Below are 143,308 nucleotides of genomic sequence, written 5' to 3'. Positions count from 1 at the left end.
TTAAATTGACAAATGTAGGATAAAGGGGAGAGAGATACAGGAGTATATGTGGATGTCAGTGGGACAGGAGCTGGTTACATCTCTGTGTAGAGAGAGGGCTTCTCAGGTCAGAACACATCAATGATTGGCTTGGAGGAGACTGTGCTTCCTGACTGCTTGGCTGAGGGAGCATTGGCTGCACCCCCTCAGCCTTCCGGGAGAGTGGGCGGAAGGGCAGCCTGACCGGCGCTCATCCTGCACGTGTAGGAATGTGTTTCTCTCTGCATTTGTAGAGATGGTGCAGAAATAGCATAAAGTACAAATAATCCTTCTGCTTTCTGGCATATCCTCTCCTGCCCACAGAAACTTTGTGTCCACGGAGGGGCTTTGTGTACGGTAGGTGCTTAGGAAATCTGTGAAGTGATTGACTGAACAGCTGATGTATTCACTGACCACGGAAATGACCCACCTGGAGGGGTCAATGCGTGGACGTGCAAGGTGGATTCCATACTGAACCCCTTAGCTGACAGCCAGGAGAAGAAAAGGAAATATCTGATGGACAATTCAGCACTCAGGTGACCCTTCTCCCAATTATCGATACTTTTTATTTGCTATCAGCATTCACTGGAATGTCTTTTTAAGAATGAGATGTGATATGTATTTTGATTCCAAGTGTCTGAAGGGATCATAAGTTGGCTTCCATGAGAAGTGGTACTGAGGCGTCACGTGATAAGGGTCTCCCGGCAGGAAAAGAAGAAGGAACTAGCACTTACGGGGGTTCTGCTAGGTGAGAGGCGCTGGCTTGGTTCACAGTGATAGCTTTCGTCACTGGGTACAATTTTGGGAGGTGAGGGTGAGCTACCCTTTAAGGAAAACTGAGAACACAAGCTGATGCACCAAAACTGATCTTTGAGAGAGCGTGGAGCTGGGCTTTGCTCCCGAGGTCAGCTCAGAGTAGGTGTGGAAGGGCCGGCTGGGATGACCGTGGGAGTGTGGAGCTCAATGGACTCGAGTGTTCCTTGGCCTGGCTCTGCAGTGGCTGCAGACGGATTGCAGAGCATGTGCTCTCCCTCCTCCTGGCAGGCGGACGTGGAGCCTGCGGTTCGACTGCTATGGTCAAGAAAGCCCTGGTGATGGGCAGGCAGAGGCTGTGGTGCCACAGGGCCTGTGGGCAGCACCAGACCCCAAAGTTAGTTGATGAATGTCATGAATTTGCATATGAACAAAGCCAGGGCCATCACCATCTAGGTCAAAGGGATAGATGTGGACCAAGACATTTCTAAAGCTCCAGTCCTTCCTGTTGTCAAGTGGTGGGATAGTATCGGGAGAGATGGGAGGAGTGGCCTTTCCCCCAGTTTGTTCAGAAATTTTATCTCATTGTGAGGCTTGGGCATCTTATGACCCATAAGTCCCTCCCATGAGTAAGAAAATTATTCCATATAGATTCAGATTTTTCTTGACATCTAGGAATCAACCATATTGAATAGATTTGCCCCTCGTCCCATATCAATGGCTAAGAAATGGTAATAATTTCAGCCAATATTTACTATCTACCCACTTCTGTCCATCTCACCACTACCAGCCCAGCACCGGCTACACTGATCTCTGAACTGTACTATGGCAGCATCCTCTAACCTTCCACTATCCACTCTGGGAACCTCCAATTGGCTCCAAACTGATGCCTGAAGGATCTTCTAAAAATGAATATCTGATTGTGTGTCTCTCCTCTGAAAGCCCTTCATTGACTTTCCATTGCTCAGAAGATAAAGACAGGGTCCTTGACTTGGTTGATGAAGGCTTGCATGGTCTGGCCCCACCACCCGCTCCAGCCTCACTGCCCAGCTGGGTGCCCTCATTCTCTGAGGCCCAGCAAACTGGCCTTCTTTTAGTCTCTTGTATTTGCCAGGCTCTCATCTGCCACAGGGACTTCGCACATGCTATATTTCCTGTCTGGAACCATTTTCCTCTTTTTATCTAGTTAATTCCTACTCATCTTGCTTCAGCAATCACTTGCTCAAGGAAGCTTTTTCTGATGTCTATAACCAGTTCAAATCTCCCTGTTATAGACTTTCATAGAACCATGAGCCTTTGTACTTAGAAATAATTGCAATTTTATATTTATTTGTATTTTTAAAATTGATGTTTGTCTCCCTTCCGAAGTCAGCTCCACGAGGGCAGAAACAATATTGCTTTTGCTCATCACTGTATCTCAATGCCTGCCATTCACTCAGCAAATACTTATTGTTCACCTGTAATGTGCCAGGCACAGTTCTCGTGCTAGAGATGCTGGGATAAACAAAATAGACAAGGTCCTTCTCCCCATGGAGCGTGCTTTTTAGCACATATTGGTCTACTAATACTAGTGTAAAGAAATTATTCAATGCCTATAATGGGTGTGGATACCAAAAATCATGTAAATCTTATATATTAATTGAGAAATGTAAAGATAAAACATTCTAAAACATTCAACATATTTACTAAATAAGGAAGTAGAGTGTTTTAATTGTGCCTAAAACTAAAGAACAAAGGGAGGAAATATTAGCCAAGAGGGTTTGACTCTAGGCCTTTACTGCTCAAGTAAGGAACCAGAATGTACTGATGGCAGCCTCTTCAAAGCTCTAGTGATAATGCACACAGACAGCAGCGTCCAGGGCATCACATCTGGTCATGGCCAAAACCAGTCAGGTTCACTGAACACTGGACATGCAGTAAGGTAGTGGAGTTTCATGCAGGGAATTGAACATGAGGACATCTGACATTCCTCACAATTTTATGATGCCCTTGTTTGGCTTGTGAGTCTATACGCCAGCTCCTTAATTCAACATTTACTGTGAATAGAGATTGAAGGCACCGCCACTACCCTCAAAGAGCTCAAGGCTTAGTTAGGAGACAGACAAAAGAAAAACTATTAAATATGGCAGGATCTTTGCATTAACACAGACCCACACAGACCTTTATTGCAAAACAGACATGAGATTACTAACTCAGGCTGGGAAAAGACAGGGGCTTTCCAGAGAGGGTGATACTTGGAAGGAGGAGTAGCAGTCAGGTATGCAGACATGTAGAAAGGCTTCCATGTGTCTGGAACTGCATGTGCAAGAGTACACAGGTGAAGTAATAAATGATTTTATCTTATTGAATGGTAAAACAGTACTCTTTACAATAGCATTAAAAAATCAAATATCTAGGAGTAAATCTTCTAAAAATGTGCAAGAGTTTTACCCTGAAAACTACAAACATTGTTGAGAGGAATTAAAGAAGATATAAATAAGTGAAGAGTTATACCATATTCAGGGGTTAGAAGCCTCACTATTTTAAAATGTTTATTTGCTCTAAATCAATCTATCATTCCAATGAAATGCCTATCAAAATTCCAGCAGGGTTTTTTTTTTGAGTGGGGGGAAGAAATAGAAAAGCTAATTCTAAAATTTTAATGAAAATTTACAGAACCTAGAAGTGTCAAAACTATCCTGACCAAGAAGAACGTTGAAGAAATTACACTACTTGCTGTAAAGTATAATAATCAAGACACTGTGGTGTTGTGTACAGACACGAGGAATAGACACACAGGTAAATGGAAGAGAAGGGAGAATCCAGAAATAGAGCCACACTTTTACAATCAACTTATTTTTGACAACAGCACCAAAATAATTCAATGATGCAAGGAAAACCTTTTCAACAAATAGTGCTGGAAATACTGGATATCCTTACGGAGAAAAAAATAACCTCAATTTCTGTCTCACTACAAACACACATAAAAATAAAATTTGAGATGACTCAAAAGTCTTCATTAAAAAAAAAAAGAGAACCAAAAAGGTTTTAGAAGAAAATATAAGAGAAATTCTTTGCAACCTTCAATTAGAAATAGATTTTTGAGATAAGACACAAAAGAGGACTGACCTTAAACAAAAAATAAGTGATAAATTGGACTTCATCACAATTAAAAATATCTGCCCATCAAAAGACACAATTAAGAAAATGAATAGGGATTTCCCTGGTGGCGCAGTGGTTAAGAATCCACCTGCCAATGCAGGGGATACGGGTTCGAGCCCTGGTCTGGGAAGATCCCACATGCCGCGGAGCAACTAAGCCCACGAGCTACAACTACTGAGCCCGCGTGCCACAACTACTGAAGCCTGTGCGCCTACAGCCCATGCTCCACAACAAGAGAAGCCACCACAATGAGAAGCCCGTGCACCACAACGAAGAGTAGCCCCCACTCGCCACAACTGGAGAAAGCCTGCATGAGCAACAAAGACCCAACACAGCCAAAAATAAAAAAATAAAATAAATTTATAAAAAAAAAAAAAATGACAGACCTTCAAGATGGCGGAGGAGTAGGAAGTGGAGATGACCTTCCTCCCCATAAATACTTCAAAAACACATCTACATGTGGGACAGCTCCTATAGAACACCTACTGAATGCTGGCAGAAGACCTCAGACTTCCCAAAAGGCAAGAAAATCCCCACGTACCTGGGTAGGGCAAAAGAAAAAAGAAAAAACAGAGACAAAAGAATAGGGACGGGACTTGCACCAGTGGGAGGGAGCTGTGAAGGAGGAAAAGTGTCTACACACTAGGAAGCCCCTTCATTGGCAGAGATGGGGTGTGGGTGGAGGGGAAGCTTCGGAGCCATGGAGGAGAGCGCAGCAACAGGGGTCCAGAGGGCAAAGCGGAGAGATTCCCACACAGAGGACCAGTGCCACCCAGCACTCACCAGCCTGAGAGGCTTGTCTGCTCACCTGCCAGGGCGGGTGGGGGCTGGGAGCTGAGGCTCAGGCTTCAGAGGTCAGATCCCAGGGAGAGGACTGGGGTTGGCTGCGTGAACACAGCCTGAGGGGGCTAGTGCACCACAGCTAGGCAGGAGGGAGTCCGGGAAAAAGTCTGGACCTGCCGAAAGGCAAGAGACCTTTGTTGCAGGGTGCGTGAGGAGAGGGGATTCCTTCCCAGTGTGCCCACAGAAGGCAGAGCATCACGTAAAAGAGCTCCAGAGACAGGTGCGAGCCACGGCTATCAGCTCAGATCCCAGAGACCGGCATGAACCGCTAACACTGCTGCCGCTGCCACCAAGAAGCCTGTGTGCAAGCGCAGGTCACTATCCACACCCCCCCGGGAAGCCTGTGCAGCCCGCCACTGCCAGGGTCCCATGATCCAGGGACAACTTCCCCGGGAGAACACACGGTGCGCCTCAAGCTGTTGCAATGTCACGCCTGCTGCTGCTGCCTCCGGCTCGCCCTGCGTTCCAATTATGACTACCGTACCCCTGCCTCCCCCTGGCCTGAGTGAGCAAGAAAGCCCTAATCAGCTGCTGCTTTAACCCCCTCTGTCTGGGAGGGGAACAGAATCCTGAGGGTGGCCTACACGCAGAAGCAGAGCCAGAACCAAAGTTGAACCCCAGGAGCTGTGCAAACAAAGAAGAGAAAGGGAAATTTCTCTGTGCAGCCTCAGGAGCAGCAGATTAAATCCTCACAATCAACTTGATAAACCCTGCCTCTGAAGAATACCTGAATAGGCAACGAAAGGTCCCAAAATTGAAGCGGTGGACTTTGGGAGCAACTGTAGACTTGGGGTTTGCTTTCTGCATCTAATTTTTTTTCTGGTTTTATGTTTATCTTAGTTTAGTATTTAGTACTATTATCATTGGTGGATTTGTTTATTGGTTTGGTTGCTCTCTTCCTTTTATATACATATATTTTTTTTTCCTTTTTCTCTTTTTGTGAGTGTGTACATGTACACTTCTTTGTGTGATTTTGTCTATATAGGTTTGCTTTTACCATTTGTCCAAGGGTTCTGTCTGTTTGTTTTTTTGTTTGTTTTTTTTTTCTTCCTTTACTTCTGAGCCATGTGGCTGGAAGGGTCTTGGTGCTCCAGCAGGGTGTTGGACCTGAACCTCTGAGGTGGGAGGGCTGAGTCCAGGACATTGGACCACCAGAAACCTCCTGGCCCCATGTAATATCAATCAGCAAGAGCTCTCCCAGAGATGTTCATCTCAACACCAAGACCCAGCTCCACCCAACAGCCAGCAAGCTCCCGTGCTGGATGCCCCATGCCAAAGAACTAGCAAGACAGGAACACAACCCCACCCATTAGCAGAGAGGCTGCCTAAAGTCATACTAAGTTCACAGACACTCCAAAGCACACCACCGGATGTGGTCCTGCCCACCAGAAGGACAAGATACAGCTCCACCCACCAGAACACAGGCACCAGTGCCCTCCACCAGGAAGCCTACATAAGCCACTGAACTAACCTCACCCACTGGGGACAGACACCAAAAATAACGGGTACTACAAACCTGCAGCCTGCAAAAAGGAGACCCCAAACACAGTAAGTTAAACAAAATGAGAAAACAGAGAAATATGCAGCAGATGAAGGAGAAACGTAAAACCCCACGAGACCAAACAAATGAAGAGGAAATAGGCAGTCTACCTGAAAAAGAATTCAGAGTAATGATAGTAAAGATAATCCAAAATCTTGGAAATAGAATGGAGAAAATACAAGAAACTTTTAACAAAGACCTAGAAGAACTAAAGAGCAAACAAACAGTGATGAACAACACAATCAATGAAATTAAAAATTCTCTAGAAGGGATCAATAGCAGAATAACTGAGGCAGAAGAACGGATAAGTGATCTGGAAGATAAAATAGTGGAAATAACTACTGCAGAGCAGAATAAAGAAAAAAGAATGAAAAGAATTGAGGACAGTCTCAGAGACCTCTGAAACAACATTAAACGCACCAACATTTGAATTATATGGGTCCCAGAAGAAGAGGAGAAAAAGAAAGGGTCTGAGAAAATATTTGAAGAGATTATAGTTGAAAACTTCCCTAATATGGGAAAGGAAATAGTCAGTCAACTCCAGGAAGCGCAGAGACTCCCATACAGGATAAATCCAAGGAGAACACACCAAGACACATATTAATCAAACTATCAAAAATTAAATTCAAAGAAAAAATATTAAAAGCAGCAAGGAAAAAGCAACAAATAACATACAAGGGAAACCCCATAAGGTTAACAGCTGATCTTTCAGCAGAAACTCTGCAAGCCAGAAGGGAGTGACAGAACGTATTAAAGTGATGAAAGGGAAAAACCTACAACCAAGATTACTCTACCCAGCAAGGATCTCATTCAGATTTGACAGAGAAATTAACACCTTTACAGACAAGCAAAATTTAAGAGAATTCAGCACCACCAAACCAGCTTTACAACAAATGCTAAAGGAACTTCCCTAGGCAGGAAACACAAGAGAAGGAAAAGACCTACAAAAACAAACCCAAAACAATTAAGAAAATGGTAATAGGAACATACATATCAATAATTACCTTAAATGTAAATGGATTAAATGCTCCAACCAGAAGACACAGACTGGCTGAATGGATACAAAAACAAGACCCATATACATGCTGTCTACAAGAGACCCACTTCAGACCTAGGGACACATTCAGACTGAAAGTGAGGGGATGGAAAAAGATATTCCATGCAAATGGAAATCAAAAGAAAGCTGGAGTAGCAATTCTCATATCAGACAAAATAGACTTTAAAACAAAGACTATTACAAGAGACAAAGAAGGACACTACATAATGATCAAGAGGTCAATCCAAGAAGAAGATATAACAATTGTAAATATTTATGCACCCAACATAGGAGCACCTCAATACGTAAGGCAAATGCTAACAACCATAAAAGGGGAAATCAACAGTAACACAATCATAGTAGGGGACTTTAACACCCCACTTTCACCAACGGACAGATCATCCAAAATGAAAATAAATAAGGAAACACAAGCTTTAAAGGACACATTAGACCAGATAGACTTAATTGATATTTATAGGACATTCCATCCAAAAACAACAGAATACACTTTCTTCTCAAGTGCTCATGGAACATTCTGCAGGATAGATCATATCTTGGGTCACAAATCAAGCCTCAGTACCTTTAAGAAAATTGAAATCATATCAAGTATCTTTACTGACCACAGCGCTATGAGACTAGATATCAATTACAGGAAAAAAACTGTAAAAAATACAAACACATGGAAGCTAAACAGTATGTTACTAAACCACCAATGGATCACTGAAGAAATCAAAGAGGAAGTCAAAAAATACCTAGAGACAAATGACAATGAAAACATGATGACCCAAAACCTATGGGATGCAGCAAAAGAAGTTCTAAGAAGGAAGTTTACAGCAATAAAATCCTACCTCAAGAAACAAGAAAAATCTCAAATAAACAGCCTAACCTTACACCTAAAGCAATTAGAGGAAGGAGAATAACAACAACAACAAGAAACAGCAACAAAAAAACCCCAAAGTTAGCAGAAGGAAAGAAATCATAAAGATCAGATCAGAAATAAATGAAAAAGAAATGAAGGAAACAATAGCAAAGATAAATAAAACTAAAACCTGATTATTTGAGAAGATAAACAAAATTGATAAGCCATTAGCCAGACTCATCAAGAAAAACAAGGGAGAAGACTCAAATCAACAGAATTAGAAATTAAAAAGTAGAAGTAACAACTGATACTGCAGAAATACAAAGGATCATGAGAGATTACTACAAGCAACTATATGCCAATAAAATGGACAACCTGGAAGAAATGGACAGATTCTTAGAAAAGTACAACCTTCCAAGACTGAACCAGGAAGATATAGAAAATATGAACAGACCAATCACAAGCACTGAAATTGAAACTGTGATTAAAAATCTTCCAACAAACAAAAGTCCAGGACCAGATGGCTTCACAGGTGAATTCTATCAAACATTTAGAGAAGACCTAACACCTATCCTTCTCAAACTCTTCCAAAATATAGCAGAGGGAGGAACACACCCAAACTCATTCTACGAGGCCACCATCACTCTGATACCAAAACCAGACAAAGATGTCACAAAGAAAGAAAACTACAGGCTAATATCACTGATGAACATAGATGCAAAAATCCTCAACAAAATACTAGCAAACAGAATCCAACAGCACGTTAAAGGGATCATACACCATGATCAAGTGGGGTTTATCCCAGGGAGGCAAGGATTCTTCAACATACGCAAATCAATCAACGTGATACACCATATTAACAAACTGAAGGAGAAAAACCATATGATCATCTCAATAGATGCAGAGAAAGCTTTTGACAAAATTCAACACCCATTTATGATAAAAGCCCTCCAGAAAGTAGGCATAGAGGGAACTTTCCTCTACATAATAACGGCCATATATGACAAACCCACAGCCAACATCATCCTCAATGGTGAAAAACTGAAACCATTTCCACTAAGATCAGGAACAAGACAAGGTTGCCCACTCTCACCACTATTATTCAACATAGTTTTGGAAGTTTTAGCCACAGCAATTAGAGAAGAAAAAGAAATAAAAGGAATCCAAATTGCAAAAGAAGAAGTAAAACTGTCACTGTTTGCAGATGACATGATACAATACATAGAGAATCCTGAAGATGCTACCAGAAAACTACTAGACCTAATCAATGCATTTGATAAAGTAGCAGGATACAAACTTAATGCATAGAAATCTCTTGCATTCCTATACACTAATGATGAAAAATCTGAAAGAGAAATTAAGAAAACAATCCCATTTACCATTGCAACAAAAAGAATAAAATACCTATGAATAAACCTTCCTAAGGAGACAAAAGACCTGTATGCAGAAAACTATAAGACACTGATGAAAGAAATTAAAGATAATACAAACAGATGGAGAGATATACCATGTTTTTGGATTGGAAGAATCAACATTGTGAAAATGACTATACTACCCAAAGCAATCTACAGATTCAATGCAATCCCTATCAAGCTACCAATGGCATTTTTCACAGAACTAGAACAAAAAATCTTAAAATTTTTATGGAGTCCCAAAAGACCCTGAATAGCCAAAGCGATATTGAGAAAGAAAAACGGAGCTGGAGGAATCAGGCTCCCTGATTTCAGACTACACTACAACGCTACAGTAATCAAAACAATATGGTACTGGCACAAAAACAGAAATATAGATCAATGGAACAGGATAGAAAGCCCAGAGATAAACCCATGCACCTATGGTCAATTAATCTATGACAAAGGAGGCAAGGATATACAATGGAGAAAAGACAGTCTCTTCTATAAGTGGTGCTGGGAAAACTGGACAGCTACATGTAAAAGAATGAAATTAGAACACTCCCTAACACCATACACAAAAATAAACTGAAAATGGATTAAAGACCTAAATGTAAGGCCAGACTATAAAGCTCTTAGAGGAAAACATAGGCAGAACACTCTACGACATAAATCACAGCAAGATCCTTTTTGACCCACCTCCTAGGGAAATGGAAATAAAAACAAAAATAAACAAATGGGACCTAACGAAATTTAAAAGCTTTTGCACAGCAGAGGAAACCATATGCAAGACGAAAAGGCAACACTCAGGATGGGAGAAAATATTTGCAGATGAAGTAACTGACAAAGGATGAATCTCCAAAATATGCAAGCAGCTCATGCAGCTCAATATCAAAAAAACAAACAACCCAATCCAAAAATGGGCAGAAGACCTAAATAGACATTTCTCCAAAGAAGATATGCAGATTGCCAGCAAACACATGAAAGGATGCTCAACATCACTAATCATTAGAGAAATGCAAATCAAAACTACAATGAGATATCATCTCACACCGATCAGAATGGCCATCATCAAAAAATCTAGAAACAATAAATGCTGGAGAGGGTGTGGAGAAAAGGGAACCCTCTTGCACTGTTGGTGGGAATGTAAATTGATACAGCCACTATGGAGAACAGTATGGAGTTTCCTTAAAAAACTAAAAATAGAACTACCATATGACCCAGCAATCCCAATACTGGGCATATACCCTGAGAAAACCATAATTCAGAGAGAGACACGTGGAACTTCCCTGGTGGCGCAGATGTTAAGAATCCGCCTGCCAATGCAGGGGACATGGATTCGAACCCTGGTCTGGGAAGATCCAACATGCCCTGGAGCAACTAAGCCCGTGCACCACAACTACTGAGCCTGCGCTCTAGAGCCTGCGAGCCACAACTACTGAAGCCCGCACACCTAGAGCCCGTGCTCCGCAACGAAGAATAGCTCCCGCTTGCTGCAACTAGAGAAAGCCTGCATGTAGCAACAAAGACCCAACGCAGCCAAAAATAAATAAATTTTTAAAAAAAGAGACATGTACCACAACGTTCATTGCAGCACTATTTATAATAGCCAGGACATGGAAGCAACCTGAGTATCCATCGACAGATGAATGGATAAAGAAGATGTGGCACATATATACAATGGACTATTACACGGCCATAAAAAGAAATGAAATTAAGTTATTTAAAGTGAGGTGGATGGACCTAGAGTCTGTCATACAGACTGAAGTAAGTCAGAAAGAGAAAAACAAATACCGTGTGCTAACACATATATATGGAATCTAAAAGAAAAATAAAAATGGTTCTGATGAACCTAGGGGCAGGACAGGAATAAAGATGCAGACATAGAGAATAGACTTGTGGACATGGGGAGGGGGAAGGGCAAGCTGGGGCGAAGTGAGAGTAGCATTGACATATATACACGACCAAAAGTAAAATAGATAGCTAGTGGGAAGCAGCTACATTGCACAGGGAGCCCAGCTTGGTGCTTTGTGACCACCTAGAGGAGTGGGATAGGGAGGGTAGGAGGCAGGCACAAGAGGGAGGGGATATGGGGATATATGTATACATATAACTGATTCACTTTGTTATACAGCAGAAACTAACACACCATTGTAAAGCAATTATACTCCAATAAAGATGTTAAAAATAAATAAATAAAATGAATAGACAAACCACAGATAGGGAAAAACTATTTGTAGAACATATTTCTGACAAAATACTTGTATTCAGAATAAATTATTAATTAATACATTAATAGGAAGATAAACCATCCAATTTTTTAAATGAACAAAAAACTTGTACAGGTACTTCACAAAAGAAGATATGCAAGTGGCCAAAAGCAAATGAAAAGATGCTCACATCATTAGTTGTCAGAAAAATGCAAGTTAGAACCACAATGAGATGCTGATATCCACTAGAATGGTAAAATAAAAAATATTGACAATAGTGAATGTTAGTGAGGAACTCTCAGATATGATGATGGAAGAGTCCAATGGTGCAATCAGTTTGGAGAACTGTCCAGCAGTTCCTCGTAAAGTTAGACATATAACTACTCCGTCACCCAGCAATTCCACTCCTAGGTATTAGCCCAAAAGAAATTTTAAAAAAAACCTCTTCACAAAAAGACTAGCACAAAAATATTCTTAAGAGGCTTATTCATGATAATCTCAAACTGAAAACAGCTCAAATGTCCATCAACAGAAAAATAGACTTTTAAATTGTGGCATGTTCACACAATGGAATGCACAAAAGAATACATCCTGTATGATCTCACTTATGAAGTTCCAGAACAGACAAAACTCATTTGTGGCAACAGATGTCAGAAAATGGTTGCCTTGGGTTGGGGAACAGTAGATTGACTGAAAAGGTGCACGAGAGAGCTTTCCAGAGTAATGGAAATGTTCTATCTCTTGCCTTGCATATATAATTGCTAAAACTCATAGAACTGATCACTTAAGACTTTCAAATTTTATTGTACGCTAATATATCAAAAGGAAGAAAGGGAGGGTGGGAGGGAAACAGGCAGGCTGGCAGGCGGTCTGGTCAGAGAATCTTGAGTAGCTGCATATGCCTGGAGCAATGGTCCTGCGAAGGAAAGGGATAGGAGAGGAGTCCTGCTCGTGAGGACCAGGCTGACTGTGATTTTTTTTCACGTAGTCAAAGAGGAAGCCTGAGTGAATTCCCTTTGTGCCTTAGAAAGGTTCCTTTGATGATAGATGGGATTTAGGGAGTTTGGCATCTGCAACGACCAGGGGGATGTTACAGAAGGTAATTTGAAGATCCTAGTTGGTTACAGTGGCACATGCAATGTTATTTTTAACCCCTCAACAGGTGGGAGCAGCATTTCTCTGGTTGCTAGGAAAATTGTGTTCCTGGCAATTACATTTTGGTTCCTAATTTTAAAAGTCCTGTGGGAAAGAAAAGTCTTAGGGAAAGTAGAAAGCTTTATAAGCCAGTACTGGTATGTCATGCTAGGACTGTATCCCTGTTAAAATGGAGCTATTTTTCTCTTAATGTATTCATGGGTGACTGTCACCATAGCAACAACGATGCTGGACAGCGCTGGGTCATTAATGGAGGACTCTTGCTGGCTGTGTGATGGAGCAGTCCAGGAAGCCTGGTTCAGGCCTGCAGGCAGGTGTTGGAACAGATGGGGTGCGCTGGTAGCTGATGGAAGTGCCAGGGCACAGGGTGAAGTTGTGGGCTGAGGGTCATCGGACAGGAACATAGGATTTCTGCCAGCCTGTAATTACTACCAGGCAGAATCCTGCATCCCCCTCGGCATTAGACCAAAGCTTAGTGTGGTTTCTTGGGCAGAGTAAACTGAAAGTGCATGTTTGTCAGATGAAAAGCACATCGTGCTGGCAGTAAGAGAAGAATCCCAAATTGCCCCAGGCTCTGGAGCCTGCAGCTGGAGCTCTAACTTCCCCATAATCTCCACCTAGTAGCATGGGCAGTTGGCCCAAATCTTTTGTAAAGTGCTAATAAGACTCAGTTTAGCGTGCCCTCCTCCCACCCCTGGCCTCTGAAAATACACAGGACCATCTCTGGCAGAGCCCAGGGCTGTGTCTCAGCACCCCTGACCCATTTCAATCCCAAATGCAGTGTTCTTTCCACTTCGCCACTGGAAAGCCATTTTAGGCAGCTTGTCAGTGTTTTCCAGAGGCCATTCTGTGATGTGATGAAGGGGTTTCCCTTTCTTCTGGCCTTCCAGGTGTTTGTGCAAGTGCGAGTTGGTGGCACACCACCATCTCTGTCTCCACCCTGCTCCCAGGCCGGCCCTCCCCTCCCCACTGCAGGTCAGCAGAGAGCCTTCAGAAATTATCCAGACCAACAAGTTTCACCATTTTTCCCCCCCTGCCAACGTCACACGTGATGGATGAAGTCCACATGCTTGACAGGATTCAATGGATGCACTTCGATTTTGATGGAACAGCAAGAAAATGGACGAAAAAGGCCCTGCAACGATGCACAGTAAAGAGCGCTGTCCTGGGTGCCGCTGGAAAGGACGGTCGCCTTGACTCTGGGCTGGGACTGCAGGGTGCCCTCCACCCCTCCACCCCGTCCCTCCCACTCTCGATGTATTTTGAATGCGGGAAGTCAGTGGGCATTTCTGTTGCGGTAATCTGAAATCAACTCTAATTCCTTTTGCAACATTAAAGCATCCACAAATCTTACAGGTGACTGAGAATCACTGAACTGTCAGCTGCTGCCACCCCCTGAGACCCATTTGTCATTCCTGCCACCCTTCTGAGCCACTTCACTTTGCGGCTCTGTCCTCCTTTCCCTCCACGTAAGCGTCTCACTGTTCAAAGACGTGGAGGAGAGGCACCCCATCTGCCTAGATTTGCAGGGCATTGATTTGCAGGGAGAGAGAGGTTTATTCTTTTGCCCCACCCCTTCCTGTAGAAGGTGGACTTTTGGTGCCCGTCTCAACATCTGCGTCAGAAGAATCGAGAGGTGTGGACTTCGATTGCCTACACATTTTCCCCAACGCGTCCTAGAGTAAGAGGCTGAGGGCAAAGGCAAGTCCCCACCGCATGCATCCCTGACCACCTGCAGAGTCCTCCCGTGTCCCACCATGCCGAAGGACATGCGGGTCCTCCCTGGAACAGTGGCCAGAAGCAGTCATTTTCTAAGGCGATTGGGGGGAGGGAGGTGCCCCAGGGGAGGAGAACCAGGACCTTCTAGAAGGAAGGCGGGCCAGGGCTTCATATTTAATTAGAGGCAGCACTCTGCCCTCTCCACCTCATAATTTTGAGAGTCATAGCTCTCTCAAACCAGCAGAGGGGCAGTGCGAGAGTGACTTTATTTTAAAATTTTTTACTGTGTTTGTATCTGGAAAACTGGGAAACCCAGGATTATGTGGGAAACATCATGCAGGGTAGTGCCCAGTGCGGGGCTGTTCTCCAAAGAAGTTCAAGACCACCTGACATCCAGGGGGAGGTGGGAAGAACTCTTACTCGGCCCAGGATGACCCGTGTCAGCCGTGACCTTGCAGAGATGATTTCAACAGTGTGGATCCGGCTAGAGTATGCGATCAGCATCCGCATCTGTCCCTGGGAAGATTGTCCCAACAGCCCCATGAGTGTCCGTGAAGTTCCCTGGAAGAGGGCTGGGCCCAGAGAAGAATTAAACTTGAGTTTGATGCATCTTGGCCAATTTCCCTCAAGGTCCATGTAGAAAACAAGACTTTATTTGTTCTTTTGTTTTGTTTTCCTCCTCTCTCCAGGGTTAAAATATCCTGGGTGCCCTCCTCCCAGGAGAGAAATGGAGAAAGTTCAAAGGATGGAAAGAATGAGATTTGGAGGAGCCTCCAGGCTTGGTGCCCCTTCAAGCTGTACGGGTCCAACGAGACAGACACATTTTGTTTGGATGCTAAATTAAGTGGAGAGGAAACCTTATAATGGGAGCTGGGCAGAGGAATAAATCAAATAAAATAATAAGGCAAGCAGTTATCCAAGTGAAATGGGCTCCCAACCCTGGATATTAATGAGGCTTTTACTTTAAACGGCTGTGCTTCATCAAGCAGTGTTGTTTCATATTGGGAGCTGGGGGAATTGTGGTGATTGTGTTGGGATCATGCCAGAACGATGTTTGACTGTGTTATCTTGTGCAGACAGAAGCGGCCAGCGGAGCGAAGGAAGCCTTGAGCCAGGCTGAGGGATGCTGAGGGTGGCGGAGGAGGAAAGGTACACACGTCCTGGCTGCCTCACGCTGTTGGTGAGGCTGCAGGTCCTGGAACTGGATTGCCTGCCTTTGCATCCAGGGGCCCCGGAAAGCAGACAGAGGTGGGGCTGGAAAAGCCTCAAGGGAGAAGGAGAGGAGGGGCAGAGTGACGGGGACACAGGCCACCAAGAGCAGCGAGACGCTGCAACACCGTCCGGCACGTATTTGTCTGTCTCCTTCTGTGAGTGAGATCTAATGGTGGGGTGGGGAGGGCGAGGCGGATCCCCGAGAGGGAAGGAAGCCGGAGCGAGAAGCTATACAGGTCACAGTGCTTGACGCCGCCCCCCGCCTACCATGGGAGGAACCGCTCTGTATATGACCGCACTTACAACGCTCGGCAGATGTGTGTACTTGTCACGTTAGTGACGTGGATAGTAAGTGCTTGCGGGCTGCGCTATTTCAGAGGGAAAACATGCCTGAACAACTTTCTGGCATTTCTTTCTCAGAAAAAGTAAGCCAGGATGGCATTTCAGAGTCTTGTGTTTGACAGTATGACGCCAATGGATAAGACACAAGGTTCAAATCTAATAATGAGATGTGCTATTATCATACATTTTATGTCACCTACGGAATAGGTGTATTTTTCCAGGTGCTTTTTTTTTTTTTTAAACATATATTATTCATGTTTCTATGTAACAAGTTCAGTATTGTTATTTTATTTATTTATTTATTTTAAAAATAAGTTTGTTTATTTATTTATTTATTTATTTATTTATTTATGGCTGCCTTGGGTCTTCGTTCCTGTGAACGGTCTTTCTCCAGTTGCGGCGAGCGGGGGCTACTCTTTGTTGCAGTGCGCGGGCTTCTCATTGCAGTGGCTTCTCTCGTTGCGGAGCACGGGCTCTAGGAACGTGGGCTTCAGTAGTTGTGGCTCTCAGGCTCTAGATTACAGGCTTGGTAGTTGTGGCACACGGGCTTAGTTGCTGCGTGGCATGTGGGATCCTCCTGGACCAGGGCTCAAACCCGTGTCCCCTGCATTGGCAGGCGGATTCCCAAGCACTGTGCCACCAGGGAAGCCCCTTTCCAGGTGCTTTTAAACATCAAAGGCTTCCACTCTCCTGGGTATGCCCCCTCGGGGTCAGCAGTACCAGGGAAACTCAGCCAAAACAGACGGGGCGGGGCAGGGTCGAGTGGACCATAGTTTCTGACACCAGGTAGCGCACCTTCCCTGGGGGACGGGGAGGTGCTTCCAGGAGGGCTGGCCCCAGAAGACCAGAGAATGGAGAGCCTTTTAGCAGAGCTGGGTAGTTGCATGGAGAACCTCAGAAGGGGACCCTGGAGATCTAAGTCTGATTGACTTGGTGAGGGGGTGGTGAGGAGAGGGGTTGTAGAAGGAGATCTCTGTGGCACCGAAAAGAATTTCAGAGATGAGAGGAGCTGTGAGTGGCGGTCCGCATGCTGCTACACCAGTTCAGCTAGAGCGATCCGGAAGAGATTTTCACTGGGCAAATCACAGGGGTGGGTCTTGACAGAATCTTAGATTTTTAAAGTCAAAGAGGATTTTAAAGATCATGCATTTCAACCCCTTCATTTTACAGATGGTGAAACTGAGGCCCCAAATGGTGGAGGATCCTGCATATATTTGGAAGGAATAAAATAATGCATTTAGTTCCCAGTAAAGGGGTTCAGAACTCATTAACATCTGAGTGTCCTCCCTTCGGTCCCCAAGGCAAAGATGGCGGCAGCCCTTCTTTCTCCGTGTCCTGGTCCACGTCTCCCTCCATCTGCCCAAGGGCTCTGTGATGGTTTATGAAAAATGGCTGCAAATCCTTGGGCTCTCCCCCCATGTGAGTTGGGGTCTCTGTCCCCCCCCCCACCATGAATTTGAGCGAGCCTGTGACTTTCCATGTACAGAATGGCAGGGGTGGCCGGATCATGAAAGGCCATGCTGTTTCCACTTCGCTGTTTTGACTTGCTTTTGGAGCCCAGGGGCTGCTCTGCTCTGGGAAACCTGGGCCCCTTGGGGACTCCCTGTCCGGGTGCCCCTGTCAACAGCACTCACTGAGCTGAGAGCTTCCCTGGCTACCCAGCCGAGGTAGGTTCCCGGCAGGGAAACCTTCAGGCAGAGAAGACACTTAGGCACATTCCAGTTCCAGCTACTGAAGCCTGCCCCAACCCCGTCGCTGAGGCTGGTCCTCGGGGAGCAGAGACAAGCCATCCCGAGGGCCCTGTTGGTGTCAGCAGCGCTGGGCGCTGTGTGTTGGGATGATCTAGAGTGTCCTTAGGCGGGGCAGTTAGGGGAGTAGTCTGGCTCAGCAGTTCTGGAGGGAATTTTGGCAACAAGTTGAAGAATCACAGATAAATTCTACATACAAAGATGTTAGGAGGCAAGGGGAGAGGGAAGGTACTTTCAGCCCTTGCCCTGAGTGCTTTAATTGCTTTACAAATATCTCATTTGGTCTTCCTAATGGCCTCAGGAAAGGATGATTTTACAGAGGGGGAAACCAACTCTGAGATCAAGTCCCAGTTGCCCAGGGTTGCACGGGGACAACTGGCGGAGTCCAGACTCGCCCCGGGCCTGGCAGCGCCGTGCTCAACGTTCCCGCTGCCACACTGCCGGTCTGTGGTGGTGTCTGTGTTGGCTTTGTCTCATATTTATGTTTTAGAAATTGGAAACAACCCCAAAGCGCAAGAGTGTGTTATGGTGTACCACTTCCTTAAAAAAAAAATACAGCTAAGTTGCCAAAGACAATTTGAAGTCCTTGCAGATGCAATAATAATAATAATAATAATAATACAAAAGAGTGTTGATGAAAACAGTGAAACACAGAATTCTAGATAAGCCTGTGTATGGACAGAGAAACATATAAATAGTTCCTTTTACATGAAATGTCAGTTTTGGTTGGTGATATGGGCTGAATTGCGTCTCCCGAAATACATATGTTGAAGTTCTCGGCCCCAGTACCTCAGAATGTGACTGTATTTGGAGATAAGGTCTTTAAAGAGGTAGTTAAGTTAAACAGGTTCCTTAGGGTGGACCCTTATCCAATACGACCAGTGTCCTTATAAGAAGAGATTAGGACACACAGACATACAGAGGGAGGATCATGTGAAGACAGAGGGGGAAGACAACCATCTACATGCCAAGGAGAGAGGCCTCAGAAGGAGCTAACACCTTGATCTTGGACTTCCAGCCTTCAGAACTCTGAGACAATAACATTTTATTGTTGAAGCCACCTGGTCTTTGGTGCTTTGTTATGGCAGCCCTAGTAAAGCAATACAGCTAATATTGTAGAATGGCTTTAATTGTTTAAATTCAAATTGAACCAGGAATCGATAAGCCTCTTAGCTTCAGTGAAAAGCATTTTTTGTGACCTCACTGCAAAAGATGGTCAATGTCTGTTCAGGCATTAGAATAACGTTATTGTTTATGAGTTGATTTGAGCAGCCCAGAAGCTACAGGGGTTAAATCTAGCGGGCTTTGAAAAATAATACAAGGAGGGCTACCTGCTACCACAAGCCCTTTATTATTTCTTCTTTTGACAATCTGCAGAGCATATGTGTGAAATTCCCTCTCTATTTAGGGAGCTGCTGCCTTCCAAAGGCTCAGCTGCTCTCCTTTAGCTGGTGGGGAGCAGGGAGAGGGGGCAGGAAACACACCAGCCGAACTGCAGCATTTCCCGCCTCTTCTAATCACCCTCCCCACGGCCTCAGGCTGTGGGTGATGTGTGAAATCAGCCGGTTATAGGTCCCCTTCTCCCAGGGGGAATGTGAATTTTGCATTGATTTCTACCTTCTCTTCAATCTGGCCTTAATCCCTCTGAGCACCCAGGTTCCTGCAGAGCCACAGGTGCAGAGGGCACTGGACTTGGCCCTATGGTGGGGAGAGAACAAATATTAATGCCAAAACATGTTAAAGTCCACCTACCTGTGGAAATAGTCTCAACGTGAAATGGAATTGTCCATTAAAATAAGCCAAAACACAAAATCTTTCCAAAAATGACATTGGAGTGATTCCGGGGAGGAAAAGTGGGTCTCCAGGAAATGACTGCAGCCCGACGCTTTCCCTCTGCTTCCATCCTGGTGGGCTCGGGAGGCAAGGTCAGCTGGCAGCGCATTTCCCTACCGAGCATCACTGTGGGCCCTTAGCACCTGCACTCTGGGACCTGGGGGAGGAGGACTGTCGGGTATCCACGTGTATCCCCGGCACGACGCTGGCAGCAGTGAGCAGTGGATGAACGGGCCAACGGAGGAGTGCACACACCCTGGTGCCCCTCTGTACACAGCCCTGACCCCTGTGACACCCTGCCCACTCTAAGGATGCCACAGGGAGGGAGCCTAGACTTGCCTTCTCACCCAGCTTCACTGCTGAGCTTGAGCTTGTTTTGTGGTTTTCCCCAAAGCTCTGTGTTTCAAGGAATGAACACTCTGTAAACGATACCGCCTGCACCACGCCCCCCAGTCTCTGGCCCCCAAGATGTATTTCTCTGTGCAGCCCTTCTCTCCCCTCCCATCTGGGGTCGTGTCTCAGACTGTGTGTGGTCCACTGCGGTGGGGAAGGGAGCCTAGGGGCAGAACTTACCGGAGTCAGAGGAGTAATGAAAAAAAAGGAAGCCAGGTTGGAACTTCGCATCAAGCCATAAATGAGCTTGTTTCTCATTTCAGCGATTTATAATGGAATGGCTACTTTAATTAATCTGATAGTAAATGCTCCACTGAGAAAGCTAACTACCTTAATTCTCGGAGCCTCAGTTTCCTCATTCATAAAAAGGAACCAACCTTGCATTAGTTTTGTGGTGAGAATAAGAGAATGTGCTTGGAATGAATTTGTAAACTATAGATCATTACGCAGATAGAAATAATAATACTACTAATTATTATTATATAAAGAATTCACTACTTTTGATCTTGAGAAAAACCTAGGGTGCATATGAAGAAAACTGCCTTCATATTATGAATTCATTGGTTTTTCAAAAAATAATCGAAACCCCCTTTCCTTTCTCATTTTTTGGCCCAACTCAGCCAGAAAACTTACTTTGATAAGTAAGTAATCTTAAACTTTGATAGTAGAATCATCTACCATTGCTTTGTGTTGCTGCACAATTGTTTTCCAGTTGTTTCCTATGGATGAAATGAGACCGTATGTAGTAGAAGTCTGCAAACTGTATAGGGCTGTACACATTAAAGTGGAATTTTAGTGGCTCAGTGCATTGACGCCCAGAAACTGAGGAGAAAGCTGCTTCGACTGCAGTGTGGCATCACCCAGGTCTCGAGGTGGGTGTAAATCCTTTGGCTGTAGAAATGGAGAGCACGTCCTCTGATTGTTGGGTGTGTAGGGTCTGTGCCTGGTGCTTCAAGTTTCTGTGAGGAATATGGACTCATTGATGGCCTAACAAGGTAAGTCCGCAGTCCTGCTGACAACTTGAAGGCCTTGAGATGTGTGAGGGAGCTGACCCCACCTGGGGCGACTCCCTGCTTTACCATGCTGGGTGCTGTCTGAGCAGATCTCAGGACCTTTGAAGAAGAACAGTGTGGGCCCAGTAGAGGGGCTGTGTAAGGATTTGCAGCTCTGATGGAGGGTCCAGATCTGCAAACCTAAGGGGCCAAGTGCAGAGGTAGGAAGGGGGGTGACAGTGTCACCTCATTATTCCAAACAAAAAATGATATGGAGGCACAGTTCTACCCAAGACTTGAAAAGGGGCTTTGGCCTCATTGCAGAAGCAGAAGTGATGGAATTCAACTCCAGGAAGAGACTGACGTGCCATGGATGACGACCGCCACTACAGATGACGGCTGCAAAGCTGTAGCCAATCCGAGTTCACTGCTTTGGCCGAGCCTGCCCACGTGATGACAAGCGTAGAGGTCAGTGTCAAAAGCTCTTTAGGATTGTGGGAACAGAGCAAGCCTTTGGCATCCGTCTTGTGTAGGCCAGTCAGGGAAGTGGGGGGCAAAAGCAGTCGATAACGCTGTAACCGATGGTCTGAAGGGCTGAGGCCAAAGTTGGCGGGAGCATTCAGGGGATTAATGCACTGTGGGTGTTTTAATATAGGTTTTATTATGATTTAGGTATAGTAAGGCCAACAGATCAGGAGACGATTGCCATTGAAAAGATAATTTGTTGCTGATGGTTCCTGAGAAGAGAGGACGTACCATGCCATGAGAGAAGGGTACATGGGGAAGCTCCAGGGTGGCCAGGAGGCAGAGGGAGAGGGTAAACGTGGGCAAGAGCCTTTACTGTGGTTTCCGGGGGAAGGAACAGGTGAGGAGGGTCAGCAGGCTAGGATTGGCTAGTTTGAATCATTTCAGGGCTCTGGGGGCATAGGAGCTGCCCCTGGTTGTCTGGTACCTGGCCTGGGTGATTAGGACAGAGGGACAGCGGTGCCGAGTGAGAGCCCCATAGAGGAGGTGGTGGGATGTGGCCTCTAGATTGGTTCGTTTGCGTATGTAGGGCGTGTTCACAGGCTAGCCATTTTCCATCACTTGGAGTTGGGTGACCCTGGAAAGGTCGGTTCCCCACAGAGTCAGCAAGGCCCTGGTGTACAAGACGTCAGAAAACAGAAAATAAAAGGAAATGTTAACAGAGTGGGAGTGTACATTTCTTTTAGGGAAGATAAGGAGAAACCCTGGAGGCAGTGGGCAGAGAGGAAATGACAGAGGGAGTGTTTCCAGAATGAAGTCACTGCCCAGCCACTGTATCTGCTCCTTGCGGCAAGGCCCGGGCACCCTCCATGCAGCACCCAGCCCGGCTGGCTGTCGTTTGTCCGGGACTGCTGTTTGGAAGCAGAATGGGCAGTAGCAGGACATTTCATGTAGCCATTTTGATTAAATGGCCCTAACAGAAGATAAGCACATTTTTGTGGTTGTCGTTAGTGAGATTTCAAACTCAGGCTAAGGCATATTTTGTGTGCAAGTGAATTAAGGTTCGTGTGGCCGCAAAGACCTCTACATTTTTAAAAACTAGAATCTGAATACAATTTATGAAATTTTAAAGCTAGAAATACCTTACACGTTGCATCATCCAAGCCCATCTTTTTTACATGAGGAAACTAAGGCTCAGAGATACCATGTGGAATGCACTACATTTTTCTTACTAACAATTGCAGCAGATAACCTTGACGCTTACCCGCCTTCCAGCTCCATCTCATCTGACAAACTTTGCAGAGTTGTGGGGAGGGGATCGTCAGGGAATGAGTAAAGATAACTGCTCTTCCCATTATTTAATAAAAATAAACCTGGAAGGGGAGTGCTTTTGAAAATTGTAAAATAGCTAGTGGGAAGCTGCAGTAGAGCACAGGGAGCTCAGCTCGGTGCTCTGTGATGACCTAGATGGGTGGGATGGGGGTGGGAGGGAGGCGCAAGAGGAAAGGGATATATGTATACATGTAGCTGATTCACTTCGTGGTACAGCAGAAACTAACACGACATTGTAAAGCAACAATACTCCAATAGAAAGAAAGAAACTAAAAAAAAAAATAAAATGAGCATTCTCGCTGAAAAAAAATTGTATAACAATTCATTTAGATGAATTATAGGAAAAATTAAGGTGAGGAAGAGCTTTCTAAGTATGCCACCAAAGGTTAGCAAAAAAGGCCATATATATATGAAGACAGAGATTTGCCCACTGGCAGTAGGGATTTGTCACTTTTTTAGGTGCCCGGCATCCAAAGCCCCTTGTCTCGAGGGAATCCCTTGTTGTGGGTGCCTCAGTAGGAGGCTCTGGCTTCCGCTGTGGGAACCAAAGTGAATCTCATCCTTTTCCCCATGCCTTGGGAACCTGGTGTGGCCACATCCCCCAGACACACCCCTCCTCCTCCTCGAATGCTTCCCCTGGGGCTGCTTAAATGAGTGGTGCAAAGACGAGAGGTCTGTCTGTCCCCAAGTCACGAAGGAGCGGCTCAGGTAGTCCGGACTGGCCTTACAACAGAGCCAGCCTTATATGACCTGATTCTCCCGTCATGCAGGGGGTCTGGGCCTCCCCTTGGCTGGTTCCCTGTGCAACTGGATTGAACTTAGGTGGAACTTGCCTGAAGAAGCTCACCGACTTCTGAGGTCAAGATGCTCCCAACTGGAAAAGCATTCAGTGCCTTATGAGGGGACCTTTTCTTTGTGGCCTCAGCCCCTTACCCTCCACACTCAGGGCCTCACACAGAAGCCACTGGCAGCGACAGCTCCCATCAAAGATGTTGGGAACCCCTGGTCATCTCCAGGGAGAGCCCAGCTCATGGCATAAGGAGCAAAATGCGAAGTATCACATCCATAAAGTAGTGTGCACAGTATGATATTACTTTTTGTTTAAAACACACACACGGGGGCTTCCCTGGTGGCGCAGTGGTTGAGAATCTGCTTGCCGATGCAGGGGACACGGGTTCGAGCCCTGGTCTGGGAAGATCCCACATGCCGCGGAGCAACTAGGCCCGTGAGCCACAACTACTGAGCCTGCGCGTCTGGAGCCTGTGCTCCGCAACAAGAGAGGCCGCGATAGTGAGAGGCCCGCGCACCGCGATGAAGAGTGGCCCCCGCTCGCCGCAACTAGAGAAAGCCCTCGCACGGAAACGAAGACCCAACACAGCCAAAAATAAATAAAAAAACAAAAAAACAAAACACACACACACACACACACATACACACACACACGTATGTATATACATAACCCTAACCCTAACCCTTGTAACCCCACTGTAAGTCAAGGAAGAGCTGTATGTATATATGTACATATACATATATATATATATGCACACACATACATACACATTTAGAAAAATAGAAAAAAATCTGGAAGAGTATACCAAATATATCTCTTAAAGAAGCTATCACTTTGGGGGGGGGGGTAGCATTATAAATGCTTCTTCACCTTCTTTTTTAATACATTTGTTTATTTATTTATTTTTGGCTGCATTGGGTCCTTGTTGCTGCACACAGGCTTTCTCTAGTTGTGGCGAGCGGGGGCTACTCTTTGTTGCGGTGCGCGGGCTTCTCATTGCAGTGGCTTCTCTTGTTGCGGAGCACGGGCTCTAGGCGCATGGGCTCAGTAGTTGTGGTGTGTGGGCTTCAGTAGTTGTGGCATGCAGGCTCAGTAGTTGTGGCACATGGGCTTTGTTGCTCTGCAACATGTGGGATCTTCCCAGACTAGGGCTTGAACCCGTGTCCCCTGCATGGGCAGGCCGACTCCCAACCATTGCACCACCAGGGAAGTCCCACTTCTTCACCTTCTTAATCCCTTTTTTTTGTTTTGTTCTCAAAATGTACAGTTTGCAGGTATTTTATCTCTAAATCTGTTTTCATCTGGGTGAAGCACAGAAGTTCATTCTTAGCTTATTAAAGTGGTCAGAGTTTCCTTATGCTCCAACAGCAGCAGCAGAGTGCCCTGGTCCCTTCTAGCCAATGCAGGGGCTCCAGTTCTCCGCCCTGCCCACCTGGAGGAGGTGTCACTGAGCCGCAGGAGGCTGGGGGCTGGTCCCCTTTACACCCTTGGTTCGTCCCCTCAGTGCCCATTTCTTCAGGTGGTTAAACTGCTCGGACACAGGCTACATGAAGAGCTGAAGCCCTTGGAGGGAAAACCTGCACGAGCCCAGCAATGCAGGTACAGCTCTGGATGCGCTCCTGGAAAGCCTGCTCCCGGCCGTGGGCATCGGCACTGGCCTTCTGTGCACCCAAGACAGAGCATTGCAGCAGACGGGAGCAGGGGCCAGAGGCGGGCCAGCACCGGTCCAATGCTGGCCACGTGGGTTACACATGTGAGGAACTCCCCTTGTGCATCTGTGAAAACGAGGAGGACTTCACAGGATTATCGCAAAGTCAAATGAGACAATATACACTTAGTACGGCTTCTGGCATGTAGGTTATTAATAAAAGTGAGCTGTCTTGGGCTAAATTGAGAGAAGTGGAAAATACAAAGCATTGGCCAGGATTTGGAGTATGAAAAGCCCATGTGCTGCTGGGTGGAGTGTCAGCTGGCATAGCCACTTCGGAAGACTGATAACATTTACTGAAGCCGAACTGATGCAACCCCATGACCCAGAAATTCCATTTATAGGTGCAGACCCAACAGAAATGCATACAAACGTGCACCATATAAGAATGTTCTAAGCAGCATGATTCATAATGGCCCAGACCTGAAAACAACTTAAATGCCCATCAGCAAGAGAATGGATAAACTCTGGTTTATCCCCATAATGGAATCCCCACGGTGTCCAGGATGAACAAACTACACCCACAGAGAACATGGTGACTTTTACAAACACATTCTTCTGGGTGAAGGAGCCAGACACGAACGGTCACGTCACATACAAAAGTGGGTGAGGTGGGCCAGGTGTTCGAAGGCCTCACAGTGAGAGGCCACCCACGCTGGGAGAGGTGTTAGGGATGGGGCGAGCCCACGTGGGCTTCTGTTTCTCGAGGTGGGCGCCAGTTACACAGGCGGCTCTGTTGTAAGACGTATCAAGCTGTACGCGTGTGATATATGCACGTTTCTATATATATTGTAATTGTAATTCAATAAAATAATTCAATAAAAAAGTGTTTAAAAGAAAAGCATGGTTTGAAAGTTTTAAACAGTCATTTAATTATTATTATTATCTCTATTGTTACTGGTTGGAGCCTGAACTGAACTCAGGTTCAGCTGCTTATCACTCAAAAGTCAATGTTCGAGAGGCAAGAGTTGGCGGACAAGAAAGACGTTTTATTCAGGAAGCTGGCAATCTGGGGAGATGGCAGACCACCATCTGAGTCACAGATCAGAGGGCAAGAGCTTTTAAAGGAAAGCTTGCAGGCTGTGCCGGGGTGCTGCGTGCAGAGCAGCAAGTCAGCTCCGCCAGTCATCTTGAAACTGGTCAGCGCCATCTCGATTGTTTTAAGTGCGCTTAGTCTTCAATTCCAGGGTCAATTTTTTCCCATTTTCTTAAGGCCAGTTCCTGGCATTGTGCAGGCCACAGATTCAGTACCGCCCAAGATGGAGCAGCTTATGTCATGGCTACAGTCTGGTCATCATGCAGTTAGCGTTTTCCCTCTGGTGGTGGTTTTAGTATCTGCACAGCAACTCAGGAATGTGCATCAGACACTGTTATCTATGTCCTTCAGGGAGGAACTAAAGAGTCTGTGACTGCTCTATGGCCAATTCACTGTTTAAATTGTTACCAGTTCTCCAAGCCTAACTGTGCCTCTGTCACTCCGTGTTTACATGCTGTCAATCCTTAATTCTTGAGCCAGGGTTGTAGGGGAGGCCTAGGAGACTACAGCCTTTTCCTATGAACAAGAAACGGGGGACAAGGAGGGGCCTTTGTACCTGGGAGGACCTCACAGTGTCCTGCTTGGTTTCACTACCAGTATCATGCAGCTCAGGGTAGGACGGTGGTCTTGTTCCTGTGGACACTTTCTGTAGTAGTTCATTCAGTTTAGTTACACAGAATGTCTTCTGAAGGAGACTAGCTGCTTTGGGGTGATCAGTACAGGTTATTCAGGAGAGACAAGAGCTGTCACATTTGACCTTCTCACCCCTGTGGCCCCAGGATGCAGAAGCCCAGCTGGGGAGAGGAGAGGGCTGTGTGGGTGGGCTCCTGCCCCGCCGGCCCTCCCCAGGGCTGGGAAGCGCCCTTCAGAGCCTCACGCTTGGCAAGTGGTACTCCATGAGGGACCTGCAAAAATGCAAGATTTCACCAAGTTTAAGGGAAGCCAGGCGTTTCAGAGACTAACAAGAAAGACAGGTGACCCCTGAAGTGACTCATCACCTGGAATCCAGCATGAACTTAGAGAGCTGTCCCACAAGCATGCTTTGGGTGAAGAAACCTACCTTAGAAAGGGAAGCTGGTGTATCATGACAGAAGGCTGGCTTTTCTCTCCCCTCCCGCCCCCCTTTCCTCCTTCTCTTCCCCTTCTGCGCCCCCATTCCCCTAACTGGCTAAATGAATGGGGCAGGAGACCCTCAAACTGTGCTAAAACAACATCGTTCTAAGTAAGCCTGTTTTTTTTTTTTTTTTCTTAAAACATTTTTTGCTGTTATTTGTTTGGCATATCACAGTCTTTGGTAAAATTCTTTTTGAAATTTCAGGAGGTTTCACCTTACTAAAGGAAAAGACAAGTGATTGACCCATGGCTTGATGATAATAGGATTCAAAGAGAAATGGTGGCTTGAAGAATCAAAGGGAAAATGTTGGAGATATTTTCTTACATAAACCTTTAAAAACTCAAGGATAGCATGCACACAGTAAAGTGCACAAGTCACAAGTATGTTCTGAGAAATTTTCACGTAACCACCACCTAAATCGACTATTACCACCGTGAGCCCCTCATGTGCCCTGCAGTCCCGTCCATATCCTTCAGTATCATAGATTAATTTTGCCTTGTTTTAAAATTATAAATTAAAAATCGAATCATACAGAATGTATTCTTGTGTGACTGTTTGTTTGTTTGTTTGTTTTTTTGGCTCAATGTTTTGCTGGTGAGATTCATCCATACTGTTAAGTGTGGCAATATTTTGTTCACATTTATTGCTGGAATAAGAGTGTATTTTAAACAAGCATCCTTGGTGATTGCAAGGCAGGCAGTGCCCAGCCTCATTTAGAGAAATACTGCCCCAGACCCAGTCAACACAGGTACACAGCGACCCTATTCCATTCCCCACACTCTTAGAATCACAAGTACAGGAAAAATCAAAAATAGTCCCGCAAAAACCAGAGACAGGTGCAGATTTTAAGTTAATTGAGGTCAAGAGCAATTTTGTGACCCACCCCCCCCCCCCCGCCCCGGGTATAGCATCTGAAGTAGTGCCATGGATAGACCACAGTTCGAAAACTACTTTTTCTTTCTTTTTGTAAAATTTTTTTTAAAGATTTTTTTTTCTGATGTGGACCATTTTTTTTTTTTAAATCTTTTTTTTTTTTTTAATGGTAATTATTTATTTATTTATGGCTGTGTTGGGTCTTCGTTTCTGTGCAAGGGCTTTCTCTAGTTGCGGCAAGTGGGGGCCACTCTTCATCGCGGTACGCGGGCCTCTCACTATCGCGGCCTCTCTTGCTGCGGAGCACAGGCTCCAGACGCGCAGGCTCAGTAATTGTGGCTCACGGGCCTAGTCGCTCCGCGGCATGTGGGATCTTCCCAGACCAGGGCTCGAACCGGTGTCCCCCGCATTGGCAGGCAGATTCTCAACCACTGCGTAATGTGGACCATTTTTAAAGTCTTTATTGAATTTGTTACAATATTGCTTCTGTTTTATTTTTATTTATTTTTTAAATTTTTTGGCTGCGTTGAGTCTTCACTGCTGCGCGCGGGCTTTCTCCAGCTGCAGCGAGCGGGGGCTACTCTTTGTTGCGGTGCAGGGGCTTCTCCTTGCAGTGGCTTCTCTCGTTTCGGAGCACAGGCTCTAGGCTCCCGGGCTTCAGTAGTTGTGGCACGTGGGCTCAGTAGTTGTGGATGGTGGGCTTAGTTGCTCCGCGGCATGTGGGATCTTCCCAGACCAGGGCTGAAACCCGTGTCCCCTGCACTGGCAGGCGGATTCTTAACCACTGTGCCACCAGGGAAGTCCCTATGTTTTGGTTTTTAGGCCGCAAGGCATGTGGGATCTCAGCTCACCGCCCAAGGATCAAACGTGTACCCCTGCATTGGAAGGTGAAGTCTTAACTGCCAGAGAAGTCCCCCAAAACTACTTTTTCTCCCATGGAGTCAGCAATATCAAAATCCTTGAGGAAAGAAACGTGTGTGTGCGTGCATGAGTGTGGTATGGGCTGAATTATGTCCTCCCCACATTCATATGGGAAATCCTAACCCCCTGTACCTCAGAATGTGACTGAATGTACTTGGAAACAGGGTCCTTAAAGAGGTAATAAAGTTAAAGTGAGGCCATCAGCGTGGCCCTAATCCAGTGTGACTGGTGTCCTTATAAGAAGAGGAGATTAGGACACAGACAAGCACAGAGGGAGGACGGTGTGAAGAGACACAACAAGAAGACAGCCATCTGCCAGCCAAAGACAAAGACCTCAGGAAAAGCCACCCCTGCCCACACCTTGATCTGGGACTCTGGCTTCCAGAACTGTGAGAAGATAAATGTGTGCTGTTTAAGCTCCCGCGTCTGTGGTACTTTGTTAGGGCAGCCCGAGCACACCAACACCGTGTGTGTGTGTGTGTGTGTGTGTGTGTGTGTGTGTGTGTGTGAAGTGCTGTGTGCAGGAACAGGCGACAGCAGGATGACCGCCCTCCCACACCCACCTCTGCCCCACTTGGTTGGAGTCCCCCCCGACGACCCCACCTCGCCTCTTCCTTCCTCTGCTACCTGGACCAGGCTGGCCCAGCTGTGCCCATCTGAGTGGCAGCTCTAACAGACGCGAGGCCAGGCAGCCTCTCTGGGGGGATCTGAGAGGGAGGACAGTCGTGAAATGGCAGGAAAACCTTCTCCCTGCAGCTCAGAGCAGGTGTGGGTGGGGAGATTAAAAACTAGGCTTAAAGGAAACAAAAGATGCTTCATGCAACTCCATTCAAGAAAAAGGAACAAAACTCATGCATTTTCCTCACCATCAGATCCTTTGAGAAACTGCATCAACGAATATAATTTTTATCCTAATTTTGAGTCCTTTAAGAATAGCCAGGGACTTCCCTGGCAGTCCAGTGGTTAAAACTCTGTGCTCCCAATGCAGGGGGCACGGGTTCCATCCCTTGTCAGAGAATTAAGATCCCGCATGTCGCAGGGTGCGGCCAAAAACAAACAAACAAACAAACTGGTGAGGAGATGGGCAAGCAGACTCTCATTGGAGGTGCTGAGCATCAAGGAGCCTGACTTGTAAGGAGAGAGAAGCCAGGAGCCAGGGGGAAGCTTATCTTCCCTCTGATGCCTTAGTTCTCTGTGTGGCGATGAACCACCCCAGTGCTTGAGACTGAATTTGCAGGTCTGCAGGAGGTCTTGTGAGACAGTCCGCGCCCTCCGCTGACACTGCGCCAGGGTCACTCCACCAGCACTGCTCTCTCAATAAGCCGCAGCTGCTGCTGCCAGGCTCAGCCACTTGTGATTGGGAAGCACTACGTCATCACCTTTGTTTCCCACTTAGGGTGGGCTTTGGCAGGGTAAAAATCCCTGCAAAACCGGGAATTTCTGCATCACAGTTGATCCTTGTGAAGCATGCCACTCTCCTCTGTACTCCCACAACTCAGAATCATCTATACCTCCACATCCGACCATCAGGAAAACTTTTGTACTGCCTGTGTGTGCATTCTATAAGGGCTCAAGGAGTAGAAAGGTCTTTTAAAAGTAGTTGTGTGTTGGGACTTCCCTGGTGGCGCAGTGGTTAGGAATCCGCCTGCCAATGCAGGGGACACGGGTTCGAGCCCTGGTCTGGGAAGATCCCACATGCCGCGGAGCAACTAAGCCCGTGCACCATGACTACTGAGCCTGCGCTCTAGAGCCCGTGAGCCACAACTACTGAGCCCACGTGCTGCAACTACTGGAGCCCGGGCACCTGAAGCCTGTGCACCTAGAGCCCGTGATCCGCAACAAGAGAAGCCACCGCAATGAGAGGGCTGTGCATCGCGGCGAAGAGTAGCCCCTGCTCGCTGCAACTAGAGAAAGCCCGCGCGCAGCAACGAAGACCCAACACAGCCAAAAATAAATAAATAAAGGAAATAAATTTTAAAAAATAGCTGTGTGTTTGTGCCTAATCCAAAACACTGACGACACCAGATGGTGGTGAGGATGTGGAACAACAGGAACCCTACAAAACCAGACGTACATCTGTGCTATGATCCAGCAGTCACGCGCGCCTTGGTATCTGTTCGGATGAGTTGAAAACTTATGTCCACAGAAAAACCTCCACACAGATGTTTACAGCAGCTTTATTTACAATTGCCCAAACCTGGAAGCAACCAAGATGTCCTTCCGTAGGTGAATGGATTAATAAACTGTTGGTATACCCAGGCAATGGAATCTATTTAGCACTAAAAAGAAATAAACCATCAAGCCGTGAAAAGACATGGAAAAGCTTAGATGCGTATGACCGAGTGAAAGAAGCCAATCTTAAAAGGCTACATACTGTATGATTTCAACTATAGTGACACTCTGAAAAAGGCAAAACTATGGAGACAGTAGAAAGATCAGGGGTTGTCAGGTGTTGGGGGGAGGGAGGGATAAATACGCATAACATAGAGGATTTTTAGGGCAGTGAAACTATTCTGTATGATGTTATAATGATGGATACACATCATTACACATTTATAAGACCCATAGAATATACAACATAGGTGATGAGGACGTGTCATTGTAGTTCACTGTAACACATGCACCACCCTGGTGTGAGATGTTGGTACTGGGGGGCTGGTGGGGGGCGGGGGGTCTAAGGGAACTCTCTGTACTTTCTGCTCAATTTTACTGTGAACCTAAAACGGTTGTAAGAAATAGGCTGTATAAATAAATAAAATTAAAAGAAAGTGACGGGAGAAACCATACCTATAGAAGGAAATTACAGCCTAATTTTAATTGAACTGGGGAATAGGCAAAACTGTTGTGATCTGGTGGCAGTGGCAGGGGGCGGTAGCAGGACAGGTCCCTGGCCGTAGAGACGATGTTAATGTGGTTTGACAAGAAACCACAAAGGGAGAACACGGGGCACCCACCCCTGAGTGAATGAAACCCCCTGGGGTCTCGTGAAGGGGTCCAAGATGCTGTGTGAACAAGGAGTGCCTAAGCCTGACAAATCTGGTTCTTTGAAGGAACCGTGACTTTCCTCTGAAGTTACAGACGGAAAAGGGAGACAGTGAAGGGAAGAAGAGATTAGAGGAACAGAAACTTGAATGGGACTGGGTCCTTAGAACTATACTGGAGAGCAGAGAAGAGAGGAGCAGGAAAAGAGTGGGGGGAAAGGCAGAGAGTAACATGCGGGAAACCGATTTTAAGTCTATAGTCCTACTCTTAGAAGTTCTGAAAAGAAGAATAGATTATATTAGTAAAGAGATTTAATTATCCAAGCAATCTTGTGAAGTGAAAAGGCCATTACTACATTTCATCAAATGTAAGGTGTCAATCATTGAAAAGGCACATTATTTTTGGTGTTATAAAGAAAGAAAAAAGCTTGCCAATTAGACTGTGACACTGTTCTGCTTATCCATTGCTGCAAAGCAAACAAGCGAACTACCCCCAAAACTTAGTGGCTTGCTATAATCACCATTTGGTGGTTTCTCTCAGTTCTATGGGTTGACTCCACTCATCTGGATGACTATCCCTCGGGGTGTCCCACGTGGTACACTCAGACGTCAACTGGGGCTTGAGGCATCGGAAGGTTTGATGGGCTGGACATTTGAGATGGTTCCCTCACGTGCCTGGAAGTTGATGTGAGCTGTGGGTGAGGAACTCAGCTTGGGCTATTGACTGGCGCACTGTGTATGGCTCCACGTGGGACTTCTTCACAGCACGGCGGCTGTGCTCCCAGAGAGGGCATCCCAAGAGTGAGTGAAAACACCCAGGACGAAGTCAGAGGCTTCTTACCTTGTGACCTCAGAAGTCCCAGGACAACACTTTGGCCGCCAGCTGCCGGTCCCCAGACTGAAAAGGAGAGGAATTAGATCTTCATTCTGATGTGAGGAAAAGCAGGCACACACACGGGGACGAAGGACTTGGCCCTCTCTCGCTGCCATGGTCACTACCTTAAAGGTTGACTCAGGGGATACACACGTGGGTCATATCAGCCTCTCATTGCTCTGAGATATCGTTCATCTCCTTGAAGGGATTTGGTGATTTCTCCCACTTCTCATTGTATTGCTTGGTGAGTGAAAGGCAAGACTTTCGCACGGATCGCAGTACAGAACGTAACACAGCTTTCCTGACTGTGGGCATCTTAATTTCTTAGGACCTGTGAAGCACTTGCTTGTTGCTTTGCAAGAAACCATAGAATTGTGAACGTAACTGCAGGGATGGGATCGCTACATGGTACCAGTCAAGGGCCAATCAGGGAAGCAAAACCGCCAAAGAGCAGGGAGTAAGACCCTGCACGGATCTGGGAGACACTGAAGAAACCAGGGCCCAGAGAGGGAACTGGAATCAGAGAAGATTCACTAGACAGCCCACCTGAACACTGGTGCAGGAGGACGGGTTGAAGCTTTCGGCTGGCTACGGAAGGGAGCTGCTGCAGAATCTGGGAAAGCTGTCACCTCTGAGTGAACTCATGCTTCCGCAGGGCTGAGCTAAGTGTCTGGTGGTAGACTGGGGCTGCTGTTGGACAGCTTGTCAGCAGCAGGGAGAAAAAGACAGGAATGGAGCTGGGAAAGCAAAGAGCGGGCTGGAATCTGCAGCCCCTCGGCATCCGCCTCTCACTGCATCTGACCACAAGGGCCATCTGACAGTGATGGCAGCTTCTTTGTTTCTGTGTCTTAAAGGTCATGCAGAGTCCTCTTTTGGTCATTTCTAACCTGAAACCTCACAGGTTTAGAGATTCTAAGAAACATACTTCCAGCTTAACTTGATACAGCTCACTGCTCATACACGAATATCAAATCTACACGCCACTGCTCTTTTCCGGGCTTTTCTCCATTCATGATGACTTTTGGTTTCAGTGGTAAAAGAAAGTGTTTTATCTTTCTGAAGATTTTTTTTAAATGGCAATTTAATTCAACACGGGTAGTTCCAATACAGGTATTATCAACCACAGTGTTGACTATGAACAGCTGTGACCAAGTTTGCACACGCACAGGTCATGACAACAATGTCACAACTGGCTGGCCGTGTTTATGAGATGCTGTTAGCTGCAAGACACATCTCACTACAGAGACATTAAATGTGAGAAATGTGCATCTTTATGAGTTATTATTATTTCCATTACTTCCATTTACAGGTGAGAAAATTTGAGAAACAGAGTCTAAGCAACTTTTGAATTAAGGAAGGTGACAGAAAGATGGATATCACGGAACATTTTAGCCAAATTCTTCCATTTGTAGATAAACAAACAGGTCAGAGAGCTTAAGTGTCTTGTCTGTTTTAACATAACTCGGTCAACATTGAGTCAGGACGTAAATCTTTTATTCCAAGGCCAGCTACTGCATTTGCTTGTATTATACTGACTATAAAGCACAGAACCCAAATTTTGATATGGCTTAACACAGAATTTTTCAGTTTGTTTTGATGATGAGTCATGCTAAGAATTACGTTTTACTTCTCAGCCTGATACACGATACATAAATAAATACATAACTGAAACAAAAGTTTTATGAAGCAATGTTAACACTTCTACACATTATATATTCTAATATTTTCTGATTTGGGGGTAATTCTTTTTAATGTTGAAAATATGCTGGGTACTTCCACTTCTGGCAAAAGAAGAGAGCTTGTTTCAGACCAATCTTCCCATTGAGAAAGAGCAGAAAAGCTGGAAAAAATATTTGTAAGAGATTTGATTGCCAGAATAAGAGATATAAAAGCAGTGAGGACTGGAGGGGTCAAAATCCCAGAGAGAAGGGAAACCCAGAAAGATGAGCCCTATGTTTGGTGCTGCACCTTCCATTGAAGCAATTAATTATCCCCAAGTAAAGCTGCAGCTCAGAGACTGAAAGGCTGAGCAGAGCCTTTGACTGAGGCTGGGGCAAAATCTGATGTTAACAACCACCAAGGAAGAGGCACAATGGTGAACACCCCAGATTTTCAGGTGAGACACTAGAAGTAAGAGTGAATCAGAAATAGACCAGCTCTCATAAAAGTTCAACTTCAAATCAGCTCAGCCCCAAATTATTTTAAAGTCATCCACCCCTTGCCCGACTGCTGTTCCAAGCACAAGTAAATGGAAGCTAGCATATTGCGCCTCAAAATATTTTTCACACAAAATGTGAACATTCAATTAAAAACTACCTGACATGAAAAAATATAAGAATAGACCAAAAGCCGAGAGAAAAAAAATCACACAATAGAAACAGTCACATAGGAGATACAGATTTGGAAATGATTAAAATAAGACTTTAATATAACTATGATACATATGTTCAAGAAGTTAAAAACAGCATGGAAAATTTAGTCCAGAGAAATGCAAACTACAAAGGATAAAATGGAAATTTTATAACTAAAAATTATAATAACTAAAATTAAGGATTCAAGGAATAGGTTTAACAGCAGATTAGACACACCTGAAGAGAGAAATAGTGAATTGGAAGACAAACCAGAAGAAAAATAACCAGATAGGAGTATGAAAGACAAGTGGATTTTAAAAATACAGAAAAGGACACAAAAGTCATATGGTTTATAATATATATGCAAATTCAGTTGAAGAATTAGAAAAAGAAGAAGAAGAGGAAGAGGAGGAGGAAGAAGAAAGAAGAAGAAGAAGAAGAAGAAGAAGAAGAAGAAGAAGAAGAAGAAGAAGAAGAAGAAGGAGAAGGAGAAGGAGAAGGAGAAAAAGAAGAAGAAGAAGAAGGGGAGGAGGAAGAAGAAGAAGCATGGGAAGGAGAAGAGGAGTGGGAGGGAGAGGGAAAGGGGAAGGGGGAGGGGCAGAGGAAGGGGAAGAGGAAGAAGGAGAAGAAGGGGAAATGGACCTATAAAAAATGTTTTAAGATATAATAGCCAAGGATTTTTCAAGCTGAAGAATAATATCAAACCACTAAGGTAAGAAGCTCTGTGTAACCCAAGCAGGATAAATACAAAGACACACATAGGCAAATCATGCTCAAACTACTGAAAACAAAAGACAAAGTCTTCAAAGCACATAGAAAAATCAAGATATATTTCCTTGAAAGAGGCAATAGTAAGACTGACAGTTTATTTTCCCCTCAAAATAATGGAACTAGAAGACAGTGTCATTAGTCAAATTGCTGAAAGAAAATACTGCCAAGCTAAAATTCTAAGCTTGGTGAAATTAACTTTTAAAAATAAAAGTAAGATAAAGTTTTTTTTTTAATGATTATATGGATTTTCTTTTTTTTAAAACTTTTTTTTTAATATATATATATATTTTTAATTTATTTATTCATTTTTGGCTGTGTTGGGTCTTCATTTCTGTGCGAGGGCTTTCTCTAGTTGCAGCAAGCTGGGGCCACTCTTCATCGCGGTGCATGGGCCTCTCACTATTGCAGCCTCTCCTGTTGCGGAGCACAGGCTCCAGACGCGCAGGCTCAGTAGTTGTGGCTCACGGGCCTAGTTGCTACGCGGCATGTGGGATCCCCCAGACCAGGGCTCAAACCCGCGTCCCCTGCATTGGCAGGCAGAATCTCAACCACTGCGCCACCAGGGAAGCCCCAGATAAAGATATTTTAAGACACCTACACATAGACACATACTGAAAGAATTTGTCAACAACTGTCCTACACTAAAGGATATATTAAAGGGAGTCTTCAGGCCAAAAGCAAGTGATCTCGGGTAGAAGTTAACAATGGAAAAAGAATGTAGATAAATAAAAATGAGCTATTGCTCTAACAATAATAATGTCTGGTAGGATTTCAATATATAGAGATAGAAATAAAAGACTCAATAACAATAGCATGAAAAGCAGAAGAGGGATAAATGTAGCTAAAGTGTTTTAAGGTCTTTGCATTATCCAGGAAGTGACAAAATTAATAACTTATATTTTAATGAGTCAAGGGCGCATATTTTTTTTGTCTTCTTTCTTTTTTTAAATTTAATTTTATTTATTTATTTTTATACAGCAGGTTCTTATTAGTTATCTATTTTATACATATTAGTGTATATATGTCAATCCCAGTCTCCCAGTTCATCCCACCCTCCCACCCCCCTGCTTTCCCCCTTTGGTGTCCGTACGTTTGTTCTCTACATCTGTGACTCTATTTCTGCCTTTCAAACCAGTTCATCTGCACATTTTTCTAGATTCCACATATATGCGTTAATATACGATATTTGTTTTTCTCTTTCTGATTTATTTCACTCTGTATGACAGTATCTAGGTCCGTCCATGTGTCTACAAATGACCCAATTTCGTTCCTTTTTATGACTGAGTAATATTCCATTGTGTATATGTACCACATCTTCCTTATCCATTTGTCTGTCGATGGGCATTTAGGTTGCTTCCATGACCTGGCTATTGTAAATAATGCTGCAATGAACACTTTGGTGCATGTGTCTTTTTGAATTATGGTTTTCTCTGGGTATATGCCCAGTAGTGGGATTGCTGGGTCATATGGTAATTCTATTTTTAGTTTTTTAAGGAACCTCCATACTGTTCTCCATAGTGGCTGTATCAATTTACATTCCCACCAACAATGCAGGAGGGTTCCCTTTTCTCCACACCCTCTCCAGTATTTGTTGTTTGTAGATTTTCTGATGAAGGGTGCATATTAATTTAAGATACTCATTAACGGAATATTAAAAGAATGTATACCCCAAAACTATTAGATGAGGGTCCATGGAGTTACAAAAATCCTTAAACAAATGAATCTAAGGAATATAATAAAAATCAAGGACCATGTGCAGCAAGTATAAACTGTCTGGGGATTCACTTAACAAAGAACGCACAAAACCTACACAGACAGACAGAACTTCTATGCTCTTGTGAATATGTGAAAGATCAATTCTACCCCCAAAATCAGTAAATTCATTGCAACCCTAATCAAAATTTAAGCTGATTTTTTTCATATATTTGATAAACTTATTCTAAAATTTACATGGAGGAATAAAGGGCCATGAATAATACGTTGACTTTGAAAAAGAAGAGAGGGGAGACTTGCCCTGCTAGACATTGAGGCACAAGTTATGGTAATAGAAATCATCTGTTACTGGCCCAAGAACAAACAAAAGGCATCAATGAAGCAGAAAGGAGCACTCAGAGACAGACTCTTGAGAACGTAATACATTTCAGAAAAGCTGTCACAAATCAGTGGGAAGAGGACAGACTAACTCACTAGGGACATGAAGAAAATAAAACTGAACGCTACCTGATGTTATAACTAGGGACTCCCCTACAAATAAAATTAATAGAAGACAATATTAGTGGCCTAAGAGGGAAAAAGCTCAAAAGTACAAACCATAAAGCAAAAAAGATTGGTGGGTCTGATTGCACCAAAAGAAAGGATTCCTAGTCAATGTAGGTGGGATGCCATGGACAAAATCAACAGATTAGGAGAAGATACATGCAGTATCTAAAGCCAACAAGGGAAGATACCTTCTGGCAAATCAGAAGGAAAAAGAAAGAACCCTGGTTGAAGAATCAGCACAGAATATGAACTAGCAATTAACTGAAGGAAACATGAAAGGTAAAGAAACATGTAGGGGCTTCCCTGGTGGCGCAGTGGTTGAGAATCTGCCTGCCAATGCAGGGGACACGGGTTCGAGCCCTGGTCTGGGAAGATCCCACATGCCGCGGAGCAACTAGGCCCGTGAGCCACAACTACTGAGCCTGCACGTCTGGAGCCTGTGCTCCGCAACAAGAGAGGCCGCAATAATGAAAGGCCCGCGCACCGCGATGAAGAGTGGCCCCCACTTGCCGCAACTAGAGAAAGCCCTCGCACAGAAACGAAGACCCAACACAGCCATAAATAAATAAATAAAAATTGTATAACTTAAAAAAAAAAAAAAAGAAACATGTAAAGAGATGGTAAACCATAGGGTAATTAGAGAAATGTAAATTGAAACAACCATAAGATCTCACTTTACACTCAGCACATTAATACAAACTAGAAAGGTAGGGGGGGAAAAGGAAGGTAAGAAAGTAGAGAGAAAGAAACATTAAAAAGTGCAACAAAAATTGTAACGTAATAAATTTAATCCCACACATATCAGCAATTAGACGCTAGATACTTCAATTAAAAAAAAAAAAGATTGGCAAGTTAGGTTTAGGAAAAAACTATATGCTGCTTATAAGGAATCACTTTAAAGATGCTAGAGGCTAGAGGCTAGAGGCCCTTGCTAGTCAGCTGAGCCGTGGCTCTGCTACCCAGCCCTCCAGGGCTCTCTTTTTCCTGACCGTTTTCCAAATCTTGTCCTCTGGCGTCTTGTGGATTCTGTGTGCCCCTATTGTATTTCCAATAATCCCATTTTTGCTTAAGGTAGCCAGACTTGTCATCTGTTGGTTGCAATAAAAAACTCTGATTAACGCATTTCTAGAAGTCTGGCCTTTGATTCCTAAGCTGATAGATAAACACACCCCTGCCTGCTGCCATCCAGAAAAGAGAATGTGCTGATTTCCCATTCTTCTCGGTCCGATATTAAAAAATTGAAGGGGTAGTCAGTGGGGCCCTCTAATTAGAGAACTCTTCTTAGATTTAAAAAAATTAAAAAGTCCTATCCTTTTATTCCCAGGAGGTTCTGCTTTGGTTCAACACACTCAACAAAATGCCTGGACCCGTTTACCTATCACTAGAGAAGCGTCTCCCTCTAACTCTCAGGCACTCTGCTCTCCATGTCTGAGCTGTGAACACTTTGTTCTATAGCATCTTCATCTTATTTGATTCTCCCCTGACACACACACACACACACACACACACACACACTTATTTTGAAGTGAAGAAAAAACTGCCAGCTCCAGTTCCAAACCAAAAAAGATGGTCCTACTGAGCAGTGACACCCAGCCCATGCTCCTTCTGTGAGCTTGGTCCCTGAATGCAGCCTGGGGTGGGCAGGGGTGGAGGGTGGGTGACTGTTTAATTGACAGGTTGCAAAAGGATGATCTGAAGACAGAAAATAACAGCCAGCAGTGATGCTATGTTTGGACTGAACCTTTTTTTTTTTTCTTTTTAACTTAGCAAACAACTAAAAGCACATTTTAAAAATCCAGATTTTTGACATCATGACAAACCAAGCATGTAACAACACAAAGCCCACGGAGGGGCATGTCGTCGCCAGTTTGCCTCAGTCCTCAGGGCTCCCTATTATCACCCTGCACTGAGGCTGGCGTCAGCTGGTGTTCATCTGTCGCTCCTGCTGTTCTCTCTGAATTAAAGGTGGAAAGAGCCGTTTGTGTGAAGAAGAATGGGGCAGAATATATTAGCAGGGCTGCCTAGTGGTTGGGGAATCTGTGCCATGCACAGAGGGCAGGAATCAGGCTGATAAAGGGCCCTCACTTGGCCTGCCACACCGTGCCCTGGGCACTGCACCCACCCGAAGGGGGATCATTTTCTAATTTGCTCAAAGCCTTCATATAGGCTCGTTGAGGCAGGGCATATATTATATACAATGTATATGTGTGTTGAAAGGGTCAGATTCAGCCTGCTTTGCTTACGTTGCCTGGTCAGCTCCTGTAGACATTTGAATTTGCAATCCTTGGTTTATTTCTTTTACTCCTACTGTTTCATAAGCTACAATTTCACAGGCTTTTCAAGACAATCCAGAACATGAGGAAACATTTCCCAGCTAGGCCTTGACAAGATGATGCCTTTTCTCTTACTACAAATACTCTAAACAGATTTTGGTCCCCCCGTCCCCCGTCCATTTTATCCTCTGGGTTATCTGCTTACTAGAATATTCCATGCTCATTCCCATTTCTAGGTCTTTGTCAGTGCGCTTTCCCCATCTGAAGTGAGCTCACCATTCACTACACCTGTCCAGATCCTGGCCACTCTAAGGTTATAGTGGACATCTATTTGTTTTTCCTGCAAAACACCCTTCTATGGAACAGTGGTATGGGGAACACTGTGGTTTCCACCCCAGACTCCCATTGCAGGGCCCATGTATCTATATCTTAGAGTCTGGAATGTCAGCTGCTGACAGCTCACAGCTGCATCCTTCCCAGTCACAGGGAACAGCCTCGCCCAGGGTCACGTCCCCTCCCAGGACTGCCCTGCAACAATGACCTACTGATACAGAATTCCCTAAAGGGTCACCTGAAGCCTCAGTTGCAGCTGCAGGGTGGTGGCTTCTCCCTCTGCCAACCCTGCCGTCTTCACCCCCCAGGTATCTTTGCTGAGAGCACCTACAGAAAATCTTCAGCACAGGGTCTGGTTCTGAGTCTGTTTCCAGAGAAGCCCATCTATGGCCATTGGTACCAGAAGTGGTCATAGGGAAGTAAACTCTTTAGAGTCATTTCAGTGGGACTGTAGACTTGGATCATTCAGAGTACAGAGTTGGCACAAAGATCCCATCACCAGTGATAGGAGAAATGTGGATAGGGCTGCATGCTGTAGAGGTGCAGCTGTTATAATGTTCACCAGTGGCAAAGTGGGCCGGGATCCACCAGGATGAAAAAATGGTAGCAATAAGGACTACGAAATTGGATGGTTGTTGCTAAGTGCCCTTGATTCATTGATGAAAGATAATGACAGTCAGGGTGATTAACCATCAATTCAGGACAAAATGTGGAAGTCAAAAAGTTTCTTTGCAGCATTTAAGGAAACCTTAATCTCTTACAGCTGGAGGGCAGACGGAGTGGAGGGCCAGGCTCAGAACTGAATCCTAAACGTAGAGGAGCTTCAGAGACATTTGAGTTCCCACCCCCAGGAGGTCTTCTATACCAAGATCAAGGCCTTAATGGGGAAGGAATAGACCTCTGAATCTTGGAATGAGGGTCTCTGGGTAGGTGCATTTGAGAGCCTTGAATCCCCAGGCTCCTCTGAGCTAGCTGGTCCTGCAGAATTGGTTCATTTCCCCTTCTTAGAAGATGGCTCCACCTCTTGCTCAGAGATTGTGCAGGGTCCTCAAGTGAGTTGGTATCTTCTAAGACACTGCTTATCTCCCTTAAGGTCTACTCCACCTCCCATCCTGGTAGCCAGACAGATTACAGGAGTCAAATCCCAACTCAGCCCTCTTGATGGGGTGCTGGGCCTGTTAAGGGAAGAGAGGGACAGAGAAGCAGCAGGATCTGGCTGACGTGTTCCTGCAGAAGCGGGAGAGTGGACGCATGGCATGGTATCTTGAAGGTGCTCAATCAGGGGAGACAGAAGATAAAGTTGGGTGAAAGATTGTTTATTAGCATGGGAGTTTCTCCCATGATAGAGGATTAAGTACCCTGGAAAAGATCCTGGGAAACTGTGCTAATATGCTGCTATTAGATTTTTGAAAGTTTGGAAAAAGTGATGGCTCATATGAATCAAAACAAATGCCATGACTTCTTTGGCAGATCGTAGAGGAAGGCATCAAAGGGCTCAGAGACACGGGCGTGCTAAGATGGACAGACTATGTAAGGCTGAGAACCCAGAGCTGACTCTGTCCTGTGAGAGGCCCGGAGGACACCTGTTTACCAAGACCGCAAGGATGTCCTTGGGAAGGGGCTCCAGCATTGCTGAGAAGCTCAGCGAAAGCATCCTCTGTCTGCCAGGGTTGATGGTAGCATAAGGAATGATAGGATCCTGAAATAATAGAGGCCAGAAGGTGATAATGAACCATCAGAAGCAAGATGGGCACAGTTATCACAATGAAGGGCAAGGCTGAATGACAGCAAGGGAGCTGATGTGCAGCAAGCTAAAGAGCTGGTTCATAAAACACAGGGTTCTCAGAGGGGAGATAAATAGGCACCTGACAAGGGTGTGGCTTAACTTACGGAATGGAAAGAAAGCAAGGATGGGTGATCAGAAGGCCAAGGCAGTTGTCGCAATAGAAAGTCAAAATCCTTTGTCCAGTTTCTGGGCCTGAGCCAGTTCTCAGATCTAAAACCCAGTGACTGAAGGAGAGACAAAGTCTCATTGAGGAAGGGCACTTCAACAAATGCAGCAAATGTGTTGGATAGTAATTGCCCAGATGTATCCATCAAGGTGCTGAAGCAAAACAGAGCCTATAATATAATCCAGTACAATATAATATAATATAATACATCAATAACATAACATAATACAATACAATGTAATATAGGGGGGAGAGAGAGAGAGAGAGATCTGAATTCATTTGCATGAATTTCACTCATGCAGTTGTGGTGGCTGGCAAGTCTGAAATCCACAAGGCAGGCCAGCAGCCTGAAAATTCGGGAAAGAGTCGACGTTGCAGTCTTGAGGAGAATTTCTTCTTCTTCAGTCAACCTCAGTCATTACTCTTAGGACCTTCAACTGATTGGCTGAGGCCCACCCACATTACGGAGGGCCATGTGCTTTACCCAGAGTCTACTGATTTCAATGATAATCACGTCTAAAAAGTACCTTCACAGTAACATCTGGACTGGTGTTTGACCAAAGATATGGGCACCATAGCATGGTCAAGTTGACATGTGAGATTAGCCATCACACCAGCCCTTCTCCCAGTGGGATCTACTGCCATTTACTTGGATACTGGACATTGAAGGCAAAGGGAATTTCCAGCCCTTTCAAAGGTCTGGATTGCCACTGATATCTGGGGTCCTGGCCCTGGAATGATTTACAGGGGGTCCATTGGGAAGTCATTTTCTTGGTTCCTAAATGAAAAACTGGAATGGACATTCTAGGTAGGTGGCAGCGCCCTCAGATTGGTTCTTTGGCTTGTAGGCTGAAAGGTATTAAAGCAGGAAAGGCCAAGGAGAAGGTCTAAACCACTCCTCCCCTGGCCCATGGTAAGTCAATAAGTAAAAAAAGAATGCCACATTCCATGGATTAGAGCTAAGTTCAAAAACATAATGAACGCAGGAGTGATGGTTCTGTGATAACCCAATGAAACTCACCGGTCTGGCCTCTGCAAAAATCAGTGGATCATGGCCAATGACAGTGGGTAATCAGGAACCTAACCAAGTAGCAGTGCCAACTGCAGCTGCTGGGTTGGATGTGATGTCTTTGCTAGATTAACCTCCAGCATGTGGTGTGTGGCCACTGACCTGCTGAGCGAGTTCTTGTCCAATCTATTCGGAGAAGGATCGGAAACAGTTCATGCTCACATGGCACAGACAATAGTGTACATTTATGGTCTTGCCCCAGAATTATCCCAACTTTCCTGTTTTCTGTCAGAATGTAGTCCAGAGAGATCTGGACCATCTGGACAGTCTACAGAGTATCACATTGGTCCACTATATCAATGACATAATGTAAAATAGACCAGATGAGCAAAAAGTGACATTGGAAGATGAGATGAGTCATTCACTCCAAAAAGTGGGAGAAAAAATTGTGTGGGGATTCAGTCCCCTCCCGCATTTCAGTGCCCTCCAAAGTAAAAGACAGATGATTACATCTCATACCTCCCACTATTAAGTAAGTACAATGCCTGGTAGACCTCTTGAGCTTCTGGAGGCAGCATATTCCATACTTGGAAAGATGCTCTGACCAATTTACTGGGTAATATGGAAGGATACAAGATCTGAGTGGGGTCCAGAGCAGAAGAGGGCGCTGCAGCAGGCCCAGGCAGCAATACATGCAGCTCTGCTGCTTGGGCCATGTGCTTCAGAAGACCCAGATACCAAAGCTATCTGTGGTGGGAAAGGATGCTTTGTAGAGTTGATGGTAACCTCAATGGGAGAATCACAAGGCAGACCTCTAAGATTCTGGAGCAAGGCCATGCCACCTATACAGAGAATGGTACACCATTTGAAAAAACAGCTGCAGGCACTCTATTAGGTCTTGGTAAATGGATCATCAAGGTGACCACATGGCCAGACCTGCCCATCCTGAACTGGATTCTGTAGACACACCAAATCATAAGGTCAGGTGGCTCAGCAACAATCCATCAAAATATGGAAATGGTACATCTGAGATTAAGCACAAGGAGAGTCCGAAGGTGCATGTAAATTGTGTGCACAGGGAGCCCCAACCTCCATGGCATCCATCACTTTTGCACTGGCCTTGCCTCCAGCTCACAGTGATGGCTGGATGGGAGGTTCCTTTATGACCAGTGGAAAGGAAAATGTTGAGCTTGGTTTGTGGATGGGTCTGCTTGTCAGAAACAGGTGGCAGCTGCACTGTTTGGAGATGGCTCTGAAGTAGCCACTGAATTTCTGAAGGGGTAGAGATCCAGGCAGCATACCTGGTCACCCAACTGTGGAAAAAGAAGAGGCTCAAAATAAGCGTAGACTGAGACTCATGGGCAATTGTGAGTGGCCCGGCTGGTTGGTCAGGGCCTGGAAAGAGAAGGATTGGAAAGTTGAGAACAGGGATGTCTGGATGGAACCATAAGAGAACATCACCCATTAATGCCCACTAAAGAGTATCCACCTTGGGAAAGGCTCCAAACAACAAGCTAGGCAGAATGACTCAGCAAGTTCACGTCAGCCACTCCAGAGCTGGTACAAGGGCCAAGTGAACAGAGTAGCTCCGTGGCAGAGATGGAGTTTATACACGGGCCCAACCACAAGAGCTTCCACTCACCAAGTCTCATCTAGATACTGCTACTGTCAAATGTCCACCCTCCCAGCAGCGGGGGCCAACACTGAGCCCCGACACAGCACCATCCCTTGCGGAGACCAACTCTCCACTTGGTACAATTGATTTGAGTGGGAGGACGTCCATTCTTCTGGGTTTGCCTTTCCTGTCCATGGGACCTTGGCCATTATTTCATCCATTTACAAAAGGATCCTGTAAATGTTATTGCAGGTCGAGGGACTTACTCTACAGAAAAGAAAGTGTGGCCATGGGCACAAAGAAGCCACTGGTCCTGTTCCATACTGTATCACCCAGAAGCTGCCAGCCTGAGAGAGAATGCGTCTCAAAGAGGCAGCTTGTAGATGACACCCTGTGAGGATGGGATCATCCTTCAGGATGCATATACAACCTACATCAATGACCATATGGCGTTGTGTCCCTTTGGGACTGAATAGGAGTAACCACACTTACCAATACTCTCAAGGACCACTTTGGGAGTTTGGGCTTCCCCTCTCCATTGCTTTAGGGTCTGAGGGCAAGGGAAAGAGTCACCATCCTGGCAGGGATTGTTGAGCCTAGTCACCAGGAAGAGGTAGGACTGGTGTTGCACCAGAGAGCAGGGAAGAACACATTTAGCATTCGGGTGACCAACAGGAGTCTCTCGGTGCTTCTACGTCTAGTTTTAATGGTAAATGGCCATCAGCAGCAATGGCCTGAGGAGACCATGGTAAGCAGGGTCTCAGCCCCTCAAGGATAAGGGTCTGGGTCATCATGACAGGCCCCGGGCAAGGGTGGGTTAAATCTAGAATGGGTTAAGGAAGAGAGGATGATCTATCAGTTATAACCTCAAGAGCAACCTACAACCTTCTCTTGTAAATTTCTGTCAAAACAAGACCAGTGAAAATTCTGGAGCAGCTGTTCCCATAAGGGACAAATTCATCATGAGAAGCAAGTAGGTCTGAGCCATGCAAGGGGTGGACAGTCCTGTGTACTGTGGTTCCCTGCCCCAGTATCCTCTTTAGGGACAGTGAACCCCTTCCCTGATGTCTAGGAATATCAGCTGCTGATGATTCACAGCTGTGTCCCTTCACTGGGCATGACCCTCAGCTTCAGAGATCTGAAGGTTACACCCTCTCCTAGAGAAAAGGCCCAGAACAATGGGGACACAGGGGCCTGGCCCCCTTGTCTCAGCTTGGGACAACTCTTGTAATCGAATTAGGTCATATGGACCCTCACTTGGGTCCTAGCCTGATTGAGATCCCCTGCCTTGGTGGGGAAGGTTCTTTTACCCTTCCGGTTCACGCAACCAAAAGCAAAAAGCAAAGCTGAAGCAGTGCGAGCTTTATTCAATGGCCAGTTGGAACTTATCGTTCAAATCAACTTCTCACCTGGGGAACGATGAAGACAAGATTTTAAGGGCAAAATTAATGAGGGGGAGGCATATGCCTTGGTTTTCTGGAATAGGCAGGGTTCTTGGAACTGGAGTGCCACCTCTTTTCTGCCCTTTTATGGTCCTTTGGCATCTGGGTTGGAAGCAGGTTGAACCACTGTGGTGCAGACAGGCAGAGATCTTAAACAGATTGATTGGTGGTGAGGTAATAGGGAATCAACATCAGCACCCTTCTGGTTCCCACGTGCTTGTGGGTAGCAGTTAACTAACTTCTTCCACCGGGTGGAAGTTTCAGTGTCTGCAAAACAGCTCAAAGGACATGGCTCAGGAGGAACTAAAGGTTCTTGGCTTTGTTAAATAACTATTATTATTATTTTGTCTTGCTTGACTGTTTCCCTTTATTTTTGCATTTTCTCATTTTTCTGATTAAATTTATTCTTTGGGACTCAGGGAAGGCCTTAGAGGCTAAAGTTTTTCTACAAACAAGAGGCAGGTAGAGGACATGGTGGGGGGCAGTGTGGTCTGTCCGAGAAGGCCCCATAGGGTCCTGCTCGGTGACACTCTCAGCTCCAGAGCTGCCCGGAGGATCAGGCCAGCCTCAGGTGGAACCACTGCCCAGTCCTGCCTTGTTTCGTCCTTACAGGTGTGTCCCAGGAGCTGTCCAATAAGCCTTTGCACGCAGTTTCCCTTCACAGCGTCTGTTTCTAGACCTTGGGAGGGACTTCCCCGCCAGCTGCAGTCATGGCTCTCCCTGCAGCCAGCAGCCAGAGCGCCCTGACCCTGCTGGCCCAGGGCAAGGTCGTTGCCTCCCACTTGTGGGGAAAGACAGTCTATGATAAATGAAGCAAAAATTAAAGAAAAAGAGTCTGGATTTAGTCACTATGGGGGGTATCCCAGATGCTCTAGTGCCTTCCTTCCTTAGATATATTTGTTTAGTTTTCTTTGAGTCTTGTAGGGGGCTTGAGGGCTTTGGCGTTGATCAAGGAAAAAAGTATGATTAGGAGAGGCAGTAATGCACAAGATTTATTGGGTGGTGCTCGGACAGACGGGGTTGTGTGGGACAGGGAGCATGGGACCATCCAGAAGGGAGGCGGGGCAGGGAAATTTTGGGAAAGAGCAGGATGGAAGAGGGGGCTCACATATCTAGGTGATGTCGCTCAGCAGCCCAACAGGGTGTCTCTGGCTCAGCGAGCCTGAAGGGCCTCAGCAGCTTGTCTTATAACCATAGGTTCTATCAGACCAATGGCCAGCGAGGTGGGATGAGATTCCATGGGGGATGCAAAGCAGGCCATCTCTAAATGGCTAAAAATGTGCTCCTTTGGACTATTTTTAAATAATCAGATGTATAAAAATTTGAGTTTGGTGTCGCTGGACTTTGAGCTAACAGGTCTCAGCCTGCAGTGAAGAAATAAACAGCCTAGGGGCCAACAAACAGGGCATCCTTGGCTCACTTACGGAACAAGTCTGTACGGTCCTATCTATCCTTTTAAAAACATACCCCTGGGACTTCCCTGGGGGTCCAGGGCTTAAGACTTTGCCTTCCAATGCAGGGGGTGCAGGTTTGATCCCTGGTTGGGGAGCTGAGATCCCACATGCCTTGTGGCCAAAAAGCTAAAACAGAAGCAGTACTGTAACGAATTCGATAAAGACTTTAAAAATGGTCCACACCAAAAAAAAAAAAAAAAAATCCCCAAAAATACAACCGTACCCCTTTGGTGCACCAGCCGGTTTGAGTTGAAGTTCTGATAGTTGCAGTTGACTATTAGGTCCTGTCTGATACAAAAGCCTAGCTTAAGTCTTCCTGTCTTTATGAAGCCCTGAATGACGATTTATTCCCCTCCCTGGTCGCTCAGGGCCGTAAGCTCACACCCCTTGGCACAAGGTTCTGCCTTGCGTTGTTCTTTCACAGTTTCATGTTTTGTCTTGCCTGGCCTCTCTAGCTGGTTAGCCCTCTGAGGGCGAGGCCTGGCCCGATGGCCCACTTTTCTCAGGGCCCCGGGGCCTGGAGTTGCCCCCTTCCTTTTCCTGAAGTTAGGAATGTCCCCTTCCACCTCCCCGAAGGCCTCAGATTAGCCAGCTGGGGACGGGCTTTATTCACAACAGGAGAGATGTGAGATCCTGAGCTGACCCAAAATGCTGCCTGAGTCACCAAGGCCCTCCACGGTTCTTTCTCCTTCGTGTATTTTCTTATCGTCAGTTCCTGAGCGCTCACAGATGCCTGGGACTTTGGGCCACCTGCCTTGTTTAGCCCACTTACCAGCCTGGTACCACAGTCAATCAATTGTAAAAAATGACGCCTGGATTGGGAATCGGGGGTCCTGGTTCTGGTGCTGGGGCTGCGTGGCCTTGGACAAGTCTCTTGGGTCCTCAATACCTTGGTTTCCCCATCTGCAGCACTACTAGTAACCACGAACACGTGATCCACGCTTCCCATGTGTCAGGCACGGCGCCCGGATTGTCTCGTGTAACACAGCAATGTGATGTGAAGTCATGAGGACCCCTGGGCTTACGAGACGTATGCAACTTGCCTGAAATCACATGCCAGTAACTCCGAAGTCTGCGGCGAGGTCTTGGATGGCCTGCCCCTCGAGCCCACACTGTCTACTGACGGCTCTACTGTCCTACGTTCTCCAGCTGGACTCACTCAGCTGCCCTGTCTCCAAACTCTGCACACGGTTTCTGTCACCCAGCTCCCAAATGCCCTGATTGCCTGAGAACCTGTTTGGACTCACGGCATTCTCATTAAGCATCAGACAAATTTGTGAGATTTCAGGCAAATCACTGCGTCTGGACGTCCTCGCAGGAGACTTAAAACATTAAAGAGGCGATATTTAAAATGGGTTTGGGGACTTCCTGGTGGTCTAGTGGCTAAGACTCCGCGTTCCCAATGCAGGGGGCCCGGGTTCCATCCCTGGTCGGGAAACTAGATCCCACGTGCCGCAACGAAAGATCCCGCGTGCCGCAACTGAGACACGGTGCAGCCAAATAAATAAATATTTTAAAAAAATAAATAAATAAAATAAAATGGGTTTGGCTACTTGCTTGCTCCGTCGAGGGGAGTGTTATTTCAGGGAATGGATCTGATAGCCACTTTGTGCTGCCTGACGAGGACTGTTTAAAAACACACGTAATAAAGATGGTTGAAAAAAAATAATGAGCAAAATAAAATGGTTTTTGGAGACACTGTGGAGAACAGAGCTACAGGGCGTCCAGAATCACGGTCATTGATTCGCTATTTGTTACGTAGCAGTTTCTCTCGGCCCCGTCCATTTCAAGCGGGTGGACGCATGTTCAGGGAGTGACAGCGGGGTCCTGGGTGGTGGGAGGTGCTGAAGAAGGGCTGAGCTTTCTCACCCTCAGCAGCTGGGGCCGGGGAGCGCAGCCAGGGAAGCCTAGTTTTGGAAGATGCATCGGGACAGCAACCTCCTGAGTAGGTGAGAGCATGGTTGTTTTTCTTTTGAAAACATTTTTTTTTTCTTTAACATCTTTATTGGAATATAATTGCTTTACAATGGTGTGTTAGTTTCTGCTGTATAACAAAGTGAATCAGCTATATGTATACATATATCCCCATATCCCCTCCCTCTTGCATCTCCCTCCCTCCTACCCTCCCTATCCCACCCCTCCAGGTGGTCACAAAGCACCGAGCTGATCTCCCTGTGCTATGCGGCTGCTTCCCACTAGCTATCTATTTTACATTTGGTAGTGTATATATGTCCATGCCACTCTCTCACCTCGTCCCAGCTTACCCTTCCCCCTCCCCGTGTCCTCAAGTCCATTCTCTACGTCTGCGTCTTTATTCCTGTCCTGCCCCTAGGTTCTTCAGAACCCTTTTTTTTTTTTTTTAGATTCCGTATATATGTGTTAGCATATGGTATTCGTTTTTCTCTTTCTGACTTACTTCACTCTGTATGACAGACTCTAGGTCCATCCACCTCACTACAAATAACTCAATTTCGTTTCTTTTTATGGCTAATATTCCCTTGTACATATGTACCACATCTTCTTTACTGGGCATATACCCTGAGAAAACCATAATTCAAAAAGAGACATGTACCACAGTGTTCCTTGCAGCTCTATTTACAGTAGCCAGGACATGGAAGTGACTTAAGTGTCCATCGACAGATGAATGAAAACACTCTTGAACGTCTCAGTGTTCCACTTTCCCTGGAACTGAGTGGCTCCTGCCTTTCAGAGGAGCTATAAATAGGCCTCGCCGGTTTGAATAAATAATGCAGCAGAATGAGCGTGGAGAGGGCCAGGTGCGCTGGGCAGCCTGACTGTAGCTGGGGGTGAACAGGGCCTGGGGAGAGGAGAGGGCGTCCCAGGCCCAGTTCCCCAAACCCAAGGGGGGCTCCCGGGGGAACGTCAAACAGGAGCCCGGGACCCTGATGCCTCTGCCTGAGTGACAAGCGCCAGGCGGAGGGACGGCGCTGTAGCTACACTCAGCCTGGGTGTGCGGTGGCCCCAGGCGCTGCCAGGGCTGCTGTCGGCGCCTCTGACCCGAGGGGCCGGTGTGCAGTGGATACGTGCGTGGGCTCTCTCCCTCCGGGCTGGCCGTGCGCGGTGGCCGCCTTGGAAAGGTGCCCTTGTGCATCCAGTGGCTTCATCAGGGGTTGTGATTCTGAGTGTTCTGAGCCGTAGGGGTGAGTCCCTTCCTGGCAAAGATAAACACAGGATTATCTGAAGCTCGATCACCAGGGATCCTGACTTGGAATGTCAACACTTCTGCAGCCCCTGCTCCTCCCCTACGCGTGAGCTCCTGTTTCTGTTACCGTCAGGACACGCATGTTCTGGACTCACCGTGTTCTCCTGCATGATGTGAGAAGCTAACAACTTGTTTTGGAGAACTTGCTTGCAACCCAAGGTGACCTCAGCCCAGGAGACAGGGGAGCCTCGCGTCCCGAGGTTGGGCAGAACCCTCAGGGAAGTCAGTCCCGTTCGATCATGTCCGTGCCAGCCTCCCTTCCGCCTGCTTCTCGGGGGAGCCCGGGGCCGGCCGGCCCCAGGGGGCAGAGCTGTGGCACCATCTCCCCGTCCCCCCAGGCCCGCAGGGGGAACGTGATAGAGCTGGCACTGCCAACAGCATTGCCCGGGACAGATGAGCATTTTTGTCTTCCGTTTCCACGGGTCTCCTGTCCTGGACTTTCTACCACCCGTGTGGATAAAAGACGTCTGATTCTCTGAAGACGTGGACTCCGTAAAAGCCCCTTCAACAGAGCAGCCACATGTACGATTCCAGGTCTGGACTGTTTTAAAACCAGAAAAATGTAAGTGGGCGCAGGGACAAGCTCGGGCACTAACTTGCCCTTTGCTGCTGTGACGTGAGAGTAGTGGGTCCTGGGTAGTTTCTGAAATGAAACTTGGGGAGCATCCATGGTGACAGTTAGAGGTCATGGGGGGATCTGCTGCCTCTGCCCCCTAACCTGACCCCCTTGTCCACATGGACCCACCCCATTAATTGGTGCTTGTGTTGTAGACTGTTTATAAACACGTGGGGAGAAGAGAAACCAGTCTCTGAGTTTTAGCGTATGGCCCTGTTGATGGTCGACGTCTTCCTGGAGCCATCTTCATGGGGTCTGGGAAAGCTGTGAGGGCTGTGAGTTCTCTAACTAGTTGTAATGGGAAGGGTTGTTTGGGGTGAAGGTACCCCTAGAGAAATAACAGCTTAGACCCATACTGAGGTGTGATGCCAGGTCTTCCCGCAGGGTTCGTCCGGTCAGGTCCCTGTTAGGAGGAAAAGAGACAAAGGATACAGAAGGGGGTGACTGTATCTGCTTTTTCCCTTTGCTCACACTCATTTTTCTGGTTGGAATCTCCTTTCTTGCCATCTCTATCTAGTCAAATACTCAAATGTCATCTGACTTACTCATCATATTGATTCACATCTGTTCTGTTTCCATGGAGTTCTTACTTTGTGCCAAGAGATTTACACATATTAATTCTGGTCCTCTCAACAATCCCATCTGACAGAGATTATTATTCCCACTTTATAGATGAGAAAACCGAGTCCAGAGAAGCTAAGTAACTTTTCGAAGATCACACAGAACTGACAAAGCTGGGGCTCAAATATATGAATAAATTAATGAATTAATAGGAGTCTGTGCTGCCAATAAGCAAGTGAAAAGATGCTCAACATCCTTAGTCATTGGGGAGATGCAGATAAAAACCACAATGAGATACCTCCTCACACCCACTAGGATGGCTGGAATAAAAAACACAGACAATAACAAGTGTTAACAAGGTTGTGGAGAAATTAGAACCCTCAAACATTGCCGCTAGGAATGTAAACTGATGCAGCCACTTTGGGAAATGGTCTGGAATTTCCTCAAAAAATTAAACACAGAGTTAACATATGGCCCAGGAATTCCACTCCTAGGTCTATACCCAAGAATTGAAAACATATGTTCACACAAAAACTTATTCTTGAATGTTCATGAGATCGTGATTCATAATTGCCCCAAAGTGGAAATGACCCAAATGTCTATCCACTGTTCAATAGATAAACGAAGTGGTATATTAGTCAACCACAAAAAGGAAGGAAACCCTGACATACGCTGCAACAAGAATGAATCTTGGAAACATTACGCTGAGCAAAAGAAGCCAGTCACAAAGGACTACATAGTGTAATAATACCATTTATAAGAAATGTCCAGAATAAGCACATCTATATATAGAGAAAGTAGATTAGTAGTTGCCAGGGGCTGGGGAATGGGAGAAATGCGGAACGACTACAAATGAGTATGGGGTGAGGGAAATGTTCTCAGATTAGATTGTGGTGATGGTTGCACAACTCTGTAAACAAACTAAAGCCCATTGACTTGTACACTTTAAAAAGATTAATTGTATGGTATATGAATGTATCTCAGTGAAAAAAAAGAGTCTATGCTACCTGAATTCACGGAATCATTCATCAAGCATTTTTTGAACACGTGTTATGTTCCTAGAATAGTGTGGCCAAAACCTAGCACATAGTAGGCACTCTAAAATATTTGTTGACTCACTGATTGGGTGGCTGTGCTTAGCTCTAGGAATAAAGAGATAATTAAGATGGGATTTCCCAAGAAGCCACAAAAATTACATATCGTATTATTTCATTTATATAAAATTATATGAAATGCAAACTGAACTATAGTGATACAAAGCAGATCAGTAGTTGCCTGGGGATGGGGAGGAAGACCAAGGAGGGAGGTGAGGGAGAGATAAACACTTAGATGAGATAACTTAGATAAACACTTAGATAACACTTAGATAAACACAAGATAAACACTAAGGAGTGTTTATTTATCTTGATTGTGGTGATTTTGTGTGTGTGTGTGCGCTCTTGTGTGGTGAGAACGCTTTTATTGCATCTCATCCTTTTGGGGACATGTTTTTTCACTTTCATTTGTTTTGAGATACTTTTAAAATTCCCTTTTGATTTCCTCTTTGACTCAACAATTGTTCAAGAGTGTGTTGCTTAGTTCCCCTATTTGTGAATTTTCTCATGTTCTTGCTGTTATTGATTTCTAGTTTCATTCTGTTGTGGTCAGAAAATGTACTTTGAATGATACAGAGCTTCCTAAATTTGTCAGGATTTGTTTTGTGACCTAACATGTGATCTGTCCTGGAGAATGTTTCATGTGTGCTTGAGAAGAATGTGTGTTCTTCTGCTGTTCTGTGGAAAGTTCTGTATATGTCTGTTAGGGCCATTTTGTTTATAGTGTTGTTCAAGTTGGCTGTTTCTTTACTGATTTTCTATCTGGATGTTCTATCCAGTATTGTAAATAGAGTATTGAAGTCCCTTATTATTATTGTATTGCTGTCAGTTTCTGCCTTTGGATCTATCTATATTTGTTTTATATATTTAGCCTATGAGTGTCTTTAAATTTAAAGCGAGTCTATAGTAAACAGCATATCACTGGATCTTGGGTTTTTCTGCTTGTTTGTTTGATTTTATTTTTAATCTGTTCAGCCACTTTATGACTTTTGATTGGGGAGTTTAATTGATTTACATATAAAGTAATTGCTGATAGATGAAGACTAACTGTTGTCATTTTGTTAATTGCTTTCTGTCTCTTTTGGAGTTTTGTCCCTCTCTTTCTTGCTATATTCCTTTATTATTTGATGATTTTTTTGTAGTGATTTGCTTTGATTCTTCTCTCTTTATCTTTTGTGTATCTATGATAAATATTTTCCTTGTGGTTAGCTTGAGTCTTGCATAAAATATCTTGTAGTTATAACCATTTATTTAAAATTGAACTTAACTTCAATTGTATACAAAAAACTCTCCACTTTCCCCCTGCCCCAATTTTGTGTCCTGGTAGTCAGTTTGCTTCTTTTTGTATTGTGTATCCATTAACAAATTTTTATCTTTTAACTGATATATTAGAATTAAAAGTAATTACACCACCACTATACTGTTACGTTTATCTGTATTTGTATATATATTTACCTGACCTTTACCAGTGAGATTTATGCTTTCATATGCTTTTGCATTGCTTTTTAGCATGTTTTCATTTCAACTTGAAGAACTCCCGTAAACATTTCTTGTAAGGCAGGTCTAGGGGTGACACACTCCCTCAGTCTTTGTCTGGAAAAGAGTTTAACTCTTCCTCATTTTTGAAGGATCATTTTGCCAGGTATAGTATTCTTGTTTGGCAGTTTTTTTCTTTCAGTACCTTGAATATATTATCTTACTCTCTCCTGTCCTGCAAGGTTTCTGCTGAGAAATCTGCTGATAGTATTATGGGGGTTCCTTTATCTGTGACAAGTCACCTTTCTCGTATTGCTTTCAAATTTCTCTCTTCACCCTTGACTTTTGACAGTTTGATTATGATGTGTCTTGGTGTAGTCTCCTTTGGATTGATACTGTTTGGGACGTTTTCAGCATCATGAATCTGGATTTTCATTTCCCGCCCAAGATTTGGGAAGTTTTAGCTATTATTTCTTTACATAAGCTTGTCCCCTTTCTCTCTCTCTTCTCCTTCTGGGACTCCCAAATGCATAAATTGGTTCTTTTCAACCAATAAATCTCATTGGCTGATTTCACGCTTTTCACTCTTTTTTGTTTTGTTTTGTTTTCTCCTCCGACTGGATAATTTCCATGATTTCTCTCTGAATATGCAGATCGTTTCTTCTGCCTGATTGAGCCTGCTGCTGATTGCATTTTCCATTTCTCTATTGCATTTTCCATTTCACTCATTGAATTCTTTAGCTCCAGAATTTCTGTTCAGTTTTTTTTTTTATGATTACTATCTCTTTCTTCAACTTCTCATTTTGCTCATGTACTCTTTTCCTGACTTTTCTGAGTGTCTGGGTTCTCTTGTAGCTTGCTGAGCTTCTTTAAAACAATTATTTTGAATTCTTTGCCAGGCAATTTATAGATCTCCATTTCTCTGTGGTTGGTTACTGGAAAATTATTGTGTTCTTTCGGTGGTGTCATGTTCCTTTGACTTTTCATCTTACTGTAGCCTTGCATTGCTGTCTGCACATTTGAAACAGTGGTTATGTCTTCCAGACTCTATGGTCGGGCTTCCATGGGGGAAAGACCTTCTTCATCCATGGGTGGGTGTGAGGGCACCAGCTGGGTGGGGTGCAGCAGCTCCAGCTAAAGGAGGTGCTGTGGTGGCTCTGGCTCCAGGGGAGTGCAGTAGCATAGACTTTGGGGAGCTCCATCAGCTGAGGACAGCGTTGGTGAAGGCTGCAGGGGTCCTCAGTGGCCAAGGCTGGGAGTGTCTGCAGTGGTGGTGAAGGCTGCTGGGATCCTTCCGCTCCCCTTTTCTTCTACAAGGGGTAGTCACAGCCAAGGGGATCCCCCTTGGTCCTGGGATTTACGGCACAGACTTGCAAAGTGGCTGCAGAGGTCCAGGGCATGGGCACGTGGAAGCTGGCAGTGGCGCCAGGTTCTGTATTCCAAACACTTTTGAGTGTGAATTTTCTTTTCAGTCTACCTATCCTGCAGAGAAATGCTCACATAGGAAATTATTCACTTGACAGATGGAGAGATAGCCATAGCCTTTTTTCCTTAACAACTTAAAGCTCTGATCAGCAATGTGCCTTGGGGAAGAGTTTCATCCTCATCAACACAATATAGGCTGTGGATATGCACATTTTTGTCATTTTTGTGAGTGATGAACAAAGATTCTAAAATAAAACTCTGAAATAAGCAGGCCATTATAAATACTAAGATTAATTTTATGAAGCACCCTGGAGTTGTTACTCTTCTGGAATCTGCTGATGGCACCCAGAGTGAAGCCTTTCGTTCTGCTAACTTTTGGTTAAGAAAATCTTGTTATCCATTTATAATACGCTTCACTGAATAGGGTATGACTCAGGGCTTCCCAAGCTCACACTTCCCACATGGAGCTCAGCGTGACATTCAAAGTATTTAACAATCAGCAGGCATGAGCAGTAACCAAGCATACAGACACTGACCAGCATGCCGTACTAGTGTGCACCAGCTAAATGTCACTGCCACTTAGTGCTAACCTCTGGCCTCACTTTTAGGATGACAAGGTAAAATGATTTAATAGATATCAAAAGGCCTTAACCCAGAAACTCCTTTAACTGCAGTTGTGCATGTGAATTATGGTGTTGCGTTTCTAGAAAGCTTTACCTAAGAGAAAGGATAAAGTAAGTGGCAAAGTCATAGGCATTTTTGTTACAAAAAATTATCTCACTGCAAAGTGGCTTCCTATAATAATGAGATACATGATGGAAAATTTTGTTGAGAGGAAGAGTAAAGTAGAGTTGGTGAAAATTACTTTTTATTCTATTTAAAACTCATTTTGTTTTGTTCAAATATATTTAAAACATGCCCAGGGAAAATAACTGGTCTCTTTGGTTAGCTGCCTTAAAGAAGTTGCAAGTAGAAGCAGTTTGGTAAAATGTGAGGCCCGTAACTTAATAAAGAAATCTTTCTCAATGCTAAAATAAGCATAACTTGGTGGTGGGGGAGATTGGAGTGTATGCTGGGAGAGGAGGTGAGACAGTGATTACAGAGCGGGGGATAAAATATCTTGCACACACCATCTGTGTGTTGTGTACAGCAAATGCTGGGATGAACCCTGAAAGCGACCCACAGATTTCCATGTGCATCATTACAGGGTCAGCCTAGTTTCATAGTGACTTCAAAGTAGGGGATCAAATGTGTGATCATAGCTGATTTGATGCCTCCCTGCCCCTCCTCAGCTTAGCCCAATTCCAGGCAAGATGAGGGTGTGGAGGGTGAGGGGACTTGGCAGAGGTCACGTGGCAGCTGCGATTGGCATTTTGGAGGCAGGAAGGAGCCCATATTCAAGGGTGAGACAAAACGAAATTTTGGAATTGATGATAATTATCCAGGACATATTTCCTCCCTCTGCGATGGACATTCCTCTTCAATTTTTTGATACTGGCCGTTTATACTTGTGCAGCACAGGGTTAACTCAGCAGCTTTGGGGGTGTTCAAACCCTGCACATTCCAAAGAAACTAGCTCTTGACTGGCTCCTGGGAGATGAGCTTCAATTCCTTGGAATCTGCTGCCTGATAAGACTGTTTCTGTGTACCTGAAGCTTTGGGCCCTGCCATATAGTTTATGCTAACAGTGTGATTTATGGCGGGGTCCTTGGGCCATGCCATAACCGTTTGAGCCCTGAAGTAGCTGGAGACTGAGAACTAAGGTCAGCCCTGTGGGCGTTCCATGCTTATGTGACAAAACCCCAATAAGAACCCTGTACCCCAGGGCTGGGGGAGCTTCCCTAGTTGTCAGTGACCCACACATGTTGTCACACATCTTTGCTGGGAGAAGTAAGTGCTATCTACACAACTTCAGGGGGAGAGGACACCTGGACCTTGAGCCTGGTTTCTCCTGGATTCCATCCCCTCAACTCCTTTTCCCTTTGCTGGTTGTAATCTGCATCCCTTCACTGTAATAAACTGTAACTGTGAGTATAACAGCTTTTCTGAGTTCTCTAAGTCCTTCTAATGAATCATTGGCAAACTTTCTATCCGAGGCTGGTCTTTCTGTTTCACTTGAGGGTGGCCTTAGGGACCCCTGACCACAATGTTGTTCTTGCACAAACCCAGACGATCTTCCTCCAAACAGCCCCAGGCTGTGAAATACGTTGCCCTCCACTCCCTTTCATCAAACTTGCATTCCTTCTAGCTGATCTCTGAGTCCTGAAAAATCCAAGACGAGCGCCTTCCAGGCCCAGGGTCGCTCTTGGCCAAGCAGTCAGAGTGACTGTGGATACTTTTGTGATGCAGCCTCATCTCACTCCCAAGTATAATAGTGTGAGGCCGGGGCACTGTGTCCCCACGATGTCCACCCAATCTGTCAGGCGGACAGCTTCTACTCTGCTTTTCTAGTTACACTGAAGTCTCACCTCCCCCCCTGAAATGGAGCCCATCCCTAACCACCAGCGAATGGTTAGGGCCCAGACCATGTGCTTACTTATTGGCTCCCCTCTTCCCTAGAGCTGGACCCTCTCCTCCATGTCCCCAGGGGCCCCCAGGCCATACTGACCACCCTGATCCAGGTTCTGGCCTAGTCCAGTGCCTCCAGATCACTGCCATGGTTGAAAGCAGCCCAGAGTCCCTCCTCTAAAACATACTGAATCACGGGGCAGGACAGACTAAACCCCAAAAATATATTTTCCAGCCGACTGTCATCCTTACCTCGGCTTCCACCTGTAGAGGACAAAGCACCGTGTCCTTTGTTCCTGGAGGACTTGGAGTTCTAAGCAGTATGTGAGTGTTGTGTCCAGTCACCGTGCACCTCACTTGCTCGGCCACCTCAGGCCGCCCCTCCCCTTCCAACTGAGGCGCGACTCCCACTCATCATTCAGATCCCTGTTGATGTATTAATAATTCCTTGGGGAAACCTTTCCCGTGCCCCAGTCTAGGTCAGGTGCCTTTGGTCTATGCCTTCATAAAATTATGATCTTTTCCTTCCAAGAGTTCACCTGTGTTTGGAATTATTGGATTAATGTCTCTCCCCTTGCAGACTGAGGGCTCCGTGGATGTTATGTCCCATTCTGCTTACCATGTATCCCAGGACTTAGCACCATGCCTGGGCCATAGCAGGGTGCTCAAAACATGTTTCTTGGACTAAGTATGAGGTCGCAATGTCACAATCACCTTGTGCTTTAAAAAAATTATGACAATGTTCTCTTCCATATACGTAAACTCAGTCTTCAAGACCTTGTGCTCTTGTAATTTGGTCATCTCTTCACAACCTTAAAAAAAATTAGAGAAGTGATTGGTTGCCAAGGTAACCCATTTATAACTGGGAAAAAAGTAGCCCTGCAGGAAACAGATGTGCGGGCATGTGTGGATCAGTCATGTTCCTTCTCCACGCCTCTTCCCTCACCGTAGAAGGGAACAGAGCTAATTCTGGGGCGCTGCACGGACAACTACACAGAGAACCAGTTCTCCTTGAAAAAGTGGCTGGGAAAATTCTGACACGTGCTACAACAGGGATGGACCTGGAGTGAAATGAGCCAGACACAAAAGGACACACACTGTAGGAGTCCACTGATATGAGGTACCTGGAAGGGTCAAATTCATAGAAACAGAAAGTAGAATGGTGGGTGCCAGGGGCTGGGAGGGAAATGGGAGTTGTTGGTGTGTAGTTACAGTTTGGGAAGATGAGAAAGCTCTGGAGATGGATGGTGGTGATGGCTGCACAGCAATGGAAATGTACTTAATGCCACTGAACTGTGCACAGAAAGAGTTAAATTGGAAAATTTTGTCACATATATTTACCACAATAAAACAAAAAAATAGATGAATGAAGAGATCTTTCTAGTTAATCAGGAATTCAAAGGAAGCAATTGATGCTTTCTTGTTTAAATACTATAATCAAAGAAGTAGAAATTCTGTAAAGACACACAGTGGGAAAACATGGCCCATGAGCAAAAGTTAGGAGGTCTCCCTGTGACAGGTCGAGGACCCCTTGGTCCCGTCCAGCAGTGGCTGAAGATCGAATGTATTCATGTTTATTTAATCTTGTCCCGTGAAGTGTGAGGGAAGAGTCCCTGCTTCCTTTGGAGCGTCTCTGTCAGTGTTCTGTACGTCTCCAGGCTGTACATCGGGACCAGGTGACATTGTAAGGAACGCTTTCCCAGATGCTGGAGAAGGGGAGTGGCACATGCGCAGCACCTGCTCTGCACCTGCAGCTCCTTTGCTCTTCATTAATCCTCAGACACAGGAAGCACACCTGCGACCTATCTCAGGAAGGTTATGAGAGAGAAAGAACCGCCTGGAGTTTACACCTTCTAAGAGGTAGAGACAGATTTAAATCCACCTGATGCTCTTGAGGGTGGTCCCCTCTGAAAGGGGCAGCATGGGTCTGGCTTCAGCTTTCCAGACTGAAGTGTGCTACAACCCCCTGGGGTCCCCTCCCCCTCCGTGATTGCGTCCCGGACACTCCCTCCATGAAGGATGTTGGCCCTTTCCTTGGTTGGTGATGTGGCATCTGTGTAATTCTGGAGATTTCCTGCAAGAGGAACTCAAATGCCAAGAGGTTGGGCTGAATATCCCCAGTAAAAAGGGTTCACCGGGAGAAGCTAGAAGGGAACCTCCCAAAACAAACATGTTTGAGCAAAAGGCAAAGTTCCCAGCATTGCACCAAGCCCTCCCTTCTCTCCGCCTAAAGTTCTCGCCAGGCTGTCGGGCAATGCAGGTGGTGACGGTGCTCAAAGTGAGCTGCTCTTTGGTAGGACATAAGGTGTGGCAGCTGGCAGAAGCGGGCTTCCTCCTTCACGCAGGGCCTTCTTCAGAACGCCTCTTCCGGCATCCAAACCCCAGCTGCGGTGATGTCCACCCTAACAAGTGGCATCATACAAACCCCTCTGATTCTGGAGCCAGACGCGTCATCACCTCCCTTAAGTCACTCCAAGATCCCCACAGGGCCATGACTTCTGGCAGAGGGGCCCTGATATAAGGCTCCAGAGCCTCTATTTCTCCACCACTGCTCTCCAGAAAAACCCGTGCAGATGCTTTTTTTTCCAAGCGAAAGAAAGGAGCTGATTTGACTAGACTGGGGAGATACGTTGTGAAAACAAGTCCGGGAACTTCCTGTAACGTAGAGACTGGATGCTGCCTCCTGGAGGCTGGGGGCTGTTGGGTGGTGGCAGCAGCTACAGTTCACGTTGTCTCGGCAGCAGCAGGGACAGAAAGCAGGCGAGGAGAGCGGACCAGAGCCCTGGGCCGGGCGGCTGGCTCAGCGTGGGTGTGGCTGCAGAGAGGTGGGTCATCAGTGAAGGGCTGAGGTGGGTCAGGAGTTAGGGCTGGGCCAGGCATCGGGGACCCGAGGCGGGGTGGGGCCGGAGAGTCTGCGGGATGAGGCCGCGTGTTCGTGGTGGTGAGATGGGAGGGACTTGGGATCACGCAGAACTGGAAAGCTCCTTCATTGTAAAAAATAGCAAACGTGATAGATGTTCAATGTCAAAAATTCAAACAGAGAGGTGTGAGCGTGAAACTAAAAGTCCCTGCCTTCCTCTTCCAGCAGTTTCCCTCCTCTCCCCGGGGATGGCCACTATGTAAATACACCTCCCTGTTCTTTCTTCTAGGTATTTGGAAACACGTAGACTTCAGTCTTCCAAATCAGATGTCATATGAAATGCTAGATTCCTTTATTAATATTTTAATCAAGTTAAATCTGAATCCAAGCCCCCATCCTCCATCACCGGGGCTTTCCCAGTCCAGAGTGGCACAAAGATCCCAGGGTCCTGTGCCAGCCAAGGAGTTATCAGCTGCTGTGTGAGCCCACAGGGTCCCTTGAGGTCCGGTGCCTCTCCGGATTCTGTGCCTCGTGGGAGGCTGGGACACTGGCATCTTTGACAAACAGATACCGGTTCCCTGGGTCCAGCCCCGCAGGGCACGTCAGGCTCTACCCTCACTGAGGTTTGCCATCCTGGGGGCAATATCAAGTTTCCCTCTGGGGCTAAACCCCTACCTCCTGCTGCTTTTTAGTTGGAGGGATTCTGTCTTTTTTTTTTTTTTTTTTTTGTTCTTTTATTTATTTATTTATTTATTTATGGCTGTGTTGGGTCTTCGTTTCTGTGCGAGGGCTTTCTTTAGCTGCGGCGAGCAGGGGCCACTCTTCATCGCGGTGCGCGGGCCTCTCACTATCGCGGCCTCTCTTGTTGCGGAGCACAGGCTCCAGATGCGCAGGCTCAGTAGTTGTGGCTCACGGGCCCAGTTGCTCCGTGGCATGTGGGATCTTCCCAGACCAGGGCTCGAACCCGTGTCCCCTGCATTGGCAGGCAGATTCTCAACCACTGCACCACCAGGGAAGCCCCGGGATTCTGTCTTGTTCTCTCCTCTGATGAGGGATTCTCTCTCTCTCTCTCTCTTTTCTTACCTTCAAACCACGCCCTAGTATAATGTCTTCGCTGAATGTGTTGATTTCTAAGGACCTGTGTTTTCTACCTGCAAAAATCACTAAAGCAACAAATTACCAACCGTCTAAGTGCCTTGAGGAAGGGAGTAAACCGCGAACAATGCACAAAATAATATAACACACACACACAAATATTACAGGATTACATAAATGGGTCCCACTGTACATAATAGTCTAAAGCTTGCTTCTTTCACTGAAGAATAGATGAGACATATTTCTTTGCCAGTATATTTAGATCAACATCTCCTTTTTCAAACAACTGTGCAGAATAGTATTCCATGATTTATTTAGCCATTTCACACTTAATGGAGATGTCAGTTTCCCTTTAAAAAACCCCCACACTATCAGTGCTATACTTGTACACATACCTTTAAGTGCACATGCACATATTTCTGTAAAAGAGAAACTCAGAAGTGGAATTACTGGACTTACTGGATTGGCGGCATATGCTCTTTATATTTAAATAAATATTGCCAACTCCTTAAACATACTGAGCCAGTTTATACTTCCACAGGTTCTGAGCACACCTGTTTCTATATCTCCTCACTAATCCTGAGCCTTATCAGTCATTTTCTTTTTTTTAAATCCATTTTGTGGGTGAAGAATTGCATTTCGTTATGATTTTGTTTTACATTTCCCTAATTACTAGAGAAGTTGAGCATCTTTTGAAGCTTATTGGCCACGTCTATTTCCTCTTCATGATCTTCTCCTAGCTTTAATCTATTAGTTTAAAAAAAATTCTTTTCTTATTGATTCTAAAGAGAATGCACTTTTCTCTTTCATGAAATTAAACCTTTGTCTTAACGTAAGTTACAATTTTTTTAAATTCCAGTTTGTCATTTATCTGTCAGCTTTGTTTGTGGTTGTGATTCTGACTTAACAGGTAAAGGGTGGGAAAAGTCAGTAAATATTTCAAAGCTCCAGAAGATAATTCTAATCAGCCAGGGTTGAGAACCACCAGTGCAAAGAATAAAACACACAGGGACTGGGAACCAGAGAAAGCTTCCAGATGTAGCTGACTTAGTGAGCAGTCTTAAGTCACTGATCTATAAACATGAGGCCACTTTTATACCAGCCCTATAGCCTCCCTAGCTTTGCCTTACTTTCCATTTCATTCACCCTACAGAGGCGAAAGGGAACGACCAAGTTTCTCTCCAGCCGGACACCCTTCAGTGGCATCCCATTGCCCTTATAATAAAATCCAAACTTCTTCCCCTGACTCCGTAGGTCCTGCATGATCTGGCCCCTGTCTATTCAGCTTCATCCTAAGTCACCCGCCCTGTGCTCACATCAGTCATTTCTTCCTGCTCACTCAGGGCCTTTGCACATGCTGCACCCTCCCTTCCCGACTCCTGCCCACCTCTCCTTGCATGGCGAGTGCCTTCTCCTTCTCTCTCCTTCACAACCCTTCAGAGATGTCTAAGAAGACTACCCCACCCCCTTCTCCACTCTGTGCCCTCTTTATTTCCTTCACAGCCTACCACGACTTGTCATTATTTAACACACTTGTTTATTTTGTTTGGGAAGCAAGTATTCCCACTGACATGGGGACTCCAGGATATTCCACTGCCTGGCACATTTTGTGGCACATAAAGGTTGCTCCATCACTGTTTGTTGAGTGATGGAGTTACAGCACGACCCCACCAGTGTTTCCTCCAACTCCAGCCCCTCCCCTTGGCATAGAACAACGGCTGAGGAGAAGAGGATGAGGGGCCCCCCCGGTCCCCAGGTGAAACTTGTGCTGACACTGTCCTCCCCTATGGCCCGTGCCTCTTGGTCTCCCAGGTGACTGATGTGCTGGCGAATCTCAACAACCGGTGGGTGCCGGGACCTCTGCTCCTGCTCGGAAGTACCGGAGCTGGGCTCTTGCCCTCCCTGCCTGCCGCCCTTGACGCCCACTCTGCAGCACCTGGACTCCTCTGTCCTGGACAAATATCTCCTCTTCCGGCCCAACATGGCCTCCTTTCACCTCCTGCACATCGAAATGTGGGGAGTGAGGGGAGGATGAGAACGTTCCCCAGAGGCATTTTGTCTCCCTTCGGAAATGGACTTAAAGCCCCAGTAGAAGGCAGGTATGGTCCCCCCTCAATTTTTCCATTTCCATCACCACATATCTAGGAAAACCCTAGGACAGTTCAAAGGATCCAGATGCCAGACCTTCACTCTGGTCTTTTCAGAAGCCCTAGACCCAGCAAGGGGAGGGGCGGGGCTCGTGGTCTCAGAGGGAGACACCCCACGGTGCTCTGTTATGGGCACGGGGTCTGCCCAGCATTGGAGTGCTATCATCCTGTCCCTTTAGGTGGTTTAACATGCCAGTCTTGCCTGCGACAAGTTGTCACATCTCTTTACAGTGACAGCATGCAACCCATCCGTCTGGAAAACAGGCATTTTACATCCAGGAGGATGCTGAGAAAATTGGCCACCAAGTACTGCTGGCCACACCTGGCCCGGCGGGAGTTCTTGACTAGGAGATGGCATCGGTGGGCAATTCTACACGCCGCTTCCAGGGGACCACAGACAGGGTTGTGGGTATGATGACTGGGAATTTGTCCCTTGACCTGAGGCTTTTCCTGTTAAATCCTGGGTCTTCTGAGAAGGGCATCCATATGAGAGAGCCAAGCTTTGCCCTTTGGGATGTAACCTCTGAAACTTAATCCTTCGCCTTTTACTGAAGCCCAGTAGATTTCCTGGTATAACCCACAAGGCGCCCTAGTCCCCAGGGGACAAAACTTTAATTACCTAGAGAGGCCTTTGGGAATATGGCCTTTGTACAATAGTGATTAGTATTAGTCACTTCAGCTTATTTCCAATTCTAAACTGTCACACAGTCCTAGGGGAGCACAAAAGAAGTGTCACCAACACGCCCTGTACCTCCTACACTCCTATACACCACCTGCTTAAACCTTCCTTAGATTAGCTACTCTACAGCCCTTCGCTGGGGCTCTGGAGAGGGTCCTAGCTCAACCTACGGTTATCCTGTGCCCCACTGTGAATAACGTCATCACTCCCAGGCCCCTGCCCCCAAATTCCTGGGCTCCAGTGGGTCATGGAATTTATTGCTTTAAGCCTAGATTCAGTGCTCTGGCTTAAGGCTGAAAAAAATTTTTTTTCACCCAAAATAAAAATAACTTTACTGAGCCTCATAAAATGCATATCGTTTCAATTGAATTACCTATCTTATTGAATAAAGGGACTGAAGGAGAAATCTGGGAATGCTCATTAGCCACTAAAATGTCAAAGTTCTGCTTTCTGCGAGAAGCAATAACGAGGAAGCAGTTTTGCTGCATTTCATACAGAAATTAGATCTGGACTCTCCCAACACTAGGCTGACTGGTGATAGCCCTTCACTGCTTTCCCTGTTCTCTTGGTAATTACATCCACCCCCTTGGAGTCAGCTATTAACTGAAGATGACGGCTGTGATAACTCCCGGTCCTTATCTTCAGCCCAAACCTTTCCAGATTTCCACATGGATGTCCTGTGGAAACATCTGCTCAGCATGTCCAAATGACCTCATCCCCTAAGCCTTTGGAATCTGCCACCATTACAACTGTTGCCTGGGTTCAGACCCTCTACCCTGGCATCCTCAATATCTCTCTTACTGTACCCCCCCCCATACGGCATTCTAGCCCCTCAATTCCGCAGCAGGGTGGGTGTCTGTGTCCTCCCTGTTGTCTCCTCTTCTGCCAGGAGCCCCTCCAGGCTGCCCAGGACCCCCATGCTCCCACGTCTCTGCCCCGGGTCACAGTTCACTCATCCAGGGTGGGCACACAAGGCAAGCTGGACCACCTGGACCCCTACTCCAGGATCCAAACTGGGTCACAGAAAGATGATTTCTGGTGGAGGGAGGTGTAAGGATGAAACTCTAGAGAACTTTGCTGCCATGAGGAGGAAACGAAGCCAACATGTAGAGTCAGGAGATGGAAAATCATCTTGGGGATATTTGCATTTTTGAGACTCAGATACATCCCCGCCCTTCCTTGGTTTTTGTAGGTTTGTGTGTTTGCTTGCTTTGGGGTGGAGAGTTTGTTGTTACTTACAACAAAAAGAGGAGAGAAATGTTTTATTTGTCCCCCATCTGCCCCCTGCCCCAGCACCTAACACAGAGCCTGGCACGTATTAAGTACTTAAGTAACATTCTCAACTGCTAGTCTCTCCCTCTAGGATAAATCTTTGAAGACATAAAGCCATGTCCTATTTGTACGCCCTGCACCAAGCACACTGCTTGATACATAGACAATGCTCAAGAATGTTTACTGCCCTTGTCTTCAGGGCAGGAACAAACAGCTGATGTAGAGTAGCAGGGGCCGTGATAGAAAAGAGGGTTGACCTGGAGCAGTATTTGATGGTAGAATCAACCCACCCCATTGGGACAATATGTGTGGTACGAACAGAGAAAAATCAGCAGATCTTCTGGTTTCTGGCTGCCTGGCTTTGGTAGCTGTGTGGATGGTAGCACCCTGCAACTTGTAGAGAACACAGGGGAGAAGCATGTTTCTTCTTCTTCTCTCAAGGTCGCCTGTGCTTCTCTTTGAGCCCAAGGAATTTTCCGACACTTCCCACTGTGCCCCAGGGACGTAACTGCAGCCATCCTCACGAACAAACACCTATGAATACCTGCTCTGTTTACAACATGAGTAGCTATTTTTGGATTCCTGTCAGTTAAAAAATATAGCCCTCACATTCCAAATTATCAAAATTCTAAAAATGAATAAAGGCTTCTTATTTAACTAAAATTTTTACTGGGAAATAATGGTTTTTAATGTGAAAGTTCAAAATTTTATCACAAGAATAAATTCAGTTAATTTCATGCACTTAAGGTGCAGACTCAGTCCCTGACAGATGGGGCTAGAGATGGGACTGCAGGCACGTGAGGGTGTGGACAAGTGCCTGCCACCGCATGGCTATGATTGAAACCCATAATTTTCCTGCTTTTAGAGAATAACGAATCTCCCTGGGTGTATTTTCTATCTTTGTTTCCATCTGTCATTTGGGGTTCTTTGGAGATAAGTCAATCTACCGTCTCATATGAACAGTATCAATGCTAAATTGAAAAATAATCATAGGCTGAAAGGAAATTAAGGCTGTGTCAAGGTGTGTGTGTGTGTGTGTGTGCGTGCCTGTGTGTCTTGAGAAAGAAAGAGTGGACCAAGGAGAGACATCCTAAAGAGAGACTCCCATTTCCCAGCCTCTTGTGGAAATCTACTTCAGGTCAACTGGGACCAGTTGTGAGTTCTGGCCTTGGGCAAAATTCCTGTTTGCAGTCAACAAATGAATGGGTGGCACCTTGAAATGGGTTGGCCTTAGCTGAATCAATGTCTGATATGGCAATCTTTCCTCAGACCAAATTCCCACTGAGGTTCCTAGGTGGGAGCTGACCGAAGGAATGGATGGACCCTTGAACTTTTCAGTCCTCTCATGTATTCGTTAAATGTTCATTTAGTTAAAGAAAAGGCAATATTCTCACAGAGTAGCTCTTTGCATTATGATGAAAGTCTTGATTTGTAGGTGTTTTCATATAAATACAAAATGGCTATTACTTTTTATTCCTGAAATACATATTTAACATGCAAGCTACAAAAGTGAGAAAGAATATTAAAGTAATATTTGGGGGGTTGATGCCATGCTTTGCTAAGATTAAAGAGTAAACTCCTTCCTTCCCTCCAATTTTGAGGCAATTTTTAAAACCCTCTATGGCATGTAGCTGAACTCAAGCTGCCCTTCTAAGACCTGGAGACCCAGAGGCTAAAAACCAAATTATTTTTACCTTAGAGAAAAGAACAATCACATAGGTGCACAAGGAGGTTTGTGTAAGGATGGTCTTTGCAGCATTTATTTACAGTACCTAGAAACAAACAGCAACCTGAAAGCCACATAATTGTAAATCATAGGGGAATGGCTAAATAAACTTTGACTTATCTATGCCATAGAACACAACAAAACAGTTAAAAAGAACCAGGTGGAACTCAGGCACTTATTAATAAGGACCCACCTCTCAGACATAGCAATAATAATAATAAAAAAAAAAACCCATACTGAACTCTTTTACACTGTTGGTGGGAATGTAAATGGTTCCTCCTTGTGCACCTATGTGATAAGGAAAACAATATGGAGGTTCCTCAAAATATTCAAAATAGATCTACCATACAATCCATCAATTCCACTTCTGGGTATACCCTCCAAAAAATGAAAGCAGGGTTTTGATGAGATGTGTGCATGCCCATGTTTATCACTGCATTATTCACAATGCCCGAGATATGGAAACAACCCAAATACCCATCATCGGATGAATGAATAAAAATGAGGTGGGTTATATATACAGTGGACTATTATTCAACCATGAGAAAGGAGGATATCCTTATGACAGCATGGATGGGCCTTGAGCGTATTATACAAAGAGAAATAAGTCAGATGGAGAAAGACAAGTAGTGTATGATATTACTTATATGTGGAATCTAAAGCAGTTAAACCTGTAAAGAACCGAGAGTAAAATGCTGGATACCAGGAGATGGTGGGGAGAGGAATTAGAGTGATGCTGTTTAAGGTCACAAACTTATAACGAGCAGTAAATAAAACATAGAGATCTAATGCACAGTATAATAAACATAGTACCTTTGTACTATAATTATGTAATGTGATAAATACCCCTATATCAGCCACCATACTACAATATGTAAATGTATCAAAGTAACACTGTACACCTTAACCTTACACAAGGTTACATGTCAAATTTATTCAATAGTAAAAGATTACAATCATGCATACTATTTACATTAAAAACACACTTGCACACGTAAAACAATACTTTATAGTTTCTACGTAGAAGAAGGTCTGTAAAGGAAACTTGATAAACTGATAAAAGACTCCCTTGGAAGCGGCAGGGGCAGAACTGGGATTGAGAATGGTGGTGACAGGGGAGTTTAGCCTTTTATGTAATATTTTCATTTTTCACAAAGAAACTGTATCCATATATGTTATTTATATAGTTCCAATTTAAGCCCTTGTAAACAATCACAGTATTACGAGGTTAAAACATTTACTTCTTGCCTTGCTCTATTTAGCCAACCCTTCATATTGTCCTAAAAATCAGCGATTCTTCTTCCTGAGGTTTATTTACTCCGGAGGTTCTGTTCTAGCAGAGCAATGGGAGAGGAAGGGTAAACAAACTAGAATCTGAACTAAATTTCCACGTGGAATAAAACAGTTCAGGTGAAACCAAGTCATCTTCAAGGCTGGGTCTTCCCTCCCACAAGACTTCCATAAGGTGACACAGGAGACAGCTTCTTCCTAGCAGATAAACATTTCAGGTACTGATCTTTTGTATATTTCAAATCTCCAGACAGAGGAACAATCGGCCAATTAGAGCAGAATGGAAAATGCAGAGACATTCTCCTGTATGTGGGAAGAAAAGGAGGGAATGGAAGTGAGCTTTGCAGCACCGGGTACCAAGCTGGGGGAAATGCTCTAAAACACCTCGGGCCCCAGAACAAAGTGCCGGTGTGTAAGTTTTCACTCCTCACCAAAAAGAGGGGGCCCCAAACCAAGGCCCCTTCTTTTATGAGAAATCTGACCCCTTAAAGGTAACCCTATGTGACTTTTAAAGTAAACAGATCCGTTGGAAAAAGTTTCTATGCTGGATTTGCGACTTTTCACCTTGTTTTCATCAGAGCTTGTCAGGAGAGTTCAAGAAATGCTGAGAAGGCAATAGAATTGAATTTTCTGTGACAAGCACGGAGGACCCCCCCCCCCCCGTCACTCCAATGTTTATCCTGTGCCCTAAAACTCCTTGAAGGAAACATAAGCAGTGATCTCCTTGACATAGGTCTTGGCAATGATTTTTTTTAATCTGACACCAAAAACAAAATCAACAAAAGCAAAAATAAATAAGTCAGACTATATCAAACTAAAAAGTTTCTGCTCAGCAAAGGAGGCCATCAATAAGATGGAAAGGCAGCCTACTGAGTGGGAGAAAATATCTGTGTCATATCTGATAAGATGCTGATATCAAAATATATAAAGAACTCATGTATCAGTAACTCAACAGCAAAATAATAATTAATAACACTAATAGTAATGATCTTAGTCATCCAGTTAAAAAATGGGCACTGGACCTGAATAGACATTTTCCAGAGAAGACGTGCAGATGGCCAACGGGTACATGAAACAGGGCTCCACATTATTAACCATCAGGGAACTGCAAATCAAACCGCAGTGAGATATCACCTCTCACCTGTTAGAATGGCTATTCTCAAAAGGACAAGAAATAACAAGTGTTAGAGAGAACGTGGAGAAAAGGGAACCCTCATGCCCGGTTGGTGAGAATGTAAATTGGTGCAGCCACTATGGAAAACAGTACAGAGATTCCTCAAAAAATTGAAAATAGAACCACCATATGATCCAGTAATTCCACTTCTGGGTATTTATCCAAAGGAAACAAAAACACTGAGTTGAAAGATATCTGTGCCCCCATGTTCATTGCGGCATTATTTACAATAGGCAAGACATAGAAACAAACAACCTAAGGGTCCATGGATGAAAGAATGGATAAAGAAATTGTGTCATATATTTATAAAACAATGGGATATTACTCAACCATAAAAAAGAATGAAATCTTACCTTTTGCAACAACGTGGGTGGACCTTGAAGACATTATGCTAAGTGAAATAAGTCAGACAAAGACAAATTACATACGACCTTTTATATGTGGAATATATATACATGTATATGTATGTGTGGATATATATGTGTGTGTATACATATATGTATATATATATATACATGAAAACCAAACTCATAGATACAGAGAACAGATGAACAGATTGGTGGTTACCAGAAGCAGGGAGTAGGGGATGGGAAAATGGATAAGCTATTTTGTTTTCTTCACTTTAAATAAATTGCATCTTAAGAAGGGGGAGGGGACATTATCGACCACTTACTCTCATGGTTTTCACTGCAAATCTTGCAATTTTGGGTCCAGTTAGATAGATAGAGCGAGAGAGAGAGAGCTAGAGCTAGAGACATTAATGCACACACAAATATATATTTACCAAAGAGAGACAGAGAGATTGATTTATTATAAGGAACTGAGTCATGCAACTAGGGGGGCTGAGAAGTCCCGGGATCTGCCATCTGCAGGCTAGAGACCAGGAGAGCTGGTGGTGTGATTCAGTCTGAGCCCAAAGGCTTTAGAACCAGGGGATTTACCAAACTATAAATCCCAGTTTGAGGGAAGGAAAAAATGAGATGAGATGCCTTAGCTTGAGCAGTGAGGAGAAAAGGGGTGAATTCCTCCTTTCTCCACCTTTTGTTCCGTTCAGGTCCTCAACGGATTGGACGGTGCCCACTTGCACTGGGGAGGGCCGTCTGCTTTACTGAATCCACAGATTCAAATGCTCATCCCATCCAGAAATACCCTCACAGACACACCCAGAAATAACGTTTGATCTGGGCACCCCGTGGCCAGTCAAGTTGACACATACAATTAACTACTGCAGTATATGTATATATGTATATGTGTAAATATATATATACCTATCTCTACCTACATATACATACACAATATGAATACATATACTGGGTCTCAAAGTAAAACTTATTTCTTACTGTGGATCGAGTTAAAAAACAGAAAGCCGAGGAAATCCTGACATGGCCCCAGACAAGAGGGGCCAGGTTTTTCTGTAGCTCCCATGACACCAAGTCCACAGCCTGGACTAGGTAGCACCCTCTTGTGTCCCTTGGGGAGGGAATAAAGAAGAAAAGAAAGGTCATGGAAAGGGTTTACACTGGGTCAGTGGATGGTGGTAAGATTCATTTCACATTTTAAAAGATCGCTTTGGCTGCTACGTAGAGAACAAATAGAAGCAAGGCAAAAATAGAAACAAATTATTCTTCAGTATTTATGCAGCACCTACCCTGTGCCAGGAGTTGGAATAAAGAAGAAAAAGTTGCTGCCCCCGTGAAGCTTCCATTTTAAGAGGAGAGCCAGACAATAAGCAAAGAAATATACATATCTATCAGGGAAGGTATGTTAGGGAGCATTCTAAGACAGCCTTGTGACAACTGTCCCCTTCTGTTATATGTCTTTTGAGAGTGGACAGAATCTAGGACTTCCTTCTAACCAGTAGAATTTGGCAAGGTAAGGGGCTGTCACTTCTGTGATTACATTATATTATATAAGACTCTCTTTTTGCTGATTGGAGGGAGAAGCCCTCTTTCTGGACTTGAAGAAGCAAAGAGATGTGTTTCAAACCACCTGTGGAGTGAGCTGTGTGACAGAGAACTGCAGGCAGCCTCTAGGAGCTGAGGACGGTCTCCAGTTAAGAGCCAGAAGAAGGCTCCCTCCACCCCAAATCATACAGGTCCAAGGAAATGAATTCTACCAACACCCCAAGTGAGTTTGGAAGAAGACTCTTCCCTAGTCGAGGCTTCAAATGAGAATGCAGTCTGGTCAACATCTACATTTCTGCCTTGAGTGAGACCCTGAGCTGAGGACCCAGTTACGTGTGCCCTGACTCCTGGCATACAGAAATTATGAGACGATACGTGTCTGCTGTTTAAAGCTACTAAGCTTGTAGTTACTTGTTATGAAGTAACTGTTAAAAACAGGACAGTAGGCCCAAAATGGAGTCGCTTATGCTAAGCCCCATGTCACCAAACCAAAACAACTTAATTACAACTTCTGCTCTCCCTGAAATGGAATCTTAAACCAGTCAGGAATCGCGTGATCAGCACTAGTGAGGTCATCTGTCCGATGGACCCCTGCCCTCCCCTAAAGGAAAGCCACCTTGCAATAACCCATCCCATTTTTGCCTAGAATAACTTCCTTGTTCCTGCTCCCTTCTGCCTATGAAAGTCTTTTACTTTGTACGGCTCCTCGGAGCTCCTTTCTATCTGCCTGGTTGGATGCTGTCCAACTCGTAAATTGTTGAATAAAGCCAGTAAGAGCTCTAAAACTGACTCAGTTGAATTTTGTTTTTTAACACCACAGAAAACTAAACCTGAAGGCCCTCATCCAGGGCACACCAATGTGTAAAGGCCAGGAAGTTCCAGGAAGACCAACAAAGAAGACTGAAAGGGACAAAGTGGACACAAAGGGAGAGTCAGAAGCTCCAGGTGCATACAATATAATCACATATAACAAGTTTAAATGAATGGACTGCCTGTCGTTTAGGACCGACGGGTGGAGTCATTTGAGATCTGAGAATTAACCACTGGATTTGGCCCCGTGGTGGTTATTAGTGACCTTGTGAAACGCCGGTGTAAGCGTGGTAGCAGGGCCAGAGCCTGATAGCAATATCTGAGTTTAAAAAATATTTGAATGGGAGCAGTGGATATGAAGAGCAGTGACAGAGGCTGAGTTCTGTTTTGGAGGCAAAATCAAGGTAAGGGAAAGGGAGGAATCATCCCGGGGGCTGAGGCTTTGGCCACTAAGCAGGTGGGGATTCCAGGGAGACCGGGAGAGAAACAGGAGAAGGAGGGAACAGAAATTATGTTGAAAATAAGATGGCTCTTGTGTATTCGTACGGAGCCACGCTGTGGGCAGTGGGGCATACAGGTCTCAGCTCCAAGGAAAGGCTAGGGCTCGAAGTACTAACTTCAGTTTATAGATAGTACTTAAATCAATGACACTGGATGGAATCATCTAGAGCAGTGGTTCTTAAACTGGGGGGTGAGGGCAGGGGGGTTGTTGCAGGGCACACGCAGAGACATTTTGGGTTGTCGTAGCTGAGGGAAGAGGTGCTAGAGGCCAGGGGTGCCGCTCAACACCCTACAGAGCACAGGACGGCCCCATAACAAAGAACAATCCAGTGCCAGGTGTCAACAGTGCCCAGGGTGGGCAACCCTGATCCAGGGAGAACACGGCTACAGGAGAAGACCCAGGATCAAGCTCTAGGGTACTTAAGAGTGTAGAGGCCAGTTAGAGAAGAAGGGTGAGAATGCAGGTCCAGACGGTGGGAAGAGAAACCCAGGACAAGAGGGCACTAAGGAGAGGAGGGGACGTGAGTGCTTGGAGCCCTGGGTGCCTGCCTGTGCTTGCTAAGAGAATCTGTGCACCACTGCAAACAGTTCCGGGTTGACACCTGAAAATTTTCATCATAAACTTTTCATCGTAAGTTTACATATTCTTATGGATTAGAGGTTGAAATAGTAAACATTAAAAAATGAAATAGGGAAGGATTGACTTAATCGAAATAAAATTTTCCTCTTACAATTTGAGTTTTTAAACATACCAACAACCTAGTTTTCTACTGTATTATGTACTAAGCCACACTGAATCTGAAAGAAATCAGTTGAAATGCTTGTTTGTGTTTTTTCCTATTGTATCTGGAAACTTCTTAATCCCTCAAAACAATATAGTTTAAAAGAATCAGTGTCACTGACCCAAATTGATTCTGCTTTTCTGATTTCACAGCCTTTCAACATCAGCCCAAATGCCCTTTTTCTAATGCTAACTTTCAACCTTAACTAGAAGGAGAGGAAGCCCTAAAGGTGGGAGTCACCAAGATTAACCACTGAAGGAGGTTACTTGAGATGCAACCAATATTTCAAATTTGGGGTCACCCCAAGGCACACACTGTAATAAGATTTGGAAGGAAGGGGGTGTACTGCTCTCTTGTAAAGTGAGAGAAGGAGAATTGTGATGCCTGACTTGGGCATATCAGGTTTACTAAAGAGCATTAGAGGAGTAGAGGATCTGGAAAGGGACTCCCTTAAAATGATCTGTGCACAGGATTCTTTTTTTTTTCAGTTGAAGTATAGTTGATTTACAATGTCGTATAAGTTTCAGGTGTACAACACAGTGATTCAGTTATACACACACGCACACACACATATATATTACATATACATTCTTTTTCAGATTCTTTTTCCTTATAGGTTATTACAAAATATTGAGTATAGTTCTCTGTGCTATACAGTAGGTTCTTGTTGGTTATCTATGTTATACATAGTAGTGGGTATGTGTTAATCCCAAACTCCTAATATATCCACCCCCCCTTTTCCCCTTTGGTAACCTTAAGTTTTTTTTTCTATGTCTGTGGGTCTATTTCTGTTTTGTAAATAAGTTCATTTATCAGATGCCACATATAAGTGATATCATATCATATGATATTTGTGTTTCTCTGTCTGACTTCACTTAGTACGATAATCTCTAGGTCCATCCATGTTGCTGCAAATGGCATTATTTCTTTTTTATGGCGAGTAGTATTTCATTGTATATATGTACCACATTGTTTTTTTGTCTGCCCTGGGTCTTAGTTGTGGCACGTGAGATCTTTGTTGCCATGTGCAGGATCTTCAGTTGCGGCATGTGGGATCTTTAGTTGCGGCATGTGAACTCTTAGTTGCAGCACATGGGATCTAGTTCCCTGACCAGGGATCGAACTCGGGCCCCCTGCATTGGGAGCACAGATAGCCACTGGACCACCAGGGAAGTCCCTGTACCACATCTTCTTTATCCATTCCTCTGGTGATGGGCACTTAGGTTGCTTCCATGTCCTGGCTATTGTAAATAGTGCTGCTGTGAACATTGGGGTGCATGTATCTTTTTGAATTTTAGTTTTCTCTGAACATATGCCCAGGAGTGGGATTGCAGGATCATATGGTAGCTCTAATTTTAGTTTTTAAAGGAACATCCATACTGTTCTCCATAGTGGCTGTGCATTCCCACCAATGGTGTAGGAGGGTTCCTTTTTCTCCACACCCTCTTCAGCATTTATTAATTGTAGACTTTTTCATGATGGCCATTCTGTCTGGAGTGAGGTGATACCTCTTGTAGTTCTGATTTGCATTCCTCTAATCATTAGCAATGTTGAGCATTTTTTTCACGTGCCTGTTGGCCATCTGTATGTCTTCTTTGGAGAAATATCTATTTAGATCTTCTGCCCATTTTTATTAGGTTGTTTGTTTTTTTGCTATTGAGCTGTATGAGCTGTTTGTATATTTTGGAAATTAATCCCTTGTCAGTTGCATCGTTTGCAAATATTTTTTCCCAGTCTGTAGGTTGTCTTTTTGTTTTGTTGATGGTTTCCTTTGCTGTGTTCACAGGATTCTTTAGAGAGTTTTCAAGTGCATGTTACCCTAGTTGGGCAACCACAGGTATAGGCAAACATTTTAGAAGTTATACTGTGAATGAGAAGATGTAGGGTCAAAGGAAGCTTTTTTTTTTTTTTTTTTTTAAATGGAAGCTGGTTTGTATGCTGATGGGAATGCTCCCTTAGAAAGGAGACGTTGATGTTAACTCTGGGCGTGGAAGCCTTGAAAGGGTTGGAAGGAATGAATCCTAAACACAAGGAGGGCCCCCCTGGTGAGAGCTGGGAAACATGCTCCCCCATAATAGTCTATCACGGCTCTTCTCCATCAACCTGTTTTATCTTTAGCAAACACCCTCTTTTTCTTTGTTTATGGTACATTTCTCTGATTACAGTGTAAACCCATGATGCCAGGGACTTTTCCGTATTGTTCATCCCTGAATTACCAACACTCAGGGTAGTACCCAGCACATAGTGGGTGCTTAATAAGTATTTGTTGAATAAATGTTAAAAAAAGACAGATTAAAATGGGTACAGATGCTGCTATAGATTTTATCTGATGGTGAGGATAAGGGAATTCCTGCGTAACTTGCTTTTTTTTTTTTTTTAATTTTATTTATTTATTTATTTTTGGCTGTGTTGGGTCTTCGTTTCTGTGTGAGGGCTTTCTCTAGTTGTGGCAAGCGGGGGCCACTCTTCATTGCCGTGCGCGGGCCTCTTGCCGTTGCGGCCTCTCTTGTTGCGGAGCACAGGCTCCAGACGCGCAGGCTCAGTAGTTGTGGCGCACGGGCTTAGTTGCTCCGTGGCATGTGGGATCTTCCCAGACCAGGGCTCGAACCCGTGTTCCCTGCATTGGCAGGCGGACTCTTAACCACTGCGCCACCAGGGAAGCCCCCGTAATTTGCTTTTATTTTCTCAAAGTTAACACTAGGCATGAGCTGAGAGTGAGGGGATGTTGTTCAGAAGGGGCGGGGTTAGGTGGTGAGGCAAACCCCTAGGTGGGAAATGGTCATTTCCATTAGAAAGGAAGCAAACCACTGGAGAGATAGGGGAGTTTACAGTCAGGGCTGGGCATCCATTTGAGGTCATGGTACAGCAGGTTGGCTCAGTTGTGTGAAGGATTCCTGTGTATCTGGCCTATGCAGCTGGCATTTGGTGAAGCCATTTATCAAAAAACAAAATGAAGGAGGATAAGCAGGTCTTTCAGAAAAGATGATGAATCAAGGTTTGAACATGCTGAGTTTGAGGCACCGGTGGGACATCACCGTGAAATAGCACCAGTAGGTGGTCAGTTACTTGGGCACGGTGGGGAAGAAAGAAGTGGATAGTGGGGAGGCAATGGGAGAGGAGCTGCCTTGTGGATGGGAGCTGAAACCAAAGGCATAGTTAAGATCACTACAGGAGAGGGTAGCACGGAAGAGGAAGGTTAACTGAGCCTGGAGGAACACTGATGGGAAAGTCACATCATTGGTCATGCATGACAGTGACAAAGCAGGTCACAGCTTCCCAGGGCCAGATGCCAGGTCTGGAGCCTCATTCATTCCCCACCTCTGGCATAGTGCTGGCCACACAGAAGTTAATTCTAAAATTCACCCTGATTTGATTTCTCTGCACTTTCATTTACTAGCATCCTATTGCAGCTTATTATTTGAAATGCTGCTAGGGGAAAATTTTTTTGAAGGTAAAATTATGACTTTCATACAAATATAGAATGAACACTTGTAAAGATTTTATTTAATTCATTAATTAACAAGGAAGTCAGTAAGATATTACCACCACTTCAAGGGAGAATTCAAAGAGCAGACACATAAACAAACAGGAATGCTTAAAAGAATTTGCTTTTATAGATGCAAATAGATGCAAAACTGGATTCCTCCAAAGGAAAGAGGGGGGCAATTGTACTTCCCATGGACAAAATTCATTTGTATAGCTACAGATAAGAATAATTTGCATTGATATCAATTATCTACAGTTTACAGGATTGTCCATAGCTCAAAGACAAGAAAGGCACACAACACTCCCCCAAAATTGGCCCAGAAGGGTGTGCTAGAAAACACCTATTTTTCCTTTGAAGACTCTATATTCTTTCACGTTTATTTCAGTCTTTCACGTTTTTCCCTATAATGTTAAAAAAAAAAAAAGAGTTATCCTTACCACTTTTATTAGTTGGGTCTGTTATAAAATACACATGGAAGAATATTCCAGTACTACCATACCCGAACAAGAGTACTAATTGATTAGGGAGATGAGGCCAAATTTGGGATACCTTAGGATTAATCTGTCTCCTAGTTAGAATGGGAAATTCTAAGAATCAAACCAAACCACCTCAAATCTACTCTGGAATGTAGTGGGATATCAGTCAAATACAGAAGATGTTGAAATGGTCCTGTCGGCTCACTGCGAGCTTGCCAAATTGGTTGGAGGCCTGGACCATAGTGCTTGTTCCACCCCCACCCCTATCCCAGCCCATGCCTGCCTTCCTCTTGGAATGAAAGAGTGTCAGACTATATATTCAGCCTTCAGTTCAAGCGTATAATCCGTATAAAAATGGAAACCCTCCTCTCCTGCAGTAGTGAACAAGAATGACTCCGGTTGCTGCTGGAAGATTTCGTTGCTCTAGCACGACAGTTCAGGAGGCATCAGAAGGAGAGCACATTGATGATTACTGGAGAAAATGCTCATATGAATTCCCTGAGCACAGTATTTCTCTTTGCAAGTTTTAAGTGTTCCATGGCAAGTCTGCCAAAAGTGTGAGAAGTATAAATAGGGAAGAGTGGGAAGGAAAAATGGGGACCTGTCACGACGCCACTGAAAATAGGGAACTAAGAACTTTCCTGAGATTCAAAGTCAAAGGGGGCTAATATTTACTTAGAAATGGAGTAGCAGGCATGAGCTTTAGAATGAAACGAAAGGCAGAAGAGTGAAATTAGGGAATAGAAGAGAGAAACTTGAAGATAGAAAAATGTGTCAAATTGAAGTCCTGCTCTTACGAAAAGTACGGATCAAAGAATGAGGAAAAAAGGGACTTCCCTGGTGACACAGTGGTTAAGACTCCGTGCTCCCAAGGCAGGGGGCCCAGGTTCGATCTCTGGTCAGGGAACTAGATCCCACATGCATGCCGCAACTAAGAGTTCACGTGCCACAACTAAGGAACCCTAGAGCTGCAACTAAGGAGCCTGCCTGCTGCAACTAAGACCCAGTGCAACCAAATAAATAAATAAATAATTTTAAATAAAGAAGAATGAGGGAAGAAAATTAGGATACACTGACTGCTTATTATGTCTTGCACTGATTAGGAACTTTATATCTACTTTTAATTTAATCTTTCAGTTCCTATTTCCTATGAAATAGCTATCTCACTAAAGACGATATTCAAATATTTAGCAGCACAGACAATGAACCAATCAGAAGCTGGCCAGAGGACCCCTGCTGAGCCAGGCCTTAACCCTTTATCAATCGGCTCCCCAGGCCACAGTAGGGATCTTGGGAAGGGCTCAAGGCAACAAGGGGACGGGAAGCAGGCTCTAGACAAAGGCCACGCACCAACATTTGCATGAGTGAAATGATGTGTACCAACTGAACATCAGCTCTGAGTGAAACCTGTCCTCTGGGCAGGTTTAGGCTTAATCTCCATCTTCACTTTGTCCTCTCCGTGATGCTGCACTAGCATCAGGGGTCTTCCCTGCTGCTCCTGCAGAGGCCGGAGATAGATGGGCTCCAGGCTAGACATTTACAACCGGCCTCCTGTTCACACCTCCTGGGGTGAGAAGAAGATGGGCCGCAGGCCTGCTGTTCACTACCAGTCTCTTATTTACATTTCCTGAGACAAGAGACAAATTGGCTCCAGGCTACATATTTATGACCAGGCTCCTGTCTGCATTTAAAGATCTGCACTTTGATATAAGAAACAACAATAGGAATAGTGTAAATAACCGGACATTGGACACTTTTATGGCAGGAAGAGAGAGGGGCTAAAGCCTGTTAAGAGATCAAGAGATCACACATTTCCCGTCCTTGGGGCAAGGGAGACACTACCCATGCCCAAACGGCCTCATGGGGTCAAAAAGGCAGGGGTGCCAGACCATAATAAGGGTTGCCTTTGCCCATCCCAGACGCCTTTGCGATGAAATCCATCTTGACTGAAGGGTGCATGCTCACCTAGGGGAGGGTCCCAGGACAAATTAGCCATGGGGTCAAAGCAAGACAATTAGCCAAGAAGAAGGCAAAGCCCCAGAAGACTGACCCCTTAGAAAGGATTTAAACTTCCCAAAAGCATGACTCTCCTGACTCTCTCGCTGAGTTCGCCCGTGCGTCTTTCCACATGTACTCTGCTTTTCTAATAAACGCTTTACTTTCCTCTATACCTTCCGTCTCCTTGTCAGATTCCTCCTTTCAAGGTAGACAAGGACTGGGGGTTTAAGTTCTAGCCTCTGGCCCCCCGTGGTCTAGTGATTAGGCTTCCTGGTTTCCACCCAGGCAACCAGGGTTCAATCCCCTGGTCAGGGAACTAAGGTCTCGCTTCAAGCCACTGCTCGCTCACTGCTGCGCGCGTCCGAAATCACAGCCTTTGGTGGGTAGGGCCACTGCCACAGCCTATGGCTCTAAGTGGCAGCCTGCTCTATGGGGTCTTGGGTGCTACCTGCCCCCTCTGAGGAGGAGAGCGGGCAGCAGCAGGGACCCTTGTTCTCCTTTACCCCCTAATCCCTTCAGCATCCCTACGATTAGCACACCAGCCGGTATAAATTTAGGTACATTTCTTTACTAAAGGCCTGGGAACAATTTCAGGAGGCAATTATAATGAAGGAAGGAAAGAGTTCAAGTTCCAGTTCACTTAGACTTCTAGAGAAGGCAGGGTTTCCCAGACATTTTTACTTGGTCTACCCAGCACCTTCCCCCCAACCCCCCACCTTGGTGCCTTGGTTAAGGGTGTGGGCTTTGCAGTCTGTGCTGACTGGGTTTGCAACTGTCACTCAGTAACCCCGTGGCATTGGGCTAAAAGTCACACCTCTCAGAGCCAGTATTAGAACTGGTGATTTTTTTTAGGTGTGATGATGGCATTGGGGGTTTGTTAGGAAATATCTTTTTTCTTCTTTTTCTTTGATGTGTAAACAGAGGTATTCGGGCAGCAGGAAATGATGTGGTGTTTGCAATTTGTCTTAAAATACATTCCAGGGCTTCCCTGGTGGCGCAGTGGTTGAGAATCTGCCTGCCAATGCAGGGGACACGGGTTCGAGCCCTGGTCTGGGAGGATCCCGCATGCCGCGGAGCAGCTGGGCCCGTGAGCCACAACTACTGAGCCTGCACGTCTGGAGCCTGTGCTCCGCAACAAGAGAGGCCGCGACAGTGAGAGGCCCGCGCACCGCGATGAAGAGTGGCCCCCGCTTGGCGCAACTAGAGAAAGCCCTTGCACAGAAATGAAGACCCAACACAGCCATAAATAAATAAATAAATAAATAAATAAATAAATAAATAAATAAATAAATAAAACATTCCAGACCAAAAAAAGGGAGTAGTAGTGCCATGGTAGGAGAAGACAGATGATTGTTGAAGCAAGGTGATGAATATGTGGAAGGGGGTGAGGTATCCTGTGCTCTCCAGACCTTTGTGCACGCTTGAAAATTTTCGTAATAAGAGTAAACAAACCAAAAACAAGTAATGAGGCTTTCTGGCTCCACATTTTTTAAAAAATAGCAGGATGTACTTTTCATGACTGCAATTTATTTTGATTTTCCAGATAGATTCCACCTCTCATCCTATCCATCAGCTTCTCTAGACATTAGCAGGGAACATTCCCTTTGACGAGACTTGCCAGGCCCAGTGGTAAGGAGTATATTGTTTTGGATTCTATACCCACATTTTAAAAATGTGACCAGTTTCCTATTTGGAGTAACTTGAATGCAAGTGTCTCATTTTAAGGTGTTGCTTTCCTCTGTCCCACTCCTTTTATTTTTCCCCCCAGTAGGCTTGCCATTTCTTTTTTTCATTTTCATTTTAATACACCTTTATTGGAGTATAACTGCTTTACAGTGGTGTGTTAGTTTCTGCTGTATAACAAAGTGAATCAGCTATATGTATACACACATCCCCATATCCCCTCCCTCCCACCCTCCCTATCCCACCCCTCTAGGTGGTCACGAAGCACTGAGCTGATCTCCTTTTTAAGGACTGTTAGGGGTTAGCTTTATCTCCAAGGAGGAAATAGCCTTAGGAGGAGCAGCTTACACCCTGGTGTACAAAGGCAAGGGGCTGCAGGAAGGAAAGACGTGGCAGGGTGAAGAGTGTTTACTGAGGTTTGTGGTTAGGGTTATCAGGGTCTCAAGGAGAAAAAAAGAGAAATGAATCATCATCATTTGATCATGGTATTCACAGCCAGAGGGAGGGACAATGGGACAAAGAGTAAGGAAGAGAAACACAAAGAAACCGTCAAAACAAAACTGGGATGTACGGGGGCAGGAGGAGGGAGAAAGTCTGAGAAACGGGGGTGGGGGGGGGGTGTAATCGCACCGATACTGGCCACAAACACAAAAATTTGCCCATTCCTGGTTTAGATTAAAAATAAATATGTATGCACGTGTATTTGTCGGCTGTGTCCCGACTAGGCAGGTGATGAGGCGCTCCTTTAAGAACCTTGAAGACCCAAACTTGCACTCAGACTGCCCACCTAGATCTGAGCTCAACCCTGGACCTGGGAACCGAAGGGCCGACTGCGGCCGTGGCTGTTCCCTCCGCCCTGGAAGAGCGCTGCAGGCAGATTCTTGCCAGTGGGTCGGGAGGGAGCCCCGGAGTCCTCCAGCCCGTGCTCTTAGCGATCAGCCCCGCCTGGACCTCAGGGTCGGAGCCGGCCCGAGCTGCAGGGCCGCCCTCCGCCGAACGGGGGCAGCAGCACCTGCAGCGCGGCGGCGGCGGCGGCGGCCGGCCCGGCGCCCCTCTTGGCGGCGGCGGGCGGAGGCCGGCCCGCGGCGCGCTCGCTGATTGGCCGCGGCGCGGGCGCTGCCATGTTGGCGGAAGCGGCGCCTTCTGTGCCGTGGCTGCGGCCGCCGAGTCCGTGCGCGCAGCGTCCTGCTTCTTCGCCTCGCCCGGGTCTCGGCGCTGAGAGGCGGCGGCGGCCGGCGGGATGGAGAAAAGTAGGATGAACCTGCCTAAGGGGCCGGACACGCTCTGCTTCGACAAGGACGAGTTCATGAAGGTGCGCGCCGGGGCTCCGCTTCCCGAGCCGGTGGCGGGGGGCCTGCCCTCCTTTCGCTCCGGGGCGTCCTCGGGCCGCGCCCGTCCCGGACCGGCCCCCGGCGGGACCTCGCTGCTCTTCGCAGTGAGTCTGTTGGCCTCAGGTGTGGCCGGGGCAGCCCGGAGAAAGCACCACTGTGAAATCGTGCGTAGTGAGCGAAAAGGCCTCGAAGTTGTGTGCAAGTGGTTTTGAGCTAAGCGTAAAAGCCCCTGTTATTACCCGACCCCGTTAGCATGCAGTGCAGTCGGATTGCCAGTCCCCTGGCCAGACAAGCTTGTTGACCAGCGCCTTGCACCTAAAAGTACGAATGCATTGCCCAAGTCTCTGAACCCACGTCTATACCCAGGGATCAGGTGGGGGGGAAAGGCACTAAATCGAAAGTTTTTCTTAACGTTCACCTAAAGCTTCTGAATGAGATGTGTAAAAGATGAGAGTTTTCTGATTTTGTTGCGGTACAACAAAGCGAGCCATTCTCCTTTTCTAAAGTTGCCCTACTTCTCTTTATAAGGTGAAGTCGAAGTTGGTCTGCAGATCATTGTAGGACATAAACTTACATAAACAGAATAGCAATATAAACCGAAAACATTTTATGGATAATGAAGGTTCATCAGGCACAGCCTTGAAAATATCCAAGATTTGAATCAGAGCTAGGGGGAACTTTGCATACCTATTTGGTGTAACCTTCTCGGTCTGTACTTAAACTATCAAGAAACATATTTATGTTTTATATCTAAGGATTGGGGGTTTTGATACCACTAAGTGGCTGTTTTCAGTGTTAAAAAGTTAAACGTTTTGGCTCAGTAGACGCTAAACTTTTAAGGAAGTGAGTGTAAGTCCCTTACTGTTCTTTTTTGATGACTTTAAGTCATACTATGTTTTTTCTTATTTTAGGTTCATTGGTCTATCTCTCTTTTTGATATTTGCATTCAGATCACGTCTCTGGTTTTTAGAAGTATTTATATCTGTTCTTTTTTATGGCTGAGTAATATTCCATTGTATATATGTACCACACCTTCTTTATCCATTCCTGTGTTGATGGACATTTAGGTTGCTTCCATGTCCTGGCTATCGTAAATAGTGCTGCAGTGAACATTGGGGTGCACATAACTTTTCGAATTATGGTTTTCTTCGGACATATGCCCAGGAGTGGGATTGCTGAATCATATAGTAGTTCTATATTTAGCTTTTTAAGGCACCTCTTCACTGTTCCTAAAAAAGAACGAAATAATGTCATTTGCAGCAACATGGATGGACCTAGAGATTATCATATTAAGTGAAGTAAGTCAGACAGAGAAACACAAATATCATATGATATCACTTATATGTGGAATCTAATTTAAAAAATGATACAAATGAACTTATTTACAAAACAGAAACAGACTCACAGATCTCAGAATCATACTTACGGTTACCAAAGGGGAAACGTGTGGGGAAGTGATAAGATGGGAGATTGGGATTGACATATACCCACTACTGTGTATAAAATAGGTAACTAATAAGGACCCACTGTATAGCACAGGGAACTCTACTCAATATTCTGTAATAAACTATATGGGAAAAGAATCCAAAAAAGAGTGGATATATGTATAACTGATTCACTTTGCTGTACACCTGAAACTAACACAACATGGTAAGTCAACTATACTCCAATAAAGTTTTTTTTTTAAATGTGGTAAAAAACAGTATTTACATCTGGATCCTCTCCAGTGTGGCCATATCATTTTTAGCATGCGGGGCTGTCTAGACCCAGGAATAATGTACTCTTGTTCTTGTACAGTGGTGTTTCTGCTAAACCACGGTAAGGAAGAGCGTAACTTGACAGGGTTGTCTGAAAGGGACTGCAGAGTGAACTTGCTGATCCAGGAACGCTTTGTTCCACCCCCTGGCTGAGAGCTGCCCTGGAGCGAGGGTAGAAAGAAAGAGCATGATGACGAGAGGCGCGCTGGAAGAAGAAAAGCCACAAGCAGAGATCAGGGGCTTTGTTCTGACTTCTGATTTCAGGAGTCTCAGAATACAGAAAACTTAACTTGTCCAACTTTTGCCTTCTTCAAGGCTTCCTTCAGGCTCAGTACCAGCATTCTTTCGGACTTGCTAGCCCCACCATGTTTATTGCTCTGAGGTGGCAGAATGCCTTTGGCAAGAGCAGCTTCAGAAAGCAGAAACCTCAAAATATAAGTTCTAAAGTAGAACATGCAGTAAGGAGAGGGCAAACTGGGAAGGTGGCTGGAATGGCCATATTCTTTCATGGCTCCTAAGCCTCTGAATGTGCCCTACAATTTGTAGTGCTAATAAATGTGACCACTTCACATGTAGAAGAAAAATACCTAGGACAGCTATCCTGTGTTAAATGTTGTTGGTTTTCTAGGTGAGACCTGGAGATAAAGGTTATTTGCAATTTGTGTTTCCTTCAAAGAGACATTTTATAAGTTTTAGTTCCATGGCAGAAATGGTGGGTGGAGAGCTTGCTGTCGGGGTTATATTTCTACCTCTGTGTCTCATTCAACACATTTTGTAATTTGTTCCTGTGGGAAAGTTAGGGAATGTCTGATTTGCATTAGGAGAGTTGAGATTACTTGAACTCCAGTCATTGGATTGGAAACTGTGTCATTAGTCCGCCAGACATGACGAGGGCCTGTTCGGACAGTGGTAGCAGTTGCTCACTTAATAAACAGTCATTCATTGATCACCTGCTTTGTGTTACCCAGCAATCTAGACGGGATAGTACAAGGGTACATAAGATATGGTTTGGGCTGTTGAGTATGGTCACAGGAAGACCACCGTGTGTGCTGAGAAACTGGACCTAGTCCAAAGAGGCTGGAAGGCTGGAAGGCTGGCCAGGAGTGAGACCGGAAAGGTAGAAGGGCAGCTGGGAGGGTTGCAAGTTGGACTGGGTCTTGTGTGCTACACTGTGGGGCTTGTGCTTGATGAGCTGCCATCCCATTTAAAGCAGGAGATTACATGGGCATGTCTGTTGCATTGGAGCAGCGTAAGAGGGCGCTGTGCCACTGGTTACTTCAGGTTAATATCGGGTTCTGTCTCAAGGGAAAATTGTGTTGGATTTGAACTGATGAGCTAATATTTTGCTACGGGCCGTTCTTGCACATGTGTTTCAGTCCTAACTCAGTGTCTTAGTGGTATCTCAGACCTTTAGGAAACTAGTTAATAAATTCTTAATAAATAACAAACTACCTTTCTGAACACAGAAAAACAAAAAAGAGGCTACTAAAAAGTTATTTCAGTGGTCCTTGTGAGATCTAATGAGAAAGAGGAGGGGACAGATTTGTGGAAGATGGAGGTGATCAAAAGACAGGAGTGGCAGATGGAAGAATCACTTGGGGCGGAGGTGGTGGTGACATCACACCATTAGCTTTGTCACCTTGCGGAAATCTTTAGCACGCGTTGATAGCCAGCTCACAGATGAAATAGGACCTAAGATCTTGGTAGCAGGGAGAGAAAGCGGCCTGCTAGCAAAGGTAAATTAGATCCCTTTACCTAGGGGTGCCATTGGAATCGCAGCTTTCCCCTTCTGGCCCAGCGTACGACTTCGCTTCCTGTTTTATAGACAAAATAGTGCCCTCGAATGGGAACTCCTTCATCTTGCTGACATGACAGCTCATTCTTGTATTGGTGCCCGTTCTCTTTCTCCTCCTCGCCTGTTATGTAGAGGGGTTTTCCTTCCTTCCTTCGCCCATGCTTGGAGCCCAGGCCCTCTTGCACTCTCCCCGCTGGCTTTCAAACGCATTCTTGCTTTGGTCTCTTCCCCTTGACCCTCCTGCCTCTAGTCTGTCCTGTCTCGCTCTTCCACATCACAGCCAAATGCTCCAGTTGTTTTTACTTCCTTCCGCGCTTTTTGGCCATTTGTGTATCTTCTTTGGAGAAACATCTGTTCAGATCCTTCGCTCATTTTTTAATTGGGTTGTTTGTCTTTTTATTGTTGAGTTGTAAGAGTTTTTGTATATTCTGGATATTAGACCCTCGTCACATACATGATTTGCAGATATTTTCTCCCATTCAATGGGTTGTCTTTTCACTTTTTTTTAAAAAATAAATTTATTTATTTATTTATATTTATTTTTGGCTGTGTTGGGTCTTCGTTTCTGTTCAAGGGCTTTCTCCAGTTGCGGCGAGTGGGGGCCACTCTTCATCGCGGTGCACGGGCCTCTCACTGTCGCGGCCTCTCTTGTTGCGGAGCACAGGCTCCAGACGCGCAGGCTCAGCGGTTGTGGCTCACGGGCCCAGTCGCTCCGCGGCATGTGGGATCCTCCCAGACCAGGGCTCGAACCCGCGTCCCCTGCACTGGCAGGCGGATTCTCAACCACTGCGCCACCAGGGAAGCCCCTCACTTTTTTAATAGTGTCTTTCAACACATAAAAGTTTTTATTTTGATCGCGTTCAGTTTGTCTATTATCTTGATGCTTTTTGTGTCATATCTAAGAAACGACTGCCTAATTCAAGGTCACACGGACTTTCACCTGTTTTCTTCTAAGAGTTTTATAGTCTTAGCTCTTCTATTTAAGTCTTTTGATCTATCTTGAGTTAAATTTTCATTTATGGTGTGAGGTTGGTGTCCAAATTCATTCTCTTCCGTGTAGAAGAATTCTACAAGAATTCTACAAGACAAGAATTCTCTTGTCTTAAGATCGGTTGTTGAAGAGACTCTTCTTTCCCCATTGAATGGTCTTGGCACCCTTGTAAAAAATCAATTGACTGTAAATGTATGGGTTTTAAGTTCTTTCTTTTTAAAATGTTTAGGAAATCTACAGTATAAAGTAAAACTATTTCTGATAAATGAAATGTGGCAGTTGTTCCATACCACTGAGTTTGGGGTTGTTTGCTGTCATAGCAAAAGCTGCCTAATCCAATATTCACAGATGCTCTAAGTAATTTAGTCTTGTGCAATGCAACACTTGTTTATCTAAGGACAAATATATAAATGGTAAGTTGAGCATTAATATTACCTGATAGCATTTGTTTGTGAGAGCTGAGTTATATGATTTAGCATGTCACCATGACGTTCGTACCTGCACTTCATCCATCTGAAGTTCATACCTTCAAGGATTATGTACCTGAGGCAGGCAAAGTGCTCTGCCCACTCACACAGCTGGTTAGTAGCAAGGCCAGGACATCAGGCTGAGGCCTGCCCACACGTTCTTGCTGCGATTGCTGTGTAACTGTGAATGTAAGGTGTTACCTGAGGTCGTCTCAAGCAGCAAAACGTCTAGGCTAACTCTGGCTCTAGGTAAAGAAGCAGCTGGTTTTTCACTAGGTGGCTAGTTTTCACTAGGTGAAATTACAGTTTGGTAAGAAATCCTCTTATCTGACACTATCAGAGCAGGTGTTTGGGTGATTAATTAAGGAAGTCAGTTTTTAAAAGTACTCAAGGGATGGTGCTTGAGTACTTAACGTTTTATTTTCAATCATACATGTGTGCATTGATTCTCTATTGGTGTGGCACCAAGCTCTTTTCTCTGAAAATTGGTCTGCTGATTCGATTTCTAGATTGTTCTTTAAGTTGGGCGAGAACCCTAAGGCGTCTGCAAAGAGTCTGGTATGGAATCCTTCAAGATTTGTATGATCCTCCTTCCCGCTGCCCTACCTGGTTCATGGTCATGTGATACATAATTCAGTAAAAACTGTCTTATCAATTTCTCAGTATCAGGTCTTCGCAGAGCATCATAGTTTTCATGAAAACAGTTATCTTCTTGCACTTACATTTTGTTGGTTTATATAATGTTTAATAAAATTTTGTAATTTTGATGATAAGTACAAGTGACCTTAACAAGCTCGGGAGTCATCACATCTGATTCTTGATGACTAAGCAGCTCAGCTAGTAGCAGAGTCATGGGTGCAATAGACTGTATGCATGTCTGCCTACCAGGGGCATCAGAACGTTATAAAGGGAGATGGCGTAGCGAACCTGTGAGACCAGTACTTGGAAGTCGGTTTTGAGAGATTCTGAACATCTGTTCAGTGGAATACTCAACATCCATATAAAATGTCAGTACAAATTTGTATGTATTATGAAAAGATGTTGAAGTTATATTTTTATATGGGGAAAAGTAGCTTAGAAAAGGTTTATTAAGATTGTGTGTGTGTGTGTGTGTGTGTGTGTGTGTACACAGGAAAAGGTCTGGGGTTTCGTTCAAGATGGTGACGTAGGAGGATCCTGAACTCACCTCCTCGCATGGACACACGAAATCGACAGCTACTTATGGAACAATTTCCTCTGAGAAAAACCCCCAAAACTAGCTGAGCAACTCCTGCACATCTGGCAAACAAGAAAAAACGCACATCAGAGTGGCTAGGAGAGGCTGAGACACAGTCTCACCGTACACCCCTCCCCCAGTGTGGTGACCCACAGTCGGGGGGAACTCCCATCCCAGGCTGCTCCCCGAGGAGCGAAGGGTGTGAACCCCACCCCTGGCACCCCTACTTTCAAGACCTGCCCCTGGGAAATGAGCCCCCAAGACATCTAGCTTTGAAAGTTGATGGGGCTGGCATCTAGAAGACCCATGAGGCTACAGCGACCTGAGAAACAGTTCTTGAAGGGGCAGCATGAACTGACCCTCCCCAGGGCCTGACACAGACACAGCGACTGAAAAGGGCCCAGACTTTCTGTGAAAGAGGCTTGTTTATCTTAAAGCATCGGCCTGAGGGGCAGGCTTCTAATTTAACCCACGTCTGGGGGCTTGGAGGCCGGCGGGGCCATCTTTGCCCTCTCTCTGCCTTGCTCCGGCTCAACAGTATCTCCTGGAAAGGAACTTGTACACTTGGTCTGGTGCCCTGATTTTTGCAGCTGCTGCCTGGGGACACGTCTAGGTCACCTGGCTCTGGTGGCCAGTGAGGTTTATGCTTGTAGGTCCCCAGTGTTCATTGCAGTATTATTTGCCATAGTCAAGACGTGGAAGCAGCCTAAGCGTCCATGGATAGATGAATGGATAAAGAAACTGTGATACACACACCACACACTGGGATGTTATTCAGCCACGAAAAAGAAAGAAAGCTTGCCATCTGTGGTGGCAACGTGGATGGACCTTGAGGGCATTAGTGCTCAGTGACATAAGTTAGAGAAAAGGTGATCATGATCTCACTTGTGTGTGGGATCTAAAAAGCAAAGCAAGAAAAAATGGACCCACAGGTATTGTTCAGATGGGTGGTTACCAGAGGCAGCCGGTGGGGAGTGGACAAAATGGGTGAAGGGCGTCAGATGGTACAAACTTGCAGTTAATTAGGTAAGTAAGCCTGGGCATGTGGTGTACAGCATGGTGACTGTAGTGAATAATACCATGTTGTGTATTTGAAAGTTGAAGGGAGTGAATCTTTTTTTTTTTTCAGTGTGTTTAGAAAAGTCATTAAACAATAACAACTACAATAAGCAGCAACAACAACAAATCCTAGGAAGTGGAGAGTTGGTACAATTATCACCACCCAAAGTCCATAATTTACATTAAGATTCATTCCTGGTGTTGTGCACTCTATGAGTTTTGACAAATGTATAATGACATGTATCTACAATCACAGTATTGTATATAATAGCCCTAAAACTCCTCTGTGCTCTGACTGTCCATCCTTTTCTCCCTCTCACCCCAGGCAACCACTCATCTTTTTACTGCGTCCATAGCTTTGCCTTTTCCAGGATGCCATATAGTTGGAATCATATAGGATATACCCTTTCCAGATTAGCTTTTTTCACTTTGTAATCTTAAAAGATCTCATAGCAAGAAAAGGGAATGTGTAACCGTGTGCGATGGATTTTAACTAGACTTACTGCGGTGATCATTTTATAATAGATACAAATGTGGAATCATGTTGTGCACCTGAAAGCCATATAATGTTATATGTCAATTGTATCTCAATTTAAAAAATAATTTATATTTTAAAGAGAAAGTCAAAAACATTCTGGAAGGATGTGAATCACGATGTTAAATAGTGAGAAAAACGTTAATAGTGCCTATCTGTAGAGCATCAAGACTGAGTGATTTTTTTTTTTACTCTCTGTCTTTTGTGTCATTATAGTCTACCCTCCTTATCCTCGGGTTCCACATCTGTGGATTCGACCAACCATGGATCAGAAATATTCGGAAAAAAAATGCCAGAAAGTTTCAAAACGCAAAACTTGAATTTGCTGCATTGGCAACTATTTACATAGTATTAACATTGTATTTACAATTATCTACATAACATTTACATTTTATTAGGTATTATGTAATCTAGAGATGATTTAAAGTATACGCAAATACTACGCCATTTTATATTAGGGATTTAGGCATCCCCAGATTTTGGTGTCCTAGGGGGTCCGGGAATCAGGCCCCCATGGATGCTGCGGGATGGCTGTATTTCTTTGTTGGTTGAAAGTTTCACAGTGAACATCTGTTACTTTTAAAACTAAGGGAAAAGGAGCAATTTCTGTTTTGTGAGGAGCCTGTTTAACGTGTGTAGTTAAAAAAAATTAAATCCCTTGTAGAATTTAGGCAACAGGAGAGAATGCTCTTGGTCAGGGGCCTCCCTCTTGGCACCTTGATAGCGCACAAGCAGCTTTATGTCATGTGTACTTAAAAGGACTTTTTCCCAGAGGCCGTGTAGCCTTTCAAATGAGTAGAATGGCGTTTCTCTCTTATTCTTGCTCTCCTTTTATTTCTATGTGTAAAATGTGATATCGTTGCAGTAATTCTTTTTTCTGGTTTTATTTTCAGGAAGACTTCGATGTCGATCACTTTGTGTCTGACTGTCGGAAGCGGGTCCAGCTGGAAGCACTGAGAGATGACCTGGAACTCTACTATAAGCTGCTTAAAACGGCCATGGTCGAGCTCATCAACAAGGACTACGCAGACTTCGTCAACCTGTCAACGAACCTGGTAAACTTTAAATCCAGAGTTCCTACCAGTCAGTGTATTTACACACGTACTACACACTTTCTTTCTCACTCATGTTTATTCTTAAAAGTGCTGAGTATTTTTAGAAACCTTTTAGTTGATTTTTCCCCCAGAAACTTGGAGAGATTACTAAACTTTCTTGATACACATTTTTTGTTTTGAGTTTAGTCTGATTATTTTTTGAATGACTTAAGAAGTAGTGAAAAGTAAAGGATAACAATCTCAAGAGTGGTTGTTTTTGTTAGTTGCTAAGTGATTACCATGAAGTCTCACTGGTTTAGACTAATTTGCGAGAGCAGATACCAACTATTCTTAAGGAAATGCTTAGTTTACTTTCAGGTACTGTGCTAGCCAGACATGGGTTGAGGAAACGTTGGCCAATATTGATCTTTAGGTGGCCTGGTTTTATAAAAACATAGGAATGGTTTGTGAGAAGCGTATCAGTTACTTGGAAAAGTTGTTTAGAAATGCTCGAGTTTTAATACTTGGAAAAGTCTTCTTGTTCATACTTTATTTTGTTGTAAAATCTGTTTGTCCGGAGAAGTATAGAAAGTCGCCATCTCCATGGGAATTTCAGGAAGCGTTAAGAATAACGAGCCATGTTTGCTTTTGGGAAGTACACCACTAAGATAAACGTTCCAGTAGGATTAGAAACCCTGAAACTTTTATTTCCATTCTATTTAATTTGGATTTTTCTCACGGGCTATAATAATGCTTAGGAGAGATAAAGCCCATCAGACTTTTCACATCAGCTGGCTAAACATCATAAGTACAGAGATAGCTATTTTTCCTGTTAAAGTTTTTTTAATTCATTTAAAATTTCATCCAAAGGCAAATTGTACACGAGGAATCTTTGATTTATTATGACTTTCCCTATTTGCATAGTTTCATGTATATCAACAGATTTTTTCACATTCTGTGAGCAGTATTTGTGGTAAGATAACATTTCTGTTTATGTATCTAGTTACTAGCAATGTGTGATTGTACGGAAAGAATAACCTAAGTCTAGTACTGCTTTGCTCGTTAAACAAGCTTCACTGTCACTCCTGACTCTGACGTGCTTGTGCCAACATGATTTTGCCTTTAGGTTGGCATGGACAGAGCCCTCAGCCAGCTTTCTGTGCCTTTGGGACAGTTACGGGAAGAGGTGCTGGTAAGTCCTCAGGTGCCGGTAAACAGTCTATATATATATAAAGCATGTTATGCTTCTTTGCCTTCTCCAAGAAGAACTCCTTTAATGTGTTAGGTTGTTGTGGTGGTTGTTTAATGGTCCATGATTATAGTACTCACCTTCAAAACTGGTGAAAATGATTCTCTACTTTTTGCATGTGATATTACAGCCTAAAAAATGTGTTTGGTTTGAAGATGACAGATCATCAAAGAGTAGACAACTTTAAATGTCAGGGAGGAAAAGAAGGGTATTTCAGGGGCTTCCCTGGTGGCGCAGTGGTTGAGAATCTGCCTGCTAATGCAGGGGACACGGGTTCAAGCCCTGGTCTGGGAAGATCCCACATGCCACGGAGCGACTAGGCCCGTGAGCCACAACTACTGAGCCTGTGCGTCTGGAGCCTGTACTCCGCAACAAGAGAGGCCACGGTAGTGAGAGGCCCGCGCACCGCAATGAAGAGTGGCCCCCGCTTGCCGCATCTAGAGAAAGCCCTCGCACAGAAACGAAGACCCAATCAATCAATCAATCAATAAATAAATCTAAAAAAAAAAAAAAAAAATTAAAAAAAAAAAAAGAAGGGTATTTCAAAATTTAACTTGTTAATACCACCTCACCCATCTGTAAGTGGTCTCCAACTTAGAACTGGCTGACTTATATTTTAAAGTTTGTAATTTTACAAGTGTTTTCTCAGACAGTGTTTTACATGTGGTTAGGTTCCTGGACCAGTCTACAAAAGCTGTTTAACCCCTGTATATAACTGAAGGATAATATAAATATCATGTAACGCCTAGTTTCTGGGAGAAACTCTCTCCCGTGGGAATGGGACTCTGCCTGTAAGCCCTGAGGACAGGGACCCCATCTGGATGAACGGTGGAGGGGGAGTTTTGGCATCACCTCTGACAGGAGACCGTGTGGCCTGTCCTCCCCTCACCCACTCGTCTGCGCTAGGCACCCCGACCTCCATTGTCCCTTAGTTGTGATGCACTGCACCATCACTTCCTGTGTGTATCACCACTGGACCACGCCAGACCAAGTGGCCTCATGCACCTTGCCCCCGAGACAGCACCTGGCACGGGCGAGGCTCTCAGTAGGTAACGTAGGTAAAGAGGCCCTGCCTGGATAGAACTGAAGGAAATGCAGGATAATGGGAGTGGGCTGAAGGAAACTGAAGGAAATGCAGGATCTCGGGGCTGAGAAGTCCCGAGGAGGGGTTGGCGGGAAAGACTTCATAAAAGAGATAAGTCTTGAGCTGTACCTTGAACTAGCAGATATGTTTGAAAGTGTATGTCTTTGAATTTTACAAAAGCTCATTACAGTGCTTTTCCTTGGAATGGAAGGAAAGGGGTTTTGTGGTCCGCCGCTGGGCTGCACAGCAGCTTCTCCGTGGCCCTCCTGCCTCCCTCTCGGTGCTCCCCTCACCTCGCAGCCGTGTGGCTGACGTCTCCTGAGCCTCAGCCTGTCCTAACCTCCCACTCTTCTCTCTGTGCTCTCTCCGCTCTGCTGACCTTCCTGGGCTGCTCTCACGCCTCCGGGCTCGAGTCCTGCCCTGCCACCTGCCAGTACCACGTCCCCTCCCTTATTCTGCAGCTGTCTTTGTAGCCACCTTTCTCCTCACCAGCCACAGACCTCACCTGCCTTTTTGATCTCAACTCACGACGCTACTCTGAGATTCTAAGGTCACTGAGGGATAAGACTGTTTCTGTCTAATTCATCATTGTAGCCTCACTGGCTACCATAGTAGCTGACATTTAATAGACATTTCATAATGTTTATTGAATGAATGAATTCACCTTTCTATAAAATTTTTGTGATTTATCTAGTTTATTCTGATCGTTTCCATTACCTTCATTTTGGCCTCAGTTCTTCATACTTGGCTTAATTTATTAGCTTCTGGACATGTTTCTCCACCTATGACCTCTGCCTTTTCCTGGCCATTCTGTTCCTTACTTCTTGATTCCTACCATCCCCCAAACAGCATTTCATCAGGAAATATCCGTGCTTCAGGATTCTCTAGTTCCCTAAAATGTGTAGAATCTAAAGTCCTCCTAAATCAGCCCCTCCCTGTTTATTTCTACTTCTCTGCAAAATGAAGCCTGCAGTGCGCCCGGGTGCATGCCTCACCCACCCTGAGTGTGCGCCAGTTGTATCTTCCCACCTTTGTCTTCTGATAACCTCCTCTCCACCATCGTCAGCTTTCACAGGTTCTCAGGGTCAGACTCAAGTCCCATCCCCTGTGCCAAACTCTCCTATCCTTTGATTCAGATGATTTCTTGAACGACATTGATTGTACATGTATTATTATGCTTTTGGCTGTTAATCCTCTGTAACCTTGGCTTTATATGTCATTTTGCCCCCAAATCATGAGTACCCTCGACAGCAGTTGTGTCTGATACTATGTATTTTTGTCAATATCTGCATAATACCGGCCCGAAGATAATTAAGTTCTGTGGAATTTAATTAAATGTGTAAGTTTCGTAATGTCACAAAACAGTTTCTGCTGTATGTTTTCTTTATTCTTTTAAAGAGTCTTAGGTCATCTGTCAGTGAAGGAATTCGGGCGGTAGATGAACGAATGTCTAAACAAGAGGACATTAGGAAAAAAAAGGTAGGTTGCACATGGGTTCATGGTAGCACCTTGGAGTTAACAGCACTTCCGCGCATGTGGTCTGATTTATTTCTCTTGGTACCTTTGCAGAGAGGAAATGTGGGGTCTCTCCTTATTTTTAGGCATCAGTATTCAGCAAGGTTCGCGAGGGGTCGAGCCAGAGCTGGAGCCCAGGTCTTCTCACTCCTGGGCTGATTAAGGTCCTGTTAATAAGAGGGGTATGCTAAAGTAACTAATAGAAGAAAAAGACAAAGAAAATTGCATATTCTTCTTGTGTATTAATTTATTCATGATGGCATTAAAATTTTTAAAGAAAACTGTAGATTTCTTATGCTGCATGCCAGCTAGAAGCCCTTCCCTCATGTCTCTACTTTTACATTTTACTGGTCCTGTGTTTTAATTTTATTATCTGACTTTAAAGATGTAATGGCAGAGTTAGGATTAGAATTTGAGACTTCTGATTCTAGCCTGGTGCTCTGTCAGTGTTTTCTAAATTTATTAGCGTATTTTTCAAAATCTCAAGGGAGAGAAGCCTATTTTAGAAACCTTCTGTTTAATTCTCCTTTAAATATCAGCTTTCATCCAAAGATTTCAAGAATGCAGTGCCTTTCTAGAAAAGATTTTAAGCTTTGTGAGAGCAGGGAATTTTTGCCTGTTTTATTCACTCATGTCCTCACTGTCTAGAAGAATGTCTGGTGCACAATAGGTGCTCAGTAACTATTTGGTTTTTTTTTTTTGTCTTTTTTTTAAAAATTAATTTTTATTGGAGTATAGTTGCTTTACAGTGTAGTGTTAGTTTCTGCTGTACAGCAGAGTGAATCAGTTATACATATATCCACTCTTTTTTTGGTTTCCTTCCCATTTAGGTCACCACAGAGCATTGAGTAGAGTTCCCTGTGCTGTACAGTAGGTTCTAGTAACTGTTTGTTTAATGAATGACTTTCTTTTTGTTCTTTTAAGGATGAGAGTTTTTATAATGTTCCTCAACCTCTTTGATAATATTTATTGTGTAATAATGTCTTTAATGAATTGACGCTTAGGCATATAATTGTGTCGTATACATGTAAATAGAGAGGATAAAGATGATCAGAAACTAAAATTAAAACATGAAAAAAGGGTCATAAGAAAATAAATGTAGTGCCCATACAGGGGTTCGTTTAAGATGGGGAAAAGAAAGAAGGAATAAAAGTGCAGGAAATGAGAAAACAAAAAAAGTCTAGTTTTTTTCTTTTTTTAACTATAAACTTGTAATAGAATATTGAAATATGCTTCTTCTAGGCAGCTAAAATTAAGATTTGCATCCTTGGGAATTCAGTGTTATGTGGAAGTATTCAAAATGTAGAGTGCTCTACATACTTCAAGTTGACTTTTGGCTTTGTATTTCCCTGCATTTAGAATGGGGAAATAAGATAATTAAGATTAAACATCATGATAACTTTTTTTTGGCTTCATTTTTATTTTTATAGATATGTGTGTTGAGGCTTATACAGGTTATTCGATCAGTGGAGAAAATTGAAAAAATCTTAAATTCTCAACATTCTAAAGAAACATCTGCACTAGAAGCAAGCAGGTAAGTATTTTTTACTAAATATCACATAAATTAATACTTCACACCCATGCTACTTTTTTTTTTTTTTTTAGTTAAAACTCATTTCTGAAAAAGAAGAAAAGCCAAGTCTATGGCTCAGTGTTTTTGAACGTACCTTATGAAAAGTGGAGGGCATGAGATGGTAAAGTTTATAATACATCCTTCTAAAACCTTTGTGGTGATGGACCACTGTTCCAACACATCACCTTACAGGGAGTCAGAGGAGTGTACTTTCAGTGGAAGATTTTTTATCTTTGGAATTGCCTTATGTAAGCACTGGCAAAATCCTTTGATCTTCCAGGTCAAATATGGAATAGCTTTCATCTTTCTTAAATTTATGTAGACATGCCCAGAGTATCGCCATTCATGTATCTTGCACGAGCATTATATCATTAAGAAACAGTATAGGACACATTTAGTTAAAGTTTATAAACAGGGGAAAAAAAGCTTGTGAAATTAGAAAAAAATGACCATTTCCTTTGTTACACTGTGACCGTCTTGTTACCTTCCTAGTGTGAATTTTAAATCAGCCAGGTAGATGAGTGGCTCAGAAAATGAGCAGATCATACCAGCACCATGGTGCCATGGGAGGAGCACAGGTTTGTGCTGCGTCTACCATTGGGCAGCCTGAGTCATGGAACCTCAACTCCCTGTGTCATGGGCAGTGTAAGGCTAATAGTAACTCCACTGGCAGGGTTGGCTGACAATTAGCCCGTCAGCCGCACCTGGCATGTAGTAGGCCCTCACACATCTAATTTGGGTCTAACAAGAGCTTCTCCTAAAGTCACGTGGACAGCCATAACATTTTTCCCTGAGTAATATTGGATAATCTGCTGCAAAACCAGCCAAAGCCAAATTGAATATACCTATACCAAAGTCTTACCATACGATAAAGGCATGTTGGATTTCTTCATTTTAGGAACCAAAATGTTAGATTTGGGAGCACCTTAAAGACAGTATGCTCCGTATCTCTCGTTGTGTAGATTGAGGAATGCGGCATCCAAAGAGGAAGTGATTCTCCCGTCCTGGGTCTCTCCTTCCTTTCATAATCAAGATGTACAGACAAGTGGTCAGCACCTGCCGTCTTTGTCTCTTCAGTCCACTGCCCTTGTGCTCCCGCCCTTACCCGCGCTGGTCAGCGTCTCCGCTGTCGTCCCTTCTGCCCCGTCCAGTGGAACTGTTTGTCTTGAGCTGCTCCGAGTCTCTCTTGCCCTCAGCAGCATTGGCAGCGCCTGCTGACTTGTCCTCACTCGACATCCACCACACCTGCCTCCCTGTTTTCTTTCCACTGTGGTCCACTCCTACTCCCTTCCTCACTGATGTCTTTTTCTATGATACTATTCCTTTGCGATGTTCCATCTTTTTTTTTTTTTTTCTCCTTTTTGGCCGCACCACACGGCATGTGGTATCTCAGTTCCCCAACCAGAGATTGAACTGAGGCCCCCTGCAGTGGAAGCACAGAGTCTTAACTGCTGGACCGCCAGGGAAGTCCCTCCATGTTCCATCTTTAATGTAATAGATACTACGCTGTTTCTTGCTCAGAATCACCTTTGAGTACTTTTTAAAAATTCAGATCAGCAACTTTGAGCTGTAGAGAAGGGAAAACCAGGGCAATGTAAGTGAATGGTAACTATATCATGCTTCTTAGTCCAAGAAACGTTTAGATAATTTATAATTAATAGATCCACACTAGGTTACTCAGGAAAGAGGGATTAACCTTTTGGGTTGGTCTTGCAGGGGAATTGCTCTCCCTCTGAACTAGTTTGAATGCTACAGATACAGGACTGGATAGACCTGAAATGGATAGCATTTCATTTCCTTGTGATGTGGATTTTTGCCCCTCACTCACTGATAGGTCACCGTTAGATATAGGATGCCTCAGAGAAGCCCAGCAGATGCTTCAGTGCCTTTACATTTTTCTTCTTTTGCTATTTAGCTTCCTTTTGAGTGGTATTGTTGCAGTGTACTTTAGAGGAAAAAAGTGCATTTATTACACTTTGGGGCAGATACACAATGAATGTCCTTCACTGGGACCCAGAGAATACAGATTGACTGCTCTTTCAGCTCTTTGCTAAACGAAAATGTAAAGCTCTTCTGACTTATTTGATGTATTGCCGCTGGAGGGCCGCTTTTATTTTATTAAAGAGGCAGCAGTATTTGGTATTTTAGAAGTACTGGAGGTATTTTAGAGGAAGAGACAATGAGACAGAGTAGTAGAAGGGCATTCAGGTGTAAATAATAGGATAGGGCAAGAGAGGGAAGGGAGGTTAAAGATGAAGAAGGCCACGGACGGGAGAGCCTGGGGGAGGAGGTGGAAACACCCGTCGCACCCACACTGGCCTGGTCCAGCTCCTGCTTCTTGCCTGGACCCTGTGGCTGAGGCCAGGCAGGGTCAGTGGCTTACACTGAAGTAGTTGCCCACTGTCTAGAACGTGCTGTGCGTGTGACTTGTGAAAGCTGATGGCGTGAAGGATGCTTTAGCTTCTGCCTGTGACGGGGGCTGTGGAAAAACGCAGTGGGTGCTAAAGCGTCACCATTGCTAATCATGTGATGTGTTCTCTCGGAAATTTAAAACCTTTAGGAGTTAAATTTCTCTCATTGTCTCTACTAGCCCACTTTTGACTGGACAGATTTTGGAGAGAATTGCCACAGAATTTAACCAGTTACAGTTTCATGCTGTTCAAAGCAAAGGCATGCCTCTTTTGGACATAATAAGACCAGTAAGTGTTGTTTTAGATTTTCATACTTTGGTATTTAGGAATTTGCTAAATAATTTTGGTTTTACCTGATACAGGCATACCTCATTTTATTGCCCTTCACTTTATTGCACTTCACAGATATGGTATTTTTTTTTTTTTTTTTACAAATTGAAGGTTTATGGCAACTCTGCATCAAGCAAGTCTATCAGCCTCCCAGTGCCATTCCAACAGCATTTGCTCACTTCATGTCTCTGTATCACATTCTGGTAATTTTCACAGTGTTTCAAACCCTCCACCAGCAAAATGATTATACCTCACTGAAGGCTCAGATAATGATTAACATCTTTTAGCAATAAAGTATTTTTTAATTGAGGTAATTAAGGTATATACCTTGTTTTTTTAGACATAATGCTATTGCAGACTTAATATACTGCGGTATAGTGTAAACATTTCTTTTACGTGCACTGAGAGACCAAGAAATCCCAGTGACCCGCTTTATCGTGATACTGCTCGATTTATTGTGGTGGTCTGGAACCACACTCGCGGTATCTCCAAGGTATGCCTGTAATGCCTCTGATAATTGTTGATCTGCAGGATTTTGAAACTAGCTTTGAATTTTTTCCTTCAGTTTTTGTTTTTTGGACCCCTGCCCCCTAAGTGTCACACATTGTAGATTTGTGTAAAGACACAGGCATATTCTCCGAATTATAAGGGTAAAATTAATTCTAAATTTCATGTAACTTGACACACTGTATGATGTAGTCAGAGTTAATTTATCCAAAACTCTCGACTGGGCTTTAGATTCATGATGTTTGTCAGATTTACTCTGTAGCTTAAGAGGAAAATAACTTTTTTTCTCATTCTGCAATTCTATCTAAATCCTCCTTTGATATAGCAAAGGTTTACTTATAAAGAGATGTGGGGTGGAGGAGAGGTTCATTGTTACGCTCCAGAAAATGTTAATATTTTAATTTTACATATACTCTCTTCTAGTGCCGCCAGAGATTTGTTAGGTATATATTTGAGTCTTTAGAAGTTGTTCCAGCTGCTTTCTTACCTGTTTTTCTTGCAGCGTATAGCTGGCATTACAGCCATGTTACAGCAGTCACTGGAAGGCCTCCTGTTGGAAGGTCTTCGGACTTCCAGTGTCGATGTAATCCGGCACTGCTTACGGACTTACGCCACGATTGACAAGGCACGGGACGCGGAGGCGTTAGTTGGTCAGGTCCTCGTGAAACCGTACGTGGACGAGGTTTGTGCCCCCCAGGCCTTCGTTCAGCAGGCGCTCACAGGGCGTCGGCTGCGTGCTGCATGCCTCACTGGGCGCGAGTGTGGGTCACAGGTCCATCTGTTAAGACTCTCATAGTTACTGCAGCATCAGCTGTAAGAAAAGCTTGGTCCCTGGTGGTTACAACCAGCATGCAGGAGTCAGGCACCCTCTCTCGTATTTTCTAGTGATGCCGTAGCCCAGGGATCATCGTAATTTAGTGGTGGGGGGGGGGGGGCGGGTCCTGCCTAGGGAGAAGGTGTGTATCAGAACATTTAGGTCAGTTTTATGCTATGTAAATTATTTGTCAATAAAGTTTTTAAAACGAATCTCTAACTACTGGTCTAGTGGGTAGAATAGAACAAGTAGAGCAGATGCCAGCACCGCAGCTCAAGTGCCTGGTGGTGGGACAGCGTGCCGAGAGCCCTGAGCATGGAAGGTCTGCGTGGAGGGCTGTCTTCACAGACATGCTGAGGAATGTGTGGGCCAGGAAGGTGGGAGGGAGGGAATATTCACAGATGAAGGGGTTTCATAGGCAAATTAGCAGTGTAATACCTTAAATGCAGAACTTGGCTATCCAGTGTCCTTCACCTACGAGGATACAGTTAAAATTTGGGAAGTAAGCATGTTCTGCCTTTGAGCAGCCAGAATATATAACAGATTGTACCATATGAAGTTGCCAATACTCAACATTTTCCGACACACAAAAATGGCAGCTTCGTCTGGTTCAAACTGATGGAAGTCACAGGCCCGTCCTCAGTGTTTGCAGACTTTCTTTAGTGCCACACCAGTGTGGACGCTCTTTCTGTCCAGTAAGTACAAAGCCCTACTCACCATGGCTTTGGGGTGAAAGTCTCCCATTTATAAATGGGGAAAATTGAATCTCATTGATAAAAATGAAACTTAAGGATTAATTTCAGTATTCCGGTCAGCTTTCATTAGGATTACTAAAAATAAATGATCTGTCAACTCCCTCTGTTTGTATCCTGTTGTATTTCAAAGCTGTCTATATAGGAGTGAAAAAGACAAATTACCTACACTGTTTCTTTATCACTAAGTGAAGATGGTTACTAATTTATGCCTTTGTTTTTCATTGAACTGAACCTAATGTGCTAAATTAAAGAAACATTGGATGTTTCAGTGGCATATTAAATAAACCATGGCCACATTTTAATTTTATTTAAATTCGTATGCTTATCTTGTCATTCGCCTCTTGATTCTCAGCCTTAACACAAAAGATAAAATAATAATAAAGTAAAATAAAATATACTTCCTTCCATCTTTCTCTGTCTCAAACCTTCCCCTAATCTGAATGATGGTATTTAGAAGAAAAGGCCAAGGTCAAGACAGCAAGGAGCTGCTGTCATGGGAAATCATCGTTTTATTTCATTTTCAAGCTCAGGAGGGAAGCAGACGAATGTGTCTGGCTTTTCAGCTTCAGGCCAGTCTCTGTCACCCAGCCTGTGTCTCCCCCAGGTCAGAGCTATGCCCCCGAATCCTGGACCTAGCTCTGAGTGCGGCTATTACCGTTAGAAAACCTGTCAGCTGGGGAGGAGGGGGGCGAGAGGAAGCACACTTTGAAGGTTTTCTTTGTTCTTTTCCCTGTGATACGTAATTCATACTTGTCTTTTTTAAAAATGGTGCTCCTTTTACTAGGTGATTGTAGAGCAGATTGCTGACGCTCGTCCGAGTGATCTTCAGCTCATGTACAGTAAGCTGCTGGAGTTTGTTCCCCGCCACTGCCGCCTCCTTCGCGAGGTCACGGGAGGAGCCACCTCAAGGTAGTTGAAGCGGCTGCTCTCAGAGCTCCCTCAGCCGGGGGCCGCGCCTGGGGACCGCTCGTGCCCTGCTGATTATTGCTGTCTCGTGCGGACCGGGGTCAGATGCCCTTTCCTGTTTGATGGCTAGCACGGTGCTCTGAGCCGGGCAGGGGCCGTTAGCCTCGTCTGGCAGAGAAGGGAACTGGAGTGGGTGGAACTGAGGTGAAGGGTGTGTCTCTCTCTGAATCCACAGCCCATGCTTTGCCCTTGCCTACACTGTCATTTCTCTCAACTAGGTTGGAAATAAAAGTTGGTTTCCTTCCATTATTCTGATGTCATAATCTGTTAATATCAATTCAGTTTAATTCCACAAGTTTTGTAAGATGTTAATTGTGGTTAAAATCATCTTCAGTTTTCCCTCCTTTTGTCTAATTTCCCTGGTTTTCAGTTCTGTTTTGTAACTACCCCACTGCCTTCCACCATTGCCACTGTCCTGGTCCAGGCCTTTGTCACTTTTCTGTCCACAGTAACAGGGTTTCCCCACCTGCTCTCGCGTCTCAGTCTGCCCCTCTGCTAGCACACTTACCCACAGTTCTGAGATTCATGGCCTGCCTTCTTCCTAAGTCTTCAGTGGCTTCTCATTGCTCATTGCGGAAAATGCAGGCTTCTTGATCAGCACACAAGGCCCTTTGTGCTCTGGCCCCGGTGGTCCTCAGGTGGGGCACTCTGTTCTGTGGGACCCTCGCCCCGCCGTTCTCCAGCACACAGCCGCACTTGCCCACCCCAGCACACGCTGGGCGGCTCTGTGTTTTTCCCCAGAGTCCCCTCCGCCTTTCCTGTTCCCTCTTTTTGTTGACCTGGTCACTCCACGTGAAGCCCCAGCTCAGATGCCACTTCCTTCAAGAGACCATCTTTTATCCTGATGTCATGTCAGCCTTTAACCCTGTTCCCTGCAGGCCAGTGCATGTTGCTCTCACTTTTCCCATCTCAACAGCGTGCTCCCCTCCTGCACGGCCCACACCTCCCTCCTGGTACGGTGTCTTGAAGACAGTTACTACCCAATGTTTGCAGGATGAAAGACTTAACCTATTTACAGCATTAGAAAGGCAAATGAGGTCCCTGTCTTCATGGAGTAAACATTATATTTGGTCTTGAATTTTTGTTCTTTGAAAAGAAAAAAAATCTGGGGAACAAATATACGCTGCTTGACTTGTGAAGTACCCTATTTCCGCTACACGATTTCAGATGAAGCCCTGTTTTGCCACTTTTGTTTAGTAATCATGAAGATTTAGTTGGATTTGGATTTGGGGTAAGAATTTAATAGAAGCCATGGGGTAAAATTAAAGAAGCCACAGCTATGAAACAACCAGTCATGAGATTTGACAAGCCTAGTCTTGGTCCTGAAGTGTCAGGTTACAAAGCCTCACATGCTCTTTTCTGTGGTGTTCAGTGTGGCAGAATTCATGTAGAAACCTCAGAAATTTGAGGAATCTAAACTGTACCGTGGTGGGCCATCTGCATTCGCTTGAGGCCCCATCATCCTGCCACCCCTGACCTTCCCTTGCTCAGCTTCTGCCTTCGGGTGCCCTTTATAACTGGGGACACCAGCGACGTTCAAGATTTATCTTCCGAAAAATATGGATTAGCTTTTCTAATTGTTGATCTCACAGATTTAAATTTTCTCTTTGGGGCTTTAATTAGACATTTACTTTGGGAATGAGGTGATCTTGTCCTTCGGTGTTGTTCAGATTATGTGCATTTGTATTTTAAAATCTTCAATTCTGTTCTTTCTTTCTTCCGATACCTTAATAGAGCTAGTTCTTATTATGATTAAAAGTATATGATATGATACTTGGAATTGGGTATGTGGGACACAGGCATCTTCTTTCCCTCCTGGACCCTCCTCCAATCCCGCCAGTAATTTCTCATCAATTCCTACCTATTATAGAATGAGATTATCTGATAGCTCTTTCTGAATGGTAAAGCTGAATAAGCTATTTGTCTTGATAGTTTTTGCTAAGCAGGAAAATTATGAAAACTTTTTACTGTTTATTTTTAATACTTATCAGAATGTTAAATGCCAATTTGTTATCACCACTTAGCTACACGACTCCCCGTTTTGCTAAAATAAGACCGTATATTGAATCGATGATCGATTTTAAAGACAGTTATCTTAATATAGAGCATATTAATAACGCAGCAGTCACAGTGGTTCGGTCAGTGAGATGGTGTTGCTTAAAGCTACTTACAGGTCTTTAAGTTCAAGAGAAACTTAAGGAACCTGCCTTTTTTGTTTATGTACTTGTGTATTTAACCACTATTAACATAGCACTTATTGTATGCTAGGCACCATCCTAAATGCTTTACAGATATTAATCCATATAATGACCCTGTGAGGTAGATATCATTATCATCCCTGTTTTGAAGATGAAGAAACCAAAACACAGAGAAGTTAAATGACCCAAGATTTGAACTTAGGTACTCTGGCTCCCGAGTGCATGCTTTTATCTCAGTGTTGTCTCTCATCTAAGTTTGTGAATTAGAAACCCAGAGTCCAGCCTTTTGGCTAAAAATGCAGAATAAAGCGTACACACACACAAAACATGACTGTTATCAGTTTTTTGTATTGAGATTTGTGATCGAGATTTTATGTAAAATAGCCATAGAACTTTAGAACTGAGGGTAATCTTAGGGATAGCTGAATCAGAAAGTTGTTAGTAATTGGGCAATTAGCGTGATTTATAGTGCTTTAGAGTTGAGTGGTGTTAAGGTTGACTACAAGACTGCTTTTCTTTTTTTCTTTCTTTTTTCTTTTAAATATATGTGCTGTCCTGTAGGCTTTATTGTTCCATTTCCAGAGCACAGGCAGAGTAAATGTAACATAATTCTTCATTTTTTTTTTTTTAAATAGATTTATTTATTTATTTTTGGCTGCATTGGGTCTTGGTTGCTGCGCGCGGGCTTTCTCTAGTTGCAGCGAGCGGGGGCTACTCTTCGTTGCGGTGTGCGGGCTTCTCATTGCGGTGGCTTCTCTTGTTGCGGAGCACAGGCTCCAGACGCGCAGGCTCAGTAGTTGTGGTGCACGGGCTTCGTTGCTCCACGGCATGTGGGATCTTCCTGGACCAGGGCTCAAACCCGTGTCCCCTGCATTGGCAGGCGGATTCTTAACCACTGCGCCACCAGGGAAGTCCCGCAAAGACTGCTTTTCCTGGGGTATTAAACTATTTCCTTTTCAAGACAGAGTATAAACATGGTAGCCCATTTTAGGGGAGAAAATTGTGCCAAGTTAAGTCAGTGTAGTTTTCCATCATCCTTTACCCCAGCTTGCTTACTACTTGATAGATAGATGTAGGAGTCAGGACACAGGGGATGTGTCAGGTTCAAGGTGAGAATGAGGTCAAGGAGTGAAATAGAAGTTTGGGTCTAAGAACAAACTAATTGACAAATATCGTTTTTTAAAAAAGGTTGAAATAAATTTTAGGCTGAGGAACTTTTATTTTAATAAAAGCACCACAGTGGAATTTTGCTTTTTGGAAGTAGAAGATTCTGGTGTATTTGACTGAAATTTTCCTCTTATCTTACAGTGAAAAAGGCAATACTGTTCCCGGATATGATTTTTTGGTGAATTCTGTCTGGCCAGAAATAGTACGAGGATTAGAAGAAAAATTGCCCTCACTTTTTAATCCTGGGAATCCCGATGCCTTTCACCAGGTACCTTTTCCTCCATCGTCTTGATTCTTGAAGATGTTAACCTGAGACTTCAGGATAATCATATCTTTTCTGCACAGTCTTGGTTCTGTGGTTTTAGGAAAAATCACAGTCTGAGTTACGTAGCATTTACCTTAAAACACGCACTGTTTTATTCAAGTCATAGTCTCTGATAACTTCGAGGACTAAGAATATTTTTTAGAATGTAAAGTAAAATTCAATCTAGATGCAGTTGTGACTAGATCTGAATATTCTGATTTTAAAAAAGATCCTGAGGACCATTAAAAACAAGGCTGTTTGCAGTTGTTTTCCATGAAAAATTAAGTTTGTAGATCTCTACTGTATCGTTCTGAAGGAAAACGAAGTATTGGATTGGATTTTAACATGCAATATGTAAGTGTCCTCTATAATTTGAAAGATTAGGAGGCCTCGATATTTTCATTTTTTTAAAAAAAATCATGTTATCATTTAAAAGACTTCATGGTTGATATTTCAGGAGTAGACTCGTATGTTAATTTTCCGTTGTACCATTTCTAAAGATAGTACGTAGTGTCCTGGAGAAGAATAAAGGCTCTCGGCCAGGTGGCCCGAGTCCGTGCCCAGCTCTCCTGTTCAGTGCCCGTGTTGCTTAGCCCCTCGGTGCCTCTCCTCTTCTTCCTGCTCTGGATTTTGATTTTTGGTTTTTCGATTGTTTTATTCAACATGACAATCTTTGTCTTTTAATTAGGTAATTTGTTGAATTTACAATGATCGTAGTGACTGATATATTTGGAGTTTCTCTGGTTCTTCCTATTTGTCCCATTTTTCTTCCTGCTTTTCCTTTCTCCCTTCCTTTTTTCTTTCCTTTTCCACCTTCTCTGTATTTTGGACTTTTGGGGATTTGTTTTCCTCATTTATTCTGTTTTTCCCCTCTACTAATTTGGCAGTTCTACCCTTTATTTCTTTGTGTATTAAGTAACCTTAGTGGTTACTTAACAGAATCTAAAGCTCATTGGTGTTCTTCAGCCTCCCAAACAGCACAGGGATCTTAGAGTACTTTGATGCCAGTCACCCCATTCCATAGTATCTATTACTGTTTCCAGGGTCTTATTTCTATTTTAATTTTTTTTATCCCCTAAATTGGGCGTTATTTTTATTGTTTTACATGGTCATCATTCTCCTCTCAGAATTATTCCACATGTTTATCATTTCCTTTGCTTACTTCTTGGATGTTAGACCTTTTTTCTTGGATCATTTTCCTTCCTCCTGAAATTCGTCTATTAGCAGGGCCTGTTGATAATAAATTTCACTTTTTTATGATAAACCCTCAGTTTGTGTGTCTGACAATAACTTTATACCTTTTGTGTTTGAAAGGTAGTTTTGATGGAAGTAGAATTCTCTGCACTTTGAACATTGTCTCTTGACTTCCGTTATGAAAATAGTTATTGTTGTTTCTTTGTAGTTATAATTATGCCTTCTTTCCCAAATCTTCTCTGTGACTTTAGTATGCTGTTTCATTATGAGAATCTAGTGTGGGCTTCTTTTTATTTATTGTATTTAGGATTTGTTGGGCTTCCTGAATCTGAGGATTGGTGTTTTTTTAATCAGCTCTGTATCATTTTTATTCATTAACTCTTCAGTTGTGCTTCTCTCTCATTCCTCTATTACTTTCTTCTAGAACTTTTGATTAGACTTCCTCACTTTATCCTGTGTGTTTCCTGAATTCACTTTTTAATTTTTTGTCTCTTTGTGCTCATTCTGGAGAATTTCTTGGGACTTTTCTTCTAGTTCACTGATTCCTTCTTTAGATGTGTCTAAACTCCTTTTCACCTGTTTCCAATTTACCCTTATTTTCGTTTCTAGAAGTTCTATTTGCTTCTTTTTCTAATTCTGCTTGGTCAAATTGCTTATTGATTTTTAAAGTGTAGAGAGGCACAAGGTGAGTGTGGTGAGCCTGGGGCCTGGTAGACTTCAAAACAGGTAAGACAACAAATTGGGAGCTTTATTATCCCAGAAATACCACTGATCTGTTCTCTTGGGCCATGTTACAGTGTGTTGAACAATATGAGGTCTTAAGCATTAGCAGTTTAAGACCCTTTACATTCCTCTTTAGAGAATCATATTGATCGTGTTAGGCTCAGGAGATTTTTCGGCTCAGAGATGAAGCTTTCTGATAGAATGTCAACTTTAGAATTCTAAACCAATACTTAATGTTTGTGGGTACAAACATTTCTTGCAAGAAATGCTTTCAGCTTTCAGTTTTAATGGGACATGCTTTGGTGAAGAGAAAAATATTTTTGTATTTTTTTAACACCCATTATGTGCAGGGGTATAGTTTTATCCCAAAAGGGATGAGTATTACCTTTCTTTGTCTCAACTCCACACGTGTAGACCACACTCAGGGGATTCAGTAAGCGTAGCTCAAAACCAGTTGAAAGAAATGGAACACCTGTGGTTGTGTTACTGCACTAAAATTCCCACGGAAGCACAGGCATCGTCATATTCAGGTGATTGGTTTGGTGACCCAGAACAGAGTCCCTCTTAATGAGAGGTACGTGGGAAGCCCTGCAGCGTCCTCCCCGGAGCCTGGGGACTGGGGAATAGAGCCCTCGCCAAAGGAATGTGCAGCTGCAGTTTTGCACTGCTGACTGGCGAGGGTTCTGTTTCCCCTATTTCCTTGCTTTGTTTCTGGGTAAATTCTCTCTGAGCCTAAGCAAAAGCGGAAGCATCATTTATAAAATGGGAGATGATATAAAAGTAGTTACCGGGTAGGGCAGTTTTCTGGGTTAAAGTTAGTAATACAGTTTTAAGCACTGTGTGAGGGTGATAGATATTAAGTAAGTGTTAGCTTCTGCTCTTAACGCTGCTGTTCGATTCCTCCTGTCAGTCTTCATGCTGTAGCATCTATAAAAAGGATGTAATTACTCACATGGTTTGAGTCTTTCTTTCCTTTTTAAAATTTTCTACTTCTTCCTCTTCTGGAGAGGCAATGAAAATTATACCACTTAATCTGCAATCTCTTGGGATTCCAATGGACTGGGTTAGGGCTGCCCTAGAAGATGGGGGAGAGCTGTCGCTTAAAGACCACTGGACTTCGGATGCCTGGGTCTCCTGATGGTCTTGCCACCTAAGACCTTGAGCACGTCACAGAACCTCTTTGGGCATTACTTGATCTTTAAGCGGGGACCTTGGAAGGAAGATCCCCTAAGGTCCTTATCAGATCTAGAAACTGATTCTGTGTGTTGATCTTTATCTTGATTACAGTTTTCACTATATGATCTCAGTTCCGGTTAGTTCACTTAAAATGAAAATGCCACTTGTTTGTTCTTATTTTAGAAATATACCATAAGTATGGATTTTGTAAGAACATTTGAACGGCAATGTGGATCACAGGCCAGTGTAAAAAGATTAAGAGCCCATCCCGCCTATCACAGCTTCAATAATAAGTGGAACTTGCCTGTGTATTTTCAAATAAGGTCAGTAATTTATCCCCCCCACCTCCACCCTTCTAAAATAGGATTTGAACACCAGTTAAGGATGTTGGCTCCAGCTAACAGCCCCTTCTTGATGATCGTCATACTGTTCTTTGGGAAACAGAATTTAGAGTGGAAATGCACAGGAAGTATCATGATTGCCAAAGTTCCGGCTTGTATGACAAAACGATAAGTTTTACTCTTTGGTCATTAGAGAGCTGAGAACACAAGACTCAGAGTGAGCTAGACCAGGCCCGGCTTCATTCCCATGTGCTACGTCCTCGTTCATCGCGAAGAGACAGAAAGAGCGGGTCACCTAGCAGCTCTTTCTCTCCGTTTTCCTCTCTCATCTCCTGCTTCAGATAGCAGACCTACCCTGCATTTGTTGTTTTGCTCGTCTGGAACATTTTCTGTCCTCAGAGGGAGTTGGGAGAAGTATTCTTTCTTAAAGTAGTCTTTGTAGCTGATTCCATCTTATCAGTTGATAAGAATTCTATTTATTGTTTTGGATTCCTTTATAATACTTGGTGACATTTTTTCTCTCTATTCTGGAAAATGGTGACCCTTTTCTTCCAGATGTCATAATGATATCACCTATGTCAGTAAGTGGTCTGTAGACTATTTGGGGACATTTAGGATAAATTCTTAACAATACGTGTTCCCTTGGAAAAATAGATGGTAATAGCCGTGTTTGCAGATTCTCCTGAATGAGAGCACAGCAAGCTCCTCCACGGAGTGGTGTGAACCAGAGCATTTCAGTTAGCACGCTCTTTAAAGACGCATAGGCTTTCTGTTTAAATTGTTGGGTGTTTTCATTAATTATGATGCAGTCCTTCCCCAGAGTTCTAAGGAATAATTACAGAGGGAAATACACTAAGAATTAGATACCTTGATTTGTCATTACTCGCCATGATGGAGAATGTATGTAATCATCTTTTGATAGTGAAATCATAGCTGTCAGACTGTTAGTAAGATGCCCTTTTACATGCAATACTGGGTTTTATGCTTTATTTTTCAAGGTTACATTATCCTGTAGGTAGGAAATTAAGGATTTTTTTTGTCTAAGATACTCATGGACTGCATGGGAAGTAATCGTTACGTGATGATCAAGACCAAGCCAGGGCAAGAAGCCCTCTTGGTTTGTGAGAAGAATTTAAAATGGTGAAGCATCATTTTATAGCATAAGACTGCAGTAGAGAAATAGTGTTTCAAATGTCCCATGTCGTTTGTAGTCCAGGTTCAAAATTAGATTGCTTTAGATATCCAATGCCGTCACAGCCCATACTCCCGTCTACTGCCTCTGAACCCCTCTTTTCTAGTCATTTTCCCCAGACCCCATGGCCCCGTGCTCGGTAATCTTGCACTGTCACCTTGCTTCCTGGAGCTCTGGGCCCTGCAGGGACGGCACAGCCCGGCCTCGGCAGGTTCTCCTTTCATTATACGTTCTCTCAAAGCTGGTGATTGAGCCTTAAACTCTGTCGGAACTCAGCCGGTTCCCTGAAAGACGTTTTCACCTTCAGCAGATTTTAGCCATAGCATTCAAAGGGAGTGGTTAACTTTTCTTTGTAAACAGTTTTATTTAAAATGTATAAAATTTTTAAAAAAAATTATGTTTGAGTTATGAAGTGTGGAACCTCAAAACTTTCAATACCTTTGTTTTTCCGTTTAAGAAATAAATTCAAGTAATACTTTATAGGACACCATTCTGTTGATTTTTATCAGGCATTAGATTGTTTATTCTGAGGGATGACAGAATGTTCTGCAAACACTGCTGGGGTCAGAGTTGTAGTGTTACCTGATTCACTTCAGGGTCATTTAAAGTAAGACTAAAGCCAGTGGGGTGGTGATGTGTTGACATGTTTCTAGGAAGAAGTATTAACATTGCACCCTCAGTAGCAGGTGGATGCTCCCGGGTCTGACTCTGTGCCTGCACCCCCGTCACCTTCAGGAAGAAGGCAGCCCTGCCCACACGCACCGCTCTGTGAGCACTCGTGCACCCCTCCTGCCCCTGGTACCCTGCTGTGTCTGCGCTTCATTTGTTCTTACAGGAGTATCGGAAAGTAGGGTTAGGACTCCGTTTCTCATAGGAAGAGAATAAATGCACGTGTGCGCAGAACAGTCTCAAATGGTAGCGAATCAGTGGCTGCCTGGAAACTGGGCTGGTCGCCCCTTAAATGCCGCAGGCAAAGCGTTAGGTCTTTTTTAATTGAAATCTCGCTAGAACGTGATATGCTCCCAGGACGGTCACGTGTGCTCTGTGTCTGTTACATTCAGCACACGCTGAGCGTGGTATAGCTCCTTTGTGACCTGGAGTCTGCGTGGCATAACGTACCTTCCTTTCCCTCCACCCTCCGCAAGTGTGTGCGTGCGCGAAGTAGAGACGTGCGTTGGGAAGTGCGTCTCCAGACCCTCCCCAAACCCAAATGTAAGAATTTGGGCGTGTTTGTATTTGTGGTTGCCTTTCTTACAAATCTCCTATCAAGAGTAGAATAGCATCCCATATACACGTGAAGACTACAGCACAACTTTTCAAATTCCACCAAAGTAACATCTCACTTTGTTTCTTTTCTGAGAAGTATAACGTATCACTTCAGTCCTGGAAGTTACTGCCCAGCAAGGCTGTGCCAGGGGCTGGTGCTGGGCTCCTGGCTCTTGGGGGCCGAGGGGACAGCTGGGTCACGTGACATAGACAGCTTTCCTTTCAAGGGTCCAACAGCTGGTCCCACGCAGTCAGCACGTCTGTGTGAAATGCACTGGTGTCAGGTCTGCTGCATTTTTCTTGCACTTTCTCGTTTGTGTGTTTATCAGAATTGTCATAGGCGTACGTATAATTTTATCCTGTGTCTTTACTTAACACTGAATTATACCTGCTCTTCTCATGGCTGCAGAGCTTCGAGCTGACCTCTCTTCATGCTGCTGTCAGCATGGATGTGCCGTGCGTTACAGGCCCTTCCCTTCCTTGGGGCCCGGTGTTCCCTGTTGTAAATGGTGCTGTGTTAGCTGTCAGGCCTTTTCCGTGTTTTGTGTGGATTTGGAGGAAAGGTGGGCCTAGGGTCTGAGGCTGACGCAGGTGCTGGTTTGCTCTCTCCACTGCGGGGCAGGCCCTCCCCCTCCTCACTGTGCTCGGGGCCACCGCCTCCTTCGCTGGGCCCCGGTGCTCTCTTCTGTTCCCCGCTTGCCTTCTGTCACTTGCTCCCTCTGTGCCTCTCCCTGCTGCTTGGAGAGACTGGCCTTTCGCAGGCTTCACGGGGCAGAGGGCGAGTCCCTTCCCTCCCTGTGGTGTAGGGACACTGCGGGCACCGGCCAGCTCCAGTGCCCAGGGCGGTGCAGAGTCCCCCGCTGTCAGCCACTCGCACCTTGTGGCGGGCAGGGCGGCTGCTCCTTGCGTGCAGTGCTTTTGCTTCTGAAAACCAGCCTCTGAACTGCTTTTAAAAAGCTCGTGAGTGCTGTCCAAACACCAGAATTACGACTTCAGTAAACTGATGTGCAGCATGTGTCAGAACTTATTGCTAGCAAAGGAACTAGCAGGTGACAGAAGAGTGTATGGTGAAGAAAGTATGAAGATGGAAGAGTTATATAGTTGGGAAGAAAGATGCTACGTAAGCAGCTAGTTAAGGAAATACACACACACACAGACAAAGTTTTCATTTCAGAGTCATAAAAATGTGTCCACACTAGTCATTAAAATAGAAGTCTGTGACAGGATGGTATGAGGGGACAAGTGTGCCAGCAGAGGAAAAAGAAAACCCATCCAGGAAGCAGGTCTTGAGCCTCGGGGCCAGCCGGGCCAGTTACCGTGGCAGCGCGAGAGCCCGGCAGCAGACACGCGAGGAGCACCAGGCAGAGAGTTGTTCTGGTGGAGCTGCCTACCTTCAGTGACTTTCTCAAGCTGCAAACAAAGACACACAGTATAGCTTTCCCGTTTCTTAGTTTGGGGGACATTCACTTTCTTCTGATAGGGCTGATGTAAGAGGATTGGAAAAACCAGTCTTAGGCCTTGAAGTGATTACCTGATTATAGCCGGTGGGACTTGCCGGAAATGGCTTCCTGGTGGATTAATTGAGACACTGTTTATTTCCTGCTCAGTAAAAAAAAAAAAAAAAAAAGTCTGGGGAACAGGCATCAGGGCTGGTGTGGCATCTCTGACAGCGCTGGCCTCACCAGCAAGCCAGTGGAGGAAGGTCCTGTTTCGTGGGGAGAGGGGAGGATGGGTGGGACAGCCGCCTGCAGCAGAGAAAACAACAGTTTACGCTCTTGTTTTTCTCTCAGATTTAGAGAAATAGCGGGATCCTTAGAAGCAGCACTTACAGATGTCCTGGAAGACGCACCAGGTAACTTCCTCAAAGTGACAAATGACAGGCTGTCACTAAGTGAGTTAAGTAGGCTCACCAAGTCATCTTGGGGACCTCAGTACCCTGGGGGCACTTTCACCTTTTCCTATCTTCCAGTAAGTTAGACCCAAAGACGTACTTTAACTTCTTTTTTAAAAAAAGGTTTATAGAGCTTCTTGCTGTACAGAGATGATAAAAAAGGCTGCTTTAAGAACACAGGAAGGAGACCTCATTTTCATTCCTCAGTGTAACGTGTCAAGGGGATATAACCGCTGCTGTGCTTAAGGGAGCAGCCCTTTCTGTAGCCCAGTGGCCACGCTCCGCTTCTCTCCCGAGCTGAGGTGAAGGACCAGGACGGCCTTCCCTCTGGGGGACGGCTCACAGCTGGGGCTCCTGGCCCCAGGCCTCCAGAGCCCTTGGGCCAGTCCTGGGACCGTGCGCAGGTGGCTGGGGTTAGGATACGCTTTCCAGACACGTTTGCCTCATTGGCATCCCTACAGCCTCGTTCGTCTGTGTCACGTTGTAGCCGTCCCCGGTGGCCACTCACCTAGTAGGTGGCTGTTCCTATAGCCACAGAGGTCTCTGGGCAGCTCCACTCCACTTTCTGCTCCCTTTCGTGCAGCCAAGTTCCATCTAAGCTGCACTCTTTTAGCCTCAAAGTTGGTTTCCAGCTGTTTTTGCCAAAAATGGCCATATGTAATCGACATCCTGTATTGAAATAGCATATTCAGGAGGGGAGGAGAAGACAGGACAAATTCAGAACCAAAGATGAAACCCTTGCCAGTGACTGCCACTCCAGCTCGTGTTTGTTGATTTGGTACAGAGTGCCTGCTAACTGATGATTTCTGAATGCCGTTTATGTTTAATGTTTATCAAGCGCCTGGGAGGGGGCGTCATGTAAAATTAGAAACACCTCCCTAAAGCTTCGCTGACCACATAGGGTTCTTGAGAAGGCCACTGGCTTCACTCTCGGGTTGTACGTTGAAGATTTTAGCCATTAGCCCTTCAGCTGAGATTCCTTAACTGTATGTTTTTTGTCTAGCTGGAAGTTCGTATTGCCTCTTGGCTTCTCACAGGACGTGGAGCAGCCTGCAGAGGTGTTGGTCTGACCAGATGTTCTTGCCGTCGCTGGTACATCGTCTGTGGAGACTCACTCTGCAGATTCTGGCGCGGTACTCCGTGTTTGTCAAGGAGGTGAGGGCTGGCGGGTGGTTCATCCCTAATCCAGGCTGAAACGAATCCAAGATGGGTGAGGCTAAACGTGCTGAGAGTTTTGGGGGCCGTGTTGGCATGAGAGGTTGACGCGGGGACTACAGGCCAGCGTCTCAGTTTCTATCCAGTTCCGCTTCTGGGTCTCCTTTTCGCTCCTGCGCGTGTGGCCTTGAGGGGTGTCTGCTGTCACGTGGTCAGTGCTTTGTCTTTTTGAAAACCGCCACACCGACCGCCTCATTTTTCCCTTCTGAAAACCAGAATCTTTGCCTCCAGACTAAAACAGAAATGCCCATTTTAATGAAAATGGTTTAAAAAATGCGTATTTTAGTATTTAGTCTTTGGAAGTGTAAAAACTCCAAGTGGTTGAGATTAAAAGGTAGTAAAATTAATTAACCTTCCCTCCATTTCAGAAGTAGTAGTTGGATGCGTTAAGTGTCCGCACGCCTCTGACGGCTTATTAGATATTGTGCGTAAAGCCACGGGAGTACTCGTGTGGTCCGCTGCTGAGACCCCGGCCCCGCCAGGCCCTGTGCCCGCGTCTCAGAGCTGCCTGCTGCACAGACAGCTCGGTGACAGACGCACGCCCCAGCCACGGCAAGGTGATGAGTATAAAAGAGATGTGAGCGGAAGCTCAGGGAAGGCGACGTGAGGAAGGCCTCGTCCATGGAAAGGAAAGCACTCGTCCAGCTGAAGCAGAGTGCCTCAGTGGAAAGAGCGCAGGCTTTCAAGACAGCGTCAGACCTTGGCTCTGCCACTCTTTATCTCATTTCGTGGTCTTAGGGAAATTGAGTCTCAGATTCTTCATCTGTAAAGTAGGAAAACAGCTTCTGTCTGTGCTTGTCGTGAGGAGTAGAGAGAGATTTGACCAGCCAACTGATAACCAAGGGGCCTGGCAGACAGCGGCGCTCCACGGAAGTTCCTTTCCTCCTCCGCCTTTGCCTCACTCTGCTCAGAGGGGGTCTCAGGAGAGCACCGAGCTCCGTGAAACTGTTCACGAAGACCGTGCAGTTCCCGGGACACGGTCGGGTTGGTACAGTTCTGTTAGGCCTGGGCCTGCTACGTCACGCCCAAGCACGATGCTAGCCAGTAATTCTTCTCACATCCAGAATATTCCATTCTTTTCTTAAGCCCAGTGCACATCTCGTAGGTTTCTTCCCCTTGTAGCAATCCATCATGCAAAGAACACTTCTGTCGTGTGTGTTATTTGAAGCATATTGGAGGTTTAGATTTAGATTTTTTTTCCCTTAAGATGATAATAAATTTATTAAGTAAATACAGTAAGTTATTTACCTTAAGCAGTTAATTAATTTTTTAGAAACTATGATGTTCCAGATCTTAATTTTCCTTTAGTTTAGGGGCCTATTGTTTTATTTCTGCCTGTTACTTAAGTCAAGGAGGGGAAATGCACATGGGGCTGCAGTCTGTCCTGTTTCTCTATTTTCCACACCTGCCTGGAGAGAGGGTTGTGGTGTTTTTTCATGAGTAAACTTTCACTGAATCCTTTGTGGACAGCTGGCACTTTATGGTGAGTCATTGACCTGTATAAATGCTCATGTATCTTGCTGGTGGAAACACATTTAATCGTTGAAATCCTTTTTTTCAGCTTTTACTGAGGCCCATCTCTAATGAAAGTGCCAAGGATATTAAAAAGCCTTTGGTAACTGGCAGCAAAGATCCTTCCGTCACCCAAGGAAATTGCGAAGACCAAGGAAGCGGCCCTTCCGAAACGAAGCCCGTCGTCCCCGTTTCCAGCACTCAGCTTGTTTACGTGGTCGCAGACCTGGACAGGCTTCAGGATCAGGTGAGCCTGTGTCCCAGGGGGGTTCTAAGTACCGGCTTCAGTGTGTGCAGCGTCTGGCCTCATGGGGCGTAGAACTGGGGGCCCAGGGCGCCCTGAGAGGACATCCGTTCGCCTCCCTTCTGGAGGCGATGTTCCAGATGGGATCCAGAGCGGATATTCCCGCTCCCCTACCCGGCGTGCTCGCTCCTCCTCGCTCACCGGTCCCGCCTAGGACGTGCTGGCCCAGAGCCTCGGCTTCCCTTCCAGCGGCGACGCCACAGGCTTGCAGCACGCCAGGCACCACTGTTGTTTGCGTTAGCTCAGCTTACTCTGTGCAGGCGTGACCTTTAGTGGGTTGGATTTTAATTATTTCTAATTCACTTACCCAGTATTTCAGGGTAATATGTAATCTTCAGCTGTACTTTGAAAGTGCTGACCTATTAACACTCCTTCCTGTTTTCTCCAAATAGATTGCATGTTCTTGCTTTTACCATGGACAGAACTCTGTGGGATGCATGTATTTAAGTGCTGTGATATGTAATTCTGCTTTTCTCAAGTTTAAATATTTTGTGGTGCTTGGACAAATATTGTATGTCTGGAGCAAAAACGTGGTGTTTACCATGAGTTTTTTTGGTACTGGGGAGAGCTACAGAATAGAAAATGATTTTGCATATTTTCTGGGTCTGTTAATAGCTGTGAAAATGCTGTTTTCCACGTTGTTGGATTCTTTCATAGTGAAAGCATTAATTAGGAATTTTGTTTTCTTCTGATGAAAATCACTGGAAGTTCTGAGTTTAGTTTTATCGTTCATTAATAATATTCTAGAGTTTGTAGATGCATAAAGAATTGACTCTTCCTTTGATTTATAAAAAGTAACTGACTATATAAAGTGCATATTTATTTCAGCTTCCAGAACTCTTGGAAACAATCAGGCCAAAACTTGAAGTGATTGGCTTTAAGAATTTTTCTTCTATCTCAGGTAAAAATGAATCTTTAGATTCAGCAAATCTTTGAATAAGAAATAATTTACAATGGAATTTTAGAGACTGTAGGATAAATTTTAACTAACCATTTTCTTCTCTAGTTGTAAGTCCTTGGTTGTTTCTGTATTCTGTTCTGTGTTTATAACTTCCTTGAATGAGATATTTTGTTTAATTCTAATAATTTGATTTGATTTGGTTTGTTGTAGTACGCTCTCTAAACACGTTGACGGTATTTAAAATAGAATTCACCCCTGGGCCTGGGTAGCGTGATTAAACACAGGCTTCTGTCTCTGCAGCAGCCCTGGAGGACTCCCGGCTGTCCCTGTCTGCCTGTGTGCCTGCCTTGAGCGACAGAATCACCCAGGACTTGAGTGAGTCTTGCTTCAGTCACCTGAAAAGTGCCCTGGAGGTTCCCAGGCTGTACCGAAGAACCAATAAGGTCAGTGCCCTCACTGAAAAGGATTTCGAGGTGGGGAAATATGTATCAGGAAGGCCAGAGAGGGAGGAAGTGGTTAAGCGAGGGACAGAAATAGGTTCTCGGGGGGAGAATCCGTCTCATGGAGAGAAACCCTATTTGTGAGAAGGGGGCTCCTCAGGAGACGTGGCGCAGACACAACTTAGGTAGTTGGACTTGCACAGCACGGACTTCTGGCCTTAAGGAAAAGTCGTATTTTCAAAGAAAGCATTTTAATAAAATATTTTTAAGTCCTACCCTTCTTTTGGTCTCCATATCTTATATTTGAAAAGATCTGAATTTACCTTATTTCTTTTATATTGTCATTAGAAGTACCTGCTTTCTCCTGTCTTTTACTGGATAAGGTATAAAAAAAGCTGCATTAAAAAATATTAAAGGCATTCATAAGGTGAAAAATTAAGCTCACACTGGTGTTCAAAGCCGAGTTCTGTGTCCTCACTTTGTAGAATGGGGATTGGGGGATTTGTTTTTACCAGCGTTTTAGTTTTCCCTCTTGAACTCTCATTTTCATGCATTTATTTATGCTCATTTCATTCTTGCTAGTTCTCACTTATTTTCCCTCTAGATTTTCTTTTCTCCCAGTTGGATAGTTGGGTTTTAGGCCATTTACAACTGAAATTATTCTCAGGAGCTGTGAGAATCCCCTGCAGCATTGTGCTCCTTTGGAATATCCCGGAGTTCCTACAGACACGCCTGGGCGGGCGGGGCCGCCTCTTTGTTGTGCCCTGAGCCTGCGGCCTGGTCTGCTGTCGGGGTTACACTTCCCGCCCGGCCCGTGTTCTGGGTGCAGCCCGTGTTCTGGGTGCAGCGAGCGGCTGGGCTGAGTGCTGAGCTGAGACCCAGCTCACCTCCGCTGGGGCTGTTCTCCTTTTCCTTTTAAAATCTGGGACACGCAGCAGAATTCCCATTTCTAGTGAGAGTACCTTATCTCCCGATTTTCTGGTCTGCAGTGGGAGAGACCTATTTTATTTTGCCAAATTCATTACTTTTCCTTTAGGAATCTAGCAACTTTTCCCTTTCTCTTCAACGGGGTGTTAACATTTACCAAGCGCTTGCAGCGTGGGTCAGACACTGTGCTAAAGACCTTATACCCTCATTAGTCCTACAGAGTGAGCGCCCGTGTCCTTATTCACGGATGAAGAAACCAAAACTAAGAAAAGTCAGACACCCTAGATCCTGACCTCTCAAATGGTGGTCTGTTGACCAGCAGCGGCTGGTCACTGGTGGGAACTTGTTAGAAATGTGCCATCTCAAAACTTGGCCTGTTCCCCTCCCTGCAGCACACACACGGAATCAGACCCGGGATTAACGAGGTGGCCGGGTGATGCGTGTGGGCACCAGGTTAGGGCGCCCGAGTCCAGTCGGCTCCGGGCGGCGTCCTCCCCGGCTCCCTCTCGGTCTCCGCGGGTCTTTCTGTGGACAGCGCTTGTATGTGTCTCCAGACTGGGACCTGCGTAATGCCCTTTTGAACATGAGGTTTGGGTAACTTACTCTCTTCCTTCTTTTTGTTTTTCTGTTCATCTCTAACCCCTACCGACATGATCCCAGGAGGTGCCGACGACCGCCTCCTCGTACGTGGACGGTGCTCTGAAGCCGCTGTACCAGCTGCAGAGCGGGCACGAGGATAAGCTCAAGCGAGCCGTGATTCAGCGGTGGCTGGCAGGCGCTCTCTCCGAGAGCACGCATAAGTAAGTAGCTTAAAAGCGGGCTATTCTGCACTCTCTTAGAAAAGCCCTAAGCCGGAGATCACTGGGACCATCACAGGCTGCTTGTAGATAAGGCAGTAAGAACATCCAGTGGCCTCATCGCTGGACAAGGCAGGGTGCGGGCACTCAGTCCCGTCCCGGCTGTGCTCGCTCCACCCCACCCAAGGCTCTGCCTGGCCTCGCCCAGCTCACACACCTTTCGGGGCCCGGGCACATTCCACAGTCCCCGCGGCACACTGCCTCGGACTGTCCTTAACGTCGCTTCGTGCAGGAATGTTCTGCAAGTCCAGGCACGCTTTCTCCTTTCAGGTCCTTTCTCTTCAGCTCTGTCAATCCATGATGGCTCCAGTCATGCCACATAATCAGCAGACTTGCGCTGGGGAGACCAGTGTAATCAAGGAAGCGGAAACGCTCACTGTGCAGTGTAATGACAACTGTTGAAGGATGGGTGTTAAAATCCTAACACAAACGAGAATAGGGGAGGTCTTCAGTATCACTGTGGTCGAACGTCTCTTCATTTCCGATTCCCCCTACTTTTCCCCAAATCCAGCACTGAGTTATGTCAGAAAGTATATTATTTGATTTTATTGTTGGATTTTGTTTAATTATTAATTTTGCAGTAGTATTTTGTTTCTTTCGACTACTTATGAGTTAAGCAGCATTTGTGAGTTAACTTAGAACATAACAATGAGTTATCATTACTGTTTCTGTGGGGAAATGTATTCCAAATGCCAAATACCCAGCTTGTAAACAAAATTTTGAAATATAACTCATTTATAATTTGGAAATTATATTGAAACTAGTTAAAGGCAATTAGTTTTATTTAAGGGCTCTGAAATACGTTTTAAAAGACGAGCTTTTCCTAGAACTGACGGCAAATGGGTTTGTCCCTTGCATTTGGGGAACGAGCCGCAGCTGCTCACCCCCGACACAGGAAAGACAGCTTGGCTTGTGATTCTCGCTTAGTGTTCAGGGCTGAAATTCTAGACACAATTCACGTACGTAGTTCTCATGTTCCGAGAGGATGCAGTGCTAGACGCTCAAGGCCCTGTTTTTCTTTCAATCTTGAGAAACAGTGTTACCGTGGCTGGTTTTTTTTTTTACTGGAATTGAATTTTCATCTTAAAAATCCCTGTTTTGGTCCACAAAGCTCTCGGGCGTGTTTGGCGTTGTGTCTCTTTCACCAGTCTGTGTGTCTCATGCCCAAGGTACTATGAGACCGTGTCGGACGTCCTGAACTCCGTGAGGAAGATGGAGGAGAGCCTGAAGAGGCTGAAACAAGCCAGGAGGACCACTCCCGCCACCCCCGCCGGGCCCAGTGGCGGCGGCATGAGTGACGATGACAAGATCAGGCTGCAGTTGGCCTTGGACGTCGCATATTTAGGAGAGCAGGTGACCCGAGCGCCGCTGTCCTTCCAGGGGGCCTGACTCCACATTCCGAGGGCCCGGCAGCCAGCTGGTGGTGCGCCTGAGCCCAGGGATGCTGGGAGGGACCGGGAGTCCATTCCCGGTGCTAGAAAAGAGGGCCAGGGCCCCAGACACTTGAAGGAGGAGGACGTGCCCCTAGGGAATATGAGAAAGAAAAGACAGACTTTTTGAGGTCCAGGGAATTGACATCCTTTTGGCTCGCTGGCATTCATGTTCCCGAAGCCGCTGGGGGTGAGCCCATGGGCAGAGATGGTGTCCTTTTGGTCCACTGCCTGGAACGTGCCTGATATGTCATGGGTGCCAGATGAGGGTCTTTTGAGATATTTGTTAGTTTGGCTTTAGAATAACTAGAGAAGCATCAGGCCATTGATTTCTCAGTGCGGTGCTTGAAAAATAGCACAGCTTCTTTGCTTCCCTGCCTGCGTTTTGTAGGTTTTCTATAAAACACAGATTTTAGAGTCACGGCGTGTGGGTGGACATTCACGTAGGTACCATCACGTAGGGGCAGGTGTGGATTCCGCGCAGGGCCTTCCGTCCTCACAGACCGTCAGAGCTTTGGGGTGTTCAGAAACTGGCTTTGTCAACTGCTTAGGTTGTCTGTTGCAGTAGATCCTCAAGGAAGACCTTTTTGCGAGAGAAAAAGAAGTGAGATCATAACATTCCCATCAGAAGATGCCTTGTTTTCTAGTCACTCTTTCATACAGTTCAGGGTCATCACTGAAAATCTAAATTTTTCCCCTTTCGGGTGAATTTAGAGATGCATTCTGGCAGAAGTCCGTTGCCTTGTTTCTTGATTTCTCAAGAGAAACTTAGAAGTCTTTTGGCAGGCAGGAAAGTTGGTTATAGACACATGAAGAGCAAACAAGCAAAAGAGTTGTGGGCCGGGGAGGGAAGGGAAAGGCAGTCCTCGACCCCAGCCCCCAGACGAGCCACAGCACGCCAGCAGAGACTCAACACTCGGTCTGGGTTTTTCCAGGTCCGCTTGTGCACGCGTGCGCGTGTAGTTGGGTTAAGGTGGGAAGGACGCCGCATGCTGCGTCTCTGTCACTGAAATAATCCACAGTAGCTGCTGTGCAAAGCTGTTTGACTTCATCAGCTTCTGAGAAAAGGTTGCGGATGGCACACTAAGAAGTGAAGGTCTCAGGCCGGTTGTTTTCTGAAAATGCTCCAGTTAAAAAATTACTTTATTGTTTCTCTTAGTGTGAGTTTCCTCTTCCAGCCCACAGAAGAGGCTCTTGTCCTGGTGAGAGTCTGATTCAATGAACTGACATAACGTAACACTGGCTTCTTAGACTGACCCCCCGAAATAAATTCTACGATAAGGAAATTTTTTTTTACTTCATTTATTTGAAAGGAAGGAATACCCTACCGGTCATTAGGGAACTGCCTTTTTCTGGTTCCGCGGAGGGTGAGGTGAGGGTGGATGTTTTGTCTCCTTCTTTGTAAGGGTCTCTCCACGTTCAGCTCACCTCGCAGTAACTTGATTCATCCCCGTGGCCTTTGCAGATCGAAAAGATAGGCCTGCGGACGAAGGACATAAGAAGCTTTCCAGCTCTTACAGAGCTTGTTGCTGCTGCTACGGACCAGGCAACGGCGGAGCAGCCTTAAGCATCTTGGAAGAGCCCAGGGGAGAAGAAGTTGGGCCTCGCGCCTGCAGGGAAGAAAGCGGCTCTGTTCTCTCACGGCCTGCAGCCAAGAAGCGCTCGCACGGGTCCCAGCAACGTGCCACGGCAGCCTCCCCCGCAGCCTGTTTGGGTTTCCTTTCACCCAAAAAGAATACAAAAGCCTTTTTCCGTTGTATGGAAGATAGTTTTTAACTAAGACATTTGAAACTTTCTACTATAGTTTACAGAGCAAATTATTTTATTTTTATCGTAAATCTTAGCGTGGCAGAGCTGATTTCTAAGATATGATTGAAGGAAATATATATATGAACGTAAAAAGTCGTCTCCCTGATCCTGCACTTAGAAGTGGCCGGCTGCAGAGGGGTGACCATACTGTGTGCAAACGCCCTTCTCCACGATGAAAGTAACTGCCCACTTCCTGACTTTCTAGAAGGCGCGGTCCTGGTGGCTCCCGTTCCCCCGTTAGGCGTTCAGGAACAGTGCACGTCACCCAGGCCTCTGACGGGAACGCGAACCAGCGCGGGGGGTTGGTCTCCTAAATAAAAGAAGAGTCTGCCAAAGCCTGTGTGCCTCTGATGTGTGAATTGCGCACAAGTCCGGTGCTCCTCAGTCATTCATGCCTGTGACGACGCGCCCCTCTTCTGGCACCTGCGGGGTCCCGTCCGCCCAGAGCCTCCCTTCGGGCGCGCGCGGCGGTCCCGGGCCGGGGGGGGCGTGGCCCAGCGCACCCGCCCGGCAACCGCCTCCTGCGCGTCGGGGAGGGAGAAGAGTGGGGAGTGCTGGAAGGAGGTACTGACAGCACGCGGCTGGTTCGTCGGCTCACGGGTTCACACGCGCGTGCAAGCGCTTGTGCTGGGCCGTGGCGTGTGCCCCTTCAGCCCGACGACGACACGAGAGCAGGTGCGCCTCCTGCTCTGCCTTGGCGTTTCCTCGTGTCTCAGTCCGGTCCAAGGTTAGCTCTAGGGAGAGAGAAGGGTGACCGGGAGTTAGGGGAGCAGACCCGGGAGGCCTCGGCAAGAACGAGGCGGCGGAGCCGGGGAAGTGGGGGTGAGGGGAGGGGAGCCCCCGGGAGAGCAGCGGGCACAGCTGGGCGGCGCTCTGGCATCCTCCCCCCCCCCGCGGAGAGCAGGAGCTCCGGCCCTGGCAGGGAAGGCCCTGCCCTTGGACGGATGGGCGTCCTAGCTCTGCGTGACATTAGGAAGCTGGTCAGAGGGACAGAGGGACGAGTGACACCACGGGAGGGGCTGACGCGAAGGGACTGAGCCCGCTCGGCCGGGGGCGCCGGCTCACCTGCCTGGGCTGGTGCTCCCTTGTGCGGGGCCGGGCCCGTGGGCGGCAGGGGCCGAGACGGGGAGGAGAGGTGGGTGCGGAGTGGGGAGAGCCGGCCCGCTGTGCCGCCTCGGAGCTGCACGCGCACCTGGGAGCTGAGGAAGGGCCTCGTGCCAGGAGGCGAGCCTGCAGCTCGGCGCGACGGGGTGCACTGCACGCGCTGCACCACCGCCTCTTCCGCATCCCGCGGGCTCCCTCGGGGCCTCGGCAGCCTCGTGCACGCCTGACGCGGCCTGCCTCGGCAGCCACGTGGCCCAGTCTCAGCGATGGACTCCGGCGCTGTCCCCATCTCCCCGGCTGCTTTGCCTTTATCGGTTGTTTCAGAACGTGGCGGACAGGGATACGGTTTATCAGCCCCTCCAACTCCAGCACTGTTGTTCCCAGTTTGCAGATGACGAAACAGAAACTAAGGAGTTGAGTCCGTTAACAGGTTTGGGATCTGATGACACCCCTCGGGGGCCACGAGGCGCGTCCCCTGGCCGTCCTTGGGCCGGGGCTCGTGCCCAGCTGGAATGTCAGATTGAAGGGACCTGTAGTTGTCGGATGATGACCTTGTCACTGGATAAGCACTCGCAACCCCAGGAAGACGCACGGTTGGCTGCAGAAATGTGTAAGAGAAACAGACCCCTACCGTTAATCCGTTAATATTTTTGTGTTAAGTGATCCACAGGACGTCGGTACTGAGTATTCTTGTAGCATCCTGAGCCGACTTCGCATTTGTAAAAGAGCTCCAGAGCAGAGAGCAGCAGGTCCGTTCGTGCACTGCCAGTTGCTTTTGGAGATAAGGCCGGGGCACAGACATCCCCTTCCTCTGGCTGCCATGGTGGCGCTGCCCCAGGTCTATCCAGGCGACTTCAGCCCAAAGCTGGGCACCCAGCGCCCTCACAGACGTTTGTCAGATGCAGGAAGGCATGTGCTGGGGGGATTGTTTTGAAGGGCAGCTCTGAATCCAGTAGTCAGCACCTATTTTGAAAATAAAAGCCGTTTTTCGCCCAAAGTTGTTTTAGGAATTACAGAAGACACCGTGATGGTTGTGGTTCTGATTTGCAGATGATTTGTGGTTCTGATTTGCAGATGCGTCTGTCCCCTCGAGACCCTAACTCCAAGCGGTGGGTCCTGACTGGTGGTGGCCACGTTCCCGTCTAGAAGCATGTGCCTGGAGGGGAGGTTTTGAGCATCGCTTAAAGCAGTGCTTCCTACATTCTAGGTGATCCCCGGGCCTCCTGCAAAGATGCAGATTCCGACTCAGGAGGTCTGGGCGGGGCCTGCGGGCCTGCCTTTCTCCTAGGCTCCCAGGGCAGTGCTCCCCCGGACGCTAGCGGAGGACCCTGCCCTTCCTGTGCAGCTTCTCGGGGCTGTCCTCACTCCTTGCCCTGCGGCCCCGTGTCACATCTCCTTTCTCCTCCTCCAGTCTCTCTGTTCCTCCCTCTTACAAGGAGGCCTGTGTCTGCACCCAGGGCCCACCCAGATAATCCAGGATCACCTTCTCACCTAAAGACCTTTAATCACATCAGCAAAGCCCCCTTTGCCATGTAAGGTCACATCCAGAGGTTCTAGGGATTGGGACCTGGGTGTCTTTGGGTTCCATTATTTAGCCTGCCACAGCTGCCCACAGATAGGCACCCCCCTTCCTGCCGTACTTTTGTGGAGCAGGACTTCCAGACAGGGAGGTCGTGACCTTTGTGTGGACTGAGGGCCGTTGACGTACTGGTGGTCGTTATTCAGTTATTCATTCAAGTGTTTCCCATTTTACAAATAAAGGCAGGGAGGCCCAGAGAGGCAAAGTAACTGGATCTGGGGCACTCAGCAGTCCGTAAGTGTTGGAGCTGGGCTTCCTGCCCAGCCGCCCATCTCTGGAACGCCTCTCATGTGCCCGGCACAGCAGACTAGACAGCTGGGAAGGACAGCGGTCTCCCCTGACATCGAAACTAGGGAGAGGTGTTCTGACTACAGAGGGGGGCTTGGGCGTGTGGGGAGAGAAGCTGAGCTGCTGTCCCCTGCCGGCCTGGGTGGTCCAAGGAGCAGACGCCCACCCCGTCACCACAGTTCCCTCTGGAAGAGCCGGGCCCTTGGAGCGGCTGCAGGGGCCCAGTCTGGGGTGGGCGGGGCAGCTCCTACAAGCAGAGCAAAGACGCTGCCCACTCCCAGCCCTCGAGCCTCTGGCTCCCTCCCCTGCTCCTTGGCCCTTACGGATAGTGGCCACGCTTCAAGACGGCTTAGACGGCTTAGTCAGGGACCGAAGGTGCTCTGTGTGGCCGGCCTGCGAGGGCCCACCTCCCTCTCAGGCTCTGCCTGAGATCTAGAAAGTGGGGGGGCAGGCAGGCACTCAGCAGACTGCGAGGCGTGTGCCCACGTTCATGGGTGACGATTTCTCTCTCCATCTTGGGATCCCAGGCACAGCGTGAGCAGCAATCCTGCAGGGCGTCCGGGAGGACGGGCGCCGCTGTCCCCCGCCCAGTGCTTCCCAGCGGGGTGTGCGCAGCTGGTCACCATCACCTGGAACTTGTCCAGATGAGGCTGAGGACAGCCTGTGCCTTCCATGAAAGCCCCGTCCAAACACGGCTCCAAGGCCTAAAAGGCCCTTTTGTCGGTACAGCCTGTCAGCTACTTTGCACACGTTTGTCCTGCTGCTGCAAGTGAAAGAGTTTTTCATTTTTGCTTATTGTTGCAAGACATTTATTAATAACGCAGGGATAGTCAGCTATGGGATTACAGTCTAACGTACATTCAGACGCTTGTGTTTTTTTTCATCGTGTGTTTTTCAAAAACCACAAGTATCAGGGGAAAGAAAAACTGAGAAACCCGGAGAAAGGAACGCATCGTGGACCACTTGCAGGTCATCGTCACACTCAGTAAGCCAAAGGTGAGCCTGGGGCAACGAGAAAGGGGTGTTTTAATTTTAAAGCCCGATTTCTGTCCTCGATGAAAAAGGAAACCATTTTCGGTTTCACAAACAAGCTGGTGTGTTCAGGCTCCTTCAGGAGCAGTGGCCTGTACAGAACACGGCTCGTGGCCCTGCATCCCCCCAGCCGCCCGGGAAGGATGCTCATTGTACGCAGTGCGCGTTTCCCAGGAGGAGCGGCCGCTCCCGGCCCCCGGTGGACTCCGTGGAAGAGAACGGGGACGGGTGGTGACACGGGCGGCGGGCCTCACGCGGCGCTCAGCGGGTTGGACACGCGGCCCAGGAAGTGCAGGGCGGCCGAGTCTCGCTCCAAGACGGCCAACAGGAATGGGCTGTTCAGGGTCACCTCCAAGACCTCGGGCCCAGCGGGCTGCGGTGCGGACTCCGTGGGCTGCTCTCCCTCGTCTGCTTGTAGCTCAAAGAGAACGCTGTTCAGCACCTGCAAAGCAGCGAGCCTGGGGGTCGCTCCTGAAGGCCGGGCCCGGGGGAGGACCACTCTCCAGCCTGCCCGCCCTCCCTCGGCCCGACTCACACGATGTGACGGCTCCTCCCCAAAGTGTCCCCCAGACCCGCCCGTCTCCACCTTCCCCTGCTGTCCCGGGCGGGTGCTTCTCTCTGCGAACTCCGCGCAGAGGGCTCCGGGCCCACGACTGTGAGCCGCCCGGCCTCCCCTCCCTCCCAGCGTGCAGGCGTTTCTCGGTTGCGGGCGTCCGTCGCCCCCTGTGCCCCTGGACCGTCCGTCTGCTGCTAAGTGCGTCCCTGAAGCCGGGAGCTGTGTGGCGGGGCCGGCAGCCGGCCTAGAGGCCCTACTGCCCGGGTCCCAGTCCCCACCCTGCTGTAGGATCTGGGGAGGACCCGAGGCTGGGCCAGGCGGGACAGAGCCCAGAGCGCGTGGTGGGGAGAGGTTTGCTGCTCTTCAGCTGTCCCTGGAAAGCCCCAGAGAGCTCTGGTCACTTCTCTGCCACCCTGGGCCCCCAGCCGCCCGGCCATGCGCTCCCCTCTCTCCTCCTGCCCCCCGGGCCTCCTCTGTGTCCCTCCCGCCCGTGCCTCCCAACCCCGGGAACACACAGAGCCCACGTCAGGCACAGACGCCGGCGGCACGATACCTTTCCAACTCTGAGGTTGACATCGCTGATTTTGCCCAGGTTCGCCTCGGCGCCCAGCAGGGTGGGCAGCTTGGTCTGGGCAAGCAGGTCCTGCAGGTCGTAGGACCCTTTCAGTGTCAGCTGGGGCACGGTCAGGCGGATGGCCCTGGGGAGACGACACACGGTTACCAAGCTCCCGCTGTGAAGCCCCAGGCCACGCCAGACTCACGGAAGACCCGTGAAGCCGGGTGGCACGTGTCCCCGAAGGAGGGGGCGTTTGCCACCCTCACCCAGCTAGGGTGTCTCGGGAAAATTTTCAGCGACAAATGCAACAAAAAAACCCTTCATTTTCTTTGAAATTCTGTGGGAGGGATGTACAGTATTTAACAACGGTGCTCTCTGGGGGTTGATGTGAATAGTTGTCTATTCGTTTTTCTACTCCTTTTTTAAGTTGGCTGCATTGAAAGCGTACTCGGTTAATTTTAAAACGCTGTCCTCTAAGGTAACGTGTCGTGTCTCACTGACTACCTTTCAGTGGTGAGCTCCCCGTGGGAGGGGGAGAAGGTACAATGTCAGCTTCTGTGCCGGGCATGTCACTTATGTCAAGTCAGTTCACCTCCATGTACTACCTCTGCCTTCCTTGGGCACCCCTGAGAGCCCATAGATGTTTCCAGCGATGTCCCAAACCCTTACAGGGTTGACAGTACACCCATATCCAGAGCACCACTATTCACAACAGCCAAAATGTGGAAGTGACCCAGGTGTACATCAGCGGATGGATGGATAAACAGACCGTGGCAGATCCCACAATGGAATACTCTCCAGCCTCAGAGAGGAAGGACATTCTGACACATGAGACAACATGCATGAGCCTTGAGAACGTTATGCTCAGTGAAATAAGCCCAACACAAAAGGACAAATACTATATGATACCACTTATAGGAGGTACACAGCGGAGTGGAATTCATAGAGACAAAGTAGAAGGGTGGTCGCCAGGGGCTGCGGGGAGGGGAAATGAGTTGTTAGTGATTAATGGAGACAGAGCTTCAGTTTGGGAAGATGAAAAGTTTCTGGAGACGGATGGTTGGTAGCACAAAAATATGAGGGTATTGATGCCACAGAGATATACACTAAAAAATGGCTCGGGTGGTAAATTCTATGTTATGTGTTTACCACGAATTTTTAAAAAATGACTTCAAAAGAGTTGACCTCAGGAGGCCCTCTGTGCCCCTTGGTGCCTGTCTCAGAACAGACTTCTGGACCCGCTGCTCCGGGCCTGATATGTAAGCAAGTCTAATGCCCCAGTGGAGGGGAGTTACTTTATTCCCGTCACAGGAGGAAAGAGGAGCAGATGACCCAGGCAGCAAACTAGGGGAGTCCTGGAGTCGAGCAACACCCCGAGAAAGCCCCCCTGCTCCCAGGGCTGTTGAAGGGGTCCCAGTGCTGCTGGAAAGTCCGTCCCCCGGAAGCTGTTGGAATGCAGCGGATCACACACGGCCAAGGTCCCCTCTCAGAGGGCGTGTGGACCGTGGGCCTCCCAGCCCTGTGGGTAAACGGAAGCAAAGGGAAAAGCGGGCCCCCTCCTCCCCTACCTCTCCTGCACCCAGAGAGAGAAGACAAATCAAGAGCTGGGTCCACGGACGGAGGGGGCACTGCTGGGTGGTGGGTACTCAGGCACCATCACCACCCCACCCACTGGGCGCCCAGGGCTCGGCCCACACCGCGCCCACGCCCACCCATGCCCCCCACTGCCCGGGCAGAGCCGCCCGTGCAGCTCCCCGCTCTCCAGGGGCGCAGCCCAGGAGGGTCCAAGCAGTCTCCCGGAGCCGTACCGGGGAGAGAGATTCTTCATCCATGTCAGGAAGGTGTGCTGGAAGGTGACGGCCTCCACCTGCCGCAGGTCGGGGGCGCAGTGCGGCTGGATGAGCAGCAGGCAGGCGTTGGCGCTGAGGGGCACGCGGGTCACGGAGAGGTTGTTCTGGGTGTCGCTCCAGTAGTGGAAGGTGCCGATGCCCGAGAGCATGGGGACCGACACTGAGGTGGTGTTGTCCACCCAGAACTCCTGGAGCCCCGGCAGCAGGGAGAACCCCTTCATCTTTCCTGGGGACCCGGCAGGAGACAGGAAGGGAAGAGTCGGGAGAGGGAAGGTGGGAGGCAGGGCTGGCTGCAGAACCCCTTCCCCTCCCCCTCCCCTCCCCCTCCCCCTCCCCTCCCCCCTTCCTCTCCCCTTCCTCCCCCTCCCTTCCCCCTCCCCTTCCCCCTCCCCTCCCCCTCCCCTTCCTCTCCCCTCCCCTCCCCTTCCCCTCCCCCTCCCTTCCCCTCCCCCTTCCCCTCCCCTTCCCCTCGCCCTCCCCTCCCCTTCCCCTCCCCCTCCCCCTCCCCTTCCCCTCCCCCTTCCTCTCCCCTCCCCCTCCCCTCCCCCTCCCCTTCGCCTCCCTTCCCCTCCCCTTCCCCCTCCCCCTCCCCTTCCCCTCCCCCTTCCCCTCCCCTTCCCTTTGCCCTCCCCTCCCCTCCCCCTCCCCTCCCCTCCCCTCCCCTTCCCCCCTCCCCCTCCCCCTCCCCTCCCCCTCCCCCTTTCCCTCCCCCCTCCCCGCCAAAGCGTCGCCCCTGCCCCAGCCCCAGGCTGCTCTGCACTTTCCTGGCCCCCAAAGTTCACGAGCCCCAGGACCCCCGACCATCAGTTCTTCCTCCTGCAGAATCTACCAACTGCCAGTGTTGAAGGCGTAGTCCACGCCAGGCCCCAACCTGAGGCCCACAAAGGAAACCAGCTCGAGGACCCTACCCTGCTAATAACCAGGTAAACTCAGACCCAGAGTTGTCCTGGCCCCAAGCCTGGGCTCTGCCATGCTCACTTTAAGAAACAAACAACAAACCAGAAGAACCACTTTATTTCTTAGAGCCGTTTTAGGTTCACGGCAAAATTGCGAGAAAAGTGCAGGTCTTTCCCATACGTCCCCTACTCCCCCCTCCCCAGCACACAGCCTCCTACGACCAGCATCCCCACTAGACGGTACGTTGGGTAACACTGAGGAACCGAAGTGGCCACATCACTGTCACCCAGAGTTCCAGAGTTCACACAATTCACGCCTGGTGCTGGACGTTTTACAGGTTTGGACAAACACTCAATGGCGTGTCCACCGTTATACTAGCGTACAGAATAGTTTCACGTTTCTCCGTACTCCTTGCTGCTAGGGACAGACAGACGATCCAGTGACCAGTGGATGTGAGCAGAAGTGCTGTGTGCTACCTCTGTGCTGTGCCCTGAGCGGGGCGAGCCCTCCCTGTCCCCTCCCACCCCCAGGGGCGGGCTGTGGCATGGGGGTTGCGGAGCTGAGCTGCCAGCCGGCTCAGCTGTTGTTGAGCAGCTTGCTGAAGGCGCTGGCACCTGGGGACACACCAGCGTATCCCTCCCTCCGCAGTCCTCCCAGCCCCTTGAACGGCCCATTGTGTGGTTGTTCCTGGGAGAACAAGGTGAGGTTGAGAGATGTGCCCATCGCAGAGTGGTCCCGGGGCACCTGGCACTTGGAGGTCTGAACAGAGGTGACTTAAATGAGTCCGGGGTCTCCAAGGAGAGAGGGGGGAGGGAGCTGGGGGCAGGGAGCCTGGGTCTTGTGAGAAGGGAGTGGCCAGGGCACCCAGCCTCTGCCCTGTCCTCCATCCTCGGAGCCCTGTGTCTACAGACAAGGTCGGCTTCCGGGAGGGCTGTGCACGAGGAGCTGCAGTGTCCGTCCTCTGGCTCCCCAGGGGACCACAGACCTGGCAGGAGGCTGGTTAGTGTATAGGGAAAGAAGGACTAAATTTTTTCCACCAACAAGCGAAAAGGGAAAGAAGGGTGCTGCCTCCAAAAAGATTTGGGAGTCTGAAACGAGGCTGGCTGCCCGCTTCTCTCCGCTCCGCTGAAGAACGCAGCACCCGGTCCTCATCCAGAGATGAAGGACGTCTCGCCAGGTCAGGAAAACGGGTGTGGCCCTTTCTGGCACCAGCGGCTCTCTGGCTCTGCCTCTTGGGCGGCAGGCGTTTCGCATTGAGCTCTCCTCCCAGGCGCCTCTTAGGGATGGCGGGCCGAGCTCACAGGCCCCCTCCACCCTCCACGGGGTGCGGCCGCCCCTGGCTGCGTGGCCCCTGCCTGGACTCCGCTCCCGGGACCTGTCAGCGCGGGGACCTGGGCCCTCCTGGGGTTAGTGCCTTCCCCCTGCTCCCAAAGGCAGGCTGGAGGCCTTTTCTTTGCAGATTTTCAGCCTTCCAGGATATTGTCAGAGTAAGAATAGGACCGCGCTCTGTTCAGCCTTCCCCCGTCCCCACGGCCCTGCCCTCCGACCGCCTGCTTCCTTGTCTCTCGGCTCTGCTAGTTGCCCGTCCTGATGGCACCTCACGTGCAGCCTCCTCAGCCCACCCCTCCGTTCACAGAGCCGAGACCTCAGGGCCTGTTCCCAGGAGAGTTTGCCGGGCAATTGCACAACCTTCCAACCACTCACCCGGCCTCCGGTCCCCGCAGTGCGGGCCAGGGATGACCTCTGAGCAGAACGCCTGCCTCTCAGCTCCCAGACACCCACAGCTCCAAACTCCCAGCATCACATCCAAAGTCTCAAAATCTGGCCCTGACCCATCTTTGTGGCGTTGCCTAACACTGGTCCCATTCTCTCCTTCTGAGCTCAGGCCAAACAAAGCCGCTCCTGTTCTGGTTCCTCGCCCTGACCTTGGCAGCCTTGCACCACTTCCCAGGCCTTCCTTCTGTCGTCTCCCAGGTGACGCCCCTCGCCGATGCGCTGAGCCCCGGGCCACCTTCCCAGAGCGCCTTACCTGCAGCTCTGGGGCTGAGGCACTGGCCCGAGAGGTCCAGCTTTCTGGTAAACCACAGTCAGCAAGCTGGGGTCGGGGCCTGTGCGGCCTCCCTACTTGTCCCCTCTGAGGCGCCAGCTCAGAGTCTTGCAAGTACTACATCCTCAACGATTGTTTTTGAATGAATGAACAACTTGTGTCTTAGGGATTTTTTTTGGTAATAACCTCTCCCAATATGAAAGTGATGTAAGCAGACTGGTTATTTTTGCATAGGACAGTAACCTTCTCAAGGACGAGAACCCTTGATCTTCTCAACAGGCAGGAACCCGTCCCTTCTGAGCGTGGAGCTGGGCCACAGGGCCACGAGACGTGAGTTTGGAACCCGGGACCCCCGCTTGTGGCTCTACCATCGGAAGCGGTCCCTTTGTTTCTCTGAGTCTGTTTCCTCACTGGTAAACAAAGGCAATCACGCCTCTCACCGCATCACGAGGGGATTCAGTGATGAAAGTAAAAGGATACAGTGCAGGAGCTGCACATAGTAGGGCAGCAGCGGGGGAGGCGGATGCTCGGCCAATGCCCATCCAAGGAGCCCAGTGGGGCAGCCACTTCGTCCTCCGTGAGGGTGGCCCCAGGTACTTCTCCACATCTGCCACCCTGCCCCTCTCCAGGCCCAGCCCTGCTCAGCTGAACTGAGACGTTGGACATTAAGTCCGTACAGACAAAGAACTGCCACCCTCCTGCACCGGCCGGGGGCAGAGCCCCCCCCGAGGGCTGGCCTTACCTTGGAAGTGGACGTAAGCGTTGAAGAGCAGGGTGCTGTCTGGGCTGACCCCTGTCAGGGGCCTGCCCATCTCCCACCCTGTCACAGCCTGCATGAACCTGTTGATCTTCTCGGCGGCGAGATCTGGGTCCGTGGACAAGTCTAGCGAGCGGGAGAGGGTGACAGGGGTGATGGCAGACAGGCCCTGCACGAATGGCTGCTTCAGGCGCAAGCCAGGGGCCGTGAACAGCCCCACCACCGTGGACAGGAGCAGCCTGGCCCGGCTGCCGGCCCCGCCCTGGGCCACCAGGAGGCCCTGGATGGTCTGCAGGGCGGACAGGACCTTGTGACCATCCAGCCGGGAGGTGCAGCCCTGATCCTCCCCCGGGACGCCCAGAAATGCCTGTAGTCTGCTGGCCGTGGGGTCCAAGGCCCCCAGGTAGAAAGAGGTCAGGGTGCCAAAGAGAGCCACCGGGGAGAGTACAGCCCCGCTGGCCGCGCTCCGTGTCTCGCTCAGCATCTTGTACATGTGGAAGCCCATGAAGTTGAGCAACATCCCCACGTTCACGGCCCGCAGCCGGTCTTCGGCCTCCAGCTTCTGGGTGGCTCGAACCAGCTGTTCACGCAGGGCCTGCTCATCCACGGCGGACGACTTGGCCTGAATCGGGACAGGTGTGAAGGTCGGGTCTGGGGGTGACGCCGCACTGGGCTTCTCCAGCTGGTCACAGCTGCTCTTGCTGTAAACAAGGAGGTGGAAGGGGTGTATATACACCCGGTCTGCAGTGGCCAGGCGAGCCCAGGCCAAGAGGCAAAGGACGGAGGTCCCCAGGCTCAGGCCAGCAGGCGCCATCTCTGACGGGGTGCTCGCTTCTGCGGACCCTGAAATATTCTGTGAAGGGTGAAAGAGGATTATTGAATGCCCTCTAGCAATATTCCCTACAACCAGTCGGCACAGGAGAAATCCATCCATGTCTTACAGGTGTCAGAAAGGAAGTGGTTCAGAGCTCTGTGGAAAATATCTGTGTATATGATCGAGGTGCACATTGCACTGTCACGGGCTGAGTTGTGCTTTCGCGGGGTTTTATTTTGGGGTTGGGCTTGGGTTTTGTTTAAATTTTAGAGTGGTGAGGATGCCTGAATGTGAAGACATTTGTAGATTTTAAAGAAAAAATATGAAATGGTTCATTAAGTCAAGTAAAAAATGTAAACAAATGTTTTCACAAAATATCGCAAGCATTTTTCTTCAAGAATATGTGAGTGGCTTATGTTATTTTTACCTTGTGCTAATTAGTGATATGATGCTTTGGTCAATAATTACATGTTTGACAGAAGAGTAATATGGAAACATTTTAACTTATTTTTAAAGGAACACTTTGAGTAAAAAAGTATCATGATATTTATGCAAAAATTTAAAAATTCATATGTTGAAGTTGATGGAAGAAATGTTTACATATTGAGGTATGGGGAAGTCATTCTGGCTTATCCAAAATGTAGCTGGGTGGCCGCTGCAGATGTGCTTTCAGACATATTCCTGCATCACTGAGAACTTGAAATTTCTGAACTCTATCAGACTCAAGGACACCACCAGCCATTCTCAAAAAAATATCAGCTAGCAGCTGCCAGCTGCAACCGTATAGTCTCAAGGTCTCCCCTTGTAACTATGCAACCTTTTTGGACCCCAACCAATCCTTGCTAAACAAACACCCTTACTTCTTGCCAGTTCCAATCCTAATTCTTGACAAACAGCTTATGTAATTTTGCAGTTTTTGCCTTTACAAGGCTCCTCTATTTTGTTGTCTGGTGGAACCCAATTCAAGTGCTTCCTGTATCCGTGTCTCCCTGCTATAGTCCTCAGTTTGGCTCAAATCAAAGAGTTTTCTATTCCTAATATAGATTGTTTATTGATTATTTTCGTCAACAAAGTCCTGACCCCCAGTGCCTCAAAGTGTGACTATATTTAGGGACTTCCCTGGTGGTCCAGTGGTTAAGAATCCGCCTCTCAGTGCAGGGGACACAGGTTTGATCCCTGGTCGGGGAACTAAGATCCCACGTGCTGCGGGGCAACTAAGCCCACGCGCCGTGACTAGAGAGAAGCCCGCTCGCCGCAAAGAAAGATCCCACGTGCCACAACTCAGACCCGACGCGGCCAAAACAAAAAACTAAAAATAAATAAATATTAAAAAAAAATTTCTTTAAAGTGACTATATTTGGAGACAGAGTCTTTAAAGAGGTAATGTAGGTTAAATGAGGCCATCAGGGTGGCCCGAATCCAGTCTGACTGGTGTCCTTATACGAAGAGGAGATTAAAACACAGACAGAGGGAGGACCGCTAGAAAATACAAGGAGAAGACGGCCAGGAGACCTACCGCCTGCAGGCCAAGGAGAGAGGCCTCAGAAGAAGCCACCCCTGCCAACATCTTGATCTTGGACTTCCAGCCTCCAGAATCATGAGAAAATAGATTTCCGTTGTTTAAGACCCCAACGTGTGGTACTTGTGGCAGACCATGGCGCTAATATGCCCACATGGTTATGGCTATCAGTTTTCCCCAGAGAACAAAACGTGGGGCAGACAGCAGGTCTCTGTGGGCCTCCAAGCCCCAGGGTAGGTGGCAAACCAGCTTGGAGTACACGACTAACACACACAGAGGTTTTTCCTGTGTTATAAATCAGCCTGGCGAGAACAATCCAGCTGTGTAGTATCCCCTGGGGAATGTTCCCCTCATTTCCCAGCTATGTGTATAATCTAAGAATGGAGATCTCAGATTTGTTTGGTACGTGACAGTTCACAAAAGCCCTTTCCCATAGATCATCCTATCTAACCGTTACACGATCGCGTAAGGAAGGAATTGTTTCCCTTCTTTGCAGACACACAAAGGGGAGTTCCAAGATGTGGAGAAATGTTCCCCAGGTCATACAGCAAGGATGTAACAGACATCCGATTCCAGCCTACTTTACTCTCCCCCGGTGCTCAAGGGACTCAGCCGGGAAGCCTTAGAAACTATGAAGACCTGGGCCTCACCCCCAGACATGCTAACTAAGGGGCCCTGGGGAGGGGTTTGGGAAGGGGTGTTTAGTCTCCCAGGGGTCTCAACATGCAGCCGGGACTAAGCACCGTGGGCTCAGGCCGGGGAAGCCCAGGCATCCCTTACCTGTGTCAACCCCACACCAGCTCCCTCTTCCCTGCTAGTGGAATCCCCAAGGAGCTCTGTCACCCTACCAAGCCCCACCCACCAACAGCCGGATTTCACTGGTCTGTGTCGCGTTCTCCCAGGCGACACGGATGTGCCGCAATGGTTTAGAACCTCTCCCTAGACACGGGGCACCCGGGGCGGGCGGGACAGTCTCCAGCACTCTTTTGGCTCAAGAGCCCTGCGATTCTGCCCCAGCCTCACCTCTGGCCAAGAGCACGGGAGTGGGCCGAACCCCTGGGAGAGGAAGTTCTTGGGCAAGCTCTGCTCGTTTATTCTGCGATGGTTCTCACTGAGAGGATGCATGCTGCCTGTATGGCTTCATTCATTCCTAGCCATTTTTACACGGCACCTCCCTCATTGTTCTGAAGGGGTGTGCTGGACCACCAGGCTACCTCTCAGCCTCCGCATCCTTCCCCATCCTCCCCCAGCCCTCCCAGAGCTGGCCTGGGCCTCCTTGGAGCTGTGGGACGTCACCACAGTCTCCAGGTCACCTTGAGGCCTGGACGGTTCCTGCACACCCATGCACGGCCGGTCAGCATGCTTTCCTCCCCCAGGCGTGCTGACTGCAACTGCTCTAGGCCTCCAGCTCCCACACGTTGTGTGCTCGCCCTGCTCTAGGCGCCGAGTTGCCAAGGGAACTTTGACCTCCGGTCTCAGCCCCTGCCTCCCCTCCTTCCAAGGCATTTGACACAACCCACTGTTCCCACGAGGAACCACACGACACGGAAACAAGGGACAGAAGATTCTCCCCTCTTCATAGGCCCTCCTGTTACGCGGGCCTAAGTTGCCAGCTGACGTCTTGTGTAAAAGGATGTAAAAGGCCACAGCAAGTCAAGTCGCCAGGGAAACCGCTGGGGCCCGAGCGTGGAGCACTCCTTCAGTGGCAGGCCTGAGGGTCCCGGGTGGGGGCCAGGCAGGTAATCGCAGCCCCACGCTGGCTTCCTGGAGGCACAGCACCATTTCAGGTGATTTCTGAGACTGTTGCTGGCTCTCAGTTGTGGTCCGTGGCTGCAGCCCCGGTTCTAAGTCGGTGCCCGGCCGGCCTGGCCTGACGCCCTCTCCTTGGGTTCCATTCTCTTCCATGCCCCCGTCCTTGGCCTCCCCCTTCACCAGCCCCTCCTCCTAGGCTTCCCTACTTCTCAGGGCCCTGTGCGTAAGGATAACGGTGAGGACGGCAGCTAAGGCATATATAAGGAGGTTCACTGTTCTAGCGATTTCAAGGATCAAGTCCTCCAACCCTCACAGCAGCCCTACCTTCCTGCCCACGCCTCGCCGCCGCCAGATTTCATGCTGCGACTGGCCCCGACACGCCTGGCACTCTGAACTCACTCCCCCTGCCCTCCTTTCCCTTCCCCATGGCACTGGTCACCTGCAACACTCTGTGTCACTGAGTTATTCTTTTATTTCTTCTGTTTAGCATGTACTGCCATGCTAAGCAATGAATGCAAATCCCACAGGAGTGAGATTCTTGCTCTGTTTTCTTCACTGATGTGTCTCACATTCCCCAAAATGTGCCAGCAAGTACTCGACAGGTAGTGGCTAAATGAATGGGTTAGTGCTGTTTTGCAGAGGAACAGAGAGGTTCAGAGACTTGCTCAAGGTCACACAGCCAGTAAGAGACAGATCTAGTATTCAAACCCAGAGCCCCTGACTCCACAGTCCACACTGTTAAGCACTAATCTATACTACTCATGAGCCAAAGTAATAAGACCATGTCTTTTTCGTTTATTCTAAAGTTTAGGAAGCACTTTCAGGATGTATTAGCACTCTTAATTTATAGCAAGTCCCTGAGCAAGGGAGGCCAGGCGTTGCCATTGGCTCCATTTTATAGATGAGCAAACCAAGGCTCAGGGAGCCTGGGACCAGAGCCAGCACTGCCTCAACAGAGCTGCAGGAGACAAGGCCACCGCTCCCCTGAGCCCTGCGCGGACGCAGCCCCGGGCTCACTGAGCCTGCCCTTCCCCCCAGCTCCACTGCCTGCACAAGCCTTGCTGCCCCTCTGGCCAGAAGAGGACCCAGTGGACTGCTGACCGTGGTGAGTCTTCTCCCAGGCCAACCCCGCAGGACCCAGCCCTGCTCAGAGGGAGAGGCCAGCCTGCCTGCCGCTGAGGGGAGCAGGTCCCCTGGTGAGACCCAGGGTGGGCTCAGAGGAAGGACAGCCCAGGCCTGGGGGAAGAGACAGCCTCAGCGACTTTAGTGGTAACGTCCACTGCAGCCCAGGTCACCACTGGCCCCTGGCGCCTGGGTCCTGGGTGCTGTTTAGCCGTGGCCTTCCGGCAGCTCTTCCCCTGCCCCCAGCAGAGCCCCCAGCTTTCCTCCCACAGCGGACAAGCCCCCCGGCCGGAGAGAGCTGGGGAGGGGTAGGTGCGGAGAAGGCTCCCACTTACCTTCTACTCTGGTCCCCAAGACAGGGGTGGCCTCTTCCTGTGGCTGGGCCGCTGAGGCCCTATTTATGTCTGCAGGGTGGGGACCGTGCCGTTCCGAGGCTGCCCTGTGTTCAGGCTCGGGACAGGGGTTGCATCACGGCGCCGGGCCGTGGGGGTGGGGGCCTCAGGCAACTGCCCGACTAGAGGGACGGACGCCAGGCCAGGCGACTCTCACTCTGGGCCTCCGTCCAGGAAGCCAGGGAGATCGATGCACGCTGTTGCCTCTGACAGACCGAGCCGGTACACGGTCGAGTTACACATTTACTGAAGTTCTCCCGAGCAGAGGCTGCTGTTATGGGACACAGGAGTGTCCCATGTGGTGGTGTAATGCGTCTCGGCCCCCAGATGTGATGGCCCGAGGCCAGCCGCCCAAGCCTTGGACCGGAGTCCCCTTGGGGTGTGCTTCTGAGAGGCCCCAAGGATGTGCGGGCTCATGGGCGCAGCGGGAAGGGGAAAGCCCCGCTCAGGTGGCCTGGGGGTGGCCTGACCCGACGGCCCTGAGCGGCCCAGCCGTTGTCCAAATAGCCACTGGGCGCCCACTCCACGCGAGGACCTCTGACAGGCGTGGGGAGAAACACACAACCAGCAAAAGCATCTTCTAGAAGCTGGTGATTTATCTGGGGAGACCATTAGACACTCACTAGACTCAGACAGATGGGAAGGTGCCCACAAAATGCTTTCAGATTGTGAGCCACATCAATCCCTTAAAGCTGGGGAAGGTCTCAGGGTTCTCCCTGTCACTTGAGTCAAACCTTGAAGGATAAATAAGTTGGACTTGGAGGTTAAAGAAGCGCTTTTCAAGGGTAGAGACAGATATGACAGTAACAGAGGTGGGGAAGCATGGGGCTTGTCCGGGGGTCACCAGCCAGCCCAGGGGCTGGAAGCGGGGGGCAGTGATGGCAGCAAAACTGCCGCTGCTCCTGGGCTGCCCCCCCCACCCCGGGGATGGCGAGAATCCCCCAGACACAGAGTTTCAGGCCAAACTCTGCAGGAACTGGAGTTGGCACACAAGATGCCAGCCTGGGTCTGGACCGTGTAAAGTGAGTGACAGGGAAGGAAGGATGCTGGTTGGAGCCCGAAGACCACTTCAGAGGGTAGAGGCGACGCCCGGAGAGGGAGGGATTGAAGACATCTGAGCAAAGCGAGGGGCATGATGCTGGACTTCTCCTTCAAAAAATTCACTCTAACAGCGATACCGTCATAGGAGGGCCGGAGGAAAGACGAAGAAGGTACAGGCATCACGTTTCCAAGCTCAGGCTACTGAGAGAAGGATGAAACCAGTAACCCCCGAGAGGGACAC

The 143,308-nt window shown here is 46.5% G+C and overlaps 2 protein-coding genes across 4 annotated transcripts; one reads left to right on the top strand and one right to left on the bottom strand.

The window, feature by feature from the left end:
* Positions 1 to 84,658: 84,658 nt before the first annotated feature.
* Positions 84,659 to 126,096, top strand: COG2 (component of oligomeric golgi complex 2). Of its 3 annotated transcripts, none has more exons than XM_068547632.1 (18): positions 84,659 to 84,837; positions 93,570 to 93,731; positions 94,837 to 94,902; positions 97,442 to 97,522; positions 98,989 to 99,092; positions 101,722 to 101,830; positions 102,882 to 103,061; positions 104,733 to 104,857; positions 108,421 to 108,547; positions 111,860 to 111,999; positions 116,266 to 116,327; positions 117,370 to 117,521; positions 119,143 to 119,340; positions 120,226 to 120,298; positions 120,602 to 120,741; positions 122,326 to 122,465; positions 123,692 to 123,875; positions 125,418 to 126,096. In XM_068547632.1, the coding sequence occupies exons 1-18, from the start codon at positions 84,766 to 84,768 to the stop codon at positions 125,517 to 125,519; spliced, it is 2,217 nt and encodes a 738-aa protein (XP_068403733.1). In that variant the 5' UTR covers positions 84,659 to 84,765; the 3' UTR covers positions 125,520 to 126,096. The 3 variants fall into 3 exon arrangements, with proteins under 3 accessions (XP_068403733.1, XP_068403732.1, XP_068403734.1); XM_068547631.1 differs by having other exon boundaries at positions 120,599 to 120,741; XM_068547633.1 differs by lacking the exons at positions 111,860 to 111,999; positions 116,266 to 116,327; positions 117,370 to 117,521 and having other exon boundaries at positions 120,599 to 120,741.
* A 3,438-nt stretch (positions 126,097 to 129,534) lies between these two features.
* On the bottom strand, positions 129,535 to 142,197 carry AGT (angiotensinogen). Its single transcript, XM_068547625.1, has 5 exons — positions 141,970 to 142,197; positions 136,413 to 137,280; positions 132,685 to 132,952; positions 130,874 to 131,018; positions 129,535 to 130,206 (listed from the first exon to the last, which is right to left on the bottom strand). Exons 2-5 carry the CDS (start codon positions 137,239 to 137,241, stop codon positions 130,015 to 130,017), a joined length of 1,434 nt encoding a protein of 477 aa, XP_068403726.1. The 5' UTR covers positions 137,242 to 137,280; positions 141,970 to 142,197; the 3' UTR covers positions 129,535 to 130,014.
* Positions 142,198 to 143,308: the final 1,111 nt, after the last annotated feature.

Source organism: Eschrichtius robustus, chromosome 7, assembly GCF_028021215.1.
Source record: "Eschrichtius robustus isolate mEscRob2 chromosome 7, mEscRob2.pri, whole genome shotgun sequence".
In the NCBI taxonomy this organism is placed as follows: Eukaryota; Metazoa; Chordata; class Mammalia; order Artiodactyla; family Eschrichtiidae; genus Eschrichtius; species Eschrichtius robustus.
The sequence above is the reverse complement of the archived record's forward strand: the minus strand, read 5'-3'. Positions and strand labels throughout refer to the sequence as shown.

What these genes read in the sequence shown, in the direction of transcription:
- COG2 (XM_068547631.1), top strand. Translation starts at nt 84,766, where the DNA reads ATGGAGAAAAGTAGGATGAACCTGCCTAAGGGGCCGGACACGCTCTGC. An exon ending in CCTGTGTATTTTCAAATAAG is followed by an intron (nt 112,000 to 116,265) that starts GTCAGTAATTTA and finishes TTTTTCTCTCAG; the next exon opens with ATTTAGAGAAATAGCGGGAT. An exon ending in TGGACAGGCTTCAGGATCAG is followed by an intron (nt 119,341 to 120,225) that starts GTGAGCCTGTGT and finishes TATTTATTTCAG; the next exon opens with CTTCCAGAACTCTTGGAAAC.
- AGT (XM_068547625.1), bottom strand. Translation starts at nt 137,241, where the DNA reads ATGGCGCCTGCTGGCCTGAGCCTGGGGACCTCCGTCCTTTGCCTCTTG. An exon ending in CGCTTACGTCCACTTCCAAG is followed by an intron (nt 132,953 to 136,412) that starts GTAAGGCCAGCC and finishes CCGGGTCCCCAG; the next exon opens with GAAAGATGAAGGGGTTCTCC. An exon ending in TCAACCTCAGAGTTGGAAAG is followed by an intron (nt 130,207 to 130,873) that starts GTATCGTGCCGC and finishes GCTGCTTTGCAG; the next exon opens with GTGCTGAACAGCGTTCTCTT.